The 144,179-nt window shown below is 46.3% G+C and overlaps 4 protein-coding genes across 6 annotated transcripts in view; 3 read left to right on the forward strand and 1 right to left on the reverse strand.

Moving 5' to 3' along the window:
• Kcnk13 (potassium two pore domain channel subfamily K member 13) overlaps positions 1 to 10,691 on the forward strand; it is a 96,992-nt gene extending 86,301 nt beyond the window's left edge. For both annotated transcript variants that reach the window (XM_028886626.2, XM_037210776.1), the window contains one exon: positions 8,940 to 10,691. In XM_028886626.2, coding sequence (XP_028742459.1) covers positions 8,940 to 9,823 — 884 coding nt within the window. In that variant the 3' untranslated portion in view covers positions 9,824 to 10,691. The remainder of the gene's footprint in view (positions 1 to 8,939) is intronic.
• A 48,760-nt stretch (positions 10,692 to 59,451) lies between these two features.
• On the forward strand, positions 59,452 to 73,830 carry Psmc1 (proteasome 26S subunit, ATPase 1). Its single transcript, XM_028886627.2, has 11 exons — positions 59,452 to 59,539; positions 62,484 to 62,537; positions 63,440 to 63,536; positions 64,742 to 64,866; positions 65,863 to 66,048; positions 66,235 to 66,363; positions 67,287 to 67,383; positions 69,765 to 69,954; positions 70,654 to 70,805; positions 71,621 to 71,775; positions 73,485 to 73,830. Exons 1-11 carry the CDS (start codon positions 59,537 to 59,539, stop codon positions 73,617 to 73,619), a joined length of 1,323 nt encoding a protein of 440 aa, XP_028742460.1. The 5' UTR covers positions 59,452 to 59,536; the 3' UTR covers positions 73,620 to 73,830.
• A 2,296-nt stretch (positions 73,831 to 76,126) lies between these two features.
• Positions 76,127 to 116,901, reverse strand: Nrde2 (NRDE-2, necessary for RNA interference, domain containing). 2 transcript variants are annotated; one of them, XM_028886630.2, is made up of 14 exons: positions 116,765 to 116,895; positions 108,514 to 108,622; positions 107,348 to 107,581; positions 103,761 to 103,919; positions 96,047 to 96,497; positions 94,109 to 94,514; positions 91,970 to 92,103; positions 89,666 to 89,786; positions 86,343 to 86,518; positions 84,119 to 84,505; positions 82,263 to 83,188; positions 81,145 to 81,283; positions 76,853 to 76,924; positions 76,127 to 76,430 (listed from the first exon to the last, which is right to left on the reverse strand). In XM_028886630.2, the coding sequence occupies exons 1-14, from the start codon at positions 116,826 to 116,828 to the stop codon at positions 76,305 to 76,307; spliced, it is 3,504 nt and encodes a 1,167-aa protein (XP_028742463.1). In that variant the 5' UTR covers positions 116,829 to 116,895; the 3' UTR covers positions 76,127 to 76,304. The 2 variants fall into 2 exon arrangements, with proteins under 2 accessions (XP_028742463.1, XP_037066672.1); XM_037210777.1 differs by lacking the exons at positions 76,127 to 76,430; positions 76,853 to 76,924 and having other exon boundaries at positions 81,186 to 81,278; positions 116,765 to 116,901.
• Positions 99,278 to 101,965, forward strand: LOC114705019 (protein DEK-like). The gene has a single exon (XM_037210778.1). The coding sequence runs from the start codon at positions 99,667 to 99,669 to the stop codon at positions 100,594 to 100,596; it is 930 nt and encodes a 309-aa protein (XP_037066673.1). The 5' UTR covers positions 99,278 to 99,666; the 3' UTR covers positions 100,597 to 101,965.
• Positions 116,902 to 144,179: the final 27,278 nt, after the last annotated feature.

Consider the following 144,179-nt stretch of genomic DNA (forward strand, 5'->3'; position numbering starts at 1 on the left):
ATGTCTTATCATTATGAAATGCCCAGCCTCAGGTATTTTGTTACAGTAACAGAAAACAGCTGGGAAGTAGAACTTCCTTCTATTTGTTCCCTTCCTCATAGGTAACACAGGAAGTAGGAAGTGCCCCAGTTGTTTGGAAATCATTTCAGTTCAAAGAAGAAAGGACAAGCTACTATCATATCTGCCATGAGGCATGCAGTTAACCCAATATTTCTGAAGATTGTTTTGATATAGCATAACATTCGAAATGCCTCTTCTGCCATATATTAATATAGCAAAGAAGTCAGGGCTGCAACGATCTCCAGGAACTTTTTTCATTGAGTTTTAGTGAGAATGTTGGGGAGCTGCCCTAATTTAGACTCTTCCTGACTCTTTTCGCCTTCCCTAAATCAACCCTCTCTCCCTCCAGAGCCATGACCCTAGCCAGTGGATGTTTTCTACCCACCTCCCAGGTGAGGTCTATTACCCTCATCACAGAACTACTCTAAGTCATTTGACATACAGCTGTTCTGCCCTCCCTCCCCCTGGTTCCTGAATTGGAATGGGAGACCTGGGTAGCTCACTCCTTAACAAGCTCCTCAGGGAACGTGCAGGCCTGTTGCAGCTCAGAAGCTCTGCCCTGTGTGCTCTTCAGTTCATTCTGCTTTATCTCTCTGGATTAGCCAGGGTTCTCCAGAGAGGTGGACTGACAGAATAAATACATTTTGCAAAGCGTTCTTAGATGGGTTTGCAGGATATTGGCTCGGTAGTTCCGCGCTGGCCATGTACATGCTGAAGAGACTGAGGATCCTGGGCACTCCAGAAGTTTCCGTGGTTTTCACACGGGCATGGTCAGAAGCTGGAGTTGAGTGTCAGCCAAGAGCAATGACAGCATCCATGGCAAGAGGGCACCACCAGCAAGGAGTGAAGACAAGAGGCAGAGCTCTCTGGAACGGCCCTGGCAGCCCCACGCAGCCCTGAGAGCATGTCCACTGAGCTATCAGTCAAGATTTTAACCGTCTTCCAGAGCTTCTGTCCTCCCTGAAGCCAGACGCAGTATCAGTCGTTGGAGGTGACTCAGAAAACAGGTTGGCCTGACTTCATCAACTTCTTGTATTGTTTCTGGTACTTCATCTCCAAGATCAGGTCCAAAGCCAAGGGAAGACTTCCCAGAGGAAGCACATTTTGGCTGGGAACACTGTACCTTGGATATGAAATCTCTGTCCTTAAGCATTTGCCTTAGGAGACTCCAGTCAAGGTCTTTACCCACCGGCCTTTGTGTTCTATGTCCAAAGAATTCTTCATGATAGAAGAAAACGTTAAGTGGAAATGCAGGGGCAAAAGACATCTTCAGAACAGTGCAAGCCTGGCATGGGGGCACCCTTCTTAAATATTCATTAGATGAAGAAATCAGCCGTACAAACTATATCGACATAGCTATTAAAATGTGTTTATCAGCCAGGCACAAGCACATGCGAAGGGACTCCATTAGCCTATGACGCACAGAGTTAGGGACAGGGCAGTCCAGGAATGGTAAGTCTGACGGCTGTAGAACATGATGTATGAACCGTTTTAAGTGGCTGTGCCATTTGCTCATTTCCCTATTGTATAACATTAAAGTGGCTGAGGGACACATAATTCAGATCTCCATTATTGTGACACAGTATTTGAAATAAGGAACTCTTAAAAGAAAAGATTTACCGTGAGTTCATGGCCAGCCTGGTCTACAGAGCAAGTTCCAGGACATCCAGAGCTACACAGAGGGACCCTATCTTGAAAATAAGAAAGAAAAGAAAAGGAGAGAGAGAAGAGAGAGAGAGAGAAGAGAAGAGAGAGAGAGAGATTGATTTAGGGTAAACACAATGGCTCAGTGGTAAAGGCACTTGCCACACAAACCTGATGACCAGAGTTCAATCCCCAGATTCCACTATGTATGAAAGGAAAGAGCTCCCAAAAGTTGTTCTCTGACTCTACACTCTCACCTCACCTCCTCTCCTCTCTCTCCTCTCTCCTCTCACACACACACACACACACACACTATCATCAATCAATCAATCAATCATCATCATAATGATAATAATTGATAAAAAAAATATTTCTTTTGGCTCATGGTTTTAGAAATTTCAGTTCATGGTCTCTTGGCCTGATGCCTTGAGGCCTGTGGTAAGCCAAGAACATCATCACAGCCAGAGTACATGGCACCTCATGGCAGCTGAAAAGCAGAGAGAGGGGAAAGGGGACGGAGGAGAGAGGAAGACGGTGACAGAAGAGAGAGGAGTCCCGGGACCAGGCTCCCAGGACGCAGTTTTCTCCCTATCCCGCCCGTGTCTTAACGCTTCCACCTCTACCCAGTACCAGAGGACGGCAGCCAAGCTGTCGACACATGACCTTTGAGGGACTTCAGATGCAAAAACCATACCGTGGTGGACATGCAGGGGCCTTAGTCTCATGTCTGATACTGGGGAGGGGGGTGTTATAGTTAATTGATGTCATTATGGACATATGACAGCTAGTACATTTTCCTAATTTGCTTCCAGGCAATTTGTATCAATTTCTCTGTGCCTTTGAAGAATGTGTGAATTGCCAAAAGTGGGGGGGGGGCACTCTCATAATACACAAGAGACTTTCCCTCCTTTAATTGTTTCTAGAAATGTTCTCTTTAGGAAACATTTACCTAAGAAATGATGGTGGACAGAGACGGTTAACAATGAAAAGAAACAGAAGAGTGGAGTGTGCCGTAGAGAGTGTTTCAGAGAGCTGAATGCAGATCAGGCTTATTTGATGTTTAGGAATTAGGGGAGATTTTATTAGGTGTGGTAATAGGACATTGATTATGGTAGATGAATGAAGTCCTTGGCAGTCAGAAGTGTTCTTTGTTAATGAGTGAAGTAGAGGGCTGTATGGTATTTGCTCTATAATACTCCAGCAAAGGGTCTTGAGATACAGCTCCTTGGTAGAACACTTGCCTAGCAAAGCCTTGTAACCAATCCACAGTAATATTATACTTATGAGTATATAGTCTTGTCTTGGTTTCTTTGTGTGGTTGTTGTTTTTGTTGACCTAACAAAGCCAACTCAATGGGGAAGGAGTTTGTTTCAGCTCACAGCTCAAGGATACAGTCTATCACTGCAGGGAAGTCGAGTATGCTTGAAGGACAGGAGCTAGTCACAATCGGGAATTGGAGAGCAATGAATGGTTATGTTCAGCTCATTTTCTGCGTCTTACAGTGGCCAGAATGTAAGCCTAGGGAATGGGGCCACCCACCTCAATTAACCTAACTAGGATAATCCCCACAGACATACTCAGAGGCCCATCCCAGGTGGCTGTAGATTGCATCATGTCAGCAGTTAGGTGACCATCACAATGTTCCATCAAGTAAAGGGAAAGGCTAGGCTAGGCTAGGCATAGAGTTGGTGCTACAGTTTGGATCTGGACTGCTCACCAAAGTCCATGTGCTAACTTCTGAGTCCCCAGCCTAGAAGAACTGTTGGAACCTTTAGAGGCAGGGTTTACTGGGAGGAAGTTAGGATACTTGTGGAGGGAATACCCTTTTCTAATTATGGATATGTATGGGTGGGGATGTGCACTTGAGTGCAGGTGTCCCAGAGGCTAATAGGGTCAGAGGTAGAAGGAGAGAACCTAGTCCACTAAGTTGTCCCCTGACCTCCACACACGTTCATGTACCTACCCATATATGTCATACACACATTCATAATAATAATAATAATAATAATAATAATAATAATAATAAATTTTAATTTTAAAACCAAAAAATAAAGTATACAACTATGAGTACTTGCTTCATGTCCTTCCCTCAGGCCCACTGATGGTTTGTCCACTTGACAGCTTAGTCGGGTGGGAAACACAGGCCTGGAAGACAATGCGATCTAAGTTCTAAATCTGGCCTTACAGTTTTGGGCAGTTACTTCACTTCCACGCTCTTTTTCTTCTGTCAAATGGGACAGTAGACCAGCGACACCCAGTTCTCCCAGTGCTTAGCCTGGTTTTTATCACTATAAATAATGTGTTCCAGGGATATTCTCTTTCAATCATGTATATGTATGGGGGGGGGGCCAGGGCTTATAAAAAAAAGAGGTTTATTCGGCTCATAGTTCTAGAGGTCCAAGTTTGAGGGGCCACGATTGGTGGTGCCATGTTACTAGCAGAGCCCTAAGATGGCACGGGACAAGAAGGGTGCTGTGGGACTCACTTGCGTTCAATTCAGGGACTCAGTTCAGGTGACCTTATCTTGCTCTAACCACACCCCAAAAACCACACCCCAAAAACCACACCCCCAAAACCCCACTTCTAAGTATCATGGTCACATTGGGTGTCTGTCCTTTTCATAACTCACAGTGGAGACTAAACTTCAACATGAGACTCTCCAGGGGCGTACTTATTCCATGTAAACCCAAGGCACTCATACGCGCGAGGAGTCAGCCTAGCATGATGAAGGCCTTGGTTGCAGGGCCTGTAGCCTTGTCCTCTGCCAAGAAGGACCCTGAGGGCCCTCGTTCACTGCCCGTGGCATCCTTTTGGTTTAGCATTGAGGTAGGCATTGACAACCTTTCTTCCAGATGATCAAATTGTCTACAACTCAGGCTAGTAGGTAAAAGCTGGGCAGGGCAGCATGACCCCCTGAATGTAGGGTTTCTTACAGGAGCATGGGCAGCTGATCAGTGGCTATACCAGTAAAGAAAACGCCTCTCTTCTTTCCCCGGCCACCATTAACTGTATTGATTTGGGGAGGGGTGGCATCTCATGAGCCTTTCCCCACTCTGTGACAGATGTTGATGGGCCTCGTCTTGTGCAGGTCTTGTACTGAGAACCATGATGGCTGAGTTCAAGAACAAAAGGACCACATCTTTCCTTGTGTGCGTGCACGTGCGTGCGTGCGTGCGTGTGTGTGTGTGTGTGTGTGTGTGTGTGTGTGTGTGTGTGTTTGTGTGTGTTTGTGTGTGTGCTCACATCAACCTTGGGTGTTGTTCCTCAGGGCTATCCACCATTGTTTTTTAGACAGGGTTTCTAACTGACCTGGAAATCATAAGTAGGCTAGCTGGCCGGGCAAGGATGCCGCCGCCGCCGCCCCCCCGCCCCCCCCGCCGCCGCCGCCGCCGCCGCCGCCGCCGCCGGGATCCACCTATGTCCACCTCCTCAGGGCTGGATTGCGCTCACATAGCACACCTGGCTTTTCAGTACATGGGTTCTGGGGTTGAGCTCAGGCCCTGCACTTTACCAGCTGCGCTATTCCGCAAGTCCTCGGTGCTAGGCTGTCCAGGATGCCCCCGCTCTTACCATTTTCTGTTACTTTGGCTGATTGAAGGGATGACTGCGATCCAGCAAGCCCAGCAGGTGACCAAAAGTCACGATGATTCCTTCTTTAATTGGGAAGTCCTATAAAACCACATCAACAGATGGAATCCAGAAACTTTCAATCCTTGGAACACGTCACCAAATCACTAAAAGCCTTGTTCATTAGGGGAAAAGTCAATTCCTCAAGCTTTTCAGTGCCATCACTGTACTCAAAGGTGCCTAGGTCACTCCGCTCAGAGTGAGGCTTCATCAAACCCCGGTGGCGAGAGAAACCCTCTCTGCTTGCATTTACCCCTTGAGGCGTTGTGGTTTCTCTTGTAAATCGTTCATTTGTCCTAGCCTTGATGTGGGCTCTCTGAGGTCAAGGGTCACCATTTCCCCTAGATCAACTGTGCCTGCTTGCAGGAGACCATTACATGGAGCTTGGTGACAGTTGACTTCCCTAGAGGAGAGGCTGGAGAGGGTGAGTAAACCTCACCTGAGATACAATTGATTCCTCCCAGCCACTTGTATGCAATTCTGCCCGAGTTGCCTATGGCCCTGGAGTCTCAGGAGGTGCTCCAGTTTCTAGGATGGAGAAGATTAACTGAGGACTCCATGGAGGTGGCTATGGCGAGGCCATCACCCATGCTGGGCGAAGACTTTCCACTGTGGTAGTCACCCATGCTGGTGTAAGCAACCCCTCACTCTGTATGCTGTAAGTAAGCCCAGTAAGCTCTCTGATTCCCCGGGGTGACGTTCAGTGGACTCATACTCCGGTTTGTCATGGAGACCTTATGAGCAGATCATATTTTGATTTGTCACTGGGACTTTGTAAGCAAGGATTAGACATTGTTTACAGCTCTTCAGGAAAGCAATTCTCACAAGGAGCTTGTCTGGGTCATCTTGGATGGCTGTCTTAATTCATCCTGGATGCTGTAACAAATGCCCTAGGCTGGCTTACAAACAGAGAAATGTATTGCTCACAGTTCTAGAAGTTCAAGGTCAAGACTCTCATAGAATCTTGCCATGTTTTCACATGGTGGAAAGGGTGACCTTCTCTGGGGTGTCTTTTGTTGTACTTGCTGTTGTCTAGGCCAGGCTGCCTTTGAATTCCCTGTGTAGTCTAAGATAACCTTGAATTTTGGGTCCTCCTGGCTCCATCTCCCACATGTTGGGTTACAGGTACGTGTTACCACACCCAGCTTATCAGACAGGCACTCTACCAACTGGTTCACATCTGCAACCCCCAAGGTATCATTTATAAGGACACAGGTGCCACTCATGAAGGCCCCGCCCCCATAGGCTAATCACCTCCCAAAGGTCCATCTTCTAGAACTATCTATCACCTTGTGGGTGAAGATGAGCATGGGAATTGGGGACAATAAAACCATCCCTATCACAGCAGTGTTCCAAACACACAGTGCATGGGCTCAGCCATCTGCTTCTTGTCTTCTATAGGGAGCAATCACAAGCTCTCCTGGTTCAGGGAATCTGCTGAGTCCATCAGAGTAGCTCCAAGTTCCTTCAATAATCGAGAACTATTGCGACAAAAAAAAAAAAAAAAAAAAAAAAAAAAAAAAAAAAAAAAAAAAAAAAAAAAAAAAAATAATCGAGAACTAATTGCCTGACACACTGGTGACCCAGTGGTGTTCTTTTGGACTGAACAGAACATGACGTTGTTTGAAACCTACTTGTTAAACTCAATGCACTTAACTCATCAAACTCAAAATCTACAAAAAGCTTCCTATCAAACACCCTAAACCATACCATCCAGACTGAGGTCTGGATCAGACATTGCTACCCCTGGTGGCATGATCTAATAGTGAAAAAGAGGATTTTATGAGCGAATTGTTAATCAAGTTGATAAAACAAAAAAAAAAAAAAAAAAAAAAAAAAAAACATCATCTGAAAGAGAAGGAGCGATCTGTTGGAGGCATCTACATGAATCTGGCTATTGCATGAAGCGTTTGAAAGAATGCACGCTGCAATGGGGGGGGGGGGGGGGGGGGGGGGGGGGGGGGGGGGGGGGGGGGGGGGGGGGGGGGGGGGGGGAGAGAATCTGGCTATTAAAAAAAAAAAAAAAAAAAAAAAAAAAAAAAAAAAAAAAAAAAAAAAAAAAAAAAAAGAACTAGCAAGGGGCTGAGGACTTGGATTTTTAAAGCAAGAAGAGGTGATATTCTGATTTGTCTTTTCTCCACCATTAAGGGTCCTAGCCCTCAAAATCTCAATCCCATTGTTCCCTGCCCCTCACTCCTTCCTTACCCTTACTCCATCTATTCCTCTCTATCCTATTTTGCTAGAAGCAGAACTCAGTATCTTCCTTCATTATCTTGGTTTAAGGCCTTTAGCTTGCCCACTAGATACAACTGAGAACCACGCATGCTGAGAACCGGGACTTTAGCTGGATAATTGAATGGTTATGAATGCACAGATCAGGTGCCTGGGAAAGGTGGTTGACTTCATCTCAGGACACCACGAGGTCATAAGGTCATAAAGATCTGATCTGACCATTTCCCAGGGGAACCTAGGGCAGGCAGCCACGGGTTGGCCCATAGCAACAGAGAAGGGATTGGTTCGAGGAGGATTTACAAAGACAGGATGATGGCTGAGGCTTGGGATCCCAGTGATAGGACACAATGAGAAAGCTGAACTTGAAAGTGAAGGGCAATGTGTGAGGAGCAGAGTTTAGATTCTCAGAACTCATGAAAAAGCCAGGCAGGCCTGGTGACTGCCTGTGGTCCCAACACTCAGGAGGCAGAGACTGAGCACCTTCAGGGCAGGCTGACGAGCTAAGCTGGCAGGAATCAGTGAGCTCCAGTTTCAGTGAGAGGCTCTGCCTTAATAAGTGGAATGCAGTTGAGGAAGAATCCCACCATCAACTTCCAGTCCCCAAATGCACATGCACACACATGCATGCGTGTGCGCGCGCACACACACACACACACTTACCACATACGTGTACATACAAACAAGAGAAGGAAGAAAGGCGACCACCATTACTACTTGCATGTACCCTCTGCTTGTACAATGCCTCTTTGGTTTCAAAGACCCTCTGTGTAGTCTTCCCAGAACCCCAAGTCTTAGGGGGGTACCCCCCTCTCAGCAGCTGCCACAGAGTCCTATACCACTGCCAAGTCCAGTACAGAACACACAATATACCAATTGTCTTGCAGAACCAGAGATCCAAGGAGACAGGAGCTCTGGTTTTATCCCCAGTCCTGGGTTTGTGGGATGAATGAATTCGTATGAGTCTGCACAAGCCTTTGTTTTTGTAGGAGTCTTTGTATCGCTGAGCCAGGTCTGTTGATTCTGGTGGTGTGTGTTCCATAGCTTCCGAGGGACGTCCGCAAAAGGAGGGGAGGAGGCTGAAACCTAGTCACATCCTCGTCACTAAACCTTTTTCTTTTTCTGGCTGGATCCTCCACTCAGAGGAAGAGGAGCCTTTTCCTGCCTTGTACAATAGCACCATATGGGCTTGCAGCGGGCCAACTCCATGTGCTGAACAACAGCCTTCCAATGGAGGTGGGGGTTCTCTGCTTTCCTAGAAAGGCTGGGGCTAAGGGGTTTTCAAACACTTTTTCTTCCAGTCCTTCCCCAGCCTCCAACCCCACTCTCGGGCAAGCCCCCGCCTCACTCTTTTCTCCTCTGCTCTTTTTCTTTGTCAGGGTTTGGGATGACGACACCAGCCACCATAGGAGGGAAGATCTTTCTCATCTTCTACGGTCTCGTTGGATGCGCAAGCACCATCCTCTTCTTCAATCTCTTCCTGGAGCGGCTGATCACTGTCATCGCCTACGTCATGAGATCCTGTCACCAGCAGCAGCTGCGGAGACGTGGGGTGACGACCCAGGACAACATGAAGGCCCCTGAAAAGGGCGAGGCGGATAGTCTGGCCGGCTGGAAGCCCTCTGTGTACTACGTCATGCTGATCCTGTGCTTGGCATCCGTGGCCATCTCTTGTGGAGCCTCGGCTCTGTATGCCGCCATGGAAGGGTGGAGCTACTTTGACTCACTCTACTTCTGTTTCGTGGCGTTCAGCACCATTGGCTTTGGGGACCTGGTCAGCAGCCAGAATGCTCAGTATGAGAGCCAAGGACTCTACCGATTTGCCAACTTCTTTTTCATCCTCACGGGCGTCTGCTGCATCTACTCCTTGTTTAATGTCATCTCCATCCTAATCAAACAGACTGTGAACTGGATCCTGAGGAAACTGGAGAGTGGGTGCTTCCCACAATGCCAAAGGGGACTCCTGAGGTCCAGGAGGAATGTGGTGATGCCTGGCAACATCCGGAACAGGTGCAACATCTCCATAGAGACGGATGGGGTGATGGAAAGTGACACTGATGGGCGACGTCTCTCAGGGGAGATGATCTCCATGAAGGACACCAACAAGGTCTCACTGGCCATCCTGCAGAAGCAGTTGTCCGAGATGGCCAATGGTGGACCCCACCAGCCCAATGCATCCTCCAGGGATGATGAGTTCTCAGGGGGTGTGGGAGCCTTTGCAGTAATGAATAACAGGTTGGCAGAGACCAGTGGAGACAGGTAGGAACCAGAAGTTGCTGCCGGACGAACAGACCCAGGAGCAAGTGGAGGATGAGACGCTGGCCTGCCCCCATGAGCTCAGCCTTGTCCCTGGTTGCTGCTATCTGCTTCTCAAGTCCAGCTTTTGAAATCTGACCTTGACCTCAGGCAACACTAACCTCTCAAGGTTGGGGACTGGAGCCTCCTTGCCTGCCTTTTAGTTAACTCTTGAAATCCGAGTTTGGCTGGAGAGATGGCTCAGAGGTTAAGAGTTTCATATTTGGAATGGCTGAGGTCTCACCATCCTCCAGAGTTTTTTAATTGCCCGAGGGGAATGGGTTTCTCTCCAGCTTTGATTCCCCACTGATGATGGTCCAGCCCTGATGATGAAAAGCCCTGAAGAGCCTAATTCTAGCCTGGAACTGGGATGGCTGACCTCACCACTTCACCCAGCCCCTCAAGAAAAGGGAACGAACACTCCAGAATGTATCTGGGCCTTCTTTTTGCTGGGCTTCCTTCCAAGCATCGCTGTTATTGGTTCCACAGATGGGGAAAAGCATCTCATCGACTCTTTATACCTGCTTCTCGGTTTGGGAGTCTTTTGTTTACTGTTTTCTTTTGTTTGTTTTGTTTCCTGTTTGGCTATGTATCTTTGGGCTCTTATGTGATAAGAAAACGGATTCATCTTCAAGCCTTTAAGCTGCAGCGGGGTGATGGCAGTGAGTCAGAGAGGAGAACAACTCCCGTTGTAACCGAAGCCCGCAGCTTAATGTGTTCTCTCTGAATGGTTACACAAACATGTCATTTTACAAGGGCTTGGAGCCTGTTGTAAGAGGCAACTGACTATTTATTAGAACTGAAAATTTAATAAATTCTCATTTTGTTAACTAAGAGGCCATGGGTAATCATTCTGGACAGTGGAAAGGAAGCTGGAAATGTGAGCCTTATCTGGGCTAGAGCAGTAGCATTCTAGGTCACATAATGAAGTGTGGCTTTCTTGTCTCATCCATTGCAGGGCTGACTTCTGGGACTTTACCAAGGCCAGCAACTGTGAACCTCCCAGGCCTTGAGAGCATCCCTCTTAGGAACGGAGGATGCTAGCCTTCGTAGGTTCAAGAGAGAGCTTGTAAGGCCCTTCGGGCACTTCGTCTCTGTTCCCAGCCAGCATGCCTTCAGCTCTAGACCATTTTCTCGACATCCCTGGGGCCTGTTACCCTGTGATCTCAGGGAGTTGTGCCACCCTAGAAGCCTGTTGGCCAAGAGAAAAGTGCTGTTCCCAGAAGGCATTGCAACTGGCTCAGGATCCTGTGTCAGGAGTCCAGGGTCTCCCCACCAATGATGCTTTCAGGCTTTGTCTAGAAGGTCCGGGGTTCTCTGTGACACGGGAATGAGCCCCGGCAACCCTGTTTCTCTTGTGAGCTTCATTCCATGTCACTTCCTGAGCTGTAGCAGAACTCCATGCTTCTAGTCTTTTTCAAGACTAGGGTGGGTGCACACAGCACTTTCAGAAGCAGTTAGGTGGACCAGTAAAGAAGACAGCTGAAAACCAAACAGTCCAGGGAAGGGCAGAGCGGAGCCTGGAGCTGAGAGGACTCTTGGGTATCATCTCATCCCACCCCCTCCTGACTTTCACAGAGGAGGCACAGCAGGTAATCAGGGAACAGTTCCTCATCTGAGTCTCAGGCCTGAATGGATGCAGTTGGGAGAAGGACTTGGGTTGCCTGGGCATGAACGTGGGTCTCTTGGCTTCTCTTCCACCCAGCTTTGAGCTGTTCTCCCAGGCCTCTCTGTAGGCAGGGAGGCTTTTGCTTTTTCTTCCAGCCAGTACCTGCATCTCCCTTAAAGGGAAGCTGCCCAGAGCTGCTACCAAATCTTGGTAGGTACCTGTCACCAGAAAGCAAGCTGTCCCTGAGCTCAGTGCCACCAGCAGCCGGGTGCTGCTTCTTAGCAGTTTATTGGGGTCCATATTCCTGGTAGAAGAGCAAGCACAGAGCACGTCCTTGCTTCTCTGTGTTGGTCTCTAGAGACCATGGCAGTGTGCCACGAGGCCAGTTGTAATCAAGGCTCATCTTCCAAGAGGGTCAACTTCAAAAGAAGACTCCTGTAAGTGGAGTCCGACATTGGCATAAAGTTTTCAGCTGTGTTTGTTTACTTGTTGAGACAAGGTCTCACTATGTGGCCCCAGCTGGCCTTGAACTCATGATCTTCCAGTCTCGGCCTCTCAGATGCCAGGATTACAGGAGTGAGCCACCACCATGCCTAAGTAAGATAAAGTTTTAGAAAATTGAACTTGGGCTTCCTAAAAATCCCCTGTGGGTCTCAGAGAATGAGCTTGTTTTTCCCTGGGCTGAGAGAGTTCCTGATGGGAACATTGGAGAGTCAGTGTTAGGAGAAAACTGGCTAGGAAAGAGGAGGGAGGAGGGAGGAAGGAGGAAGGGAGGGAGGGAGGGAGGGAGGGAGGGAGGGAGAGAGGGAGGAGAGTTTAAAAAAACTTGAAAAATTAGGAATCCTCATTTAATGAAGTCTCTTATAGTTACTCATAGACATAAACTGGTCAATGGGACATTTCAGATAGCAACCATCAAAGCCAGAGTCCACGGGGCTCCTGATAGAGGGAAGAAGGTACACACAGAGCAAGGGAGTGCCTGGGTGTGCCTTTCCCAGGTGACAACAACCACAGTTTTCTTTATAGCCATCTCCTCTCGTCCCCTCTGTTCCCACCTGGCACGCTTTCATCTCTCCGTGACCGTTTTCTCAATCCTTCCCTCAGGCCTGTTACCCTGTGATCTCAGGGAGTTGTGCTGCCCTAGAAGCCTGTTGGCCAAGAGAAAAGTGCTGTTCCCAGAAGGCATTGCGCCCGACCCAGGATCCCGTGTCAGGAGTGCAGGGTCTCCCCACCAATGATGCTTTCAGGCTTTGTCTAGAAGGTCCGGGGTTCTCTGTGACACGGGAATGAGCCCCGGCAACCCTGAGTGAGCCGCTTGCCTGAGTCGTGGCAGAACTCGATGCTTCCAGTCTCCTGAATGTTCTCATCGGCTCAGCTTATAATTCCTTTTGTTTTTTAAAGAGACTGCCGTACCAAATGAAAGCCTGTAAGCACTTGCTATAAATAGGAATCCAGAAACTAGGGAGACTGATAAAGCAAAGCTCAAACTGTTTTTAAGTTCTATCCAGATCCTGTATCCTAGCAAAGGCTCTAAGCCTGAAGGATTTTCTCTGTTTAAAAAAAAAAACATGGAGAATAGGTAGGTGGCTGTGGTAGTGCCTGCTGAGGTGGGAGGGTCCAGAGTTCAAGGCCATCTCTGGCTACATAGTAAGTTCCAAGCCAGCCTAGGCCATATAAGAAAGACCCTGTCCCAAAACAAAAGGCCCGTGAGATGGCTCAGTCGGTCAAAGCTGGCTGCCAAGCCTGACTACATGAGTTCAATCTCTGGGTCCCACCTGGTGGAAGGAAAGAACTGACTATCACAAGCTGCCCTCTGACCTCCACATCACACTCACCCACGCACAAACACACCCACGCACAAAAAAAAAAAAAAAAAACTATGTCATTTCACATTTTTAAGCAACAACAAACACCTTACTTAGGAAGTGGTAGGGCCCACCTGCACCGGGCTTGTTCTACGACGAAGCCGAACAGACAGAAGGGAGCTGGGAAGGAAATGGCCCTCCTCCCCTGTGACTCTGCGTTAATTCCACATCTGAAGGCCCCTAAAGTCATCTCACATTCTGTCCATAGCCTAGGTGTCCATGTCTGGAACCACAGCACACAGATAACAAAGTACTGTTTCTGAGGTCAGGCCAGTGTGTGAACAACAGCTCTTTGTGGGAGAACACCCAGGCCAGAACCCCAGTGCGGGAGAGGGTGGGCCAGAAGCTGACCACACTGAGCTCCATCTCTGTGGAAATGCCAAGAAAGAATGCCAGTTCCCTCGGCAAGCTGGTGGAAGGATCCACTTAGGTGATGGCTGGGGAAGGATTCAGGATCCTCGGGAACTATGTGGGCAGTGGGCTGCCCGTTTTTGTTTCAGGAGAGGAGGCACGTTACATCCAGTCAGGAAAGATTTTGCATGGTTCTAGCACTTGGCACCCAGTGCTTGCTATAGTCATTTAAATCAGCAGTTCTTAACCTGTGGGTCGAGACCCTTTGGGGGTTCGAATGGCCTTTTCTCAGGGGTCACCTAAGACCATCAGAAAACACAGATGTTTACATTATGATGTATAACAGTAGCAAAATTACAGTTATGAAGTAGCAACAAAAGTAATTTTATGGTTGGGGTGTCACAACCTGAGGAACTGTATTAAAGGGTCGCAGCATTAGAAAGGTTGAGAATGATTAAATGATTTTGCTTCTTCTGTTGTGTGATGATATCATCTTAGTTTACCACCTCCCATCCCCACCCCCAAGTCCTTATATCTATTCCAGAGATCTTCCATTTCAGTATCATCTGACCTCGTCAAACCATTTGATATAATACAATGCTTTGGAAACAATCACATACACACACACACACACACACACACACACACACACACACACCATTTTACGATCTTGAGGCTTACTCATTCATATTTGTAATATTTTGGCCTTCATAACCATACTGTGGGAAGCAGGCACTGGTTTTCAAACTCCCTTTAACCTCTCCTGAAATACAGAGGGTAATGATCTTATTTCATGGACCAGTCAGCTGAGGTTTGGGCAGATGCTGGTTTGAGGATAGGGCTGGAAATTATTTACTTCGGTATTCTGATGTTCCTTCTCTCTTGCTCTAATTCTACCACCCTCCGTTGTTTTAATATGGTAGGGAGGTTTCTGTAGCACGCCTCTCAGGAAACCTTTGACCACAATGAGTTAATTCTTTCAGTCATGATCTGTCTGATTAAAGTCTTTGTTTCAGCTCCACTTTCTGTATGGGTGTGTGAGTGCATGTATGTGTGTGTGAGTGTGTGTATGTGTGTGAGTATGTGTGAGTGTGTGTGTTTGTATGTATGTGAGTGAGTGCATGTATGTGTGTATGTGTGTGAGTGCAAGTATGTGTGAATGAGTGTGAGTGTGTGTATGTGTATGAGTGTATGTGTTTGTATGTGTATGAGTGTACGTGTGAGTGTGAGTGCATGTATGTGTGTGAGTGCAAGTATGTGTGAATGTGTGAGTGTTAGTGTATGTGTATGTATGTATGTGTGAGTGTGTGTATCTGTGTGTATGTGTGTATGTGTGTGTATGTGTGTGAATGTGAGTATTGTGAATGTGTGTGTGAGTGTGTATATGTGTGTGTGAGTATGTGTGAATGTGTGTGAGTATATCTATATGCATGTGTGTGAGTTTGTATGTGTGTGTATTTGTATGTGAGTGTGTGTGTATGGGTGTGAGTATGTGTGTGACTGTGTGAGTGTGTATATGTGTGAATGTGTGTTATGTGTTGTATGTGTTTGTATGTGTGTGTATGCGTGTAAGTTTGTGTGAGTGTATGTGTGAATGTGTGTATGTGTGTGTGTGTGTGTGTGTGTTCACATGTGTAGGTCCATGTATGTGGATGTGTGTGCATATAACAGCCAGAGGTTGATGTCCAGCGTTGTCCTAATTGTTCTCCATCTACAGATGGAGGCTGGTCTCCCACTTGAACCCAGAGCTCACAGATATGGTTAGTCTGGCTAGTGAACGTGTTCCAAGGACGGCCTCTCTCTACCCGCTGAGCACTGGGTTTAAGGCAGGCCACCATGCCTGCCCAGCATTTCTCTGCATGCTGGCAATCCAAATGCCAGTCATCTCTTGCACAGCAGCATTTACACACCAAGCCATCTCCCCAGGCCTCTCCTCTGCTTCTGGAAATAATCCTGACTGACAGATTCTATGCTGCCAGGTTTTAGAAAAAAATTTAGCCCTTCAGATATGATCACAAAAGTTGCCTTCTGATTTGTGTGGTTTCTAACAAGAATTTTATGATAGCTCTTTTCCTAATTCTTGAGAACATAATGTTCCTTTTTTCTCTAACTGGTTTCTAAATTTTCTCTTCATGTTTTGCATCCTGCACTTTGCATATGGGGTGTGCATGCGTGTGTGTGTGTGTGTGTGTGTGTGTGTGTGTGTGTGTGTGTGTGTGACACCAGATTAATGATAAGCACAGGCAAGATCAACCAATGAATATTAAAATTAATGATGTAAAAGTTCAAGCAAAAATAGTGTTTTTGCAGTCTCAAGGAGTGGCTATCAAAATATTTGGTAGTTAGGGCCAGAATTCAATAGTAGAATGCTTACCTAGCACATGTGAGGCCCCAGCTTCAATCTCCAGCAATGCCAGAAAATTATAAACATTCGGTAGTTATAAAGAAAATGACCACAGTGGCAAACTCTGGCAGACACCATGTGTCACTCAAGAGAACAAAGCTAACATCATAGTGGAATGTGTCACCTCCATGTTATCTGACACAACACACTGAGAAGAATCCTGTGTTCTCACAGTGACCCATCACCACCATTTGACCGTGAGAGAACATCAGCTGAACACACACTGAGGAGCATCCTGTGGGTAACTGGTCAGGACTCTTCAAAGCTCGGGATCGTGAGGACCAATGAGCTATGTGGAGGATGTCAGGAAAAAGGAACAATGAACAGTGATGTGGTCTGTATCGGACCCTGGAACTAAGGCAGTTTAGGGTCCTGGGCCAGACCGTGGAGTATGAAAGAAGGAGTAAAACGGGAATGAAGTCCAACAAATGACGTTGTCTACTTGATAGTGTTGCCCCAAGCTTAAATCCTTAGTTTGAATGAGTGTTCTGTGGTTATGTAAGATGTTCGTTCCCATAAGAGGAAGTTGGGTAACAAGTATATGGGAACACTCTGCACTATTTTTACAACTTGCATATAACTCTAAAATTATCCCCAAGTAAAAGAACTAAAGAGAAACAAAACAAGACTTTCTGCAGCTGGCACAGCCAGGCACACCTGGACTGGGGTGTGACTTGAGCTCTCAGCTGTGACTCAGGTTCAGACTCACATCCTCACAGGTGGGGCCACCAGCTTGAAGTCAAGTTTTGGGGTGGAGGGTGTTTCTCGGGCCAGAGGCAGGAGCATTGGTGACCCAAAACTTGTTACAGATGCAAATTCTCAAATCTCAAGATTCAAGGAAGCAACTCCAAATTCCAATGTTAGCAAGTCCTGAAGGCGAAGCCTTCCATGGACTAAAATTGGGGAGCCACTGGTATAAGCACTAAAAATAAAAGTCTATTTTTTTTATAAATGATGCTTTTTTTCTGTTGTACCTTTCCCATGTGTGGAATATTTTTTTGAATTTATTGGGAATGTTCTGTTTTGGTTTGGGGCAAGAGGATCAAGAGTTCAAGGCTAGCCTCAGCTATATATTTTAAGGCTAGCCTAGAGTTCATGAGACTTGTATCAACACACACACACACACACACACACACACACACACACAGAGACACACAGAGAGAGTTGTAAATTAATTAATGAATAATGTCTACCTTTTAAGCCATTGTTAAGAAGGCAGACATGGTCCTCCATTGCATTATGGGCACAGAGCCTGTGATGTGGCCTATGCTAGTGCCGTGGGGTCTGGAATCTAAACTGTTTTTCTCACATGTCAGTACCACCCACTGTCTCTAGGTAGGCTAAAGGTCTAACTGTTGTTGGAAATGTCTACCTGACACAGCCATGAGACCCAACCTCCCACCAAGATTCTAATAGCATCATTGGCTCTGAGCCTCCCTTTCAGCCTTCTAGAACTTTCTCTCACCTCTTCATCAACCTCCTCTGTTAAACTGAGCAGGTCCACTTTAGCCTGTGAGGGTCCTGCTTACTCATAGCCTTGTGCTTTATCATTTTTATCTCAGATTTTTGTTAGAATATTCTTGTTTGGTAGCTTAGGGGCCTGGTGTTTTTTTTTTCTTCCATAAACTCTTTGAAGGTTATAACTGGGTTTTATCTCTCTCCTGCTGGTCCATGTGGCGATCAATAATAGTCTTTTATTCACTCTTGGAAGAAAGGATCTAAGGAACCCAGACTAGAGTCTTAGAAGCTATGCTTATTATCTTTTCCAGTATTGTACTTTAAGACAAAACTGTAGAATAGGAAAATAAAAACCCATATTCCATCAAGCAATGTGCTTCTGAATGTCAGCCCTGCCAGATGGAGAGAAACAAGCCCCTGGCACTTAAACGACAACTTCACCATAAGGGAAGAAAAAAGCTCTTTCACCATCCTGTCCAATGCAGTCTACAGATTCAGTGCAATCCCTATCAAAATTCCAACACAATTCTTCACAGAAATCGAAAGGACAATGTTTAGCTCCATATGGAAACACAAAAACCCTAGTATAGCTAAAACAATCCTGAATAACAAAAGAACTGCTAGAAGTAGCATTATTGCTGATCTCAAACTGTACTACAGAGCTATAGTAATAAAAACAGCATGGTATTAGCATAAAAGCAGACACACTCATCAGTGAAATTGAATTAAAGATCCAGACATAAGTTCACACACCTATGGACACCTGATTTTTCATAAAGAAGCCAGAAATACACACTGGGAAAAAAAGACAGTATCTTCGACAAATGCTGTTCAAACTGGATGGCTGCATGTAGAAGAATGCAAATAGATTCGGATTCATCATTCTACATAAAACTTGACTCCAAATGGATCCAGGACCTCCACATAAAGTCAGATATACTGAACCTGGTAGAACAGAAGGTGGGGAATAGCCTGGAGCTAGTCGGCACAAAAAAATACTTTCTGAACAGAACACTGAGCATGGGCACTAAGAACAAATTAATAAATAGGACCTCATGAAACTGAAAATCTTCTCTAAGGCAAAATACATCATCATTCAGACAAAGTGGCAACCTACAGAATGGGAAAATATTCTTACCAATTACATATCCAATAAAGGATTAATATCCAAAATATATAAAGAACTTAAAAAAAACTGGAATTCAAGAAAACAAATAACCCAATTTAAAAAATAGAGTACAGATCTAAACAGAGTTCTCAAAAGAGGAAACACAAATGGCTGAGTACTTAAAAGAAATGTTCAACATCCTTAAGCAGCAGAGAAAGGCAAATCAAAACTACTTTGAGATATCATCTTATACCAGTCAGAATGGCCAAGATCAATAAAACAAATGACAGCTCATGCTGGCAAGGATATGGGGTAAGGGGAACCCTCATTCATTGCTGATGGGAGTGCAAGCTTGTACTGACACTATAGAAATCAGTGTGGTAGTTCCACAGGAAACTGGAAATAAATCTACCTCAAGATCCATCTATACAGCCCTTGGGCATATATCCAAAGGACTCTATATCCTACTAAAGAAACACTTGCTCATTCATGGTCATTGCTGCTCTATTCACAAAAGCCAGAAATTGAAAACAGCCTAGATGTCCCTCAGTGAATGAATGGATACAGAAAATGTGGTACATTTATTTACACAGTGGAATATTATTCAGATGTTTTTAAAAAAAAAACACTGAAATCATGAAATTCACAGGTAAAAAGATGGAGCTAGAAAAAAATCATCCTGAGTGAAATAGCTCAAATCCAAAAAAATGTGGTATGTATTTACTTATATATGGATATTAGTTGTTAAGCCTTTGATAAGCAGGCTACAATCCATATCACTACAGGGGTGTTATGTATAGAGTAAGGGACTCTTTGGGAGGGAAAGATCTCCCTAGGAAGGATAAATAGAATAGATAGTTAGGGATGGATGGGGAGGCATCAAACGGGAAGGGGAGGGAGGAGGCAGGAAAGGAAGACAACACAGGGAAGAACGGCTAAAACTAAGGGTCATTCTAGAGGCAATGTGGAACTCTAATACAGTAAAGCTTCTTAAAATATATACGCGTATGAAAGAAATCTAAATTGGTGTCACCAAACATGGTGGGGAGACAGAGCCCCAACTGGACATCTCTCATCACCAAATGAAGCCTCCAGTTTCAGGAATGGATTATATCTAATTGATTCCTGTTGGCCAAAGGGATCCCATGGAAACCCCCAACAGCCCAGGCTATTGCCAAAGCTATTGGTTTCTCTCTACAAACTGATGGTAAGGCCCTATTGCTGAAGATAGCACCTACATTAATTCACTGAACACAGAGAAGTGGAGCTGGTGCCTACCTACAGCCTTCACCCAAACTGACTAGTGTTCATGGTACTGAAAGGTACTCTGCACACTCCCAGAGGATAAGGTTAATACCAACCCAGCTGCAAACCCTGCAATCTACCATGGTGACCAGCCTGCAGGATACACTGGTGCAATGGTGGCATAAAAAGTTGTGGCAGCAACCAACCCACTGTCTGGAGTAACCAACCCACTGTCTGGAGCAACCAACCCACTGTCTGATTAGAATAACCAACTCACTGTCTGATTGGAGTAACCAACCCACTGTCTGGAGCAACCAACCCACTGTCTGATTGGAGAAACCAACCCACTGTCTGATTGGAGAAACCAACCCACTGTCTGATTGGAGAAACCAACCCACTGTCTGATTGGAGAAACCAACCCACTGTCTGATTGGAGTAACCAACCCACTGTCTGATTGGAGAAACCAACCCACTGTCTGATTGGAATCAAGGCCCACTCTTTGAGATGAAATCCATTTGTGACACTGCCTGGGTAGCCAAGAAACTGACCATGGACCTAAGGGGAAAACAAATGCTATTACTCTGCACACTACTATTCTGAAAGGGAACATGGCAACAAAATGGATCCAAATGACATTGTTACACTCTAGATCAGTGTCTTACTCAGACATCATCAGAGAAGCTTCCTCCTACAGTAAATGGAAAAAAATACAAAACCCACAACAGGACAATGTGCAGAGAGTGAGAGACTTCAGAACACTCAGTTCTAAATGGAAAATCTGCATCAAATCCCTCACCTCCCTGGAATAGGAACCCAGAAGATTTTTAAGAGCCAGTAGGGATGGAAGACACCAAGAAAACAAGGCCTTCCAAACCCAGCGGGACGGACACACACATGAACTCACAGAGACCTTGATATCATGCACAGGCCTGCACAGGTCTAAGCCAGATGGGGCCAGAGTGCTGTGAGGGGAAGGAGACACAGACCCCATCCCCAACCCAGAAGCTATCGCTGGGTCAGACCTCTCGCAAAGGAAAGATTCATTTTCTCCAACTGAGTCTCACTGGGAATACAAACCACACTTAAGGGCAGGCCCCATGCCCAGCAGTAGATGACCATCCAAATACTAACTCAATGGTAGTTTTAGAGATCTTTTTTTATCTCAAAATGTTTTGTCTGCACTTTTTTTTAACCTTACAGATCTTTTTCTTATATGTTAGGGTTTCGGATTTTATTTTTATGAGTTTTCTGTGTATGTGAATATGTGTGTTTCAGCGTCTGTATGTTTTTCTTGTGATTTTTTTCATTGGCTATTTTGTTTTCTGTTTGTTTTGTGTTGTTCTGTTTGTTTTTATTTTATCTTATTTTATTATTAGTAGTAGTATTGTTATTATTATTATTATTTTAGATGCCTGTTTGTATTCTAATGAAAGAGAGAGAGAGAGAGAGAGAGAGAGAGAGAGAGAGAGAGAGAGAGAGGAAGGAAGGAAGGAAGGAAGGAAGGAAGGAAGGAAGGAAAGAAGGAAGGAAGGAAGGAAGGAAGGAAGGAAGAAAGGGTGTAAGATTTGGGTGAGTAGGAAAGTGGGGAGGATCTGAGAGGAGCTGGGGGAAGGGAAGCTGTAATCAGAATTATGGGGGAGGGGAAATGTCTAAAGAAAGAAAGAAAGCTTTGTCTTCTGTCTGCTTCTGTTCTGTCACTGGGGCCCTACAAATTAAATTGACAAAAGAGAGACAGGCAAAAGAAGAAGTGTGGCATTGGTAGTTGATAGGAAATTACTTAGCATTTTTCACATGACAAGGAGCCTTCATGGAAGAGAAGAGAAAAACCTAAAGGAAGCAGCGAAGCCTGAGAGTTCGTGTCTCCGAGAGTGACACACAGTGGGGAGATGACGAGACAGAGGAGTGGGTGTGGGGTGCTCGTTGTGGAGAGGCTGATGTGGAGGGGGGATGGTGGGCGATAATGCCATTTCAGTAACGCTTGTTTGTATAGATTCACGTCAATGCCATCTCCAGTAATAACTGCCCCCCCTCCTTAGTAGAGGAAGGGGGACACATTTACAGAGGGACATTTATGTCCTGCTTTCAGACAGAAAGGGGGAAGATTGTCAGCTCTTCCTCCATCTATTGTTTCTCAGTTGACATCAGTTCAAAATAACCTTCATGCCAAAGTAACACACTTCGAGGTGGCACATTCCAATCCACTGCACTAACTCTGCTGCCAGACCTCCAGCCCAACAGTTCTGGGGGAATAGTTTGCTTTATTTTGTTCTATGATAGGGTCTTGCTATATGGCCCAGGCTGATCTTGAACTCCTGATCCTCCTGCTCCAGCCCCCCAGAGTGCTGAGGGTAAAGGTATGCACCATCATGGCTGGTTCCAAGAGTTACACACACACACACACACACACACACACACACACACACACGCACGCACGCACGCACGCACGACGCATGCATGTACGCACGCATGCACGCACACACGCACACACAGGAGCCCTGGGGTAGGGGTGGGATGTGTTCCTATGCACACAAGTGCAGAGGCCAGAGGAGGATGTGAGGGTGGCCCTCTCTGTCACTCTGGTATTCACTTGAGACAGTGTCTCCCACTGATCCTGGAGCTAGGTTCTTAACCAGCAAGTCCCAGTGGTCCTCCTGTCTCTGCCCACCCAACCAGCCTGCAGAGCTGGGGTTGCAGTTACCTGAGTGCTAGAAATCCTTTTTTGTTTGTTTGTGTTTGTTGTTGTTGTTTTTTTTGTTTGTTTTTTTTTTTTTTTTTTTTTTTTGAGACAGGGTTTCTCTGTGTAGCTTTGCGCCTGTTCTGGAACTCACTTTGTAGACCAGGCTGGCCTTGAATTCACAGAGATGCACCTGCCTACGCCTCCCAAGTGCTGGGATTAAAGGTGTGCGCCGCCTGGCAAGAAATCCTAACTCAGGTCCTCACACCTGCGCAGCAAGCACTCTCCCCGGCCCCAAGAGTTACTTCCTAGATGAGGGTGTTCATGCCTTTCCCCAGACCTTCTGACTCAGAATTGCTTAGAGTAAAGCCGACGAATCTCCATGCTCACACCCATCCCTCTCCCCACAAGATAAACCTTTGAGAACACGGGATTTGTGGGACACACTGAGGTGACAAAGAGAACAGCCTTATGAAAGACTCAGGATCCGCCTCAGACTTGATGTGACAAGTTGATGCAGACACCAAGAGCATCCCAGTACCCAGCTTCATGCCGCCAGCTGGGCTGGGAACATCACCACTGAGACATCAACCCCACAGGTGCCCCAACCCCAGGGGACCATGAGTGCCTCCTGGATTTCTCCACCAATGTGATCATGGGTACCAGCCCTTCCTGCTCTCCATGCACAATTGAGGCACTCACCACTGAGGCCCCACAGCCTCCTGGAAATGAGTTCTGTTCAAGACTCAATGAATATCAAGGTCTGGCCTATGTGAGCTGCTCAGAAGATTCAAAATAAATCCTGAGAGTGCCAGCTTCAGGAAGGGCAGCCCATTATATAACTGAGCGTTTGGGTAAGGCTCCAGAAAAGGTGCCAGAGTGATCAGGAAGGGGTTGAGAGTCTCACGTGGACAATCAGGGAAGAGGTTGCCTGAGGTTGGGATGATGCTCACAGGAAGTGAAAAGCTTATGGAAGGAGGCATAGGGAGGCCAATAAAAGAAGAAAGATGGTCCTACTTCCGAGGATCTTGGATCTCGCATCCAACATGGTGGCTTTTTTGAGCATCTGACTCATATGCAACCAAAAGCCTCAGCAATAAGTGTAGGTCCAGGATGAAGCAGAATGACCTAGCATTCCTCCCCTTTTATTCTTCTGACACAGGCAAAGAAGAGATAGCTATAGGCCATAAACCATGGGGTTCTTCTTAAGATGCCAGGGTGACAATTAGGGGCGCCATCTCAAACCAACTAGGTGAGGTGGATCTTGGAGAAAGACACATAAGAAAATGTCAGTGAAGAGAGAGAGCTGGGTCTCTGACAGCCTGCTGAGGACATCCCATGTCCCCATGCCATAGTGAAGTAGTCAGAACAAGAATCATCACAACAAGAATCAGATGCTTAGAAACAAAAGGAATTGACCTCCATTGTGACGGGAAGACAGGCTAAAAAGCTACCTGTGCTAGGAACCCTCCCAAAGGGGGGGGGGAACCTCAGCACAAGAGAGAGGCAGAGGAACATGCAGACAAGAACATTACAGCCTGGAATAAAAACAGGAACACGGCACACAGCGGGTAAGAAGAGGCGAGAACCTAATGTAGAAGACGATGATGAAATGGACGGAAGTGCATCGGGGTTGTTTCACTGGTAAACTGGTAAACAAAGGAGCGCAACATCAATAAAACAAGAAGTCCAAGAAGAAATACAGCAGAGCGAACTTCCCAAGGAAGCGGTAAACCTTGACAAAGGAGTTCAAACTATTTACCGCAAGGCTGGCAGGAAGGAAGACACAGGAGTGAGCGCTTCAACGGCAGAGAAGGCTTTGTTCTGGGAGAGGCCTGCAGATGGGGGTCTCTGGCATCAGGTCAGAACCCAGGGGCTGCTCACAGGCCAGGGTATTGATAAAGCAGAAAAGAAAAGGAGAGGAAAAAAAAAAACCTTTTGGTAGAAGGTTGGCTGTTACTAGAGGTAGCTGGGAAAATTAGGTAAATGGTGAATTAAAAAATGTCAGGTGACTGACATCTCTGTGGCCGCCGTTACTGGGGTTGTCAGTAAGGTGGGAAGGGCAAGAATTTAGGGAAACAAGTTACTTTAATCCTGGGACCCAAAATTACTTTAGTCTCAATGACTGACATTGTTTAACCAAAATGGAGGCTCTTAACAAATGGCATGGCCATGGCTAACACTAAAAAAAACAACAAAAAAAAGCATAAAGAATGTTCTAGCCCTGTGGATACTGAGTGCCCCTGGACCACATGCCATCAACTGAAGGAGTCAGTGAGGATGGGACCAGGAACCACACGCCCACACAGCTAGCCTCTCAAGCAGACACTATCTTTTTGTTGTTGGTGGTTTACACTGAAGTACAGCTTTTCACTTTTTTGTCATTTGGGGAAATTTATCTTTATTTTATCCTTAAATACACCATTTCTTGAGTCCTCTTATTTCAGGTCTTTAATTATCCGTAAGTCAGCCTCTTTATATGCCTTCCCTCTCTCTATTCACTTTAATTGCATTGCCTTAATAATCTTTTTATTGCCCCTAATTACCTAAGGCCCTTTTCTGTGCTAGTCACTCAATATCCTGGAGCCCCAGCTCAGAAGAACCCTGTGTGTATTCTTGAACTTCAGCACCCTCATTATAACACCACCAGCAGCTAGCAACGATTAAGTATTAGTTCGGATCCAGGCACGGTGCCAAGTCTTTAAACCATGATCTCATCTAATACTGACAAGAGCAGCCGTTTACATCCACGGTTCCCAAATGGGGAAATGAAGGCTCAGGAAAGTGAATCCAATTCTTGAGGTATTTTATATGTAGAAAAACAAAATTGCCCAGAAAGGGGATGGACTGGCTTCCAGCTTCACTATAGTGCTACACGCTAGTAGGTGATAAGGTGATGTCTGCCGGGTCCCAAGGGACCAAACGTGCTTCCTAGGAACACTAGACCCAACCACAGCAGGACCCAAGCATGATGGCAAGCACATGTCTGTCACCATGAAAGCCCCCAAGGAACACAAGTGTTCAATTTGACTTGGCTCCAGTTTAATGGGAGAAAGGACTGACAGGAAATAGAAGTCACGACCCTTCTGATTCTGCCCATACGGAATTCAGCCAGCAAAGAACCAGCTATGATGTCATAGGGACAAAATGGGGCTAAGATGACCATGAGAATGTATGGTTAAGTGAAAGACTATGAGGTACGGATGAGAACAGTGTAACGATGAAAGACATTAGACAATCTCAAGTCTTGGAGAAAGGGATGAGAGGAGACATGAACTGCCAATGTGCTTATCTTTTAACCCTGGGGGTCAGCCAGCAGATAGTAGCAAATCATCTAATAAAATGTATGTGTGTGTGTTCATGGGGGAGTGTGTGTGTGTGTGTGTGTGTGTGTGTGTGTGTGTGTGTGTGTGTGTGCGTGGCACATGCACATGCACATGTGGGGGTCAGAGGATGACCTCAGGTATCTTCTAATTTGAGACAAAGTCTCTCATTGGCCTGGAACTTCACCAAGTAAGCTAGGCCAGTTGGCCAGTGAGCTCCAGAAATCTGCCAGTCTCCACCTTGTATCTTGCCATAGTGGGATTACAAAATGGTGCCACCAGACCTGGCTTTTTACATACGTGCTTGGGATCTGAACTCAGGTCCTCATCTCATGCTTAAGAGGCAAATTCTTTACCAACTGAGCCATCTCCCTAATTTAAAAAAAAAAAAAAAAAAAAAAAAAAAAAAAAAAAAAAAACCTTTTAAGAAAGAAATCAACAACTTCAAACCTATCATATATGGATTATCTATCTCATTTACCCATCTCCATCCATGTCTGTCTGTCTGTCTGTTGGGGTTTTGTTGTTGTTTGGGACAGAGTCCTGCTAGGTAGCCCTGGTTGGAGCAGCCCTCTTACCTCAGCTGGGATTGCAGGCATCACACACTCACACACTCTCTCTCACACACACACACACACACTCACACAGCTAGCCTCCAAAGAACTTTTACTCTTTAGCATTATAAAAAAATACTGTCTCTTCGGAGAAGAAACACCTATTTGAAATTCAGTGACTTCTATTTCCTGTCAGTTATTTCTCCTATTAAAGTGAAGTAAAATTAAATTTAATTAGTTTTAAAATGTCGTCTATAGGTTAATCCTGTTTGTGGCACAGCTTTTGTCTCTCCAGCTATACATCCACTCACTTATCCATCTATTTATATAGCTACATTCAGACACTTTAAAAGATATTTGAAATTATGTTCGCTAAACACAATGATGTTTTTAATGAGTTGAAGGATTTGAAGTAATTTTAACTTTTGGATTCTTCTGTAGTTTTCATTCTTATGGAGAACATTTTTATAAATCTAGTAGAGGGATTTTTAATAGGAGGAAAAACAAACACTGAGATCTGAATTTTTATTAATTCTGAGTTACAGACACATAGTGGGATCTTAATTGTTTCTTTGAAATTCTCTGCTATTTTCAAATACTTAAGAATAAACTAGAATAAAGTGCTCCAGTACTTCAGTGTAGAAAATCAAATCGATTTTCACATTTGCTCTCAGTAGGTCTTTCCTCCCCAAACCTTCCCAGCATGGACAGTCACGTCCAGGTCTTTGAAGACAACCTCTTCTTTGTTGCAGTGACATCTTTCAGAAGAGGACGGGTACAGTTTGGGGGTTCCATCGGGGCACCATGCAGAACACCCATCATGGGGGTGGTACCCAACAGCACAAGAATTATAGGCTGGTCTTTACTAAGACAGACCCATTCCAGCACTGTACAAGAGTGGACACGTAATTTAACACCTGTTCCAGTCACGAGGACTCTGATTGGCTCAGACATTGGGAACTTGAGATGGATTTCTGCACCTTTTTTAAAAGCCTGTCTTCAAGAGTCGGGTCACCTCCACAGCTCTCCTTAAGGTAGTTTTATCAGGGTACCTCATCCCAGGAACAAGAAAAAAACTCAGGCACTCTAGTAAAAAAAAAACACTAATTGTGTTACCCCTACAACTGAGTTGAAGACCCTGAATTAAACAATGGCAGAGGAAGGATGACTGCTACAAGTTCAAAGTCAGCCTGGTCTACATAGCAAGCCCTGTCTCAAAAAGCCCAAAACATGTATGAAGATATTGATATAAAAATATAGTCTGTCGAAGGACTAGAAAATCTTGGTTCATAGTAAGTACTCAGTCTCCACAAAAGGGTAAAGTCTGACTCTGCTATCACAGGCATCAAGCTATGTTGTGGCCATAGTGCTGTCTCCTTGTAGTCCGATGTCACACCACAACTGTCTCCTCCCCAGATGTCGTGATGCCCACCAGACCAGCTGTCTTCACTGTCTCTCCTGATAAGTGCTCCGAAAACAAGGCACCTAAGTGTGTTTTTAATTTGTTAACTCCGGTTAATGAGACGAAGTGAAAATATCTGTTTTTGCTGGTGGGCTTTCATGGTATTTTCCAGCATTGTAGGGCCAGACCTGTGAGCCGCTGTGTCTGTCCAATCATCCGGTCATTTAGCAAACATTGACTAAGCACCTGCCACCTGCCAGGTGTGGCCCTTGGCAATAGAAGCAAAAAGATGAATAAGACAGGGTCCAGTCTTTGAGAATTACATCCTTCAGACCTTATCCCACACTATGGAGTCCTCAGAAGACTGTCAGAGACTTAGAAGGGTTTAAAGAAGGGGTTCCTAGCCCCTGAGGATCTAGATCAGTTTTCAACCTGTGGGTCAAGACCCCTTTGAGGGCCAAACAGTCTTTTCACAGAAGTCGCCTAAGACCATTGGAAAACACAGATATTTCCATTATGATTCATAACGGTAGGAAAACTACAGTTAGGAAGTAGCAACAAAAATGCTTTTATGGTTGGGGGGGGTCACCACAACATGAGGAACTGTATTAAAGGGTTGTAGCATTGGTAAGGTTGAGAACCACTGATCCAGATGAATTCCAAGCTATTGTCTGTCTCCCGCAGTTGCTGTGAGTTCTAGCAGAACTGTGGTCCTTTTTTTTTTTTTTTTTTTTTTTTTTTTTTTTTTTTTTTTTTTTGAGGGGTGAGTTGGCAGGGACTTATGTAACCCAGGCTGGCCTTAAACTCATTACATAGTCAAGGATGACTTTGAACTCCCTACCCTCCTGCCCCTATCTCCTAAGCACCAGGATTACAGATGTGTACCACCACATCCTGTTTTATGAGATAATAGGGATCAAGCCAAGGACTTTACATGCTAAGCAATGAGACAAGACTCTGCCGACTGAACCTCATGGCCAGTCTAGGGTCTCTGACTCTGAGATGCTGGATGCTCTAAAAGGTGATTTTAATGGATACCAAAGGGTCTTCCCTTGAGAGAGAGAGAGAGAGAGAGAGAGAGAGAGAGAGAGTGTTCTTCTCCTTCCTTCCCACCTCACTTTCACAGATCTGGATTATTCGAGAACCTCTAGTTCTCACTTTCTTTGAAGGATCACAGCAGTTCTATTCCCTTCCATTTCCAACTCAAACCCTTCAGTGAAAAGAGGGGTTTTGTCTAATGCCTTTTGTCTCCAATAAACATTTCTAATTAGCTTCACAGAGGAGAAGAATTCTTTAAAATTACTTTCCGTGAGAAATGTCACTGTACTTTGTAGTCAAAGATCCTTCTCAAACATGGAGCTATCGAGGGCGGAAGCATCGCATCACAAACGTCCATTTGTCTTTGATCCCAAACACTCCCACTTCATTTATTTAACTTGTTCCTCTATTCAGTGTGGGGGAGGGGAGGGAGTTGATCATATATAGCCTGAAACTCTTGACAGACAGACAGCCTCTTGTTGGAAGTTTCAAGAACGCATTAATGCATTCTCTGAGCTGGAGTGTGGAGACAATTGTTCTTATCAACTGAAATTGCCTCTTATCCAGAGAATCTCAAAGATAGTTTGAGCAGAGCACCCTCAATCAGTCCCATTTTCAAAGGCTCACCTCAGAGAACACTCTGTTAGCTTCTTCTAAATAATTCTGGGAACAGTAATGGACAGGCAGAGGGGACGGCTTCTCACCGGCAGGAAGTTGCTTGTGATCGATGCTCAGTGATGGGTTCATGAGAGGGCAGGTCTGGTGGCTGTATCTGGTCTAGTCGCTTGGTTGTATTCCGACTTCTGAGTAGCTTGGGCCTGCCACCGTTTGCCACAGTTGAGGCAGGAGGCTAGCCTGCACATTTTGGAGTATTGCCTTGACATCCACCCTGACTGATCAATTTCTCGGTTCATTTAAGCCCCCTAGGCACACTTCTCTCGTGCTCTCTGGTTTCCTGATCGCTTGCTTCCTTGCCTCATAAGCTCATGTCTACCATTTCCTGTAGAGCTGACCTGAACCAATTTAACCATCAACAGTTTGGGTTGTCAGAACTACATGATCATGTTACCAAAATCTCAATCTCAAGGCAAAGAGGTTAGCACGCACTCTCGCTCATTTTCCTCCCTGTGACAAACTCAATTTAAGTTAGAGGCATCAGCAGGAAGGTCTGACTGATGTCAAAGTTCTACACACTTAACCGTTTAATACAGTCAGCCACCATAATTGAACAAATGATAGGAGAAACTAGAAAAGAAAAAATGGAGGGGCTAGGAAGGTGGCGGCTCCCTGCCCCTGAAGCCAGCAGCTGCCCAGGTTCAGTCAACAAAGCAGACAAGTGCTGAACCTCAAACAATCCCTTCAGAGAAAACAGAGCTTCCTTTGAGGCCATAAAAACACCAAGTGCATTTTAAATGTGAAACAAAGACCTTATTTTGGAATAATTTTAAATTCACATAAAAGCTACAGAGATGTTGTAAGGTTTCCCAGAGTTCCCTAGACCTTTGCCCTACTTCCCCGTGTGCTTATATCTTATATTTTCCCATCCTGCAAGTGGCAAAATTAAGCCATTAATGAAACATTGCTAGTAACTAAACCCCAAGCTTTCTTCTGATTTTTACTCATTTCCCGCCCCCGCCCCTCCTCTAGGATCTGGTCCAGGCTAACCACTGCATTTCCTCTTCCTGTCTCCTACTGTGCTCTATCATGGGGTCTCAGTCTTTCTTTGCTTTCCTTCACTCTATCTGTTTGAAGACAGCTTTTCAGATGCTCTGTGGAATGTTCTTCAGTGTGCTGGCCGGTTTTATATCAACTCAATGCAAGCTGAAGTCATTTAGAAAGGGGGAATCTCAATTGAGGAAATGCCCCCACCCAGGTGGCCTTTGGGAAATTTGGATAATTTTCTTAATTAGAGATTGGTGTGGTGCCAGTCCTGGGCAGGTGGTCCTAGGTTGTATAAGAAAGCAAAATGAGCTAGGTAGTGGTGGTGCACACCTTTAATCCCAGCACTCAGGATGCAGAGGCAGGCAGATCTTTGTGATTTTGAGGTCAGCCTGGTCTACAGAGTAAGTTCCAGGGAAGCCAGGGATACACAGATAAACCCTGTCTCAAAAAAAAAAAAAAAAAAAAAAAAAAGAAAGGAAGAAAGAAAGAAAGAAAGAAAGAAAGAAAGAAAGAAAGAAAGAAAGAAAAGAAAAACAAGAAAAAAGATAGAAAGAAAGCTGAGCAAGCCATGAGGAGCAAGTCAGTAAGTAGCACTCTTCCATGGCTTCTGTTTCAGTTCCTGCCCCTAAGTTCCTGTCTTGAGTTCCTGCCCTGACTTCCCTCATGTGACCTGGGAATCATAAGCTGAAATAAACCCTTTTCTCTCTAAGTTGCTTTTGGTCATGCTGTTTTATCACTGTGGTAGAAAGCCTAACGAGGACCCTTGTCTGGGTTGGTCTGACGCTCTCTTGAGAGCTGGTTGAGATGAAGAGTTTGGCAGTCTGTAGAAGTGCCACATCAATACACTTCGCCACAGCTGATGTTAACTTTGACCCTGGGATAAGACAGCATCCCTATGTTTGTCCACTGTGAAATTTCTGTTTTTCACTTTCCATATTGTGTTCCTTGGAACAGCTCACTATGTCCAGCCCACACACCATGAGGGAGAATGAAACTCTGCTTCCTACAAGCAAGAATATTTCTATGTATTTTTTTGAATTGTTCTGAAATGAAAATGTGTGCATGGGTATGATTTACTTTGAAATATTTCACAGATGGGAAGGTGGCTCTCAACACTCATTGTTCCTACTCCCCAGTTTCTCTTCCTTACTTCTCCCTCCAAGGAGTACAACAAGAGCTGGATGCAGTGCCCTGTTCTGGTACTCTATTAAGCAAAACCCATTTGAAGGAAGCACTCTGGTTTCTGATGTCACCACCTTGAGAGAGGTAGCCCATAAGAAACCGTGCTCCCCCGGTAGGATGCTTTTCAGCAGTTCTAGACCCTCCTTGGGCAGGACCACTCTGGGTGGAGTGTCTTCTGTCCTACTAACTGGACACTGCTGTTACATTTAAGTCCTATCACACATAATGAGTGAGAGCTTGCCTCTGCCAGCTTCAGGGACAGTGTCTATGTATGTTATCTGGAATTCTCTCTGGGAACTTAAGAATGGGAGCTCCCATAGAGCAGCTCACATCTTGGAATAGCCATTGACTCATTCCAAAAACGAGATGCCTCTGGGGACAGAAGCCAGGGAAGGATATTGGGAAACTGATGCCGCTTTCTCCCCGCCATTCATTCTTAAGCAATTAACTGAGTGTGTGTCTATGCTCTAGGAGGAACTAAAATAGGTCATTTGTAAACCATTACATGAGCCAGGGGTCCACTCAACACCACCTCCCCTACGTCCATCCCAATCCATCCAGAAGTTGGAGGACCATTCTGGCCTCTCCTTCCTTCCCCTTGCACACCCACATCCAATCAGACACCAGGTCTGTGGTGCACACTAGTGTGAAAATAAGAAGGGCTGACACATTCCAAAGAAAGGTTTAACCAGCTCCCTGGAGATAGCCTCTAAACCCTGACTACATCCTGCCTACTAAGAGTGTCCACGTTTACCAGGAGCCTTGGGCCATCCAGACACTTCATACTGCCAATACAACTAAGAGTGGAGGCCTTGAGCCATGCAGCATATGCCAGAGTTCCCAAGGGGCCAGTAGCTAAATAACTCATCAGTCATATGGATGGTCAAGGTCCTGTAACCAACCTGCAAGAAAAACTCTGAATGCCAAGGTTCATCTGGCCAAACTTTGCATAAATTGTCACACATCACTGATGAGAGAATCAAGCTGGGACTCCTCAGGGACAGGACCCTGAAAGCTTGCATCTGGCATCTCTTGTATGTACCTGTCCTTTACGCTCCCATGGCTTTTGCTGATTTTAATCTTTCCTTTCACTATAATAAGCTGCAATTGTGAGTGTATCAGCTCTTGGGAGTTCTGTGAGCCCTTCCCACAAAGCCTGACCCTCAAGATAGTCTTGGGGATAAAGCACTCACATACTTTCCTCTTCAGTGAGTGGTCTGTCTCCTTCACTAAATCCTGAGCTCTGAAGTCAAGGTGAATTCTGTCCCTTCTTGCCTTCACTGAGGAACTTGCCCCTGGGAAAGGTAAGCTGTGGGCATTTCAAGAAGGTGTGCAGCTTGAATTACATTGATGTGACATCACACCCAACCACCAAATGACCCCAGACACAACATAGCATACAGGGTGGATCTTAGTTGGGGCTAGACCATGTGTTCCCTCAACAGAGAGCTCAGCCTGGTGTCCATCAGTGGCCCTCAGCTGCTGGCCTGGACAGCCAATCTCCAAGCCTTCTAGTGTTGTGGAATATTAGTTTAAAATGTGTTACATTTGTTTATGCTGTGAAATATTTGTTTAATGATGCAAAGATGTGTTGCATTCTTTTACGTCACATTTGTTTAACTCTGTGAAGTTATATTACTGTGCCTGTCTAAAACACCTGATTGGTCTAATAAAGAGCTGAAAGGCCAATAGCTAGGCCGGAGAAAGAGGATAGGCATGACTGGCATGCAGAGAGAATTATAGAAGAGAGAAGAGAAGGAGCAAGAGGAGGGGAAGGAGAGGAGAATGCCAGGGGCCAGCCATCCTGCCACACAGCCAGCCATGGAGTAAGAAGGAAAACAATGTACATAGGATAGAGAAAGGTAAAAGCCCAGAGGCAAAGAGTACATGGAATAATTTAAGTTAAGAAAAGCTGGCTAGAAATAAGCCAAGCTAAGGCCAGGCATTTATAAGTAAGAATAAGTCCCCATGTGTTTATTTGGGAACTGGGTGGTGGGACCCCCAAAGAGTGTGAAAAAAACTCACAAAACTACATTCTGGTGTCTCAGACTCCGCCTTCTCATCCTCTTCTGTACAATACATGCTGGGACGGATTTCTCCTTTAAAAAGCCCTGATTCCTTGAAGAGAAAGGAGTGGGATCCTTGTGGGGTAGCTATCTTCCAAGGATACAGAAGGAATACAGAATCAACACCGAGGCCTGAAGAAACCGAGCCTGGGCCACCACACTGGCTTAATGGTTGGAATATTTCACGAGGATTCTAGTTTCCAAATGGAAAATTGACTGACACAAAGCGTGTACACACTCATTCTCTCTGTCCTCCTGGCTGTGGGTGTGATGGATCCAGCCGTCTCAAGGTCCCCGCTGCTGTGACTTCCCCTCCGTAATGAGCTGTAAACTGGAACTATGAGCTAAAAACCAACCATTCTTCCCTGAGCTGCTTTTTGTCGGGGCATTCTGTCACACCACACAAATCAGACAGAGCAGTCATGCTGGCTCCACCCTCCCCTTGTTGGGAAAGAGGATGACACATTTGTCCTGTCATGTTTCTGGAGAAAAGCAACATTATCTATAAATCGACGTTAAACCCCACAAAACATTTGAATCATACTTCCACATTTCTAGAAGATTCTCCTCAGTCTGGAGCCATACAACACTTCTTACTCAAATCTCCTACGTGCTCACTCCTGCTTTGGAGAGTGTCTTGTCCTCAGTTAGGGGATGTTTGTGGTCAGGGCTTAGCTGAAGTTTGGGTTTTTTTTTTTTTTTTTTTTTTATTTCCCCATTATTAGAGATTGAACCCAGGGCAAGCTCTAGGTCACTGACTTATACCCGCCGGCTGTTTTATATTTTCATTTGAAGACAGAGTCTTTCTAAATTGTTCAGCTGCCCTGGAACTGACTCTATAGCCCAGTGAAACCTTGAAATTAAAATCCTCCCACCTTGACCTCCCCCTAGAAGGTTACAGGCCTGAGCCGCTAGGTTTGGCCAGCAAGGGTTCTTATACAGCATCTCCAGAGCCCAGGGCCCCCACCAGTCCCTCTGAAGGAAAATCTCAGTGGGTGACTCCAGAACTCTGCATTTCTGGAGAACTTCCAGGAGGCAGCCTCCTTCAGCATTCCCCCATATGTAGGTATCGTTTTCCACCTGAGCCTCGTGATGGTTCCAGTTGCCTCTTTGACTCAATGGCTGCTAAGATGATCCATCTAGGAGCCTGTCTCCTCGGCACTCAGCTTCCAAATACCGTCCCCTCCCACCGTGAACCTGAGTGTCACCGATCTTCATCTCTAAGCAAGCATGGCTCTCTGCCTCTGTTACTAGCAGCTACCTCCAAAGGGTTGGGCCAAGTAGTCTACAGGTGGAAGATGTCTACATTGTCTGTAGAAATGAGAATGGGAGAGAGGACATTTGACAGATGTGAGAGATGGAGCCTGAGGTCCCATACAGTCTACCAGCAGAAAGTGGGGAAGGGAGAGTTAGCCAAGAGAAAGGATCGGAAATCAGAGCGTCATGACGGAAGAGGAAGGGGCAGAGCAGAGATTAGAGCCCCATGGCCACATCTTCCGGTTCTGGTTCATGTGGGCAGCTCCGTCGTTCAGAGCTAAGCCACCTGTCACAGTGACCAGGACCACCCACACAAACCGCACCGGGTAAAAGGACATGGCAGCAGAACCAGGGGTACATTCTATTTCTAGAACTGCCACCAGACTGTCAGAACGTGGATCACAACTCCAAAGCCTGTGGCTTCTAGGGTATCCGCTACTCCCGGCATGTAAATTCCGTCAGGCTCAGAGCATCAGAGGCCATGTCCCTAGTGACTTCTTGTCACCATGTCACAAATTCTACTGCCATCAGCCTGATTCGCCCTCCACTCAGGGGTGAGGAGTGGGGTCCAAAGCCAACACACAGCCGGATCATTCATCACCCTTTATGATTTCTCTCTGCCACACAGCAGGACAGAGTGGTGAATAAAAAATACTTGGATGTCCTCATCCTTGGGGGGCAGTCCTAGTAGGTCACAGGGGAGATGGACAATGAATAGATACCATCCCACACCAACATGGAACTTCCAACTCTAACAGTGCTGAGAAAGAGAAGGCTATGGAAGCCAGAGGACACGTTGAGAATCAAGGAAGAGGGTCGGTGTCTGCTAAGCCAAGCAGGTGCCCCTGGGAACTCTGGCTCCCCACACTGGACCTATGGATAGAGTAAGAGGGTGCTCACTGGAGTCTCCAGATTCCCAGACTCTTTAGAAAAGAGTGTTGAGGAGGAGAATGTACATGGGGTGGCTAACTGTGGCCAGTCTCAAGGTTCCTCAGTTGCACCCAACCCCACTAATCAAACCACCAACCACCACCTGCTACTAGTATTCTGGGCAGTGGGCTTGGGCCATTGAGGGGCCAGCCAGAAGACTGGTTTTGGAGAAAAGTAGCAGGCCGGACTCTCCCTTCCAGCTGGGGGTGGGGGTGGGGTGGCTTGGAAGAGGCAGCTGGTCTGAGAGCATCGTTTTCTCCAGCCTTGGAAGTGAGACTAGAGTGCCAACATAAGGAGGCTGAGTAAGGCCCCTGGATGAGATGTCTCGTGCAGCTCAGCCCTTGGCATTGCCTTGCATGTGGCTCCCTTGGGAGTTATCTGGGTGCTGTGCAAACCCAGGCCTCTCAATGTGCTTCCGGGGAGTCCCTGGAGCCAAGGCTGGTTCCTCACCTGCCTAGGGTGCAACTGAGAGGCCTGGGATTGACTGATTCCCTGCAGGTGGGGCTGCACACAGCAGATCACCTTCTCCCGTCCCTTGGGAGTTGGCAGGGATTGTCTACTACTGTTGGGGGGGGGCCGCTGGGATGCTGTGTGAGGCTGCAGCACAGCCTTGGTGCCATTTGTGGCACTCTTTCTCCGAGTGGGGTACCCCAGGACCAGACCTCCCCAGACCCCACCAAGGTCCTGAGGACAGGGACATCCCACCTGGAAGGCTAGAAAGGGGAACTTCATCCACCCACAAGGATGATGATGGCTGTCTTTCCTAGAGGATTAGGAAGTGCTCCTGTCCCCACCCCAGGCGCCCTCCTTATGCACGCTTGCCACACCAATAAGAAAGCAGTCCACATCTTTAAAAAGACCCAAGAGCGCCATACCCTTCCCAGAAAGGTACATCCCACAAGGAACCTGATGGGAACCTTCCTCCAGTAACTGACAACTCTGCTTCCAGGTGGCTGCAAAAGGTGGCATGTGACTCTCCTGTGGTGAGAGGGGAGGCAGAGACAAATTCCCAGAAGCTCCTGGGCCAGCTAGCCAGCGACAAACAAGAGACCCTATCTCAAAACAAGGTGAAAGGTGAGGCGCAACACCCTCGATGGTCCTCTGACAATCACATGGGCCATGGCGCATGCAGAATAACAACAAACCCAAAAAAGAAAGAAAAACTAACAACATACTCATCAGCACCTAGGTGTGACCTGGCACCTGAAAGGATTTTTTTTTAAAGATGTATTTATTTTTTATGTATACAGTGTTCTGCCTGCATGTATGCCTGCAGGCCAGAAGAGGGCACCAGATCTCATTACAGATGATTGTAAGCCATCATGTGGTTGCTGGGAATTGAACTCAGGACCTCTTGAAGAGCAGTCAGTGCTCTTAACTGCTGAGCCATTCTCCAGCCCCCCTGAAAGGATTTTTATAAGTAGTAGCCCCCTAGAGGCTGCATTGAAAGGGTGGTATGTACAAAGCTGCCACCCAGGCTGAGGAGGGGCTGGATTGGAAGTAGTTGGGGTCCAGGGATCCTGGGTTGGCATTTCTTTCAGCCCCTGACTTCCCAGCCATGTGACCCTCGGGCTAGTGACACAGCCTTTTGGCAGCTGTGATTTGGAGATGATGACAGCCCTGTCTGCTGATACGCTGTTATGATACACTAAACTAATGCAGGTAAAATGCCCAGCGTAGAGCGAGCCATTGTAAATGGCAGCTATTACTGCTGTCGCCAACACTGGGAAGAGGAATTGAGAGCACACGGAGCTGGGAAAGAGCAGAACCAGCTCTGCCCTCCACTGACCTTGATGTTATGTGTAATGAGTTCATCTCTCCATCGCAGCTCCCCACTGGAACGGGAGCCCCAGGGAGAGGGAGCATTCAGCAGAGTACCCAACACAGTGTAAGCTTCCAAACGCATATGGAATGTGTTGGTGCGTGGATATGTGCTTTGAGGGAAGGGAGGGAATTATACATGGGATGTCTGCTCAGAAGAATGAACAGTTTTGATGGGAGAATGGATATGTTCATTGCTTAGTTTGTGAAAAGCCTAACAGAGAGGACCTAGAGCGTGGCCATGTCCGTCACTCAAGCCCACCTACAGAAAGCTCTCAGACTGGAGGAAAGGAAACAGGCAGGAGCCCTCGCAGGTCCCTGAGAAAAGTAGGCACAGGTGGTGTGCACACTGGTCCTAAACCCACATTCAAGAACAGCCGAATCCTTGCCAGCCCCCAGCCACCATCCCTGAGGAACCTGGCGCCCCAGCCAGATGACACTGAGGGGAGCCCAGCCTGAGCCTCCAGGGAGGGCTGGTAGGAAAGCAGAGGGTGTGTGGAGACGACCTTGCCACATTCTGACCGCCATCTGCCACCCTCCTCCGGGTGTCAGGAGACCTTCAGTCCTCGTTGTAAAGCTCACTGCTGTGTCCCGTGTGCTTCGAGATCCTCGGAGCTGTAAGACGGGCGCAGGGACAGCGGCCTTTCAGAGCTTTGTGAGAACGACACAGGAACGAGAAGACAGACTCAACAGTCCTCGGCTCCATGGAGGCGGTTGCTACTATTGTTAGGGGAAGAGACAGGATGGATGGGGGCGAGTCCTATTCTGAAATATAAAGACACATTCATACTCCATATTGTGGAGAGAAATCTACATGGATGTCTTTTAATAGTTTAGAACATACACACTGTTAATGGCTTGTTCTGCGTTAAGCCCTCCCAGTCAAGAAGCCCTTGGAGGAATAGAAAGCTGATGTCAACGGACACTAGACTTCACAATCCAAGAACTGTCTGACCTCGAGCTGGGGAGGCGGCGCAGTGTTAAGGCACTTGCTGTGCAAACGTGAGAACAGGAGTCCATGTTCCCTAGAACCCACGTAAATGCCAGGTGGGCGCCATAGCCTGCCTGTAATTCCAGAGCTCTGAAGGCAGTGACAGAGGACCCACACCCACCCCCACCCCCAAGTAAGGTGGCTAGCCAAACTAACCATGTCAACAAGCTCTGAATTCAACTAAGAGACCCTGCCTCAGGGACTAAGGAGAGTGGTGGAGGAAGATTCACAATGTAACCTCTACACTCGCGCGCGCGCGCGCGCGCACACACACACACACACACACACACACACACTCGTGCACAAGTGCCCACATATATGCAAATATGCACACACACTCTTGCACATGTGCCCACACATATGCAAATATGCACACACACACTTGTCTGAGCCCTGAGCGCCAAAATAATTGATGACCTTTGCCCTCCTCCCACCCACCCCTCTTCCCCGCTGCCCCTGCATGCTCTCCATATATAATTTCCTGCTTGGAGGTGAGATGCAAGGCCAGTTTTCAGGATGTTAGTCCAGTGTCTTCTCAGATTCCAAGGTCTCCCAAAAAGACACATAACATGAAGTTTCAATCCCCGTCTCTGCTCTTTGGTCCCTGTGGTGACAGGCATCATAAATTCCAGTCATCTGACTATAGCATTATCATTATAACAAAAAGCCTTTATAATGTATCATGATCACTACTACAGCCTAAAGGAATGTCTCGGTAGCTGAACAGTGTAAAGAGCTCTACTGGTGTTGGCTGCAGAATCCCACAGGGGTTCTGACCCCTCAGCTTCATCCTCACATCCCACTTTTCCTGGCTGGCAGAGAGCTCCCAGGGTCCGTACACATACTTTTCCTGTCTTAGTCCCTCTGCCTCGGTCTCTCCCTCTCTGTCCCCACCCCCTCTCCTCCTAGCCCTCGCCTCCCAAATGAGATTTAATGTTACATCTTCCATGAGGTGGCCTCGCCCTACCCACCACCATCACAGCCAAAGGTGACTTCTTCCCTCCTCTTCCCTCACGGAAGCATGGAGGAGCGCCGGTTTCCTGGTGTGTAAGATAAATGCAGACTGTCGAAGCAGAGACCTTGCCTCGCCCAGTGTCCAGAGCGCGGTAAGTGCACAGGGAAGCGGTTGTCAGGAGTCATCATTGTATTTCTGTTTCCTCTGGGCTCCTGCACTTCAGGATGAGCTTTGGAGCCAGGAGTCACGGTGTCAGCACTATGGTTTGCGTGGGTGTCCCCCAAAACCTCTTCAGGTTTGGTAACTGGTCTGTCTTATTAGTAGGAGGCAAGGGAATCGTTAAAGGTTCCTAGTGGGAGGAAGTGAGGTCACTGGGGGCGTGTTCTTAAAGGAAATACTGGGACCCGGGCCCCTCCGTGGCGCCCAACGTTCGTGGTACGAATTCATGAAAAAGCTGTTTGCCTGTAGCCTTGTGAGCCCCAGCTCAGGCCCGAGCTACACTCGGCCGGTGGTGGTGGCGGTGGCGGCACACGCTGGTAGGATTTACTGAAGAAGGCAGAGGCAGGAGGATCCCGAGTTTGAGGCCGGCCTAGGAAGCTTGGGAGAAGCTTTGGCCTGGACTGAGCCACAAACAGTTGTGGGACCATGGAAGCAGTGGCTACTGCTCCACGTTGCCAGCTCCTTCTCATCATGTTGGTGACTGCGGTGATGCTGCTACCTGGAACAAAGGGTTTACTGCTGCTGGTTCAGAGAAGAATTGCCAGGACCATCGTGTTACAAGAAAGCATCGGCAAAGGTCAGTTTGGAAAAGTTTGGCAAGACAAATGGTGGGGAGAAATTGTTGTGAAGATTTTCTGTTCTAGGGAAGAATGTTCATGGTTCCGAGAGACAGACATTTATCAGACTATGATTGCTCCAAACCACAGAGGAGGCAAAAAAAAAAAAAAAGTCTGCAGGAAACCATGACCATGCCTAACAGTGACTTTGAAATCTTCAAAAAGATGACAGGATCCTACAACGATGATTCCACATGGACTATGATAAAGCCATTAAGCCGATTAACACCATGGAAAAATCGACTTTGGACTACAAACTGGTCAGGACAATTTCGAGAGGACTAGTTGAGATGATCCAGCCTGACAGACTACTCAAACAAGGACTTGAAACAAGCCCTGAACTTTCCTAGTATGCAGAGACTGGACAAATGATACAGGACTTAATGATTAACCCAAAAATTTTCTTTTCAAGATTCCCTAAAGATATCTTCACCCCTAGAAAGCAAAGAGAAAAAGAGAATATAGATATGAGATAGATCATCGAATCTACTCTGAGAAAAAAGATAAAGAAATAATAGGATAAATAGGTAGATCACTGAATCTACACTGAAGAAAAAGGGGAAGATATAAAAATGACAAAAGGTAGACTAATGAATCTATTATGAAAAGAAAAAAGAGAAAATATGGATATGATAAGATAAAAAGGGAGATTATGGAATCTACTTTTAAAAAGGAACTACTTGCTTTAAATAAGATAAGTAATGAAAATTTTTTGGTCTGAGTTTATCAGATGTTACTGGACTGGACATTGTTAATATATATAATGGAGTTTTTTTGTCTGGATCTGTCAAATGTTAATGGACTAGACATTGTTAATGTATTCTTGACTGTATATTGCATATACTTATTGAAGATAGTTTTTCTTGTATTAGTTATAAGCTTTCTTTAATTTTAGACAAAAAGAGAGGAAATGTGGTGGCATTGTGTATTCTAATAAATTTATCTGGGGTCAGAGAACAGACAGCCACTAGATACAAAGGCTAGAAAATGGTGGCACTCACACCTTTAATCCTAGCATTCCAGAGATAGAAATCCTCTGGATCTCTGTGAGTTCAAGGCCACATTGGAAATAGCCAAGCATGGTGACACACGCCTTTAATCCCAGAAAGCCAGCCTTTAATCCCAGGGAGTGGTGGTAGAAAGCAAAAAGATATATAAGGCGTGAGGACCAAAAACTAGAGGCATTTGGCTAGAAGATTTTGGCCTGGTTAAGATTTTAGCTGGTTAAGCATTTTGGCTAGTTAAGCATTTGGCTGGTTAAGATTTTGGCTTTTAAGCAGCAGTTCAGGTGAGAGCCATTGGGATGAGGACACAGAAGCTTCCAGTCTGGGGAAACAGGACCAGCTGAGGAAATGGCAAGGTGAGATAGCTGTGGCTTTTTCTGTCTCTCTGATCTACCAGCATGGACCCCAATAACTCGCCTTGGGTTTGATTTTATTAATAAGAACTTTTAAGATTCCTGCTACACCTCCGTGCTTGTTGGCCACTATGATGGGAGCAGCTTCCTCTTCTACATGCTTCCCCCATAATGCACTGTTTCACCACACCACGGACCCCAAAACGACAGGCCAACCAATCACATGTACCTCCAAAACCATGAACCGCAACAAACCTTCCCTTTTTCTAATCGGACTCACTGGAGTGTTTTGTCATAGGACCAGACGGCTGACATCCTGGAGAAGAAGCGAGGGAGTGAGAGAGAAAAAGAAGAGGACAGAAGAGAGGAGTGATAAGTGTTCCAGCCCCAGAAACACTCTAACGTCACCTCTGCTGAGGAGGGTGGGTATTCACAAGACAGAACTCACACTCCTCCTTCCTTCCTTCCACAGATGGGACCGGCAGGTGAGTGCAGGTGTGTGAGGTTGTTTGAGTCACTGAAATAAAAGAGGCGATGGCTTGGCCTGCCCCATCAGCTAGTGATGGGGGCCATTGTCCTACATACGTCCATGCAGTGCAACGTTTACCCTCATCCCGGTCCCAGGAGGAAGGACAGTTACCTGCATTTGACAGGAGAGGAAAGAGGCCCAGAGAGCTTAATTAACTTCCCTGTGGTCACACTCTTTCTCCAATGGCGTAGCAGGGCATCTGATGCAGTAACTCCCTAACACTTAACTCTTCTTTAACTTTTTTCTGTCTCATATAGTGGGCAGCGGGGGAGACACCTAGACACGGTTAAGCCTTGAACAAAGAACATCTGGGTACTTCTGCAGACAGCCTTCCTTCCCTCTCAGCCTTCGTGCTAAGAACAAGAAGATGTGCCCACGCCCATGTGCTGGTGTTCAACCAATAAAGGGCCTCCACCCATCCCACTCACTAAGGAGCCAGCAATTACTATGGCGACCTGTATGCCAGATACCAAGCCGCACATCGCCTTCATTTGCTATTCAAAGCAACCATGCTTGTTTGCTTTTTGAGACAGAGTCCCACTGCACAGGTCGGGCTGGCCCGGACCTGGTTGTCTTCCCGTGGCCTTCTGAATGTTGGCATTACAAGGTGTGCCACCATACGAGGCTCAAAGTAACCTTCAAAGGAACATATTCCTATTCCCATTTTACAGATGAAAACCAGACCCAGAGAGTCCCGAGGGACTCACGGTCATTAGATGCCACTCATGTGACCATTCCTTTGAGTCCCTTTGGATACTCAAGGGAACAACTGTCCTGAGTCTCACTGGAGTCATGGCTCCAGGTGACATTAGCATCATTCACAGACCTGGATACGGAGAGTCCTTAGACATTTGTGACAGTTTAGCCTTTGCTACAACCATGGGCATTGACATGCTGAAGGGCTGGGGACCTGCTCGTGCAGACCGGACCCAGCTGGAGGAAGGTGGAGCCATCGAATCACATAGCCATAAGAAGAGTGACAATCAGGGTCATTCTCTGTCCTACTTCTTAAACCAGGCAGCACTGGGTGACACAGATGAATCACAGTTCCAGGGACATCCATCACAGTGGTTGATTTCCTCTCCTCCCCCAACCCCATCAGGACGAACTGTTATTGCTTTTGATGAACACACTGCAGTGGGTGTGAAAAAATATTAGCTGTATTTGTCTTTATTCCATTGCTTCTGGTGATACCATTAATGATAATCTAATTTGCAGTTGTCTGGGTCTTGAAAGAGAACAAGGCATTCATTATCTCACTGATCTCCACATCAGCCCAGGGAAGTGTACAGAGCAGGGGGAGAGCAGCGAGGACATATAATTAATTACCTCAACAGTGATAATAGAGCCAGCGCCTCTTCCGCTCCTGCTCTGCTCCCACACTGACTAACACCACCCGCTCATTCCGTGTCAACTCACCTCTCAGTGAGGAGTTCGAGCAATGCGCCGAGAACCTGCTTGGGAATCCCACGGGACCTGTTCCCTTGCTGTGTGACCTGGGCAGCTTACTTATCCTCTCTGATTTTGCTTCCTAAAGCTGCTCTTACAAATGGTCCCTATGGGGTGGCTTACAATAGAAACATAGCCCCCCCCAGTTTGGGAAACCAGGAGTCCTCTTTGAAGATGCCCATTGTGTTGGGATAAGGGGCCATTCTACCCCCAGGATAACTCCAAATGAATCTACCAATCTGAACGAACCATTATAAAGTCTATAATGCCCCTATTTCTAAGTAAGGTCACGTTCTGACATTTATTCATTTGGGAGGTGAAGGAGACGTGTGTATTTACAGGTGTATGGGTGCATGTGAGGGTCTGCACACATGTGCATGCACATGATGTGAAGGTCAGAGGTCACGGTTGGATCTCTTCCTCAGTCACCACCCCTCTTATTTTTTGAGACAGGCTCTCTCACTGGCTTGGCGCCAGCAAGCCTCAGGGTCCTCCCTAGCGCAGGAATTACAGGTGTGTGCTGCCAAGCTTGGCGCTTGTTTGTGTGGGTTCAGGGGCATGGAATTCGGGTCCTCCTCCCTGCATATCCAGCAATGCACTGACTAAGTCATTTCCCTGTTCACTGTGAGAAGACACAGTCCCGGGGCACAGTACCCTCTGTCAGCCTTGTTTCTGTCTTTTCTAACTGTAACAGGTTGGATCTCTGCAACACTGTTAGGTGGACTGGAGCAGGAAAACTCACCCCAGAGCCTGGCACCTTGGACCCACTCATCAAACAGAAGCTATTGTTGTCAATATTACCACTGCAGCCCCCACTTTATAAATGAGCCCCCCCCCAGGCAGCACTGAGCATCCTCCTCCAAATGTCAGGGCTGGGTTTTCTTGAACCAGAGTGCTGTGCACACAATAAATGCTCAATAAATGTGTCATGACAACCAGATGAAACCCAGAGGCACCTAGCCAGCCTCAGAGCCCTACAGTCACTTCCCTAAGCACCCGTGGGGACTTAAAGGACCGTTTTCCCTGCTATGAGTCTCATGCCCTGTCATGGCTCCAAGTGAGAAAGAGCCTTTCTAAGACCTGGATACAAAGAAAGGAATCCTTGTAAGTTTGTGTCTGTTTACTTGTTTCTTTTTCTGGCAGTGCTGGAGATCGAACCTAGAGCCTCACACATGTCAGGCAAGGGCTCTACCACTGAGCTACAGCCCTTCTGTTTGTTCTTGCTATAGGACCACTGCATATAGAAGCACTGCACATCTATCGTACCAAGTCTCGAGCCTCAGAGGCAACAATAATAATCAGCTGATGAAGGAGTCTGGCTGGGGAAGGGCTGGGGCAGACTAGGCTCAGCTTTTGCTCGACTTTGGTGGAGCTAGGCCTCAGCACCACTGCTCTGCCTCAGGGAGGGCCCACGGACACACCTGAGGAGTACAGGCCTTTGCTGTGCATACTGCCAGCAGCATTCCATAGATGGCCCCGTCCCTGCTTGCTGGAATCTGTGAGGCAGCTGGTGTTTCAGCTGTTAAAATGCCACGGGGACTTGCTGCTTGCTGAGGCTCCCCAGGGAGGTTAATCTGTCAAGAAAGCTTTGCCAAGACAACCAGAGTGGCATGTTTCGACATTTGGGAAACGTTCCTGTTTACACACTGCACCTAATCTTACCTCCGTGAGGACTTCCCTGAGCACACACGGCTGATGTCTTCTGAGGGTTGGAGGCAGCCTGTGGGGACACAGGAATGCGCCGGTGGGTGGCTCTGGTGGCATGGTGTGACAAGCTCAGGCAGAGCCAGGCCCAGGCTGGGATAGGGCAGAGGTCATCTTAGATGGTGGCTGCTCAGCTCCTGTCCCAGGATGTACTCAAGACCCTTTGGGGCCTTGTCCCATGGTCAGGGAAACCCCTTACATTTCCTTCACAGATGAGCCACAGACCAGTCACAGGTTCCAGGAAACAGACAGGACCCAGCCTCAGAAAGAAAATGAGACACACACACCACCCCCCACCATGGTCTCCGTAAGTCATGAATGGAAAAGTCTTACGGTAAGAGGAGGGAGGTCCGGATAGGTCAAGGAGCTAGACATGACCCATGAGGGGAGGGGAGGGGAAGGGACGGGGCCTTAAAGGGGGTGAGTGAGGATGGTAGAATGAATAGTGATATAAAAGTAGAGAAGGATAATAAAGGTTTCAGTGTGGATAGGAGCAAGAAAATGGGGGAGAAACGGGTCAGGAGAGGGCTAACCAAAACTAAGGATGTACATGGAAAGCCTCATGAGAACCCACTAAGCTAATTTTGTAAGATAATTCAGTAATTAATTTGTGACTTCAAGGACAGCAAGATGCCTTCATGCCTGAGGACTTGAGTTCGATACCCAGAGCCCACAGTGGAAGGAGAGAACCAACTCCAGTGGGTTGTCCTCTGACCCCCATAAGTGCACCTCGGCACCCAGGTACACACACGGTAGAGTGCCCGTGCTCTAGTGAACGGCCCCACACTCATGCACGGGAGGAAAGCACCCATCGAACTCAGCGGTCTAATTCATAAAAGAAGAGAGCATGTCGGTGGAAGGGCAACGTGTCGAGGTAGGTTTCCAGGAAGGAGAGAAGTGTGGGGTAGGCATGACCAAGATACATTGTACACACACATGTAATTGTCAAAAGAGAGGATGAGGGGGAGGGGCACAGCCTTCCAGGGTGATCAGGTGACAAGAAGCATTGAGGTGGGTCTTGAAAGTTGAATAATAGATAAAGGAAGAATTAGATATACAAATAAAAGCAGGGAGCTGGGAATCTCCAAACAGGTACAAGAAAAAAGGATTGCTCAAATTTGGCAGAAAAGCAAGAATTATGGGGAAAGCAACTGGAGAGATAATTATTACATATTTAGATATATAATATATGGACTGAAGAAATAACTCAGCGGTTAAGTCCTCTGTTCTTCCAGAGGACCCGGGTTCAATTCCCAGCACTCACATGACAGCTCATAACTGTCTGTAACTCCAGTTCCAGGGAATCCAATACCCTTACACAGACAAATTCACACATAAAATAAAAATAAATAGATATGTAATACATGTATTTAGATATATATAGTATGTAATGCATATATACAGATTACATCATCATCACTATCCATCTAATATTACATCATCATCACCATCATCACCACCACCATCATTATCACCATCATCCTTATCACCATTATCATTATCACCACAGTCATCATCATCACCACCACAATCCTTATCACCATCATTATCATCATCACCACAGTCATCATCATCACCACCACCATCATTATCATCACCACCATCATCCTTATCACCATCATTATCATCATCACCACAGTCATCATCACCACCACCATCATTTCATCACCACCATCATCCTTATCACCATCATTATCATCACCATCATCATCATCACCACCATCATCATTCCCCCTGAGGTATTAATCCACAAACACTCATGCAGTCGAGGATGCTCATCAATGGTTTTCTCAAGTGATGATGACCCAACAGCCAGGGTTCTCAGAAGGGCTATGGCTAGAAGGCACCTCTACCTTAAGGCACCTTTGTGCCCAGCCACCCAGACCCTGGGGTCCCTTTAATATGCTCTCTCCCATTTCTTCCTCATGGCATCTGAGAGGCAAGAATAGCCTACTCAGGGTCTCCAGGATGAAGCTCTGAGAATGACAAGTAGGTGGAGGCAGGTGCTTCCAACCGACTCACAGCCCATGTCAGAGTCACCCATAATAATTCAATCCATTTTTTGAGACAGGGTCTCACTATGTAGCTCTGGCTGTTCTGTAATACTCTATGACCAGGATAGCCTGGAACTCACAGAAATATGCCTGCCTCTGCCTCCCACAATGCTGGGACAAAATGCATGCAACACCACCCCTGGCTTTCAACACATGTTTTTATTCTCCTATGCTAGGAGAGGACATGACACCTGAGCCAGTGACTCGGGTGTACCAGTACTGTCATGAAAGAATGAAGCTGGTTCCCAGAAGGCTTGATCTGAGCCTGCAAGAAGAGTCAGCGGTCTCAGGCTGAGAAGCCACCTATACAAAAGCACAGTCATGGGCATGGCCAGAAGCATGGAACACTTAGGAACAAGGATGGGTTCCCAGGAGCTCTGGCCATTCAGCACTGTGCCCAGAGGCTGGCCCCAGTAGATGAACACTGAGGGAAAGATGGATGGACACTGAGGGATGGATGGATGGACACTGAGGGATGGATGGATGAATGGATGGATGGATGGATGGATGGATGGATGGATGGATGGACACTGGTTTGGTGCAGTTTGGGGAGAGTGCTAACCTGACATGGCTTTCCACTCCAGCCTCAGCTTTCTCTCACCCCCACAGTGAGCCACATCCCTTTCCTCCCAGCATTTCTGACCGTCTCCAGTATTAAGAATGGCCACATGTTTGGGAGACTCTTTAAGAAGTCCAGTCTGCTCCAAAATACCTCCCCAAGCCAGACCCAAGCCCTGGCTCAGGGCTCCACTGAGAGGAGGGATGGAACATTCCTCCCACTTGCCCCTTCCCTGTGGCTTCTGAGACCCCAGTGTTTGAATGAACTCACAGATGCTGGAGGGACAGTCACAGGAGAGGCAGAGGTCCTTTGAGCCAGCTACATGCTGCCCTGGGAGGGTCACCCATGACTGCCTTGAGAGCAAGACCAGCCCTCCTGCTGACACACTCCATGGAGGTGACATTTCCTTAGGAACCAAATCTTGGGGGGAAAATGTTCCTCCATTATCTTGGCTGACTTCAGCTGGCCAAAGTGCCTGGTCCTCCAAAAATTATATCAGGCTCTGTCTGTAGAGTCCACTGGGGACCTCCACATGGCCTGTCCTCTGACATTATGATGTGTGAATGACCTCTCATGACCCCTACCAGTTCCTCCCCCGAGGGTCAGCTGCTCAACCCTCTCCCTGCCAGGGTTGCAGTGAAGTCGCTTGGTTGGGCTCCATAGGAATCTCCAGCAGCTGTTTGGGTGGCTTCCACTTGTGCATGACACGTAACAGGTGTGCAGGACACCAGCAGCTGCCATCTCCTCCCACTGTTACCAAGAGCTGTCACATATGGTGAGGACAGTGGGAGCCAGGGAACAGCCTCTCTGTCCCTGTGAGTCCCTAACTTAGTTCCCATCAGCACCTCTCATGCACGGTCACCTGGCACACACTGGTCTGTTACATGAACCTATGTCAGGGGACAAGGCACCAGCTCCCCTTTCTTAAGGGAACCCCAGTATCTAAGTGTGATTCCCCTTGAGTCTCACTCATGGAACAGCACAAAGGGCAAGGAATCCAGAACTTTCTATTTCTGTGTATACCCTTCTCTTTCCTTTTAGGTGTTTCAGGGTGTGTGTGTGTGTGTGTGTGTGTGTGTGTGTGTGTGTGTGTGTGTGATGTATGGTGTATGAGCACATGTGTGAGGGTGTGCACACCTGTGTGTATGTGTACAGAGGTGAGAGGAGAACATTAGGTACCCTATCACTCTCCACATCATGCCTTTGAGGCAGGGTCCCTCACTGAACCTGGAGCTAGGCTAGTATCCAGGAAGCCCCAGCCATCCTCCTGCCTCCATCCAACATCCACAGATTCCTCTCAGTTGTGAATGTGCCAAAATACTAAGCAAACACAGGTTTACTATCTTAGCTCCACCCCAACAGGCAGAAGAGCATTTTGTGGAATGTTTCTTTACTAACGGAAAGGTCAGCTCTGTGAAGCGGTGACATTGTTTGATTCTCCCGTGCCTACAATAGTGCTTGACATGGAGGAGGCTTCCAACACACTCTTAATGCCAATCTTTTTAAGAATCCGAGAGTCTCTAAAGTATACTAATGCATCTTCGGGAGTAGACAAGCACTGCAGTGAAACGCCTATGCGAGAAGAAGACACCAGTGGATTCAAAGAGGCTGCCACAGGGGGGGTTGCCTTAGAGGTGGGAAGAAATATCTTACAGCAGGCATTTTCAAGACATGGTCCTCGGTCACGGGATTGTAATGGGCCATCTGCCTGAGATGTACTTGTACAAGTATTCCCTGAATGAAGTTGAGCTGCCTCCATGCAGGCTTGTGGCTCCGGCAAGAGTCCTTTGCCATGGTGACGGTCTATCGGGCCACCATGTCTAAGATGCCTCCTCTAGTTACCTTTCTTTTGCTAAAGATGACACAGATTCAATTTGGGTTTTGACAACTTTCATATTCCTTTCACTTTTCACAGAGTGAGACAGGATTGTCAAGAAATTGTTTCCAAGATTTCACTAATAACATGGAGGAACTATTTATGATAATATGATGTGGTGGTAATCTAATTGAACTGAAATGTGATTTTGATTGTATGTTAATAAATAAAGTTGCCCGGGGGTCAGAGCTATTAGAGCCATAACAAGAGTGTGGCGGTGGTGGCACACGCCTTTAATCCCATAGATATCTGTGTGTTCAGGGATATAGCCAGCATTGGAGACATATGCCTTTAAGACCTAGGGGGCTGTACATTCAGACAGTGACGAGGCAGTCACGTGTTTGGGTTTACAACCAATGAGAAGGCAGAACAAAATACTTTAAATAGACGAACAGACAGGAGATAGAGCTCTGATTCGGGAAGCTGGACACCGCAGGCGGAAGGGTGAGATTTTAGCTCTGAGCTCTGACCTCTCGGCTTTCTCTTTTCATTATTTCTGTGTTTCTTATTTATATGTTGGTTACATCATAATATAGTTCAGCTGAAGAAAATTCGCCAAGGAGATAGCCCAGTGGCAAAGTGCTTCCACACAGCATGATGACCTGAGTTGAGCTCTGGCATCATGTAAAAAAAATCCAGGCATGCCGTGACACCTGTGACCCCACCTGGGGAGGTGGGGACAGGAGGATCCCTGGAACTTCCTAAGCATCCAGACCAGCTGGATCAGTCAGCTACAAGGTCAGGGAACCCTGTCTCAAAAAAAAAACAAGGTGGAGAGTGACTGAGAAACCACACAAAACCTGTTGACCTCTGGCCTACAAACATACCGAGAGAGAGAGAGAGAGAGAGAGAGAGAGAGAGAGAGAGAGAGAGAGAGAGAGAGAGAGAGCATCCCTGTAATTCTACACTGAAGCAGTTAGATTGTGAATGTAAAGCTACCCTGAGCTGTATGATGAAGTCTGCCTCAAAAATAAAAAATGGAGGGAGTGTGATACTACTATTTAGCATGGTTGCAATGATTGTTTATTATACCACTGGAAGGAGAATGCTTAAAGGAACACACCAAACTGGCTCAGGTGACCTCAGTGTGGTGGAACAATGGCTGGCTTGTGTTCTCTCCTTTCTTCTGTCCTCTACATTTAAATTTTCTTTAGCAGACCTGCGTAGCTGCTAGTGTCAAAATAAGGTTTGTTGACAAGCAGAATGGAGAGAATGAGAGTCTACTGTCTCTCCTGAGATGTCTTCTACCCATCAGAGGCCATGGAGAACACTGAACTATCTACACAGAGCAAGACACCCCATCCCTTCCGTAAGCAAACAGAGTGGCCACACCAGATGCCCAAGTTGGGGGTTCTGGAGACAACGAGGATGAGGGGGTACAGTGATGACAGAATCGGGGCAGTTTGACCTGTCCAGCACTAGTGGTCCCAGCCAGGAAGAGCCTGGACCAGGACTGGAGGGTGAGAAAGGGGCCGACTCCAGAAGCAGAGCACAAGCACAGGGTCTGAGCATGAGAGAGGGCAAATACCAGCTGTCTTAGCTGGGGTTTCTATTGCTGTGAAGAGACACCATGACCACAACAACTCTTATAAAAGAAATCATTTAATTGGGGCTGACTTACAGTCTCAAAGGTTTAGGCCATTATCATCATGGTGAGAAACATGGCAACATGCAGGCAGACATGGTGCTGGAGGAGGAGCCGAGATTTCTGCATCTGGATCTGCAGGCAACAGAAAGCAAGCTGTGTGCCACACTGGGCATAGCTTGAGCATATAAGACCTCAAAGCCCATCCCCACAGTGACCCACTTCCTCCAACAAGGCCACACCTATTCCAACAAGGCCACGCCTCCTAATAGTGTCACTCCCTATGGCCAAGCATTCAAACACACGAGTCTATGGGGGCCATACCTATTCAAACCATCACATAAGGCCTCTGGGCTAAAGGGCTTGTGGCCACAGGGAGAAAGAGTGGACCAGCACCAAGGCTGGTAGAGAGAACTCCTAGGACCCTGGCAGCCCAAGAGCAGAAAAGACTCCAGAAAACCATTTTGTTGTTGTTGTTGTTGTTTGTTGTTTTGTTTTGTTTTATGTTTGTTTGTTTGTTTGTTTGTTTTGAGATAGAGTTTCCTTTGTGGAGGTTCTGGCTGTCCTGGAACTAGTAGACCTGGCTAACCTCAAACTCATAGATCCACCTGTCTCCCTCCCAAGAGCTGGGATTAAAAGCAAGCACATGGGCATTAGAAAGCATGGTTTACCTGAGATGGTATTTGGTTGCAGCACGCCCTCTGCTGATAAGTATCTGAACTGCAGGCACCTGTCAGACACCAGGAAAAAGTCTTCTTCCCCCACAGAACACTTAAGACAGCACCATAGTCAGACCTCTGAAGCTTGGGTTTACTTGGGACATCAGATTATCATCTCAGGTAATTTTGCCCAAAATGCATTTAAAGGAGTGCATGTAACAAAAATATCAAACATGTTACATCCCAAACATGAACCATGAATACTAAAGTTGCCCCAGACCCCTTTCAGATACTGTGTCTCGTGTCTGCAACCCCAGCCCTCTTACAGTGAGAGAGGGGGAAGAGAGTCCGCCATAAGCATGTAGGCTAGCTAGCCTGGAGTACGCTATGCAGCGGCAGAAACAAGAGAGACCCTGCCTCAGCAAGGTGGGAGGCAAGAACCAAGTTCCAAAAGCTGTCCGCTGACCTCCACATGCATGGTGTGGCATGCACACACATGCAGATACACACACACAGAGACACACAGAGACACACAGAGACACACAGAGACACACAGACACAGACACACAGACACACACACACACACACACACACACACACACACACACACACACACAGAGCAGGCTTTCTTTTGGGCCACCAAACAGCTCCCAAATAAAGACATGGAGACTTATTATTAGTTATGAATGCCCGGCCTTACCTTATGCTTGTCCCACTGGCTCTTATAACGTAACCTGTTTCTCTTCATCTATGTTTTGCCTCAGGGCTTTTTACCTTTCTTTCATTCTGTGTGTCCTACTTTTCTTGTTTCTTCTGTATCTAGTTGGCTGGCGGCTGCCTGGCTGCCTGGCCCCAGGCATCTTCCTCTCTTTCTCTCTGCCCACCAGCCCCACCTATCCCTCTACTGCTCAGCTATTGGCCATTCAGCTTTTTATTAGACCAATCTGGTGTCTTAGGCAAAGCAATAGATCTTTACATAGTTAAACAAGTGCAGCATAGACAAATGTAGGACATCTTTACATAGTTAAACAAATGCAGCATAAACAAATGTAGGACATCTTTGCATAGTTAAAGTAATATTCCTCAACACACACAAATTTTTAATTTTTTTAATTAAAAAACATAAAACGTATGGACATTAATATAACAGTGTATGGTTTTAAGGTACATGCATACATTACGTGATGTGTAAAGGCATGCAAGAGCATCTATTTCTTCCACTGTTAGTCACTTCTATATCTTTTTGACTAGCTTTCCAAACTGCACAAGTCATGCCTTGAGGTGAAGCAGAGCACCTTCCTTTCATGGATGAGGCTCTCTCTGGGTTTGAGACCCAAATGAAGAAAAAGTAGCCTGTGATAAGACATTCCAGTGGTTTCTACCAACCCCTGCTGTTTAAAGTCAGAACCACTCCACGTGGCTGCACATGCCTCATCCTGTTGAATTTTCTCTATCGCTTCTACTATCATATGGCATGCTATATATGCACACATATATGTATGTGTCTATATATTGTTTATATACTTACTTATTATAAAATTCATTAGGGGAAATACTTTTTTCTGCCTGCTCATTACATTACAGTATTCCCACCCCACCCCCTCAGGAAAGCCTGGAGTATCGTGAATGCCCACAAACTGGCTGAAGCATGGATATCATGATGAGGCCAAGAGATCTGAGCTAGGACATTCACAGAAGAGGTGGCACACTGACATGAGACTGAGGGAAAGCCACAAGATGACCACTGAGATGCCCAGACACAGGGAGTGGCAGCTTCTTCTGGTTTGGGGTCCCAGTGCAGTGATATTAGCCAAGACATTCTCATTGAAAACAACCACATGCAACTATCCATAATCCCCACCCGCCCCCTTTTCCCCACCCACGCCCACCCTCTCACCTCCCCCTTTCACCCCTCTCTCCTTCTCCCCACCTCCACCCTCTTCTCCTTCTCTCCCCACCTCCACCCTCCCCCTTCTCCCCACCCCCACCTCTCACCTCCCTCCCTTCACCCTCCCCCTTCTCCCCACCCCCACCCTCTCCCCTTCTCTCCATCTCCACCCCTGACTTCTAAAGCTTTCTGTTTCTCCTTGCCTGGATCAGTGCCCACACCACCTCACTCAAATCCAAGAAATCAGAAAAAAAAAAAAAAGTAGAACAACAACAACAAAAAAAAAAAAAACCACAAAAGTTAAGTTTACTACATAATGGACAAGTAAAATCAAAATCAAGCAGTTAAGCAAAATCTTGCTTTTGTTTTGTTTGTTTTTCAAGACAGGGTCTCTCTGTGTGGCCCTGGCTGTCCTGGAGCTCACTCTGTAGACCAGGCTGGCCTTGAACTCACAGAGATCCACCTGCCTCTGCCTCCCGAGTGCTGGAATTTAAGGTGTGTGCCACCGCCACCTGGCTAACAAAGCCCTTGATACTTGGGGAGGTTGGAAATTGAGTGGAAAGGAAGAACTTCACAGACAACTGTGTGGAGAGGCAGAGGAGACCCACAGAAAACTGTGTGATTGAGGCAGAGGAGACCCACAGAAAATTGTGTGGAGATGCAGAGGAGACCCACAGAAAACTGTGTGATTGAGGCAGAGGAGACCCACCGAAAACTGTGTGACTGAGGCAGAGGAACCACAGAAAACTATGTGACTGAGGCAGAGGAGACCCACAGAAAACTGTGTGACTGAGGCAGAGGAGACCCACAGAAAACTGTGTGGAGAGGCAGAGGAGACCCACAGAAAACTGTGTGGAGAGGCAGAGGAGACCCACAGAAAACTGTGTGGAGAGGCAGAGGAGACCCACAGAAAACTGTGTGGAGAGGCAGAGGAGACCCACAGAAAACTGTGTGGAGATGCAGAGGAGACCCACAGAAAACTGTGTGACTGAGGCAGAGGAGACCCACAGAAAACTGTGTGGAGAGGCAGAGGAGACCCACGGAAAACTGTGTGACTGAGACACCTCTGCCTGTGTATGAAGTCAGTCTTAAGCATTGGTGACCTGCCTGTCCTTTGAGTGTGCTGGCCTGTTAGGACCCCTCCTGTCCTTTCGATTGTGTTGGGGTTCCATTCCTCAGCATCCCAGACAGTGCCGGTCTTGCCCTCGGCATTGGCCAGTCTTGTAGTACACCACATTTAATAGAGTTCCTTAAACCTTCTGCTTGTAGCCTTTTTCCCTCTGAGACAGGGCCTATGTGGCCCTGGCTAGCCTGGAACTTGTTATGTAGACTAGACTGGCCTCCAACTCACAGAGATCTGTCTGCCTATTTTTAAAAAAGTTCTTGTTTCTTCGTTTTTTCAGTGGGGTTCAGACTGGCCTCAGACTCACAATCCCCTGGTCCCTGCCATTAAGTGCTTCAATTAGAGGTGCATTCCATCCATCACCCCTGGCCATTTTTAACTCACAACTTCAACATTAATCATCAAAGTGAGGGCATGCAGGGGCCACTGTAGAGACCCACAGAGGTTTCCTAGTGAGAACTTACTCCGGGTCCAGAATCTGAGCTTGCTTTACCCAGCAGGGCTGCATACGGGGAATGATTTGACCACGGGCATGGTTACCAGGTGTTTGGGAGGGTCTACACTTGGCTCTGCGGTGTGCTTTGATCTAACAAGGGGGAGGTCTTTTGCCCCGCCCCTTGGCATTGTTATCAAAAGCCCGTCTGAAGAGACAGAAGGGACCGTTGGGTTTTGATCCAGGTCCTCCTGAAGATATCCTGTGCTTCTTTCTCCTCTTTGCTATCTTTCTACCTAAAAGTTTCTTATCCATCTCTCCTCTTCATAGGAACCCTTTTAAAAGGTGGGAGCTGGCCTCCCACAGGGGATGAACACTTTCCTTTCCTGTGTGCTAAGGAGGTCGTTGTCTTCTAAATGCAACCAAGTGTGTGTGTGTGTGTGTGTGTAAATTTTAGTGGAGTAATCTATCTCCATGTCACCAACCATCCGGCTTAGGTCCTTTTGTTCTCCCTAGGTAGAGATCACACATGGGTAAGAAGCAGCCCTTTAAGTGTTTGCTGTCTTTGGCAGCTTTTGCTTCCCTTGGTCCTGCATAGTGGACAGCAGCAGTGGGCAGCCCAGCAGACAGATGGTAGTGGAGGTGGGGCAGCGGCAGGTGGCGCCCTCTAGTGTTCTGGTCCTGCTCCAGGTCTTGGCTAGTGAGACCCTGAGCTCTACAAGCATCACAGCTCTTGTGTCCTCGTCCCTCAGGAACCCCATAGCCTGTGGAAGGCAACTTCCAGGTGAGCCTTCATACTGGGGGCTCCTCAGCAGCTGACAGCATCCCCTGTTAGTATAGCTCTGTCGTAGACCTCAGAAGCCAGGGTTCCTTAGTACTTAATACCAGCCACTCTTAAAGCCTGGGGTATCTGAGACCCTTGGCCCTGAACACTCTGGAATTCTCCCAGCGGCCAGTACTTGCAGCATCCCTTCACGGTCCCTGCAAACCTTTTACAGCCTCAGCTCTCCGCTCCTTGACTGTTCTCTGCTCATATATCACTCTTTCGTCTCGGGCTGCTGTCAAACTAGTCAGTTGCCGGCCTTACCAATTGCTCAGCCGTCAATGCTGATCTAAGCTGTTCCTGCCACGGTGGGTTCACTGCCTTTACCATCACCACAGCTCTGCTCTTTCTGCCGCCGCCTTCTCTGGTCACCAGTTCCTGTCTCCAGCCCCTCAAGAGCACACTTAACTTCCTGCCTTTACCACTAAAGCAGGCAAGAAAAGAACATTCAAAGGAAGATTTTTATTGAGCCTAATGTTACAGCATTCCAGGAGGCAGCACAGGGCAGTCAGTGTCTACCAGTCAATCCGATGAGCAGCCGGTACACACAGGCAGAGGAGGAGGTTGGGATAATCAGACTACACCCCGAGTGCTGATGAAGGTTGTGTGTGCACCAATCACCTCGTCTCTTTAACGCCCATCTTACAACAGGCCCTCTGCTGGACCATCTGGGAAAATGAGCCCCATCTGGCCGAGGTGGAAATGATTGCAGGGTCACCCGAAGTTCATTGAGGTAATAGCAAAAAGTCTGGTACAAAGTGTTTGAAACAACCAAGGCAATCAGCTGTGATGGTGTACCGTGTTCTCAGGGTGGCTGTGGAGTATTCAAAATACTCAATGATGCTGGCTGTTTGACCAACGGTCCTCTTGTTCAAAGTAGCCAGGGTACCAAGACAGAGTCCAATAGCGGCTGATTATGGAGTCAGACTTCCTCTCCCCCAAACTCTCTCCTTGCTTAGGAAAAAGAACATAAGGAGTACTTACATTAAGAACTTAAAGAGGGGCTGGAGAGATGGCTCAGTGGTTAAGAGTGCTGGTTGCTTTTCCAGAGGACCCAGGTTCAATTCCCAGCACCCACATGGCAGCTCACAATGGCCTCTAACTCCAAAGATTGATACTCTCACACAAGATATACATACGAGCAAAACACTGATACAAATAAAATGAAAATAAATAAATTATTTGGGCTAGAGAGATAGCTCAGAGGTTAAGAGCACTGGTTGCTCTTCCAGAGGGCCTGGTGGCTCACAACCATCTATAATGAGATCTGGTGCCCTCTTTTGGTGAGCAGGAATACATGCAGACAGAACACTGTATACATAATAAAAAAATAAATCTTTAATTTAAAAAAGAGCTTTTCATTCATTGTTATTGATGCTAATAACACTAATTAATAGTAATGCTTAACACCTGGCCGGGGTCCCAAGAGGAGTGGGTGTCCCTCCTCAGTCCATTTTCAATGTCCATACTCTCTTTTTACAGATTTAATTATTTATTTATGTGTACATGTGTAGGTTTACCCACCACATGCTTGCAGGTGCCCTCGATGCCCTAGAAGTTGTGGGATCCCCTGGAACTGGAGTTATAAGAAGCTGGGAGCCATCCCGTGGTGGGTGCTCCAGTGAGTATCCGGGAACACAAATTGGATTTGGTGGGGTTCCTTGGGGGGGCCCAAGGGTGGGAAAGTAGTGACTCCGTAAACCCTTTATTTCAGAGTCAAAAGTTTGACTTAGTGTGTATTTTATCAACACTTGGCAGGAAAGAGTGTATGTGCTGTGTGTTAATAAGTGAAACATCCTATGTGTCCCTAAAATGCCTAAGTTAATTTGGGACTGCAAAAACAAAACAAAAAACCTATTCGGCACAATGCAGTCTTGAGTACCTGTTAATGGAAATTTCTGGAAGTAGAAAGGGTAGCTGACATTTTTTTGACGTTACCATGGACGCATTAATAATAAAAAACGTTCCACTACTTTAAGGAGTAATTTTTTTAATGCTTTAAAAGATTCAATTAATGTGCTGGGCAGTGGTGGTGGAGGCCTTTAATCCCTGCACTTAGGAGGCAGAGCCAGGCAGTTGTCTGTGAGTTCGAGGCCAGCCTAGTCTAAAGAGTAAGATCCAGGACAGGCACCAATACTACACAGAGAAAACCCTGTCTCGAAAAAAACATAAATAAATAAATGAATGAATGAATGAATAATAAATAAATAAATAAATGATTTATTTAATGTGTTTGAGTGTTTGCATTGATTATGCACACCATGTGCATGCAGTGCATGCTGAGGCCAGCAGAGGGCGACAGATCCCACGGCACTGGAGTTACAGGTGGCTGTTAGCGGCCACCCGGGTCCCCTGCTTATCACTGCTGAGCCATCTTCTCTCCAGCCCCTCAAGGGTAATTTTAACACAGTATTTGCGATCATCTTCAGTCATTTGTCATGGGGGGTGGAGGGGGAGGGGAACTCACAAGTTTAGGTAACTTGAGCATTCTCAGGAAAGTCGGCAAATTCCAGAAACTAAAGAACTTAAAAGCTGTGTACACGTCAACTTCTCAGTCCCAAGTACCATTCCAGTTCTTGGCGCAAATACTTCTTTCCGGTTATAATTTTTGCATAATTTAAATTTTTTTTTAATTTTCAAAATTGCCCTAATTCTTTGATAACGAAGACCCTTGTCTTAAGTTACGGACAACAAGAATTCCCTCAGGTCAACTCTTTTTAAGTTCTGCCCACAAGTGTGTAACCAATCCCTGCCTGTACCAGCGAGGGACGAGCCCTTCGCGCTTAACTTCGCCCTGGAGGGAGTTGGTCCTTCGAGGCGTCCGTAGCTTGTCTTAGTCACTTCCGCTTCTGACGGGGTCGTTTTGGTGGCTGCACTTCCGGCGGCGGCGGCTAGGACGACCGGGAAAAGATGGTGAGTGACTCAGGGTTTCGGCCGGTGGTCGCGGGCACCGAAGGCGGGAGGAGGAGGCGGCGACGCGGCCCGGGCATGGGCCCCGCGGCGGGCGGAGGGACGGGAACGCGGCGCTCGGGGTCGGAGCGGGCCGTGCTCCTCGGCGGCCGCGGGCGGGCGGGACGGACGGACGGACGGACAGACGGCGGCCGCGGAGTCCCGGGGACGGACCTGCTGCGAGCCGGCGGGTAGAGGCTGAAGGGCTGGAGCCGAGCCGGGCAGCCCGGCCGACGCCGGGTGACAGCGGCTGAGCCACGGAACCAGCGTGGATCTCAAGCCGCCGGCGATTCAGCGCTCTCCCGTTGGGCCGGAGTCCGGTCTGGGTGCTGCGGGTGGCGGGGGAGCTCGGCGGACCGCGTCGCTGGCCCCATGGGCGCTTCCACTCTAGAGAAGGGAGACAGTGAACATGTCAGGGAGCGGGATCGGGCAGGGCCGGGTCAGCCATCGTTTCGTGGCTGTGTTGTAAGAAGCGGCTGTTTTTGTTAGGGTGTCCGCAAAGGACCCCCGAGGATGTGAAAGCTGAGTAGAGACCGAAAAATTGAGGGAGTAAGGGAGTAGTAATCTGTGCTAATACCGGAGGGAAGCAGGGGCCGGGCAGAAGGATTAGAAAATTCAAAGGACCTGAAACAGCCTGAGATGTAAGGCCAGAACACACAAAGGTCCTGTGAAGAATTAGGAAAAGTATTCTGAACATGCACCGGACATTTCTCTATAGTTGTTCTTATTTCTTGGAACAGCCCCGAAGATAATTATTAATATTCCCGTTTTAGTGAGGAAACTGAAAAGCAGCGAGTGGCCATTGGTGGAATACAGACCCTCTCTTTTCTAGAGCAGTTAAACACCCAGGGTTTGCTATAGAGAAGACCTTCGTGTGATTTCTGCCTTTATATCTTACAAGCTTTGTAGCAATGTGCATAAACCTTTTTGGACCTTGGTCTCTTGGTATGTAAATGCAAGGGGTAAAGGATTAAATAGCTCAGGGATTAAGAGCACTTGCTACACTTCAGAAGACCCCAGTTCTGTTCCCAGCACCCATGTCCGGGAAGTTCACAACCGTCAGTAACTCCAGCTCCAGGAAATCTAATGCCATCCTCTGGCATCCTGGGAACACACACACACACACACACACACACACACACACACACACACACACTTTTAAGGAGAGAAATCTCTTTTTAAAATCAAATGAGATAATATTCCAAGAATGCTTAGCACACTGCTCAGCATATTTTAAGAGCTTTATTAAAGGTTTAGCTCTTCTTCTTTGAGACTGAGAAACATGTAAGATATCCCAGAGATGAAGAAAATGGCTTCCACCTGTAGCCAAACTGGAACCTGGGAAGGCTAGGCATGCTGAGCCGAGGACCATAAGGAACAGCTGATGGGTTTGAGGAGGACTGGGTGATTAGCTGATTGTTTTAGAGAGTCATAGCTCTCTCCTGGGAGGCTGAGGGTCAAATAAGGCAGGAGCGAGAAGAGAAGAGGGGGAGGGGCAGAAGATAGAGACAGAGTGGGAAGGATACAACCATGTTGGATTTGGACCAACACCCGTGAAGCCACAGTGACAGGTACAATCCTGACCCAGTAATCTATCATTAGAACCTAATTCATAGAAGTGCTAAGGGTGTATTTGCTGTATTCATTTTCAGCAATAGGTGGGAAGGAGCTGGTATCATCCACTTAAGGACACCAAGCTCAGTGGAGGATCCTGATTCACCCACAGCCACATAGTCTAGTGGTGGGACCAGAATTCAGGTTCCACAGGCCACGTTCTCAGGCTTGTCAACAATTCTTCCGTCTGTGGCGGGATTAATGAAATCTGTCTTGGGATTGTGTTGAATTTTAATGGTAGTGAGAGAAAAATAGCACAGATTGGGCCCATAATAAACACCTCCTCAGCATTGGTTGCCTCAGACATGAGCACGTTTCCCTAGGAAGCAAGGAAATGTTAAAGGCTCTAACTTGCACATCCGATTTCAACATGACTGTCTCCTAGAATCTCTTTTTGGCCCTTATGTACTTTCAGAATAAAACACAAAGTTTTAAGAACCTTGCATGTTGTGGAACATGTTTGACATTAATTCTACTCAGTAACGCTGTGGTGGTTTTGTCTTGATAAGGAAACAGCCAGTATATTAGTTAGCGGTACCTTCCTGGGCATGACTGAAGGGAACTGAGTGGCTTCTCTGATCAGTTACTTCACTGTTACTCGTCTTTAAAACACCACCATTGGGCTGATGAGATGACATTTGACATCAGGCTTGACCACTGGAGTTTTATCTCCAGGACCCACAGATAGAGGGAAAGAATCAATGCTTGTAAGTTGTCCTCTGGCTTCCACATGTGTGCCCTGGCATGTGCACATGCACCCACACATGCGCTAAACTATGTATTTTCACAAAGATATTTAAAATATCTCATTGAGCCATTGTCCTGTGTTCAGCAGTTTTAAAATCAGAAATCCCAGTGCGCTTTTAATACATCAAGTAACACCTTCAGGTGACAGCCTTTCATATTGAGAAGAGAAACTTGTCCAGGACCCCCACGCTGGCAGGCCGGGAGCATGGTAGGGTGCTGTCAGAACTCTTCTGGAGAGAGAAATGGTTGTGTGATATGTGCAACAGCTTTCCTGGAGTCTGGGGTGTAGCTTATATTAAAGCATGTCAAGTTCTGAACCTCCTGGTTCAGAGGAGTGGTCTCTGTCAGCCTCCTTAGTGACAGCTACATCACAGAGTAGGTCTTGGTTCTAAGAGAGAGATGGTTATTTGCAGAATCTCTCCACACTGAGGGCTTACCTGGGCTGCACGACTCTCAGGTTTCTAAGGGTTTTAGAGTCACAGCACCAGTGGGGTGTTCTTTTGAAGTGGTTGTATTCTGAATTTATCTTTGTCCTTTTTTTTGACAGGGTCAAAGTCAGAGTGGTGGCCATGGTCCTGGGGGTGGCAAGAAGGATGACAAGGTAAATAAGAAGCAAGAGATTTACATGATCTCATGTCGCTGTGGAAACTGCCAGTGGGTCTCAGTGAGTTCTTCGTGGAGCCACAAACTTTAAAAAGCCAAGTGATGCCAGGTGGCGGTGGCACACACCTTTAATCCAGCGCTTGGGAGGCAGAGTCAGGCGGATCTCTGTGAGTTCGAGGCCAGCCTAGTCTACAGAGAGAGATCCAGGACAGACAGGCACCAAAACTACACAGAGAATCCCTGTCTCCAAAAGCCAAAAAAAAAAAAAAAAAAAAAAAAACCAAGTGATGTAGTAGCTGTTTTGGTAACCTGGATTGCAGGTGGATCACCTGTGTCCTGTTTCTGAAAAGCGTATTGGCCTGAGTTAATGGTTGTTAAAGCATGAACACTGGAGAAGTTTTAAGGTAGAGTGCCTAAGTGTGTAACATACTGAGGTGGGAGAAGTACCTCGCCTTACTCAGACTTTCGGCAAGTAACTCAATTCTGACCTCTTTGTACTCACTAAAAAATCTGAGTCTCTGCCATTTCTATAAAGAGATCACGTTCACTCAGTACAGTTCAATCTTAGAGTGCAGGGATACGTAATCTGCTTTATAAAAGACAGTTATTTTACAGACCCAGCAGGCTGTATCTATATATGTAACAATAATCAAAACAAGGCCATCAGTGTAAGTGGGGCATGGGGGGTGATGACAGGGATTGGAAGGATGAAGAGAAGGGGAAATAATGTAATTACATTTTAATTTTTTAAGTATTAATAAAAAGGACAATTATATACACATAAATAACCTAAAAGATGAGAATATCTGTACCCCCTAGAAATAGATGGTAGCGATACAAAATTAAATGCATTTTATAATTTCTTGTGACTTCTTTTTCCTACTCTTCTAAAAACTCAAGGACAAGAAAAAGAAATATGAACCTCCTGTCCCAACCAGAGTGGGGAAAAAGAAGAAGAAAACCAAGGGACCAGATGCTGCCAGCAAACTGCCGCTGGGTAATGACCATGTCCTCTGCTGTCTTCCTAGCTCCTGGGGACTACTCGCGCGGAGTACAGCGTGCAAAGGGAGGCAGGAAGTGGAGAGACAAAAGCACCAAGCTGTGGTTATACCCTGGTTCTCCTTAGCTCCTGTGGAGCCTTCTGCTGGGCTGGTGTAGAAGTTGTGCTTCATCTGAAAATGCAACGTTAGATGAGAGTGTCTCATGCTAAGAGATCCCATTCACAGTGCGCTGTAGTGCACACCTTTAATCCCAGCACTCAGGAGGCAGAGTCCAGTGGATAGGTCACTGAGTTCCAGACCAGCCAGGGCTGCATGGAGGGACCCTTTCTCAAAAAAAAAAAAAAAAAAAAAGAAAGAAAGAAATCCTATTCATTGTCTTTAAATAGCCAACCCCTCTGAGGTATTAAAAATGTAAGTTATTTATTGCTTTGTAAAATTTTCTATTACTTTACAGGGGGCACACACATGCTACAGTGTGCTTGTAAAGGTCAGAGGACAGCTTTTGGGAGTTGGTTTCTCCTGTCACTTTTCTGGGGATGGAACTTAGGTCATTGGGCTTGCACAGCAAGTGCCTTTACCCACAGAGCTTTATCTTGACGGCCCTGTTGTGCTGTCCCGGCTGCCCTTAGGTTCATGATCCTCTTGCCTTAGCTTCCCGGGGACTGGGGTTAAGTGTGCCCTGCAATGGAAACTACAGTTTACAAATCAGTCTCAGAAACATTTTCATTCTGCAAAATGAAGTATTATGGTATTAAAATTTGGGTTGGGCCTGAACTTAGGTTTATTTTTTATTGATTTTCAAGATTTATTTTATGTGTATAGGTGAACTGCGCATGTGCCAAGCACATAGTTTGGAGCTGCCATGTGGGCACTAAGAACTGAGCTAGACCATTTCTTCAGCTCCTTTATCACAGTGTCTGTGTACACAAGTGTGCATGCATGTCACAGTGTACACAAGTGTGCATGCATGCACACTCGGATGCAGTTGTAGGCATGTGGAGGTCAAAACAGCTTACAGGACTCAGTTCTATACTTCTGCCGTGTGGTTCTGAGAGATAGAACTCAGGTCTTCAGGCTTGGCGCTTTAACCACTGAGCCATGTTGCCAGCCCTTTTTAGTGGCTTTCTGATGAGCATAAAATTAGACTTTATTGTAAAATTTTTAAGTTCCAAATATATTAAGCCTTATTTTTTAATTACAGTAACGCCTCACACTCAGTGCCGCCTAAAATTACTGAAGTTAGAGAGAATAAAAGACTATCTTCTCATGGAGGAAGAATTCATTAGAAATCAGGAGCAGATGAAACCATTGGAAGAAAAACAAGAGGTGAGTGGAAAAGTTTCTGGAACTGTCTTCTTTACTAATTGAATGCGATTTAGAACCTAAAACTGTCATCAGGTGGGATTCCGGTAGTCAGACCTCTGCAGGCCTCTTGGTGGCTAGCTTTTAAAAGCATTCGCTGCTTTGGGCCCGGAAGATGACCCAGCAGGTAAGAGCACTGGCTGTGTACCCTGGCAACCACGTTACCCTATGAAAAGGTAGAAATCCAGGTGAAGTGCACATCTGTAGTCCTGGCACCCTATAACAGGACAGGAGTATTGTTATTTATTTCTGCTCTTTTTGGGGGGCCTGCAACCCACCTCCCAAATAAATCACACACAGAGGCTTATTATTACTTATGAATGCCCGGCCTTAGCATGGCTTAGTTTCTTGCCAACTTTTCTTAACTTAAATTATCCTGTCTACCTTTTGCCTTTGGGTTTTTCTGTTTTCTTTCTTCTATACATCTTACTCTTACTCTGTAGCTTGCTGTGTAGCTGGCCTCTGGAGTCCTCCTCTTTCTCTCGCTCCTTCTTCTCCTATTTATTCTGTCTGCTTGCCAACCCACCTAATTCTCTCTCCTGCCTTACTATTGGCCTCTCTCATTCCTAGATCTTTCCCTCTCCCAGATTTCTCCTTCTATATATCCTCTCTGTCCTTTCTCCTGCCTTGCTATTGGCCATTCAGCTCTTTATTAGACCATCAGGTGTTTTAGACAGGCACAGTAACACAGCTTCACAGAGTTAAACAAATGCAACATAAACAGAAGTAACACACCTTAAAATAATATTCCCCAACAAAGGAGGCAGAAACTAGAGAACCACCCAGAAGCTCTCTGGGTAGCCAGGAGTACACACACAGCAAGTTCTCTGCTCTCTGCACACTGGATGCACACACAGAGAAAACAAATAAATAAAAAGGGCGTTTGCTGCTTTGTAGCTCTAGCAGACAAACGGATCATCTAACTTAAGGCCAATGCTTTTCCTTCTTGTTAAAATTTAGGAGGAGAGATCGAAAGTGGATGATCTCAGGGGGACTCCCATGTCTGTGGGAACCTTGGAAGAGATCATCGATGATAATCACGCCATTGTGTCCACATCTGTGGGCTCAGAACACTACGTCAGCATCCTATCATTTGTGGACAAGGATCTGCTGGAGCCAGGCTGTTCAGTCCTGCTCAACCACAAGGTGAGTTGCTGATCTTTAAGGAAACACACAGGAGTATGTCCTTCCTTAGACATGGCTTTTTGTCCCAGAATTGGCTCACCAGAACACTCACAGGATTGGGGAGAAAGACACTGTAACTGGTACTGCTTGTCATAAACAGGATGAAGGGACCTCATGGTCACATGTTAAGACTCGATCCTTTTGTAGGTACATGCCGTAATAGGGGTGCTAATGGATGACACAGATCCCCTGGTCACAGTGATGAAGGTGGAAAAGGCCCCCCAGGAGACCTATGCAGACATTGGGGGACTGGACAACCAAATCCAGGAAATTAAGGTATGGAAGGGACCAGCTCTGGGTTTTTATTGATTAATTCCAGCTGTGGATCTTTTTTTTTCATTTTTCGAGACAGGGTTTCTCTGTGTAGCTTTGCGCCTTCCCTGGAACTCGCTTTGGAGACCAGGCTGGCCTCGAACTCGCAGAGCCTGGCTCTGCCTCCCAAGTGCTGGGATTAAAGGCGTGTACCACCACCGCCTGGCTCAGCTGTGGATCTTTATGTGTTCTGTACTGTTAGCAATCAGAAGTCACAGTAAACTGTGATAGTCCTGCAGCATCTTAACACTTTGCATATTTCCCGTTGAGTGAGTTTTGTGTGAGAACGTGCTGTTCCTAGCTGTGCCGACTTGTGCTGTTGTGTGGAGATGTCTGTACTTACACGGGCTCACACAAGTGCTGGGCCTAGGACATGATCCTGTGCCTGAGTGGCCCTAGAGCCTGGGGAGAAGCGGTTGTTGGGGTGACTGAGCCAGCTCTCTGCCTGCTCTCCCCATAGGGAAGTCAGTGAGGCTACCCCAGACCGCACGGTTGACCTCTCCCACACCTGGGACTAGTATGTAATGTAATACCCTAGTGGGAACCGCTGTCAGGACATCTTCCCGGGTTCTGGTTGTAGTTTAATCAAAGAGGGTGAGTTTTAACTTTCTTCAGTCTTACTTTACTCCAGAATGGCTTAAATGATGCTCAAGGCTGACTTCTGGAAAAGAAAAGGGAAATAGCATAGCCTAGAAAGAGAGATAATAAAAAACTCCAGTGAGACGCTGGCCTCTTCGACATGCCCTACCGGGGTGGAAGTCAGGTGTATCTCCTTTTAAAAGAATGACGTTTCTACTTATTTTATGGAAAGCAAGATATTTTCATGTCAAATAATGCTAATAACTTCAGTTAGACTTTCATTTTTACCGAATGCTTCTTCTCTGTAGGAATCTGTGGAGCTTCCTCTTACCCATCCTGAGTATTATGAAGAGATGGGGATAAAGCCCCCTAAGGGGGTCATTCTCTATGGTCCACCAGGAACAGGTATGCCATGTAGGACACTGTAGACAAATCACTATCTCCAGCAGTAGTGGCAGAATATAAGACACCACACACAGGTCCTTGGCTTAACTCGGACTGGGTGGGAGGGAGAGTGGCATGCAAAAGGCCCCAGGTTCAGTCCAGCAAACCAGTACCACCCTGTATACACACAACACAAACATTCTCAACCTTGTTTGGCTGTGCTGGTCCCAGCCTCAAAGGCATGTGCACAATGATCTGGAGCATGGCCAAGCCTCAGACCTGTAGTGGAGATGGCGGCGTTCAAAGTTCTACTGAGGTGTTTGGATCAGGTCTATTTACTGGTGCAGTAGTACTAAGTAAATGTTGGTTGGATGATGATAAAAGTGCATACACATTTATTCATTACAGTTAGTTGTCCTGAGCTGTAGAGACCAATATGTAGCAGTGCTTACTCTGCAGTTGAAAACAGGAGTGGTCCGTCATTGTTGAGAGAGCTGACAGAGTTCTAACTGACCTGTGGTGAAAGCTACCTAGGGACTGAGAAGTACCTTCCCCCAGAAGCCTGAAGCTAGAAGAAGAAGCCACCACTCTGCTTCATCTCATCAGAAAGTAAAGCTACCAAGAGGCCGGTGCTGAGCCCAGGGCCACAGAGCATTGAGCTGGTCTGGGGCTGGAGCTGCAGCCCTGTGCACTGGCCTGCCAGCATGTAGTGAATGGATGTGGACACTGCAGTGCACGGTGGGCGGGCCTGTCCGAGGGGGCAGGGCTTGTTCAGGGATTCCCTGTAAGCCGGCAGCCTCCTTAGCTGCTTCTGGACACTAAAATCTCATCCTCTTAAGAGGCACTACTCTGTCTTCACCGCCCTGGTCGGTCCGTGGCCAAGGACAGCATCAGTACCACATGTTGTCACAAAGTTTGGCCCTTGGTCATTTTCCAGCTGCCTAAGGCCAGTTAGGCAGTTACAGTTCTGCCTCTGCATCCTGAGCCAACACCCAGCCCTCTCACTCCCTCTCACAGGGGCCACGGTCTTACTAGCTCTAAAAGTCTTGAATTGAGTGCTCTGGTGACTGGTCTTTGGAGCTGGGACCAGCATCCACACTGCTTAGAGCTCCCAAGTAAATTCAGTGTACACAGTCAGCCACAGTTGAGAACTTGTCTTGTGAATGTGTGTAACCTGAAAGAAAATACCAGGGGCTAGAGCAACATTGGAAACACCATTTGAGATCCGTGAGAGGAACTGCCTCCATTCGAAGGGCATACCACAGACTAAGACGTCTCCTAAGCTTCCTTCCCCAGCTCTCATCTGTGGGCTCCATTGACTGGTCCTGTTTCCAGTATTTGGGCCACTCACGAGTCCACCCAGTACCACCTTGCTAGTAGTGGGACCCTGTGGCCTGTGCTAGAGGCTGCTTTGTGTCCTAGGGCCAGGCCTAGGGTTCCCAGACGGTATTTTATCACTGATGGTTCCATAGCAGTTGTTTGGTCTTCTAGTTTTGGGTTGGATGGGTTAAGTTTTGTTTTGTTTGTGTGTATGTTTGTTTATTCATTCTTTAGTTTTGACTTAGGGCCTCATAAAGGCCAAGCTGGCTTTGAATTCACTATATAGTTCAAGATGACCTTCAACTTCTAATCCTCCTGCCTCTACCTCCCAAATGCCAGATTCTAGACATGTACCACCATGTCTGGTTGCATTAATTTATATGCAACTTAGAATGGACCCAGGAAAAAACTCCTTTCCAAAAAAACCAGATTGTTGTATTGCTAGTGCAGAGTACTTCCTTCTGTAGGTAATTACCGTGATCGTTTAGGGCAGTGGCTCTCAGCCCTCCTAATGCTGCAACCCTTTAATACAGTTCCTCATGTTGTGGTGACCCCAACCATACAATATTTCATTCCTACTTTATGTCTGTAATTTTGCTACTGTTATAAATCGTAACATAAACATCTGATAATGCAGGAGATCACGACCCACAGGTAGAGAACACTGCTTTAGAGGCTCCCTTACGCTCAGGTGTGAAAATAACCAAGTAGGGCTGAGAAAATGGCTCAGTGATAAAGGTGCCTGCTGCACAAGCCTGGCAACCTGAGTTTGATCTTCGGAACCCGTGTGAAGGTGGAGGAAGGGAAGGGCCTCTGCGAAGGTGTCCTCTCCTCCACGTGTGCTCCATGCACATGCCCCCCCACACACACACAACATACACAATTTTTTTAATGAGAAAAAAATAACCAAGTAAAAAATATTTGCTGACGTTATCGTGATGACTTTAAGAGAGTTCAAAGCTGTCGGAGTATGTAGTTAGACTGGGAGAGCAGAGCACCAGACATCTGCTGGTGTGTGGTGAGGGGTCTTAACAGCAGCTACATGGTTTTCTCCTTTGTCTTATTCTTTTTACCCCAAATAGGTAAAACATTATTGGCCAAAGCAGTAGCAAACCAAACTTCAGCCACCTTCTTGAGAGTGGTTGGCTCAGAGCTTATTCAGAAGTACCTGGGTGATGGGCCCAAACTCGTTCGGGAGCTGTTCCGAGTTGCTGAAGAACATGCACCGTCCATCGTGTTTATTGACGAAATTGATGCCATTGGGACCAAAAGGTAGACTTGCCCTGAACTGTAGCAAGTCCTTGCTGTGCACGGCCCTCTGGATACTTGGCTCTCTGACCTCCATGGGCCTTAAGTACCCACCCAGGCAACGTCTGGAGACCATTTGTGTCGTAGCACTTGCATGAAGCCAGTACCATCCGGACTCTAGGGGCTCGCTGTAATGATGGTTGTCTCTGCCCTCCAGTTAGTGGGTTGGGCCATCAGGCACCAAACAGGGAGACAAAAAAAATGATGGAGCTGAGGCACTGAGTTGCTGTGCAGATCTGTGGTCTGTGATGGTTGGGAAGTGTCTTCATCTGTGCTGCTGCAAACACAATGGCTGGGTGGATTCAAAAGGCAAAAGCTTGTTTTCCCTCTGTGCTGGGGCCCTAGCATCAGCGTGTGCTCAGGGCTGCCTCTGCTTCCAGGATCATGCTTGTTCTCAGTCCTCCAACATCCAGCAGTCAGCAGAGAAAAGGGGCCCGTGCCAGCTCCTCCAGCCTTTTTAGAAGGCATTAATCACTCATCCATCACAGTGGCCATTGTTAGATGTGAACTTTCCGAGGCAAGTCCCGACCAGAGCACAGGTGCTAATAATGTTTTGCCAGAGTGATAGGGGCAGCCTTTGGGCCAAGAAAAGAAGGCTGGGTTTCATGCTGCGTGCTTGCTTTTAATAGAATGGCTGGGTCTTTGTTTCTTCTTTTTCTAAAGATATGATTCAAACTCTGGAGGTGAGAGAGAAATTCAACGAACAATGTTGGAACTGTTGAACCAGTTGGATGGATTTGATTCGAGGGGAGATGTAAAAGTTATCATGGCTACAAACCGAATAGAAACTTTGGATCCAGCACTTATCAGACCAGGTCAAATTTGCTTTTGTTTCCTTGTAGAAAATTAATGAGTTTGTGATTGAAATGTGCTTTGGGGGATGTTATACAATGGTACACAGAATGGCAAATACTATTGTGTGGCATAATTTACCAAAAACACATCTACTTGACTGGAGAGATGGCCTAGTTAGGAAGGTGCCTGCCTATCAGCAGGAGGGCTTGAATTTTGTCTGCAGAACCCATGTACACAGGTGGGTGTGATGGTGTGCAGCGGTGACCCCCCCCCCTGCACTGGGGAGGTAGAGACAGATAGTGGGACTTGCTGGCGGACCAGCCTGCCTAGCAAGCTGCCTTTGGCAAGCTCCAGGTCAGTGAGAGACACTGATCTCAGGAAACACGGTGGTAGGTGCCTGAAGTTGTCCTCACCACATGTACACACACGAGTTCAAGTCTGTCTCCTTGAGATCCCTCGCTTTCTAGTTCCTCCCCATACTCAAAATTTCTAGCCTCAAGCGTTTGCTTTCATCCCTAAGGAGTCATAGGCCATGATTTATTGTTTACATTCAGGTAGCACTGGAAGCCATAATTTGCAGCTAGTTTTTGTAATGTTTCTAAGGTAGACACTAATGCCATTCAAGATCTCCCTGGTTTATTCCTGAAGGTATCAAGTCAGGGGCTTAAGGGGGTCAGTTCAGATGTAGATGGTGACAAAGCACAGAAGTGGGTGTTCACTTTTTAGGGTTTGTGTGTCACCCCACATCATCGTCTAACACCTGTGGATGGGCTAAGGCTCTGAATTGGAGCAGTCTGGGTCTGAATGGAAGTGGCTGAAAGCTTTGTACCTGCAGGCCGCATTGACAGAAAGATCGAGTTCCCTCTGCCTGATGAAAAGACCAAGAAGCGGATCTTCCAGATCCACACAAGCAGGATGACACTGGCTGATGATGTAACCTTGGATGACTTGATCATGGCAAAGGATGACCTCTCTGGGGCTGACATCAAGGTGAGTAACTGGGTGGGCTGGCTTCCTCGGGGAATTCGGCCTTTTAGGAAGACTGCAAACTCTAGGGGTGGCACTTAGGCCAAGTATGTGGATGCCTCGGTTTTACCATCATAGTCACTTGGTGGCTTTAATATTATATCCAAATGGAAGATTTGCTTTTTATTCAAAGTCATTTAATGCATTAATCTGTGAAGTAAATGACCACACCCCCGTGAACCCACAAGGATCAGTCACTAACATTGTTTACCACCTACTGTACAAGGCCTGAGTGACCTGTTTGAGTAAGTCAGACTTCACCTTTAGTCCTCTGCCAGCAAAGTGTCTGCTGGGAGAGGTCACCCCAGAGCTGCAGAGGGCCCCCACACTGCACTCTCGTTCCCACCTTGTGCTGATGAGCTACTCAGGTTTACTGTTGGTTTTGTTGCAAATGAGTTAGTACGTTTCTCCTCGGCTGCCCAGTCTTTATGTCAAGGCCTGTGAGCAATGAATGTGGTGCAGGCTCCTTTCCTTCAAGGAGCGGGGTCTTCCTCAGCACGGGTCTTGGTTAGGTAGAAGCGGCACACAGAGGGCTTCTCCGGGCCAGTGCCTGCACTAAGGTCATTAGCATCAGTCCCACAGAACTGAGTTAAAGAGCTGAGTTTTTCTTTTTCATTGGAAATTACTTTTTAATTGTACTACATAAACTTTTCTTAAAATTTTCCCAGCATTCAGAGAAGTACATGTATACCCACATGCCCATCTCCTACATTAGCTAACCTTTTCCTGTCCTCATGCACACCTACTTTTTGGCTGAACCATTTAAAGTAAATAATTTGACCATTTCCACACAACATTCAGTGCCAGGATTGTGGTATTTTTGCTTTGTTTGGCGTTGTTGTTTTTAACATTTAATTTTTAATTATGTGTGTCTGTGTGTGGGAAATGTGCACAGGAATATAGGTACCTGCAGAGGCAAGAAGAGGACATCAGAGTCCTTGGAGCTGGAGTTCCAGATGGTTGTGAGCCCAGAGTGGGTACCAGGAACCAAACTCAGTCCTCTGCAGGAGCCACATGCACTCTTAACTCCTAAGCAGTCTCCTCAGTGCCCTGGATTGCATTTTAACGCATGTGTACAAAGGCTCTTGTTTCACTTGGGCAAGAACTACTGAGGAATGTATTAGAATAATTACTGTATGCCAACATAGCTAACAGGAATATGTGTGCTCTGAGTCCAGGTAAATGAAATGGGCATACACTCAAGTCCCTGCCTGTGGGCCTATCACTTTCTCCATCTCCTAGAAATATCTTTAATGAAAGTAAAGCTACAAGAATTTACTGACTGGCCAAACCACACAGCTTGTCAGAACCTGAGCCACAGCTCAGAACTCCAGGTCCCTGGGCCAGTTCTCTCCCTTAAAGTCTTCCCAGTTTATACATCTTGGATTCTTTCAGAAAGTATGATGCATGAGACATTTAAAAAATAACCTGTTCCCAAATGAGCAACTGTGTTTAGTCTGTCTTATACTTTATTTCAAAATATCTCTCTGAATTCCGTAAGATAAAAATAAGTGTTTCAGCTGAACATACTGTTTTTTTGTTTTTTTTGGTTTGGTTTTTTGTGACAGGGTTTCTCTGTGTAGCCCTGGCTCTGGCTGTCCTGCCTGTCCTGCCTCTGCCTGAGATTAAGGGCATGCCCCATTAAGCCCAGCTCATACTGTTCTTTCTTTCAGGCAATCTGTACAGAAGCTGGTTTGATGGCCCTGCGGGAACGCAGAATGAAAGTTACAAATGAAGACTTCAAAAAATCTAAAGAGAATGTTCTTTATAAAAAGCAAGAGGGCACCCCTGAGGGGCTCTATCTCTAGTGACCCACGGTTGCCTTCAGGGAAGTTAATGAATTCCCCGACCTGGGAAGATAGGAAGCTGCCCCAAGGAATCCATTTTTCCAGTAAGTTTCACTGGTAGAGCCTATCTCGAAGGATGCTGTGCAGGGTGCCCATCAGGCATCTCCATCCGTGGGTCACTGTGTTGTGCTGCTCTCTGCTCCCAATAAAGGGTTATCTGGTTTGCTTTCTATTGCTGCGATGGACACCATGACCACAACCAACTAGGGCGTGGGGCAAGAGTTCACTTCATCTCACAGCTTACAGTCCCTCACGATGGGAGGTCAGGACAGGAACCTGGAGAAAGGAACTAAAGCAGAAAGGAACTGGAGGAGTGCTACTTCCTAGCTTTCTTATACACCCCGGGACCACTTGCTGAGGGGTGGTACCACTCACAGTGGGCTGGGCCCTCCCACATAATGGTTTACTAAGAAAATGCCAACAGACTTGCCTGTAGTCCAGGCTGATGGAGCGGAGGCATTTTCTCATTTGAAGTTCCGTCTTCCCAAACAACTCTAGCTTCTGTCAGGTTGACAAAAGTAGTCAGCATAGGCAACACTTTGACAGCTGCTCTGAGGCTGCACGCCCACAGCTCCCTGCCGCAGACAGGAGGGTCCCGCACTAGGGAAGCTTATCGGCACCACAAGGACACCCTTCATGTGTCCAAAGCCAGTGCCTCAGACAGAGCCATGGGGCCAGTGGTCTTTGCACAGTAAAGGCTAAGTTAATGTGGCTGTTTTTCAGGAGACCAGTTTGCTCTGTGGACTGCAGGGCTCCGTAGTGGGCAATACATGTTGTTCTCAAGAGGCTGAGGATCCCTGAAATTAGTGAAGGATCTTATCCCAATCGTGCCTGCCTTTGTTCTGGGTTCAGAAACTGCAGCACTTGTTTTCTTTTGTTTTTTGAGACAGGATTTCTCCATGTAGCTTTGGAGCCTGTCCTGGATCTCGCTCTGTAGTTCAGGCTGGCCTCGAACTCACAGAGATCCGTCTGGCTCTGCCTCCCAAGTGCTGGGATTAAAGGCATGCGCCACCACACCACCCGGCTTTATTTCCTTTCTAAAAAGATGATTCCTCAGAGCCACAAGGCGGCAGGTAGCCTGTGAGAAGGCGTATTCCTTTTTTTGGTGCCACCAAGACTTAGTTTAAACAGTACATTTGTCTCAGTTTACAGGTCAAGAGACCACTCAAAAAGCTAGAACCTTGGTATCCACTGCGCTCCTTTCTGGAAGCTCAAGAGAGAATCCAGTTTCCTCGAGGCCCAGGTTGGCAGAACTCAGGTCCTTGTAGCTGCAGGGCCCAGGTCAGCACATGCTGTCAACTGAGGACCTTTTGCAGCTTGTGGAGGCCACTCCCATCCATCTTCCTGTGTCTGTTCCTTCCTATTTTCCTTTTTTACTTCCCAAGAGTCTCATGACCAGACTGGGCCTACTCGGATAACCCAGGACAGCCTTCTCGCTTTTTTTGAATTGTTTTGTTGTTTTAGACAAGGTGTATGTAGCCAGACCAGGCTGGTCTCGAACTCTGAGATCCCCCTGCCTCACTTTGCCTCCTGAGTGCCAGGATTAAAGGCCTGCACCAGCACGCCCACCCTGGCTAACCCTCCATAGGTTTTTCACAGGTTCCATCATGGGGGTGGGGAAGAGTTCTGTCTAGCAAAGGCTATACGTGGGTAGCCCTGTGCAGAGTGGGTGCAATTTATTTGTGTGGAGATGGATATCTATGAGAAGCTACACAGCATCAAAACTCAGCACTGAGGATGCCACCTGGCTGGAGTGTTGAAGACCAAGGGTAAGAAATATGTACATGGAAGGGTGAGAAGCAATCACAGGACAGCATAAGGTCCTGTATCTAAATCCCAACATACAGGGAAAATAAACAGTATTAATAGAGGCAAAGGCAGAAGCAAGAGTTCAAGGCCAGCCTGGACTCCAGGAGACCCTGTTTGAAAAAGCCAGGAAGAGGCTCTGTACTCCCGGCAGGCATCCCTGCAGTGAAGACAGACAAGCCATCTCCTCAGCCAGGCTAACAGGAAAGGCTGTGCTGCGGAGCTCCCCCACAGTAAAAACGACTGCCTTCTCATGGCCTTCATGATCAGAAAGGCGAGCTCGGGTCAGCTGGGAGCAGCAGTGGTCATGGTTCAGCCTGCTCCAAGGTCACCAGCAAGCTTCCTGCAGAGGGTGCTGGTGCCCTGCCCGAGGTTTCCACAGTACTGAGCACATGGGCGCCTGGATTCCAATAGAGGGTAGATTCTGAGCAGTGCCACGCAGACCCAAAGGTCCCTGTGGATGCTGCTGGTCCCCAGAGCAAGACAGGAGACGTTTAAATAACCATCTGCTGGGTGGAAGATAAAGAACAATGTATCTCTGCTTACCAGCCCAGGGAAAGGGGAGGTCACAAGCAGCCAGACCTGTGACAGGATCATGGACACATGCAGTGTGACAGGCAAGTGCTGACTAAGCAGGGGCTGAGGGAAGGAATACGAAGCTGCACACAACCACAAAAGGTTTATCACTGGCACGACTCCATCTGTACATCATTGGTCACATATATAATATGTAAAACAGTCCAAACCCCACCCGGACGGTTAAGAAAGCCCTGGCACAGCCGTGGCTCTCCTGGGCCCTGTCCTCGAGGTTCAGCAGACCAGCACTGCCCCGGGTGTACACTAGTCCTCCAGCAGTAGGTCCAGCTCCTCCAGGGGCAGGCGTACACGAAGCTCCTTCTCAGTCATCAAGTCCAGGATCTCCTGCAGCTCGTCTGGGAAGTACTCCATGGCATCCATGTACAGCACCTAGCAGCAGAGAAAGACAACACTGGCCGTGAGCACAGAGCAAGATCACGGAGGGTCCCGGTGAGTCCCATCCCTCCGGCCTGCGGAGACTTGCCTAGCTCAGGAAGCTCTGCGTGTCCAGGGGCAACGGCAAACGGCCGTAAACAGTAAATGCAGAATGAAGCGCTCCCTCGGACGTGGCCAGCAGGGTCAGCGCTACAGTTCACCCTCAGTTTGGTTTCCCAACACCTCTTCATCTGAGTAGGACATGGGCATCTGGGCATTGTGGGAGAATGTTGGGAAAGTGCTAACTGCATGGCGCACCATCTCAGGACAGTGTCGCTAGGAAAAGGCTTTGGCAAAGCCACACCCTGACACTGCTGGGCAGAGGTGGGCTGGAAGGTCCTTGAGAAGCTGAAGACGAGACAGTGTTTAAAGCTTACCTTTGCCCAAGGACAGCTCTGGAGTGCCTTGTAGAACACACCTTTGCTTCTCTCCTTGTTCCCTAAGGAAACCTGAGTTAGGAAGAGATCGTTAGGTGAGCGATGGAGGCAGGGAGGCTAAGGCTACAATGCGCACAGTCTGCGCCTGCCCTCAGATACCAGAAGCCGGCCTGTGTCGGGGCTGACACCATCTTGACAACCCGTGGGATGATTCCCAGGTGCCAGAGAGTGCTCTTGGGCCACTGCTGTGTTGGGTCGTTCAACATTTATTTTCGGAAGCCTTGGGTCTCTTTTAGCACTACTGTCTAGTGTTAGTGACACCTAGGCTTGGGACGAGACATGTCCATGAGGCTCATGGGAAATGATCTGCCATTTTGTGAAAATCACCCTCAGAGACCAAATAACGAGGATCCGTCATTTCTCTGAAAGGCCTTGTAAGACAAGCATGACGGCACATCCACACGGGGAGGCCGGCAGGAGGCTCAAATCCTAAACCAGCCTGCACTAGGTAAAAAGACTGTCTAAAACCATGACTAAATAGTAAAGATTCAAGGGCTAATTAGCCCACAGCCTATTACAAGTTTCTGTCAGAGCCTAGAGGTCATTCTGCCTTACAGGTAGTCTGATGGTGGCCTCTCCAGCTCCCACCTAGGCTGCTCTGTGAGATCTGGAACTGGGGGGCCTCTTGCAGGCCAGGCCAGGCCACACCACTACCCCACTACTGGCCACCCATGATCCAAAACATACACAAATGTTTCTGGAGTGTGTGAGTGAGTGAGTGAGTGAGTGAGTGTGTGTGTGTGTGTGTGTGTGTGTGTGTGTCTAAGATGTTCGGGTCAGATGTGAGCCACCTGCTGGATTTTCTAGAAATGGAACCCAGGTCCTCTGGAAGAGCAGCAAGTGCCCTTAACCACTAAGCCATTTATTTCTTCAGCCTCGGCCATCCTTTCTCTTTTTTTCAAGTTTGATTCCCATGGTCTGACTCCCCTGGTCATATGTGTGGCTCAGAAGACTCCTGCTCTGAGGATGAGCCTCTGAATTTGTCCCCAAAGAGTTAATGTGCCTCCTTCCTCCCAAGTCAACACACTTCAATGTCCTCTCTTAAGTACTGACTAAGTGGAAGAACAAAACTGTTACTGCACTCTCTCAGCCATGCACGGCTAACCCTGGACCCCAGTACGCCCAGGTACAAGGACGCTAGCCTCACTAAGAACTGCTCTCTGGCATCCTTCCAAAGTCACCTCAGGAAGCTGCCACCTTCCTGTATCAGGTGTGGCAGGACCCAACGCCAGGTGAGAGCCTAGAGGTGACGTGTTCCCTCCACGATGTCACAGTCTAAGGCATTGAGTACACCTGCCCCTCTTAGAGCAGTTTCTCCTGGAAGCTACCTGCCTCTTCCGACCCTACCTTCTTCATGTCCACCGAGTCCTTGCACATTTCCGTCAGGGCTGAAACATGCTAGGGCCACTCCCTCCTTCCCAGAGCTCCCTGTTACCCCGTGGTACTGTGACTAGGAAACCATGTCCTACCAGGCAGACCAGGAACATCTCAGAGCACTAACGGCCTCTGTGCAAAGGCAAAGGAAGTACAGCTACCAGAAGAGAAGGGAGCTGCTACAACGCCAGGTCCTTGACTAGTGAGCACAATCACGTGCTAGGCATTCACTAAAAGAAGGGCTAACAATTGCAAATGTGGATGTTCAGCCGCTCAAAAGCATCTTTTGAGGATGGAAGAGTCCTTCTCAGAAACGCTGCCATCAAATAAGAAACTTGGTCTCCAAGGCTCTGGGAGGTCAGGAACCCAGCTTTAATAATGATCTGCCACAGATACAGCTGGCCTGTCTCGTCACACCAGCTACCTGCTTTCAGTTGGCTTTAAATCCCCAGTTCTCTAAGTCCCACAGCTGACTGTGGGCTCAGTCTCCTGCTAGTACAGCCACAGATAGCAGCTCTGATGCATCATGATGATAATGGTTGCCTGGGTTACTGTTCAGGGACTTGAAGGCCATTTTTGATAAGGCCGCGGCTCTTCACATGTCAGTGTGACCTTGGACATCAGGAGGTTGAAAACACTCCAGCCCTCAGGCCACACTTCCCCATTTTGAGAACAGTATCCAAGGGAGAACTGTGAGGTCTGACTGCCACATGTGAAGAAAATGCATGGCCCTTCCCATGCAGCATGCTCCCATTTCTTTACCGCATGAAATACCCCCAGTCCCCATTCTAAGGAGGCAGATTTGAGGTGTGCGTCTCCCATGTCCTTGCTCAGTCGGCTTGTCAGTGGGCAATTTCTCTTTAGAAATACTGTAGGTGGGAAAAATAAATGGCCCTGGCTTGGTCACACTATCCCTGTCTCTGGGTATCGGATCCCTCCTGGAGGGAGGGAAGGAGATCCTATACAGAGGCTTCGCCTTCTACCCCAGGAACCAAGACTCACAGGCACCATGTGATGCATACAGTGAACAAGTGCCTAAGTCAGCCCTGAGCCAGGCACAGTCTTCTCTCCAAAGGCCAGCCAGGGCAATAGGAACAAGGGCTGTCACTCTCCATTTCTAGATGCAGTAACTACAGTTTAATAATCACCTGCTTGGGCATCTCTGTTCCCAACTGATGTGTGCCGCCTTCTGATGGGGACACAACATCTCAGAAAATTAAAAGACAATTTATAAAAACTGACATCACCCTCCCCGAATGTAAGCTTCACCTCTCTCTAGCACTTCCTGTGTGACTTCCTGAGGTGACACCGAGGCTCAGGAGGGGAGGAAAGCTGAGCAGAGGCTTCCTCTCCCACCAGCCCTGAAAATGAAAGCCTTTCCAAATGGCCCGGGATCTGTGAGCAGTCAGAGATGAACCGCACACTACATGGGAGGTAAAGACCTAACGGGGACAACCCGGAACTGCCACAGCTCCTTTTACACAGCGAGACTTCCTGCACTGTGCACAGCGGTCACATAATGGCTGACTGCTTATCTCCTTAGATGTCCTTCGCTACTGAGAAGGAACACAATCAGAGTCTTAGAGGAAACTGTCACTTTCTCAACACCGCCACCAGCTCAGCTCAAAGTGCTGATGTGCACAGAGTAACAGCTGGAACGTCCCCTCAAACTCGGTCTGCCATCTGCCAAAGTGCAACCTAAGTAGGACTAAGTGGGAAAGCTCGGCTGCTGTTTGTCTGACTCTTCTTCCTAGAGCCAACCCACAGCAAGCTTTAACGTCCTCAGAATTTCTGCCGGGAAAAGAAAGCATGCCAGCATGTTGCACACCGTCCAGAGGCCGCAGGACACAAGCAGGCAAGCCACTCCGATGGCCTTTCACGGCCGTCTCTCCCATCCTCCCCAGACACTTGCTGACCGCACGTGTAACTGAGCTTTCATTCATTTTTTTTTAAACTGTAATTAATTAACAAAGTGCTAGGAGCCTACCCAGCTGCCTCAGGAACTGCCAGACAAAGACATGCTCTAACTAGTCCTTGGTTTTAACACCACCTCATCAAAGGTAGAGATTCCTTCCGGGTCCAGACTTTTCAAGTCCACAGCAGTTTTCTGCACACAACCCAGGCAAACCTGGCTCACTGCGGTCTCAGAAGAGTTCTGTCATCTGACCTTCCCTGCATACATCTGGACACTTGGGACGTGGAGCTGGCGAATACACAAGTATCCGTCCACTCTAAAGCTCTTTCCTCTGCTCAGGAAGACTGACGGGGACGGGGAAGTCGGGCAGGGGTCTGACTAAAGCCAGGTTTTCCTGCTGCCTGCGCCAGGCTGCTGGGCAGTCCAATCAGGATGCACCACAAGCACCATTTCGGCATAAACCCTCGTCGGTCCTAGACTTGGGCTCCTGGCTCTAGAGACTGGCTGGAAGCACTGGGGACACAGTCCGCGGTAAAGTGCTTGTGCTGGAGCACAGAGGAAAAAGACCAAGTCCCACAGAAAGGCAGACCCGTCAGAGTAACACCCGACTTCAATGGAGACTCTGAAGGCCAGAGGGGCCTGCACAGATGTGCTGCAGACACTAAGAGACCGCGGATGCCAGTCCAGATTAATATACCCAGCAAAACTCTCAATCACCATAGACAGAGTGAACAAGATATCCCACGACAAAACCAGATTTAAACAATACCTATCCACAAATCCAGCCCTACAGAAGGCACTAGAACAATGCCAAATCAAGGGCTGAAAATAAGGCTCTCCTTCCCAGGCGGTGGCTACCAACAACTGCAGGTTTTTCTACTTATAAATTTGGACACAGGGCTTCAACAAAACAAAAACAGAGAGTCAAAAAATATTTTCTTACCAAAAAATTCAAATACATCCTCCACAGTAGGGGGCACTGGCTGCCCTTGTCGCTCCGAATTGCATTTTCAAACAGGGCCCTGATCCGATGCGTCAGGCCGGTCTCCGGGATGGTGGCGTGGACCTCTCTACCACCTACTCTGCAAGGAAAGAACTCAGGTCATTCCGAGATGGGTTCTGTCCCCAACATCACGGAGGAAGACATACTCCAGCAATGACTGAGGTCAGCAGCACCTCTATCAGTTTTTGGGGAAGCGCTGTCCCCAGGGGTGAGCATGCGGACAGCCTGTGCAGGTGAGGCTGGAGCCCAGGCACTGGCCAGGGCTGTGTTTCTGCACTATGCTGAGCCTGCCCAGGAAGCCTACACAAGCCCACCCTGTGATCAGAATGCCAAGTCCTGCCTGGGGAGAGAAAAAAAGGTCTTTGGAGTTAGATTCAGGCAGAGTGACTAAGTATCAATGGAAGAAACCAAATCCAAGCAAAAGGAAGCCTCACTAAAAGCAACCCTATGTCTATGATTGACGTGATGCAGCAGCAAATATTCCAGAAGGAACAATGGCTCCCAAGCTCCCGGTTCCAGGATGACCATTTACTAAGTCAAAGGAAGGCAGGTGGAGCATGACTCCATTCTCCATGAATGCTGCCAGAAGCTCACAGCTCCTGTGGAACTGTGTGCCACCTTCAGGCCAAGCACTTGCTGCCCTGGACCTGAGAGGAAAGCCCAGCAGGTCAGCTCTTCCACGATTCCCACTTGACAGAAGAGGAAACTGTCCGAGAGATGAAGTGCTTGCCCAGAGTCACCCAGAGACAAGGGGCAGAGCAGACACTTGAATCAGAGCTGACCTCTAGAGTCCGTGCTTGACAGCACAGTGCTCATTCCATCTCAGGCACACCAGAAATAAAGGGCAGGTCCACACTTGGGGCAGGAAGACAGTCACCAGTGGTTCTAAGGAGGAAGGAGCTATTCCTAAGTGTCTTACTCACTTTCCAGTCTGTTAGCAGAAGCATCTAGAGCAGTGCAGCAGCTGTGGCAGGACCTGAGACCTGGCAAGGGGCTGAGAACACAATAACCACCCCATAAAGGTCTGTGAGACCCAGCATGAGACCGCCAGTAATTACCTCTGGACAGAGTCCACCAGCCTCTTCCTCATCTTCTCGGCTTCAATTGCAAAGAGCCAAGGCTCCAAGTGTTTGGCAGACCTGGTGACGATGTTGAAGAATCTCCTGGTCTTGTTAGCACTGTGGGACTTATTCTGAATCTGTACATATGCCCTCCAGAGAACCTGATTGCCTGGATATAGCTTGAGAGCCTCTGAGAGCGTCTCTCGGAGTGGAGCCAGGGGGTACACACTAATGTTCATGTGGAATCGCAGCAGACTTGTATGCATCAGGGTAACAGCTTCGAGAACACTGCTCAAACTCTGAGGGCCGGTGCTATCCTCCGGCCCAGGACCTTCTGGGAGAACAGAGCCCTTCAGCTTGGCAAACACCTGTCCATATATCTGCACAGCAGCGTCGATCCCTACAGTCAAATACTGGAAAAGCATAAAGCATCTGACCAAGCTACCCAGGCAGTCCAAGGACTCTGCGGTAGCTGGGTCAGAGGCACAAGTCTGTCCCAGACAGTCCTGCAGGGCGTGCTCGTAAGCCTTTCGAGCTTTCAGAACCTGAGTGGCCACGACCTGCCCAGTGTAGGGCCCATAGGGACTGCTCTCGGTCAGTCGCGTTAACACATGGACAGCCCGGCCTGTGGTGGCTCCTCTCGAGTCAGGCGACAGTTCCATCTCCAGCTCGGCATAAAGCAGACTGAGTTCACAGAGTTCACGGTCCTTCAGCTCACTGCTGCCTGCCATGCTGAGTGCTGTATCAAACACCTTTCTGGCATCCTCTATGTTGCCAAGCAACCACTCTAGGTGTGCATACTGCTTCCAGAGGCAAAAGTTGTTGCGGTTTTCTGGCTCTTTAAGGAGATTCTTGGCTAGTTTTTTGCAGTTCTTTCCCTGAGACTTTAGTCGCTTCTTTTTAGTGTGTAGACACCAAATCACCTACAGCAAAAAGAAAAGAACATCGCTGGGTCCCCCAAGCACTCCCTTGTCCTGTCAGGCTGAGGAGGCACTGAGGAGGCAGCAGTCCACACTTCCTGTCAGATCTGGCTGCCACCAGCCCCGAGCCAGCAATGAAATCAGGGTTTACGTGGCCACGGGTGCCAGCATGAACAGACCAGGTTTTCACTCGAATCCCCAACAAACAGGCCCAACCCTCTCCAAATGCTCATCTCCAGAAATGGACCCCATTTCTCTTTTGTCCAAAAGGCAAGAGCTCACTGAGTGGAAAATGATGAACTACACTGTGAGCTCACATCTCTCTTCCATGTTTCTAATGACTCAATCATCCAGTCAAGGACACTTTTCAAAGACACAATTCCCATACAACCTGCTGTGTGTAAGCCGCAGATAGTTTGAGGACTTACATATTAAAAAACAGAAGGCACAAAGTGGGGGCGGGAGTTCCTCGAAGAGTTGGGCGGGGGGACTCTGTAGCTATGATCCAAATACACTGTATTTGTGTATGAAATTATCCAAGGATAGGTATGTTTTAGAAATGAATTGAGAGCACATTATCCATAAGAGTTAGTACTCATACTGGCCAGCAGAGGGCAGAGCAGAGTATGGGACCTCGCCCTGCGCCGACAGCTATTAGGATAAGCAGCTTATTTTCCTGTCCTAAGACGCCCCAGATCCTCTAACCGAGCTTAGGCTGACGCTGGCTCTTAGCACTAAGTGCCTGGATAATCGCAGACCACAGACAGCTCTGGCCACTAAGCACTGGCCTGTCTCCTGATGCTCCTTCACATCTGAGGCATCTGCAAGAGCCACTAAAGGAGGAAGTTCTGTGACAGTGGCACTCAGGGGCTTCTGGAGCCCCCGCGATCCCGTGAGACATGACATGAAATGAGGGAGGAGGCAGCTGGTTACCTTGGCAACCTCATACCGCAACCAGGACAGGCAGAGCTGAGACTTGTGCTTGCCTGAGAACAAAGGCAGCACAATGTGGAAGACGTTGCGGACAAACTCCTCGCCCTCTCGGCTGTGGCCTTTGGTCCAGCGAGGACAGCCCAGCTGCTCCATGTAGCCAACACAGCTAATGCCCGAAAACGAAGGGTTGAAGTAAGTCAAGGGCTTCTCATCATAAAGTTCACTGTCAAAGATGCTGCTCTCGTCCATGGCCAGGTAAAGACAGGAGGCTGGAGGCAGGAAGCCGGAAGGCACGCCCAAGAACTGCAGAAAGGCCTCGATGAGCTGGAACTGAAGAGCCGGGCTGGAAAGTCTGATCAGAGATTGTCCAATATCATCAAACAGCACCTGCAAGCGAGAGGAGACGCAGCAGTGAGACCGGGAGCTGTCACGGTGGCCTGGCTCCTAGTCCCCATCAGTCAGAGTAAAGTAAGCTTTAATAGACAGCAGCTAGGTCTTCTACAAAACACAAAGAATCAAGGGGCTCCCCAGGCACCGTGAGCAGCTGAAGAACAGAGCTGCAGCCTGGAGCCCAGGCAGCGTGAGGGGCTGAGGAACAGAGCTGCAGTCTGGAGGGGCCATTGAGAACTCGTGCAAACCATGGGAAAAAGGAAAAGACCAATAGGCTGAAGCCAACAGTTACCAAAGCAGCCTGCTGGACTCAGAAAATCTAGACTTCGGAAGCAAACCACACTAGCTATCTGGCAGATAACAATTACAGAGCCCTCTGACTTTAGGGTGGGAGACTTACTATTTGTAGTTTCTTTTGAGAAGTTTGCTTCAAAAAATGAAAACTGCTCAGAGACAGATAAACGGGTACACGGTAAGAAGGAGACGGCAGAAGCAATGGACCGTGGAAAGAGCAATCACGAGCCTGATGCTAGCTGTGAGTGTTCACGGTGACTTCATACATCACTTCAAAACCCACAGCCAAGGACACGGCCCTATCTATCTCAGGCACTTTCACACTGACTGGCTTCTTTGCCACGTGGTAGAAGAAGTCAGGTACAAGAACAATAACACTGGACTGCCCAGGATTCAATGGACTGAACCATCGACTCATCAGAAAGCTTTTCTCCCTAGGGCTTCAACAGAGAAAATGCAAAATGACAGGAAGTTGCTCAGTCTGCTCTAGAAATCAGCTGACTATGAACTCTAGGAAATCCTCACGCACCAAAAGGACCCTCCCTTTAAACATTCCATAGCTCAACCGGCAAGGGGCTGAGGGCTCCCAGGCTCTCTGCTCCCCGCCACAGGCCTGCTGAGGTTTCACCAGAGGCTGCTTCTTCTGGTCCACCCTCGCTCTGGGTCCTAACTCCATCCTTGCACCACCACCTCAAATGCTGCCAGCACCGAGGCCTGCATGCTCCGGCATCAGGGAGCTCTCCAGCATCCACTAGCTCTCACTACCTGAGCACTAGACAGAGGACAGCCTGTAGACACAGGGGACCAGCAGTGAGCAAGAGGCACCCACCCCCTCAAGGCACCTCACTTGCAGGAAGGGTCACAAGAGCCTCATACACATCGCCAAACAATGAGCTGGTATCTTGTAAAAACTGGATCAATTCCAGGCTTCAAAACAGCACTTCTTAGCCAGGAGTGTTGGCACATCCCTGTAATCCTAGCACTCAGGAGTCTAAAGGCAGAAGGATCAAAATTCAAGACCAGTTTGGACTACAGACTCTCAACAGAACATAACAATAAATAAACAAACAAACAAAATAGCACATCTCCCTTTATTTAAAATCTCCAGAGATGCCAGCCCCTACCCAGAGCAGCAAGTACCAGATCATTTCCTGACGTAAGTGAAGTATTAGCACTAGCTCCTTCCCCATCTGCCGAGAGAAAGCACATACCCTGGGGGCCGGAGAGATGGCTCAGTGGTTCAAAACCATGAGATCAGAGTTCAGGTCTTGAACATCTACTTAACAAGACAGGAGCCTTGCACACTCCTAAAAGCCCAGATCCCAGAAGGGCGGAGACATAATGTCACTGGGATTTGATGGCTTCCAGCCTAGCCTAGAAATCTGAGAACCCTGGGTTCAGGAGAGACCCTGCCTCAAAGGAATAGATGGAGAATAATAGGAGAGGATGCCCTCTTCTGGCTACCATGCACAAATAAACAGAGGGAGGGAGGGAGGCAGGGAGGGAGGGAACACTTTCTGCTGTAGTGAAGGGTACATGCCTGTCTCTCAGGGTCCTCACAGTCTTCCTCCGTTTGCTTCTTGGTCTTATCTGGGCGCCAGGGCCGCCAGTGCCTCTGGTCTCGAGAACGTTCAACAGCAAGCCAGATCTGCCACTTGGGAAGAGTCTTATCTTTTATCTCCTGGTCATCCTCTTCTGGCTCCTCCTCATCCTCATCTAGATAAGAAGGAAACATCTAGTTCACTGAAGCAGGAAATACACCCACCATCACCACGGGTCTTCTGTGCCAACTACCTTGGGCATGTGGCACACAGACTGACCTGGCACACAGACTGACCAACCACGCTGCCTCCCTGGCTCAAGGACTCAGGGAAGAGTCCCAGAAAAAAACAAGCAGATAAAGGATGGAACAGTGATGTTTTCAATGCTTTCACAGAAAAAAAAAAAAAAAAACAACAACCTGAGAATGGATTCTAGAACATCACTGCCCAACAGAACTTCCTGAGATGACAAAAACACTGTCTGTGCCAATGCTGCCACCACCTACATGTGACTCACTGAATTCTTAATCCCACGTCATTTTAATGCACTTTAAGAATAGCTAGCTAGAGGTAATTATTTTGAACAAATGGCATTTAATGACTGCACTGGTTAACCCATCTGATGCTTAGCCAATGGCCTTATATTTTTCATTATGATTTATCACTATAGTTTGATTTAAAAACTAAGTTTAGGGTGTCCAACAATGTATTTCACTTTGTTTCCTAAGTCTGAACATGTAGTACTAAAGAAGCCTCAGTTGCCTGCAAAGCCCAGTACTTTTAAGGCTTAGGAAAATGGAGTGACCACATCCAGAAAGAGTTTGGCTCCATCTTATAAACTAACAAACAGGCTCCCACCACAACTGCAGAAAGGTGAAAACTGAGGCCCATGCACCCGCACACAAATGCAAGCAAATAAGACCTCAGCATCTGTGCTCAAGGCAGCCCTATTCATCACAGCCAAAAACAATGGCCTCCCTCGATCTCTTAAGGGAAGAACACAAACTGTGGCTTCTCTACATCACAGACTCATGCTCAGCATAACATGAACAGGCCCCAGGGACTTGAGCTAAACAAAGTCCCCTCTGGACAGAGAAAACAAGTGATGATACAGATATGGAGAACCTGGACCTGGTGATAAGAACCTCAAATGGTGCTAGCAGCTGTAAAAGACAAGACAGCAGCTCAAAGAATTAAAACGCTGTCACAGGACTGGGCAATTCCACTTCTGAATGTATACCTTAAAGGACTGGAAGTGGAGTCAGTCACGGGACACGCGTGCTCACAGCAGCACCACTAAGAACCACCAAAGATGCGCCCAAGCATCCATCCGAGGAAGAATGGATAAGCAAAATGTGGCGGGCACACACGCGCACACACAGGGGATTATAATACAAACTTCAAATGGAAGGAGATTCTGGCACATGCTATGACCCAGATGACTCCCAAACACACTACAAGAAGTAGAAGCAGCCAGCTGCACAGGGACACACATGTGACTCCTCTTTCGGGAGGTTCCTGAAGTCAGCAACTGATACTCGCTATAGAACTGTAGCTGCCAGGGGAGGAGAGGATTCCGGGAGGGGATGATGATAACCGAGACCAGTTCAGCTGGAAAACAGTGAAGAGTTCTAGAGATGGCCGCCAGGAACAGCTATGCACCATGCAAATACACTTAACACCCTGAACTGCATTTTTAAGAACCGTTACCATGGTAAATCTTACATTTTACTTTGCAACTCTTTTTTTTTCAAGTTGTATGGCAGCTGGGGAGACGGCTCTGTGGGTGAAGTGCTCGCTGCCTGTGATCACAGCACTCAGGATGGCAGTGTGCACCCATAACCTATCGATGGGGTCGGGGGAAAGAGGAGGAGACGGCAAGTCCAGACAAAGGGGGATGCTGCAGATCCAGCGGCCAACTGTCTCTTAAAATAAGGTGAGAAGCAACAGAGGACCTCCACACATGTGCATGCCTAAGCCAGCACCACCCATACACACCGACACACACACACATACATCTAATACGCGCACACACACGCGCACACGCACAAATAATGATTCCATTTATAGTATGTATCAGAACAGATCCATGTGCTGAGTAGCTATGGGTAAGGATGATGTAGCTATAACAGTGGCACAATAAACAAAGCCCTGAAATGTTGAAATAGTTCTGTGTCATGACTGTGAGGGAGACTGCACAAAGCTAACCAAGTGACAAAACTGCCTGGGACACATACACATATATGCACACACACACACACACACACACACACACACAAGCACAGATACACAGACATATACCACACATGTATACACAAATATACATAGACATGTGTGCACAGATACACATATACACACATACACATAGCTACACACACACACAGAAATATACACACACACATATACCACACATGTACACACACATATACATGAACATGTGTACAGACACACATATACACACACATATCTACACAGACACACACAGAGATATATACACACATGTATACACATACACACACACACATACACCACACATGTATACACACATATACATGAATATGTATGCACACATACACATACACACATACACACATGTAAACACACACAGAAATGCAGACTGGTAAAATCTGAGTGCCCTCTGGACACAGGGGGCACAAACACTCTTTCAGTTTCATGCACACCTACAAGTACTTCAGAACTAAAAATCAAAGAAAGTCCTAATAATTTAAGTGGAAAACGAGGTCCCCAATGCGTGCCGTCTTGCCCAGCTCTACCTGGCTTCTGATTAAGCACCTTCTTCTCCACTGAGCCCCGCCCCATTCCTGTTATTGAAACTGGCTAGGAGACTGGGAACCAGTGGTCCCCTTGGATTCCTCCTGGCTGGCTCTTTAGAAGTCTAAACCTAGGAAGCACTTCGGCGTCAGACAGAAGGACAACTATGCACGCGGTAGTTCATACTGTTTTTCAGGGTTCCTAAAGAGGCAAGAATTGGTTATCTGAGCACTGCGAAAAGACTTCCTTAAATCTACACCCAGAAGAGCAGGAAGTAGGGGGCTAGCAACACTCCAGCTACTTCAAGAGCAGCCTGGAAAAGCCCTTCTTCTGGAAGCCTCCGGCCTCAGATGCTCAGAGTGCTGCACGCTGGGAATGGGAGCTGGGCGCTCCAGCAGTCCACGGGGTCGGTTACGTCCTTCTGACATTCCGATGCTTGTACAGTGCTCTTAAGCCGCCTCAGTTAAGCAGCTTCTACAGAGAAACCATCATGAAGGGGAACCTAACCCCAGAAGAGAAGGCAAGCCCCTAACTTCCTGGAAGCACTCACCTGGGTTGACAAGCACCCAGCCGCCACGCTCCTGCTGATGCATCCATGCCCGCCAGCCTCGGGCTCCCTTCTCCCCAACACGGGGCTCTCCGCTGTCCCAGAAGGGTTCAAAGAACTCCACCTGTTCAAGTTTAAATAACAGAAGTTAGGCCAACCACAAGCGAGACTCCCGAGTCATCAGGCCAGATAGGCACAGGTGGCTATGTGGGGAGCACAGGACCCCTAAAACATCATACCTCCAATGTTTAGTCAGTCCATATGCACAGCAAAGCAGAAAAAGCAATCATTTCAGCAGGCAGCCTCTGAGATGGGCCCCATTACTCTACCCTTGGTATATGGCTCTCAAGTGTGGGCTGGACTCAGGGGCTTCTAAGATCAGGTTATGAAAGGCTGGTCAAGGTCTGGTGACAAGGTCTGCAGTGAGCAGGAAAGCGTTCCCCAGTTCTGACCCCGCCTGACCCCGCCGGTGCAGTCTGACCACTGCGGGCGGGCGGGCTCCTCTCACCCCTAATCCTATCATCTAGCTCAGCACACAGTCGAACTCAGTATATGCCTTAGGCACAGGTGTGTGGAGGGCGGTAGCTGCGGCACACAGCCATCTGCGTTTGGAGGCTGGCTCCTGCTGTCATCAGACATGATTCTGAAGTGTGCAAAGCACCTTACAGGCAGGCAGCATCCCCAGGAACAGAATGAACGGACACTGAGCAGGGACTCCTCCTGTTCCTGATCTTGTTATCGACTAGCAACAGCACTTTAGGCAGCCAAGAATCTACTCTACTGAAAACTTTCTCAAGGAACCTTTGGAGGTCAAGCAAGTTTGTGAGGAACACATCATAGGCCAGCAGTTGCAGACATGCCTTGAGGGGACCCCCCATGAGGGTCACAGGGCAGAGTGCTGACACCAGCCTTGGAGAGCAAAGTGAGTGTCAGTCACCCACAGGAAATGGGCTGGGAAGACTACAGACTGGCTTTTGAAACAGTCATTAAAAACAAAACAAACAAAAACTCAATGCCTACCAAGTGTAAAGGCCTGGGTTCAATTCCCAGTACAGCAAGAAATAAATAAACCATGTATGCAAGCAAAGGCTGATCTTTTAAGAGTGTGATGTGTGTTTATAATAAGCTTGTTTATTCTACTGGAAGAGATCAGTGTCCCAGGCTCTCCCTGTTCTGTCTTATCCTAGTACATTTATGGTGATGGCATCTCCCGGCTAGAGGGGAAATGTGCAACCCTGCTGACTAGGCTGCTCGACTTGAGCTGCATGCAGATGCTTAGGGCACTGTGCTGCTGCGACTCAACACCTCCAAGGCATGGCTGGGGGCTTGAACACAGCAGAGCAGGGGTCCTTGAAACCCTGCCATCATGAGCAGAAACTGCTCTCATCCCAGATCAGAGCCTCAGAGAGGGGAGGACAGGGGATTCCGCCTCACCATAGCACCCAGAGCACTGCTGAAGCACAGCACAGAATTAAAGCATCACAGCACACTTTTCAATTGCTTTATATAAAGACTAATTAAAAGTTAGTTGTACTAGGTATTAACAGGCATAATTCTTTTGTTTGTTTGTTTGTTTGTTTGTTTTCGAGACAGGGTTTCTCTGTGTAGCTTTGCGTCTTTCCTGGAACTCACTCTGTAGCCCAGGCTGGCCTCAAACTCACAGAGATCCCCCTGCCTCTGCCTCCTGAATGCTGGGATTAAAAGCGTGCGCCACCACTGCACCACCGCCAGGTATAATTCTTTAACCCAACTTTGTCTAAAGGTAGCACCACGATAAAAAATGGTCTGCACTGGCAGTTCACATGAGACCTTCTCAAAAATTCTTCCCAGGGCTCACCTTGAGTCCAGATGCTCTCACCGCCTGCCCACACCCCTTTCCCAAAGCAGAGAGCGGACAGAGAGAAGGGGTTGTTTTTCACAGCCGCATAGCTCTTACACTGGGTTACGTTCCCACATGGAGTGAGCACTGGAAATGTCTGGTCACCTAACTAAAGATGAACCCCTTCTTGATGAGGACTGCTGACCAGACGCCCATTTGTTCAGAGTTCAAGTAGAGATTTTAGGCAATGAAGAGGTAGCAACACAACCCAGACAAGACACAGAAAGTGACACGCGGCTCGGGGTGGCGAAACTGTGGCGACAAGGCTGTGCTCGAACAGGGGTGGTAGGGAGGAAGCGAGCCTCTCCGTGGACTTGGTACCTGGGGGCGGGGGTCCCCATTTATCTGACCAGCACATCCCGCTGCTGTCGTGGAGGGACTCTCCTTGGTCACTGGAGGATTTCTGGGAGAGGCAGAGTGTGCCCTACCTGTACTTTGGTGGGCAGCTCCTTCACACTGTCGGGCTTGAAGAAGGTGAAGTCAACCATGGCCTGGAACAAAGAGATGACCTTCTCTGCGTGGCCGGCCTGCCGTAGGAAGTGGCACTGCTGAAGGAAGAGGGCTGCGCACAGGAGCAAAAGGGGGAGGAGAAAACGTCATTTCTCAAAACACAACTCAACCCCTCCACGGTGTCGTCAGTGTCCTGATTTCTAAGGGCTAACAGGCTGGACGGGCGGTGCGACAGTTAAGAGCACCTGCTGCTCTTCCGGAGGACCTGAGTTCAGTTCTGGCACCCATGTTAGATGACTACCACTTCCAGGGGATCCAGCACCCTATGCTGGCTTCCTCGGGTACCTGTTCACATGTGCAGACACACAGACACACACACAAATAAAAAGAAACCTCAAAAGCCTATTTTTTTTTGTTTTTTTGTTTTTGAGACAAGGTTTCTCTGTGTAACCCCTGCTGTCCTCAGACTCACTCTGTAGACCAGGCTGGCTCCAAACTCAAGAGGTCCTCCTGCCTCTGCCTCCCCAGTGCTAGGACTAAAGGTGTGTGCCACTATGCCCAGCTTAAAATTTTTTTAAATAAACAAAGAAAAGGACTAATAACATACTATAATCAAAGTGTAGTTTTTCTATTTTTTATACAAAACTACACAAAACACAAATATTAACAATAAAACTATATATATATATAGAATATATATATGTATTCTAAAATAAGCTAAAAGGCAGGCCTGAATGTTAGCTCTCCAGTCCTCAGAGCTCACTGTTACAAGAGCAATGGCAAAGAGCTGAACTCAGTCCACCACTAGGTGGCATTATTCACCATTCATTCACCATATGTTCAGCCAAGAGTGAACAGGCCACAGTGCCACACTTGAACGTTCAGCTCATCTAAAGTAGCTTTAAGCTATGTAAGCATATCATGAAGAATATCAAATGAGACACTTTTCAAAAGGAAAGTCCCTGTCGTTTATTTAGTCTTGGTGTTAAGGATTAAACCTAGGGTATCATGGATGCATGGAACTGTACCTTCTAGCCCCAAATACAAGACTCTCTGTCAGTGTGGGAAATGCTTATTATTTTTAGAGCAATCAATACATCTGTGTCTCTAGATGTTAATGATAATTCTTTTTTAAAATATAATTTATTTTTATTTCATGCACATTGCAAATATGTCTGTGTGAGGGTATCAGAACCAGAAAGTGGAGTTACAGGCAGTTATGAGCTTGCCATGTGGGTGCTGGGAATTGAACTCAGGTCCCCTGGAAGACCAGCAAGTTCCCTAAACCCCTGAGCCATCTCTCCAGCCCCCTAATTAATTCTTAATAACAAAGGTTCAATGAAATAAATGCTTGTCATATGCAGGTACATCACACGTTATCTCACTTCATGGTCACAATGGTCTCGTAAAGCAAGTGTTAGCCTACTGTTCCTGATAAGGAACAAGCTCAAACAGGTTCAGAAATGTGCACGCTGTTCCAGATCAGACTCTGCACACTGTCACAATAAAGGATAAATCCAGAACCCAAGCTGAAGAGTGAAGCTCCACATACTACATAAGATGCTGCCTGCTGTACCTCACAACTGCCAAGATCACTGAGGGACACACCGAAAACACTAACGTTTAATTCCAGTCACTTACTTGTATGTAGTAAGTACTCATGTACAGCCAGGTACCCTATAACCGGGGGTCTCAACAGGTAAGACCACTGGCAGCCAAAGCAATTAAGACTGGAATAAGTTTACTTGGTGAATAAATAGAAAAGGTGTCCAGTCATCTTTTTCTAACTCTGCTAGTTCTAACATGCTACCCCCCCACCGACCCTGTAAGCCGACAGACATCCCTACCCACCCACCCTGTGAGCTGGACAGGCTCTAGCCCCTACCTAACTAATCATGTACCCTGTGAGCTGGACAGGCTGTAGCACCCTACCTACCCACCCACCCAGTGAACTGGATGGGCTGTAGCACCCTACCTACCCACTCTGTTATAATTAGGCAGAGTGGTAATGCTTGAAATAAAAAACTTGCTCTGACGATTCAGACCTTTCTAAAATAAGCATAAAGCCAAACAAAAGCAAAGCCCTCCCACACAAGCACTTCTGTTTATCTCCTTACCAAACATGGCCTCCTCCGTGCCTGGCAGCACAGGGTGGGATAAGATGCTACCGTCCTTGACAGCAGACAAGGTACTCAGGCACTTGCCGTACAGACCGTGGAGTTTGGACACAGAAAAGGTGCCGAACTGACTCTGGCAGAAGGAGAGGTAGCGCTGCCACAGGCCCGTGTTGTTGGGGTGCAGAAAGAGGAGCTTCTGCCACTCCTTGGCCAGCGCACTGGGCTCCCAGAACTCGGCGCACAGCTGCAGCTTGGCAAGCTTCAGGTCCACGCTGCTTGGGTTGCTCTCGATGGCCCGCTCCAGCACGGCCAGCTTCTTCTCCAGCAGGAGCTTCAGGGACTTCCGGTGCTTCTCCTGCTCTCCTTCCTCAAGGGCATACAGGCCAGGGCCCCTCATGACTTCGTCCTCAACAACAAGAACAACAGCTTACTAACACAAACTACACGCGTGTGCTCCTCAGTTCCACAGTGCTCAGCTAGCATGACTCCCGGGGGACTCCCGGCTTTCAAATCGAGCTACTAGTGAGATTTTATTGATAAACCTCTTACGACAAGAGGTTTGAGTTCAAGGCCAGCCTGGTCTACAGAGTGAGATCGAGGACAGGCACCAAAACTACACAGAGAAAAACCCTGTCTCAATAAACCAAAAAATAAAAATAAAAAGAGTCACTTATTACTATTTATTTGTGCAAGTGTGTTCCTATGTTATGTATGTAGGCACACATGCCTGTGTATAACTGTTGACCAGAAGAGGGCATCAGCTGTCCTCCTCTATCACACTCAGCCTTATTCCTGAGGCAGAATCTCTCCAGCAAACCTCTTTTCTCTGCAGACAGACAGACAGACAGACAGACACATATACACACAACACACACAAACACCCCTTAGAAATGAGTCACAGGTATACACAGATGTCTTGCTTGTTCTATGGGTACTTAGATCTGAATTCTGGTCCTCACGATTATGCAGCTAGTGCTCTTAACCACTGAGCCGTCTGTGTGGTTCTTAACACGGATTTATACATCAATAACTAGCACAGTGCATGAACAGGGCAGAACAAATCTTACCAATCAAACAGTCACAATCTATTAACTACTCAAGAACGAAACTAATGACCAAGACGCAGCTAGCTGTGCACGCCAGGCAGGAGCACCCGCCTCTAGGGAGGTGACCCTGAGCAGCCCTCGCTGTGTGTACTCTGCACTTCAGGGATGCCTTGTCCTCAGCCACTTCTCTCAAAATTGCACTCCTGAGCTGAGATCCCAATCAGGGATACGGTGCTTATCTAGCATGTGAGGCCCTGGGTTCCATCCCAGCATCAACCCTACAGCCACTCACCCCTACATTCATCCCCAACCCCTCCAACCACAGCCCACACCCCAACCCCTACTAAAAAAAAAAAAAGAAACATTCTATTCAAGTTTTACTCCATTCCCAGACAACTACACAGCATTCCTACTCTATGTATGTATGTATGTATGTAGGTAGGTAGGTAGGTAGGTATGTATGTACACTATGCATGTACTTCTCAGAGGGTTGGGCTTCCTCACTGGACTTTGAGCAAGCTCAGGTCAAAGGTTACAACCAACAAGAAACCAGGCCCAGGCTCTTTCAGAGCAGTTCAAAGTGCTACAGGACAGGACCAAGTGTATGTAGTGGTGCACGCCTATAATCCCAACTACTTTGGTGGCAGAGGCAGGAGGATGGCAAGTTCAAGGCCAGCCTGGGCAACTTAGACCTTAGCTCAAAATGAAACAAAGAAGAGCTTGGGAGATCAGTGGTAGAATGCTTGCATATGCAAGATCCTGAGTTCAATGCCCAGTACTACCAGATGGATGGATGGATGGATGGATGGATGGATGGATGGATGGATGGATGCTACAGAGTAAAATCAGAATTGCCATTTCAAAGTAAGAGAACCAGGCCAGTGACACTTACCTGGAAAGCTACAAATGCCATCCACAGCTGAGTATCCCGAGGATTCTCCCGCACCTTTCTGTTAAACTCCTCCACTTTGGCCTTGAGAACAGCACTCTCCCTGTCCTGCTGTGAGTCTGGCTGCTTTGATTCTTGCTCTGGTGGACCCTGTCCTTGTAACCACTGTGTAGTTGACTTATCATAAATCCCCAGAGGATTCAGCCATGTTGCAACAGGGGTAGCCACATCATCGGAGTCCTTCACGGGGATAAATGTGACTGTCTCAGAGGAAGGGGGCTCAGGGTTACTACACACAGCAATCCCCTCAGTGCGCATTAATCCCACACTCTTCTTGGTAAAATAACGCTCCAGGTGCTTGTGTGAATGCTTCTTAGCTGCAGAAGCCCCTTCCCAAGATATGCACTGTTTCTTAGGATTAATGCCCAGGCAGGAGTCTCCTTTCCTCTTGTACCTGATTAGAAAGAGAACAAGCAGATGAGACAAAATGTGTGTCCTGATCCCTGTGTACAACTGAACGTCCTGAGACCTAATTCTTCTTACGCATTCACCTTGAACAGACTAAGAGCCCCAAGAGATCAACCATCAGCCTTACTCTGCCTGGCTTGACTTCTCCCTGGTCTTCAGCCTGCTGATAACACCTCTATGGATTTAAGACTGTGCCTTCTAGATCTTACGACTATGTATTTCTCTGAAGCTTTGTGAGGGTCTGTCACACACATTATATCACTTGCTTATCACAGCCTTATGTGACAGGTAAGGCTGGGCGTGTCATCCCCTTTCACACCACTCCTAAGTGACACCAGGAACCCAGAGCACTTGTCTGCCAGGCCAATCAGTCCCCCTTCCCAATGCTGTGCTATACCCTGCTGCTTCAGAGGGCAGCATGAGGTCTAAGATTCTTTCTTTTTTTTTTTTTTTTTTTTTTTTTTTTTTTTTTTTTTTTTTTTTTTTTTTCGAGACAGGGTTTCTCTGTGTGCTTTGCGCTTTCCTGGAGCTCACTTGGTAGCCAGCTGGCTCGAACTCACAGAGATCCGCTGGCTCTGCCTCCCGAGTGCTGGGATTAAAGGCGTGCGCCACCACGCCCGGCTAAGATTCTTTCTTTTTAAGTGAGTCAAAGGACATTGTATTTGGTTCTTTTCTACTCTAAAGTAAAAGAGGTTTCTGGGCTCTAAAGTGTTTTACAGAACATGCAGGCAGAGACTGACAAAACTGTGTACAACCGTCATCAAATGACCCAACTAAAACCAGGGCAAGAGACTGAACCGGCATCTCACACAAGGAGACACAGAACCAAAAAGGCACGAAATACTCAGTACCAGTAGGCCTCCAGGAAATGCCCATATAAAACCAGCCTGGGGCACACCCCACACCTGGTAGCCGAAGCTGTCAAGATGCACAGCACAGATGCGGTCAGCAGTACTCCGATCTGTTGCTGGTGGGAATGGAAAAGTGATGAGGGCTCATGTTGGGGAAAGGTGTGGCAGGACCTTCAAAATCTAAACACACACACACCCTGTGACCTGGCGTTCTAGTCCGAGGTATTTGCCCAAGAGAAAACAAACCATATGTCTACACAAAGACTTGAACTCAAATATTCTCAGCAGCTAAAGACTGGAAAGAGTCCAGGTGGCCATCAACAGACGAACTCTTAACAAGCAGCAGTAACGCCATAAAACGAAATAAATAATACATGAGACAAACTTCGACAAATGCCACACGCTGAATTTCAGAAATACCACACTGAGTGAAAAAAGGCAGGCACAGGAGAGTGCACGCTGTGTAATTCTACTTACAACATTCTAGGCAGACAAGACTAACGGGATGGGAATCATGGCAGAAGCAAATGCTGCTGGACCCATGGGGTGTGAGCTACCTGGAGAGGAGCATGGAGAAATGTGTGGGTGTCACAGGGTCATGGTTACACGGGCGCAGGTGTTCATCAACGTGCAAGACTAGAGATGAACTGCACGTAAATGTGAAACCAAAGGGAAACCCTAAAAACTACTGAGTCCTAGTCACTAACATGCACACTTAGAAGACAGTGTACTGGCTGTGGCTGGTTTGAAATGTATCAAAACTTCCGAAGGGCTGATGGACAGACAGCAAGGAAGCAAGCCTGAGGGGTATCAGAGGCAGAATGTTGGAGGAGTACATGAGTACAAAACTTCCAACCGTTGCTATGTATGTGAAGTCCTGCAAAATAAAATGTCGTGTGGAAAGGATAGGGGAGAGATGCCACACCTTGTCAGCTCCAAGAGAGCCAGGCAAGCCGGGCTCCCCCGCCTCCTTGCTTCCTCCACTGTCCAGATGCCTTCTGTTTGCCTTGTACCTCTATCACTGCTCCACTGCTGGGAATCCCAATTCAGGGAAATCTTTTCTCAAACACACAAGTTCTCCTAAATCCTGCAGGGTCCGAACACTGTGACAGCATCTCGAGTAGCGACGTGAGTAGACTGAAACCCCCAGTGTGATAATGATAGAAGGAAAGGGTTGCAGAAAGGAGGAATTACCATGGAATTACATGCAGAGCAACTTCACTAGCAGAGCTAGAAGCTTATGGCCATAGGCGGCCATGATGAGGCCAGGAAGTGAGAGAGCAATTAGGAGATAAAGAACATCATGGCCATAGGCGGCCATGATGGGAACAGACTCTTCAGTTCCAAAGGACAAATTAATGGGGGGTGGGGGGGGTGCTGGAGAGATGGCTCAGCGGTCAAGAGCACTGCTCTTCCAGAGGACATGAATTTGATTCCCAGCTCCTATATGGTAGAGCTCACAGTCATCTGTAACTCCAGTCCCAGAGGATCTGACAACTTCTTCTGGCCTCCATGGGCACTGCACACACACGGTGCACAGACATACATGGAGGCAAAACACCCACCCACATAAAGTAAAACTGACAATATGTTACGAGGGCGTCTGCTAGAGCAAAGTAAATGAAGATGGGAGGGAACGCAAAGTCCCACTACTTTCAGATACCTACTTCTGGATACAGGCACAGGCACACATCCTTTTAACAGTCATAGCGCTGAACCTTCCCACTGCTTTTACACACTTCACAATACAATTACTCTTAAAGAATATAATTTTTCCTTTCTTTTTTTTTTTTTCTTTCGTGGGTGCTGGGAATTGAACCTGGGTCCTCTGGAAGAACAGCAAGCACTCTTAACCACCGAGCCATCTCTCCAGCCCTTAAAGAATACTTAATTGATTTTGAAATTCTTGTTGATTCTGAGGAGCGGAGCTGAGCGCGCGGCGGCGCGAGAACCTCGGCCCGCGCGCCTTCCCACTCCTCAGCGGCGGCCTCGTCGTGCGCACCCGCGGCCCCCAGCATGTCGGCGGCGGCCCCCGCTGCAGAGGGAGAGGACGCCCCGGCGCAGCCCGCGTCCGAGAAGGAGCCCGAAATGCCGGGCGCCAGGGACGAGAGTGAGGAGGACGAGGAGGAGGAAGAGGACGACGACGAGGACGAGGAGGAAGAAAAAGTATCTGCCAGGGTTTCGATGCGAGTGTAGCTGGATTTTCGCGGTGTGCCTTCAGAACACTTCGTCATCCGGCAGGAAGTTTAAAAGAGCCTCATTGTGGAAGGCAAGAGAGAAAAGAAGAAAGTAGAGAGATTGACAATGCAAGTGTCTTCCTTACAAAGAGAGCCATTTACAATTGAACAAGGGAAGGGTCAGAAACTATGTGAAATTGAAAGGATACATTTCTTTCTGAGTAAGAAAAAAACAGATGAACTTAGAAATCTACACAAACTGCTTTACAACAGACCAGGCACAGTATCCTCATTAAAGAAGAATGTGGGTCAGTTCAGTGGCTTTCCATTTGAAAAGGGCAGTACCCAGTATAAAAAGAAGGAAGAAATGCTGAAAAAGTTTAGGAATGCAATGCTAAAGAGCATCTGTGAGGTTCTCGATTTAGAGAGATCAGGCGTGAACAGCAAACTAGTGAAGAGGATCTTGAATTTCTTGATGCATCCAAAGCCTTCCGGCAAACCATTGCCAAAACCCAAAAAATCCTCAAGCAAAGGTGGTAAAAAGGAACGGAACAGTTCTGGAACAACAAGGAAGTCAAAGCAAACCAAATGTCCTGAAATTCTGTCAGATGAATCTAGTAGTGATGAAGATGAGAAGAAAAATAAAGAAGAGTCTTCAGAAGATGAAGAGAAAGAAAGTGAAGAGGAGCAACCACCAAAAAAGACATCTAAAAAAGAAAAAGCAAAACAGAAAGCTGCTGCTAAAAGTAAAAAGTCTGTAAAAAGTGCTAATGTTAAGAAGGCACATAGCAGCACCACCAAGAAGAATCAAAACAGTTCCAAAAAAGAGTCTGAATCTGAAGATAGTTCTGATGATGAACCATTAATTAAAAAATTGAAAAAACCACCTACAGATGAAGAGTTAAAGGAAACAGTGAAGAAATTACTGGCTGATGCTAACTTGGAGGAAGTCACAATGAAGCAGATTTGCAAAGAGGTATATGAAAATTATCCTGCTTATGATTTAACTGAGAGGAAAGATTTCATTAAAACAACTGTAAAAGAGCTAATCTCTTAAGCTAGAGGACAGATGGCTTGTTCTAAGATTTGAAGATACGATTTATACCAGCAAAGAGAATGTATTTTCTTTTTTAAGTCTATTGTTGGTAGAACTCGCTGCTGACCCTTTTGAGTGTTACATATATTTGAGCTTGCTGTTTTAAATTGCATTTCCTTGCAGTTTTCAGTTTAAAGTCTTGCATGGCAGTAAATGTTCCTTGCTTTTTATAGTTGTACGCTTTGGATTTCTTTCTTGTAAGGTCATAGATTTCTGGACTGTACGAATTTTAGTGCACTTAATGTTAGCTTAAGACCCTTTTAATTGAAGCAAAAACTATTATAACCAGCATTTATACGTGCAGAGACTATTGCAGTATTTAGTATATGAGATATTTTGAATACACCTTCTGTCAGTGTGAAAACATAGTGGCAGTTTCTTCATCATATTAGAGCACAGCTGTTCAGATGACCGAGTTGGAACTTTTCATGCATGCGTATATATGTCAGGTTGTCAGCATGACAGAAGTGACAGATGTTATTTTTGTATTTTTAAAAACCAATTTGTTGTATATAATTTTTTTTTTAAATTTCTTTTGTGCAGATCAATTTTTAAACTCATGTAGGTAGATGTCTTTACACCTGTAACTAAAGAATGTCAGTGTTCAGCCAGGCAGCATAACAGAGCAGTTAGTTCAGTGCTGCAGCACTGAAGGACTGTCCAGTTCTGCTTTGCCCTGAAAGTGTCATCAATTTTGTGGTATGTTAAAAGTGTCATAGAAATTTTATATTGAGGATAAACCAAAATCAACACATCAGAGTTTCAAAAACTGGGGAAGGGTGAGCCCACTTGGCTTATATATAAGTGAACTTTGACCATATAAATATTAGATACCTGACTTCATAATTATGATTGAAAGTATCATCAGATGTAATGCCAGAAGATAGTATAAAAGTATCAATCAGATGGTAATGCCGGCAATGTAGGTATCTTTGAAAGTATTTCTCAAAAACCATACATTAAATTTCTTTGAAGAAAGTATTATGGAATCAAGGCTGTTTGATTTTAAATTTTGGTCAATCAAGATTTTTAGGTGATAAACATGGACTGTCCCTGAATTTAAATTTTGTCTTTTGACTGTCCTGGTAACTTATTTCTGAATTATAAAAATAAGCTGCTTGACAATTGATGTACCAACTGAGTGTTTAATTTTCACATCGTAAATCAAATATATTAAAAATAATGTTGAACATTAACAGGTATTTTCACATATTCAACTTTAGTATGCTTAGAGTGAAATGGAGGAAGTAACTAAATGGGGACTAAAAATTGGCCTTTACTTTTAAATAATTTGTTATAAATCTTGGCAATAAAGATAAATTGATGTTTTTAAAAAAAAAAAAAAAAAAAAAAAAAAAAAAAGAATACTTAATTACATTTATTTATGTAAGTGTTTTATGTATGAGTGCTCTGTCTGCATGTACATCCGTACCCCAGAAGAGGACATCAGATTCCATTATAAATGGTTGTGAGCCACCATGTGGTTGCTGGGAATTGAACAAAGGACCTCTGGAAGAGCAGAACAGCCAGTGCTCTTAACCACTGGGTCATCTCTCCAGTCCCTAATTACATTTGGGCGGGGAGGGTGCAGCCACAGTGCACACATGGGTCAGTGGACAACCTGTGGGCAGCAGTTCTCTCTTCCACCATGGGGGTCCTAGGCCTCGAACTCAGGTTGTTAGACTTGACAGCAAGGACCTTTACCAACTGAGCCATCCACCAGCCACAGGAATATAGTTTTTATTGCCTTCAAACTAGTCTACTGTATGGATAAGGCATAATTTAACTACTTTCATATTGTTCAACATCTTATTTATCACTTGTTCAAGAATCTTGAGTAGAACTTATGATGTAATTAAGGCAACATTCCCGCAATGAAGATACATATCCTATAAGATCCTTATCAAACCACCTACTGGCTCCCCTTGACCCCAGAAGTAGGAACCTGCACACAAACTTAGGAACTTCAATGGATGACGTTCTAAGTACATTTGATTCAAATGAATTCAGCTCAAATCAAATCAAATGGGTAGGGAGGGTGTAGGAAGAGGTAAACAGACACAGCCTCACACACTGGGGTGAGGGACAGTGGTGGGACTGTTTATATGGGCACAGCTCCTCCAGGGGAGTGCAGCGTGAGCACACAGGAGGGGCAGTGACACTGGAGGCTGAAACTCACCCAGCCTGGGCTACACAGTGAGTGTGAAGACAGCCTGGGCTATAGAAGGAGTGTGAAGACAGCCTGGGCTATAGAGGGAGCTCAAAACAGACACCAAACAAACAAACAAAACACTGATCTCCAAGGTCTCAGAGCTTAAATCTTCAAGACCTGGGAACTGGGAGCTGGGGTCCCGCCCGCCGCTGCCCTTTATGTCCCAAGTCCTACAAGGTCCTGTCTCCAGGGAGTCAGGAAACACTCAAACCTTGCTTCAGCGTTGCTGTCGGAGGCAGAAGTCTCCCCAAGTTGCCTAGGTGTCTCTCAGAGTGACAATCATACCTCAGCCTCACAAGCAGCTGGGATTAGAGGGATGCACCACCCTGCACATTTTTCAATACGTTTGACAGATTACAAGAAAGAGTTCTAATTCATTCCTGCAGCAAATGCCACCCCCTACTTTATGACTCTCTGCTGGTGTCTGCTAGAAATAATGTGACAAAGGCATTACCATCAAATGCCATTTGCTAAGTGGCATATGTGTGGGGCTGAATAAATAAAAATGCTCTTGCCACCTTTTCAAATGGCACACAGCTCAGACCAAATAGTTCCTGGATACCCTACCAAAGATAATTATTATAAGGTATTTTTAGATTCATTCCTGAACAAACATTTTACTGAACACCCACTCGGCCAGGCACTATGCTATATGCCAGGGATAAGGTCACCCCAAAATGACCTTCCAGCTAAAGCGTTCATTTCAGAATATAGAAGAGACCTGTGCCTTTACAACTCAACAGCAGGCAAAATGCAACAGAATCCATGAGAGAAAGACAGACAGACAGTGCTGAGAGAGCCAAAGGAGAAAGACATTACTTCTAATAGAAAAGAGAGAGAGAGAGAGAGAGAGAGAGAGAGAGAGAGAGAGAGAGAGAGAGAGAAACCAAACCAGGGCTACAACAATGGTTACCTTGCTATATCCCCTCGGTAGAGAGATTTATACTCCCAGTTGGCAGGATCTGGTTTCTTATCTGTCCTGAAGACTTCTGTCAGAGTCTGAATGTCTTCCAGCCAAATGGAGTGGTGTCCAGCAGCAGCAGCAGCAACAGCAACAGCATTACTTCCTTGACTATCAGACAATGGGAAAGGAACTTTAAAACTTTAAAACACTTGGCATCCTCAGAAATACGCAAGCTAACCCTGTCAAACCCTCATGACATCAAAGGCACCCAGGTACAGATAACCACACAGGCCATGAAGAGAAGAGGGCTTTCACTGTGGGGAAGGGTTGGAAAATGAAGCAAAACCAGCAACCATGAAATGACACTTCACCAAGAAGAGAGGCCATCTCAGTAAGCACCCTGAAGGATACAGGCATTCCTTTCAAATATTCATTTCAAACAGACCTGGCAGCACAGGCCTATACAGTCCTAGCTACTCAGAAGGTTGAGGCAAGAGGATCATAAGCTCCAGACCTGCCTGGGCAACTTAATAAGATGCTGTCCTAAAACAAAAAATACAAAAAAAGAAAGAGATCCAGCTTAGTGATCCTATGCAGGAAGCTCTGGGAAATAAACAAGCAAACATATGCAAATATTTAAATGTCTGTAACTATTGTCTTAGTTACTTTTCTACTGTTGTGAAGAGACACCATGACCTATAAGGGCAACTTATAGGAGAAAGAGTTTATTGGGGATTACAATTTCAGTAGGGAAGAGTCCAGGACCATCACGGCAGGGAGCATGGCATGGGGGCAGTAACTGAGACTTCACACTGTGAGACAACAACCATGAGACAGAGAGAGAGAGAGCTAACTGTGAGCATGGTGTGGGCTTCTGAAATTCAAAGTCCACCCCCAGTGACACAGGTCCTCCAACACAGCCACACCTTCTAATCCTTCCCAAACAATGTCACCAGCTGGGGACCAAGTGTGAAACTAGGAGCCCGTGGAGGCCATTCTCCTTCAAACCTCCATCACCACAACTGCAGAGGCACTTCCTAAACAAGGCTGTTTAGGGAAACTATTTCTGCCTGAGACACTCCGGAGCACCAGGCAAAGGGCACAGCCCCAGGGCCAAAGGCGACAAGGCTTTAAAGTGCACTGCCCTTACCTCACCTGACTTACTTTAACAGTCTTCCAACATTTTATTACAAGTGAGTACTTTTAAAAAAGAAATGCCGCCGGGCGGTGGTGGCGCACGCCTTTAATCCCAGCACTCGGGAGGCAGAGGCAGGTGGATCTCTGTGAGTTCGAGGCCAGCCTGGGCTACAAAGCGAGTTCCAGGAAAGGCGCCAAGCTACACAGAGAAACCCTGTCTTGAAAAACCAAAAAATAAAGAAAGAAATGCCATGTGGTGGTTTGAATAGGAATGGCCTCCACAAACTGTTTAAATGCTTGGCCCATAGGGAGTGGCACTTTTAAGAGGTGTGGCCTTGTGGGAGGAAGTATGTCACTGTGGAGGCGGGCTTTGAGGGCTCATCTATGCTCAAGCCACATCCAGTGTCTCAGTTCACTTCCTGTTGCCTGTAGATCAAGATGTAAAACCCTCAGCTCCTTCTCCAGCACTGTGTCTGCCTCACGGCCCATGTCCTGCCATGATGAGAATGGCCTAAACCTCTGAAACTGTAAACCAGCCCAATCAAATGTTTCCTTTGTAAGAGTTGCCGTGGTCACCCTAACTAAGACAGCCATGACTCTGACTTGCTGCGTCTCCAGTATCACTCTGGCTGGCATGGTCTCAGATTCTTCATTTGGGCTCTATGTACATCTGGAACTCCTACAAGAAGGGCAGAATGGCGAGAGCTCCCAGTAAGACAAGACTCTGACTTGTCTCTTGGAACCAATCTGTGGCAGATGTTCAGCCCAGACACAAATGAATGCAACCACTCCTAGGAGTGAAGAGCAGAAGGGGAGGTTTTCTGGCCTCTAGAAGAAAAGAGTTCATAAGGCTACAGGTCTTGTTTTGTAGCTCTGCCCAGATACAGCTAAAGATTCTGGAGACTTCCAGATCCTTCTTGGCAGGGAATAAAGGGAATGGTATTTTAGGAACAGAGAACAGCTACTCACTAAATAACTGCTGAATGGCAAGTCTTGGGTTAAAACCCACAGTGAAGGAAATCACAACTGCCTGCAGGACAGCTGTGGTTTCTCCACAAATCCCTAAGGGGCAACGAAAGGAGGTAAGCCTGTCAGAATGAGCAAATGCATCCACAAAGGAAGGAACAATTAGTGGCTGTCACCTCTGGAGAATTTGTCCCTTGATCCCCTGAAGTAGAGTCCCACATGGTGTGCTACCCTCCATGAACCCACTTTCCTGACATCATGGAAATCCATTCACAACTCACTAATATCTTAGTGTTTACTGTATAAAAACACAGTAATTAATGCATTCTTAACGTGTGCCATTTGAGGAAAAAAAACAATTTGAGAAAAAAAAAATTGTATCTTCTATCTTCTAAACACACACACACACAAAACACCAAAAAAAGCTAAATGAGCAGTAATTCAGAAAGTGTGATGGTTAACTCTGACTGTCAAATGGACAGGCTCTAGAACCACCTAAGAGACAAGCCTCCTGACACAACTGTACGGAATCATGTAGATGACCTGGGTGGCCTCTAGGAATACCTGTGAGGCATTTTCTCGACCAGGTTCACTGAGGTGGGAAGACTCGCCTGGAAACTCATGGCCTGAGCCCTGGACCGAAGGAAAGGGAGCAGGGAGCTGAGCAGCAGCAGCAGGCATCTCCCTCTCTCTTCTGATGCAACCTGAGCCACTGCCTCAGCTCCTGCTGCCCTAACACATGCGCGCGCGCGCACGCACACACACACACACACACACACACACACACACACACACACACACACACACCGCCACCATGGGCTACACTCTCAACAATGAGCCAGAATAGACTGTTCCTCCTTAAGCTATTTTGCTCAGGGTATTTTATCACAACAACAGACAAGTACCTAAGCCAGGCATCTTCATCACCTACCACCTGCACCGCCTAATAGCCATTTCCACGGAGCAGGACATTCACCTAAGCAGAGGAACAGCTACGGTGAGCACCCACACTGTTCCAGGTAAGACTTTAAGGTGGAGAGCAGAGTGGGGTATGGAGATAAGTAACGGCCCTATGGAAGGGAATACCATGTCATCAACACGGAGCTTCCACAGAAATGTGAAGAAAGGAAAGGGCAAGTCGGTATTCAAATGCTGTGGGTACTTTAACCAAAGAGAAAGCAGCACACGCGTGATCCAGGATTGACAACACTTCTGCTCCTCTCTAGAAGTGGAACCTGCCACTCCACAGTGCACGGACCCGCACTCCAATTCATGGCACATATGCCACGTCCCAGAATCAAGCCAGGTGTGGTGGCACATGCCAATAATCCTACCACTTGAGAGATTCAGGAGTTGAAGGCTGGTCTCTGCTCCACAGCAGGCCTCTCTTTTGATCAACTGATTAAAGAGTCATTTAAATGTCTAACTATGGCAACAATCAAGAAAGAACCTTGGCAATTAAAACGCCCCTGTATCTGAAAGCAGCGCCCCACCTGGGTTTCTCAGACTCCTTCTGACTGTCCTTGAGGCTTCTGGAAGATCTGTCCTTCCCAGAATCTGTGTCCGACTCAGACCCACCGCTGCTCGATTGCTCATGTCTCCTCTTAGCTTTCTTGCGGTGCTGATGTTTCCTTTTTTTCTTTTTCTCTTTCTTCTTTTTTCGGCTTATCTGTGTGAGTGTCTTGCTAGGGTCACTCTCATCTGAGAGCTCTGACTTCAGAGGACTCCTGCGGGAAAAGTCAACTTTGGGATTATTTTCCAGACAAGTAGGGGAAATCACACATAGATGAATAATGTGCAGAGAAGCATGAACGCTCACTCCTAGCCCGTACACTACGCGACACCTTCCTGGATGAACTCACCTTAGAGACGTCAGGATTGAACGAGACAGGCGAGGACACTATCCTAACACTGAAAACCTGTGTACACAGCTGTAATGGAAAAAGTAGCCTACCAGTCCCTCTAGCAAACTGTTGGCGACACCACTAGAGGACTGTTGTTATCCCAGTGGACATTCTAGAGGAAAAAAGGTTTAACTGTGGTCACGGTCCTTCTTTGTAAAGGTGACAACAGTTCTTCTTCCTCAGAACTGTACCAATTACAAACTCCCCCTGGTCATCATCTATCATTTCCAGAGGCTTCCCGTGCATGTGGAGTATGAGGTTTTCACCATGTTAATGAGGCCATCTAGTCTATATTTGTGAATGTACATTTCTCTGTCAAATGGTCTACAAAACCTTCCTTCACAGTCAGGGAAGATGTATGTCATCCAGCTCCCCAATGAGCTTAGGAGATTTTAGCCTCTGTTATCTTATATCAGCTATTTTTATCTAAGTGTTGAAAATGAAACTAAAGAAATATCCAAATTAACAATATTCTAAGGTCACTAATGAGGTCAATGAAGTTACTGGAGAGTTACAATGATGCAGTTTCCCTCGTGGCCTAATTACAGGTACTAACTGTGTCATGTACTTTTGCCCTGCTAAACAAGGGGGGAGCAGGATCCATAGGAGTTAGGGGAGGGAAGGTGGTCACAGATGACCTGGTCACCGAGCAAAAGGACGAACTCCATTCATTTCTTTCACCTCAGGGTTTTCTAGGGAGCATCACTGAGGCTATGAACAGTACACAAGGCTAAATCCACCTGTCAATCAAGTACCTTGTCAGTGGTGACCCTTCAGAAGCAAGGGCTGTGACCTCTTCGGTTTGTTGACTCAGAGACGTTAGATTTCCAACACAAAAGCTTGGGTTGCTCAGCCAGTCTAATTCTGCACATGCAAGAGAGAGAGAGAGAAAAGATGGATGCCATTAGTGCCATAGACCTTCTAGACCAGGAACCCACCCAGCCTATCAGCTGGCATCCGTATTATCGGCCAATATCTTGTGCAGTCCACAGAAACCGAGTGGAATCCATAAAATTTTTCACAGGGCACGGTGCTTTAACACATTCTAAAATATTTAAGATTGAAACCCTCTTGTAATATTAGGCTGTGGCTTGAACAAAAGTCACATACCCAATGTGGCCTGAAGGTTAACAACATTTCATGCATTCTATCCACTGTCTAATGTGTCTGATCATGTCAATGCAACTGGTCTTGGGAAATCAGTGCTCTCTCTCTCTCTTTCTACCATGTGGGTCCCAGGACTCACACTCAGGTTGTCAGGCTTGGCAGCAAGCATCTTCACCTGCTGCCCCATCTCACCAGCCCTCAAATTCCATTTGGAAACTCCTGAAAGTTAGAAAGTCAGTCATCCATGGCAGCACATGCCTGTAACCCCAGCACATGAGAGGCAGAGACAAAGACCATGAGATCAAGTCCAGCCTGAGTTACATACACAGTCTAGCTCTGCAACATGGCAAGATCCTGTATCCAAAAAGATACAGCAAGAAAGTGTACCACTCAGGAAAGTGTACCACTCCATGTTCTACACTAGTGTAGTCAAGAGCAAACTTTTTCTTACAACAGTATTCTTTGGAAACAAAAATATAAGGGCCAGGTGTGATAGCACACTCCTTTAATCCCAGCACTCAGGAGAATGAGGCATCTCTAAGAGTTTGAGACCAGCATGTTCTACAGAGTGAGTTTCAGGACAGCCAGAGCTACAGAGAAACCCTGTCTCAAGAAAACCACCAAACAAAAAAAACATAAAATGAACTTTAATACTAAAATTTATAAACATTTATTATTATTACTTCTGAGTAGTGTGATTAAATGTTTAAAATCTTTGGCTTATCTATAATTCCTAACTTCTTTTTTTTTACTGCTTTATTTATTTTTATTTTATGCGCATTGGTGTCTTGCCTGCGTGCATGTCTGTGTGAGGGTGTCCAATACTCTGGAGCTGGAGTTACAGACAACTGTGAGTTGCCATGTGGGTGCTGGGCATTGAACCTGGGTCCTCTGGAAGAGCAACCAGTGCTCTTAACAGCTCAGCCATCTCTCCAGCTCCCACTCTCTTTTAAATAATTTGTATTGCATTATCGGGAGATGGAACTCTGGCCATCCTTGGTGACAAATGCCTTCTCCAGCCTAGCCTTCCCTCTGTCCCTCTAACGTCTTAACAATGACTGTTTCTACATTTCTTAATGTACAGCTCTACAGAGTCCTTTCTAACTTTCTAAGTCTTACCTGTGAAAAGAAGGGGAAAAAGCTTGGGATGGCACATGGAAGAGTCCTCAGAGGTCTGCGTTGTGCCCTGCTCCTCCACTGCTCCTCACCCATGGCCCTTGCCTCCCTCCTCTGCCTTATGGAATCACTTATCTACTTTCTGTCTCAACGGATCTACCTGTTTGGTACATATAAATTTATTTCATATAAATAAGTTCATACACTATGTGGTGTCTTGTAACTGGCTTTTTCCACTTTCTGGTTTGCAAGGTTCATTCAAGCTACAGCCACGTATCATTATATCATTCTTTTTCACTGCCAAATATATGGCATTTGGTGATGTACCTCACTTGTCGTGTCTACTCATCAGCCAGCACACACTTGGGTTATTTCTCTTCTGTGCCTATTACAACAAGGCTTCTAAGAACTTACATGTACAAGTTCTCCATGAATGCTTTCATTTCTCCTGGGTGGATATTTAGACAATTGCTAGGTCAGATCATAAACCATGCTGGCATTCCAAGGAACTGCCAGACTGTGTATTTTACCAAATAGCTGCATCATCCAATTCCCATTAACAGCACAGGAGGATTCCATTTCTAAGCATCTAATCAACAATTGTGGTTGTTTTTCCAATTATCATCCTAGCAGGTGGAATATTATTTCATTGTGGCTATGTTTCCATTTCCCTTATGACAATAACATCAACATCTTTTTGCTTACATATTGGCCAGTCATTGGACCATCTCTGAAGAAATAGCTATTCAAATACTTTACCCATTTTTAAATAGGGTCCTCTTATTATTGAGCTCCACAAGTTCTTGACATATTCTGGAATCTAGTCCCTCATGGTAACTGCATGTTAATGAAAAGAAACAGACAGCATGCCACCTCCCTGAATATGGGTGCTCTACCTTACCTACTGCCATATTTCCAGCAGCTAGGGCAATGCTTGGCATACAGCAGGTGATTGACAAATATGTGCAGGAAGGAGAGGAATGAGGATGGGAAGATTCCAAAGGAGAAAAGGAACATTAAAAAGCACAGGAGAAAAGGGAGGAGGAGAAACTAACAAACTATTAGTGCACTGTAGGCCAACACCAGGACAAGGGGATGGCCTTTCCATCTTCCACATCTCCTAAGCCTGTTCTGGGGAAGTACCACCCCAGTACTTTACAGGCGTAGAACCAGGCCTGAAGGGAGTGAGTCATGCATAAGGTCCGATCTAGTCAACAACGACCAACTGCTCATGTGCTCTCTCTCTCCTGTCTCCGTGCTCCTTCTGAGGCTGGTTCTTTTCCCTTGGGCCTCATTCCTGGCAGGAGCTAAGGGAAAATAGTCCTTGTTGCTCACTGAGATCAGAATATTTCCACAGCAATCAGATTCCATCTCATACAAAGGACGAGTGGGGAAAGACGGGACAAACAGTATGCAGGGAGAGATGTTCTCAGCGCATCCCAGTGACTCTTCTCACCACCAACACTCTAAACGGTGATGGCAGGTGAAGAAACACAAGACAAAGATGGGACTCTCCAAAGGCCTTCAGAGAGCGCCTGCGAGTCAGGCTTCCTGGGGATGAGGGTCTGCCACACGCAGCCACTGAGAAAGACGTGGTGATACTGTGTTCCCCAAAATATTGTGCACCCTAATAAACTTATCTGGGGTCAGAGTACAGAACAGCTACTAGATATAGAGGCCAGAAAATGGTGGCACACACGCCTTTAATCCTATCACTTGGGAGGCAGGGATCCATCCGGATCTCTGTGAGTTTAAAGCCACACTGGAAACAGCCAGGCATGGTGACTCACGCCTTTAATCCCAGGAAGTGATGATAGAAAGCAGAAAGGTATATAAGGCATGAGGATCAGGAACTAGAGCTGGTTAGGCTTTCAGGCTTTTGAGAAGCAGTTCAGCTGAGATCCATTTGGATGAGGACTGAGAGGCTTCCAGCCTGAGGAAACAAGATCAGCTGAGGAACTGATGAGGTGAGATGGTCGTGGCTTGTTCTGTCTCTCTGATCTTTCAGCATTCACCCCAAAAACCTGGTCCCGGGGTTTGTTTTTATTAATAAGACTCTTTAAGATTCATGCTACAGAAAGAAGTCCTTTCTAAAGAACTGAAACTCCTGGGTTACAAATTCAAATCAGCAGAGACCCTCAGTGTGACCTTCATCTCAGAAGGCAAACGGTATTTTGATCAGACAAACCATTCTTGCTGTGGCTTTGGTAGCACGTTAAATGAAGACACATGGAATGTCAGGAGTGACAATAATGGAAGCATTTGGGAGATGCTTCCGTCACACTGTCCACAGATAGATTTTGAACTTTTTTTAAAACCAAGCAAATTGTCAAACAAAACCTCTCAGAGAAGTTTAACACAAAGAACAAAAACAGCAGGGATGCCCTGAGTGTTCAAAGAGCTGGGCACCTTGGACAACTCCCTCTCCCTTGTAGATCAATAGCTTGTGGCCCACAGAAGGTGAGTCACATGGCCAAGGGCACACGTTCAAGCCCGGATGTACCCTTCTTCCTCCAAGGCTCTCCACCATACCATGGGACCACGCTGTCTTTCAACTAAACTCTCCAGCCACGTACATAATACTATCAGAGCAATTTACAAATTGTGACCTCATTATCTCTTGTCCACCTTCCTACAACATTTGGGGCCAACTCAAATTCTATTAAGGAGGGCATGGTGGCCCATGCCTTCAGTCACAACTCAGAAGACAGAGGCAGATGGATCTCTGTGATTTTGAGACCCATTTTTAAAAACTGGCCATTAAAAAAATAATAAGAAGCAGGGCGGTGGTGGCGCACGCCTTTAATCCCAGCACTTGGGAGGCAGAGCCAGGTGGATCTCTGTGAGTTCGAGGCCAGCCTGGGCTACCAAGTGAGTCCCAGGAAAGGCGCAAAGCTACACAGAGAAACCCTGTCTCGAGAAAAAAAAAAAGAAAGAAAGAAAGAAAAAAAATAAATAAATAAAAACAGGGCTGGAGAAATGGCTGAATGGTTAAGAGCACCAGCTGCTCTTCCAGAGAATCCCAGTTTGACTCCTAGCACCCACATGGCAGCTCACAACCATCTGTAACTCCAGTTTCAAGGGATCTGACAGGCCTCCTCTAGCCTCTGAGGGCAGCAGGCATGCACGTGATACAGATATACATGCAGGCAAAACACCCATGAACACATAATAGTATATATGTCCATACACGTGTAATATTACATGTATACACACACACATATGTCCATACATACAGTCTTCCAGGCAAACAACACACGAAGTGGTTGCAAGTCTTCCATCCTCGTTTCCAGCTCCCCCCTGCCCATCTCTCACAAACTATAAGCAGCCTGAAGGTGGGAGCCATGACCACTCCTACACTCCTCACAGTGCTGCAACTCAACAAATACCTGTTGAATAAATAAAACACACTGAGGACGTGAAGTCTCTCTTCATCTTCATATCCAAAAGATCTAACCTCCTCCAAAAGTCTGCTCAAGGTATAAAGCGCAGCCAGCATACAATCCTCTGTTCTTCACAATAACTGTGTATTTATTCATTGCATTACTGAGGACCTGCGACATACCCAGGCACAATTCCAGGTACTGGGGAAACAGTAATGGACAAGACAGCGCCTGCTCATATGATGGTTAGGATGGTTATACCTGATCATACCCTTGCCTGTCAGATAACACGCCTGAGTTGTGAGATTCAATTTTAGTTGCACAGAATCCTGGACAGAGATATCTACCATTAAAAGACATTTTATTAAACAGATGCTAAGTTCTTTTCAATGGTTACTTACAACCTCATAAGTTACAGTGCTTGGCAGAAACCAAGTATATACTTACATGACTAAATAGGGTGTAATATATTATATATACACTTAGATCACTAAGCAGAGTGTTATATATATATATGTACTTCAATCACTAAGCAAGGTGTATTATACACATATACATATTCTCTCTCTCACTCAGGTTGTATTACATACATATACATATTCTCTCTCTCTCTCTCTCTCTCTCTCTCTCTCTCTCTCTCTCTCATCGCTAAGTAGGGTGTAATGTACTACAGAGAAGAGCAGCAAGGAAAGCTAGCATCTGGAGCCGAAGAGGGAAAACCTTTTGTCCCTGGGGGTCAGCACAGATATCTCAGGCTAGACCTTGCTAAGAGCCTAGCAAGGTACCTCGAAAGAGAGAGGGAAATATCCTGCACAAAAACCACTCATGCCTCCTGCCTACCTCCTGCTGGGACCCACAGCACCTACACCTTCAGGGAACTCAGACAGAAGCAAGGTAACGGCCCATCACAAGGACTCGACACTGAAATGCCTCTGTGCTGAGTTTACTATGGCACTCTACTTCTCCATCTCTACTGAAAATGCCTTTGTTCAGCTCCAACAGGCAGAGGAGCAAACCGTCATGAATAAGCTTAAACTTTAAAAACAGGTCTTCAGTTATAACTGGGTAACATTTCCAAGTTCGACATCCATTTGTGTAACTTGTCCTAACAAAGTAGCATTGGCTTCTCACCTGTTTGAGTGAACTCAGAGGTGAGTGGCCACCCCTCCAGGGGTGCCCTCTCAAACAGCATTTTTAGGGCAGATGATACAAACAAATAAGCAATGATATCAATGAAAATGTTTGTTCAAGAATAAGCCAAGCCTTTCATTTTGATCAGAACCCCCATTTTCTGGCAAAGAAGCTGGGAGCACAAACTCACTTATACAAAAAGCACCATTTTAACAGAGCCAAGAATGGCTTTCAAGGTGGTGATGGCAGACGCTTTCCTCGGAGGTGACCTGTCCTAGGAAGCAGCCCAGGAACTGCAAAGATAAGGTCTAAATCACAAGACCCCCCAACACTGTAACAGTAAATAATTTTAAAAATCAGACAATTCATAATACAAATTCTAGAGTCAGAAGAACCTATGCTCTTTCAGTCTCTTTAGTTCATTCAGGAAGATTATAAGTTGGAGGCTAGTCTGGGTACCACAGTGAGACCCTGTCACAGGAAAATAGACGTCATCACCACAAAATCATTAGATAAAAGTGTGATGGAGGGGCTGGAGAGATGTCTCAGTGGTCAAGAGCACTGGGGGCTCTTCAGAGGACCCAGGTTTGATTTCCAGCACCCCCATGGAGACTCATAACCATCTGTAACTTCAGTCCCAGGGGATCTGATGCCCTCCTCTGGCCTCCAAGAGCACTGGGCATAAACATGGTGCAGAGATATACATGCAGATAAATAAAAAAAAAAATAAAGTTCGATTAATGGGCAACTTCCCAAGAGATAAGAGTTGGAAACATATGAATTCACTGTCTAATCTTAATATCACTGAAATCAAAGACTGGATCTTCCTCAAATGACTTATTATTTGTGCAGCACTACAAACATGCTATCTTCAAAAACAAAAAGATTATACCTAAATTTCATCAGTTCTTTAGATCTAATCATCAGTTTAGAGGAAATAATGGGATAAAGAAGCATGTCACATGAAGATTTGGTGGGAAACAGAACAAATAACCAGTTTTCTCAACAAATAAATCATCTGAAAAAATATGAGAGCAAGAGAAACTGTTTTATAATGAAAGAGAACTAAGGGGTACATTCAGAAAATGTAATGTGCCTGGGCATGGTGGCACTTGCCTTTAATCCCAACACTAAGGAGGCAGATCTCTGTGAGTTCTAGGCCAGCCAGGGCTATATAGTGAGGCCCTATCTACAAAAGTAAAATACAATGAGAATTCTGATTTCTTTTGGATACTAACAAGCAAACCAATTATAAAAGGTGGAGACACCTCAAGAAAGCTAAACAGTGACTGGTAGCTATATGATATAAAGATATAGTTAATTTTATTGTTGTTTTTGTTTTTTTATAAAACAGAATCTCCCTATGTAGCCCCAACTGTCCTGGAACTCTCTATGTTGACCAAGTAGGCCTTTAACTCAAAAGATCCACCTGCCTCTGCCTCCCAAACGCTGGGATTAAAGGTGTGCGCCACCAGCCCTTCAAAATGAATCTTACACTTTCAGTATTAAATATATTTTATGAACTTATCCTCCAGTTAATTTCATTATGAATAATAGTTGTGTTTACATTTATCTAAATAAGTCTCATGCTTCTGTTCCATAGGCCTTTGAAGGTCCCTGAATGCTCTTATCTGTCCAAATCCTAACCTCTTGAAGATCACTGCAAAGTTAACTCTTACAAAACCTTGGAATGTCCCATTTATGATGTTGTTAGTTGTGGCTCATCTATGACATTTCTAACATTCTAACTTATACTGTTTGTTTTTAGTTTCGTTCATGCAACACGTTGCACTATCCGTCCACACACTGCGGACACGTTTATTGAACACTTCTATATTTTGAACCTGTGCTGACAACTAGATGGGCTGCAACGAGCAGACAGACCGTCTCAGACTTTGTTGAGGGTTACAGTTTAGTAAACAAAAGAGTTACTAAACCACAATTAAAAGTGTTTCAAAAGGGTTTCTCTGTGCAATGGAGTTGTCTTATTGCAGCTTCCAGGAGACTGAGGTCCAAAAATATGGTAATGTTAGCCCCAGACCCAACACTTCACCCTAGCCTTTGTTAACCCTTCCCTAACTTGACCACCTTAGTGCCTGAAAGGACCTTTTCCCTAAGCTTCAGACAAGACCCAGAAGGCTTTGCAGCGCCGCGGAGAACTCTGGGATACAAGTGGATAAACAAATCCGAGAAAAAGGCCAAGCCCCGGGCCCGAAAAACTGCCATTAATATCATCGACTGTCGCTTTCGACTCTTTTTGGGTGCTTACCTTTCCTGGATGTCCCACCACCGGAGGCCTCACTTATGTCCGCAAAGGCCGGGAACAGCGCCATGTTCGCAGGCCGCACCACCACTCCCACCACAGAAATGGCGCCGTCTGGAGCGCTCTGGTTGGAGGACTCCGTCTCGCGGTGCACTCTGGGAAATGTGGTTTTTCCGGCCCTCCGCTGGGGCTTAACCCCTGGGCACGGCTGGGCGGAGACCTGCGGGTGGAGAAGGGGCAGGGAAAAGGGGAGGGCGGGGAAGGGCCGTTTCCTGGTAGTGAGTGCCCTAGCCTCCTGGGAAAACTGGAAAAGCAGGAACCGGAAGAGGAAGTTCAGGGGAAAAAAAAAACGACGTGGAAACTGGAATTCCAGCTCAATCCCTAAACTTGCACTGCCGCTTGTAAACTGGGTCAAAGTAATCAAGTTCTGTAAGCTTTAGTTTCCTCATCTGCAAGATACTGAGATTATATTTGTGTGCCTCTGTGTGTGTGTACATAGACGTACAAATTGCATTGTTTCACCCGTGAAAAGCACTTAAGAAAAATTAGCTTTAAAGTGAGCGTAGTGGCACACGCCTTTAATCTCAGCTCTCAGGAGGCGGAGGCAAATGGTTCTCTGAGGCCATCCTGGTCTACATAGCCAGAACTACGTCGATAATCTGTCTCCAAGAGAGGGAGGAGGTGAGGAGGTAGAGTAGGGGAGAAAGAAAAAGAAGAAAAGTTAGCTTTTGTGTAAAATGGAATAAGCTCCATGGCAAATGTGAGCGATTCAAATTTAAATAGCCTTTTTTTTTTTTTTTTTTTTTTTTTTTTTTTTTTTTTTTTTTTTTTTTTTTTTTTTTTTTTGGTTTTTCGAGACAGGGTTTCTCTGTGTACGCACCTTTCCTGGAACTCACTTGGTAGCCCAGGCTGGCCTAGAACTCACAGAGATCCGCCTGGCTCTGCCTTCCGAGTGCTGGGATTAAAAGCATGAGCCACCACTACCCGGCTAAATTGCATTTTAAATACTCCTAAAAATGCTGGAGCTGGGCAGTGATGGTGCACACCTTTAATATTAGGAAGCAGCCAGATCTCTGAGTACGAAGCCAGCATGGTCTACATAAGCGAGTTCCAGGATAGTCTGGGCTGTTACGAAGAGAAACTCGTGTCTCAAAAAAATGAAAATAGCCGGGCAGTGATGGTTCACGCCTTTAATCCCAGCACTTGGGAGGCCGAGCCAGGCAGATCTCTGTGAGTTTGAGGCCAGCCTGGTCTACAGAGTGAGATCCAGGACAGGCACCAAAACTACACAAAGAAACCCTGTCTCAAAAAATAAAAAAAAGAAAATAATATAAATAAATGCTCCATGAATACAGAAGAGTTCAAGGTCTCTATAAAGGTATTTTTATAGTAAATACATGTACTTGCCTATTTATATATATTTATAGTATATGTATAATTACATATTTATAAAGTATTTTTGACATTTCACTTTAAAAAAGACAAGTTGGAGGAGAAGGGGTCAACAAGATGGCACAGATGATAAAGTCACTTGCCAAGGAAGCATAGCCACCTGAGTTCCATCCAGACTCCACGAAGTTGTCTTCTGAGCTCCAAGTGTATAGGGTTGCAAGAGCATGCCCCACAATAGCAAAACAGTAAAAAATTCTAAACCCAGAGATTTGAATCTCATCATCTAACCAAGGGAAGGATGGATGTCTTTCAAAGCAGCACCCTTCCTAATGTTTAGACTGTGTGTGTCCAAGATAAATGTCCTTCACGTTTTCAGGTCCCTGAAAGTACTTGCAAGAGGGGGCAGTAGAATCCCGTCATACAGTTACATGTCTGTAACTGTGACTCTCAAGTCCCGTCAAATCTCTGGCAGTATCTTATTGTTTAGGACAATATCTGCCTTACTTCAGGTGACTAGGATGGGAACAGTCTTTTCCCAACACTTCATCTCTTTTTGCTCAGAAAAATAAGAATTAAATGTGAAAGGCTTCAGAATTTTTTTAAAAAACCAATGATAATGTATTGGTAATAAGGAATCTTAGCAGAGTGTGTATTTGTATATTTACAAACATTTAAGAGACTTCATAAGCAAGCCTTCACAAGAACGACTTAAAGTATGTGATCAAGTTACTGATACAGATTTCCTGGAGGTTTGTTTCCTGGGAAGTTTTTTTTTTTTTTTTTTTTTTTTTTTTTTACTTGTTTTTAAAGTGTGTGTGTGTGTGTGTGTGTGTGTGTGTGTGTGTGTGTGTTCATGCATAGGTGCCAGATGAGAGGGCATACATGCCATAGTTCGTGTGTGGCAGTCACAGGACAACTTTGCGGAGTCAGTTCTCTGCTTCTGCCTTCTTGCAGGTCCGAGGGATCAAACTCAGATCATTAGGCTTGCATGGCAGGAGCTGATGGCCACTGAGACATCTCACCAGCTATCTTCTGGTTTGGTCTTGGATTTTGGTTTTGTTTTTAGATAGATCTCACTCTGTAGAACAGGCTCAAACTCTTCCTCCTCCTGCCTTTTCCTCAACTGAAACATTCTGTAAAAGTAACTGTAACAAGGGGCCTGGAGAGGGCAAGTGGTTCAGTGGGTACATGCACTTGTTGCCCTTGCAGAGGACCGAGGGTTGGTTCCTAGTACCCACATGGTGGCTCACAACCACTGTAACTCCAGTTCCAGGGGGTCTAGTGTTCCCTTTTCTTCCCCTCAGGCACTAGGCACCAACATGGTGTACATACATACAGGCAAAACACTCACACACATAAAATAAATATAAAGAAATTAACTATAGGAAGGAATAAACTGCTGATAAAACATCATGGTTGTAGACAAAATTCTAAACAGTCTTATTAAATAAGAAACACAGAGCAAAATACCAAGTTAAAAGCCCAAGAGATCAGAGTACTAGCTAATAGCCTCTAGCTTACCAATGGCTGCCATCCTTCCCCTGAGAGAGAGAGACCATGTTCCTGTGTTCTGTCTTTTTATTGCCTTTCTGTTCTGCCTTCTCATTGGCTCTAAACCCAACCACATGACTTCCTCGTCACTGCCTGTCTATACAGACCTCTAGGTCTCTATGGTTCGTACTGAGATTAAAGGCTTAAAGGCGTGTTTCACCATGCATGGCTGTGTCCTTGAACACACAGAGACTCTGCCTGCCATGTGACCAGATTAAAGGCGTGTGCTACCACTGCCAGACAGTTCTGCTTAATGGCTATGTGAGGTAGATCACTGAATCTACTCAGAGAAAAAAGATAAAGAAATAATAGGATAAATGGGTAAATCATTGAATCTACTCTAAAAAGAAAAAGGGGAAGATATAAAAATGACAAAAGGTAATTTTATTAAATCTATTATGAAAATAAAAAAGAAAATATGGATATGGTAAGAGAAAAGGTCAATTATTGAATCTACTTTTAAAAAGGAACTACTTGTTTTAAATAGGATAAGTAATGAAATTTTTTGTCTGAGTTTATCAAATGTTACTGGACTGGGCATTGTTAATATGTATAATGGAGTTTTTTGTTTGAATCTGTCTAATGATAATGGAATAGACATTGTTAATGTAATTCTTGATTGTAACCTTTTATTGTTTTAGACAAAAAGGGGAAATGTGGTGATATATTGTGTCCCCCAAGATATTGTGCATCCTAATAAACTTATCTGGGGTCAGAGGACAGAACAGCCACAAGATAGACATAGAGGCCAGAAAATGGTGGCACACACACCTTTAATCCTATCACTTGGGAGGCAGAGATCCATCCGGATCTCTGTGAGTTCAAGGCCACACTGGAGACAGCCAGGCATGGTGACACACGCCTTTAACCCCAGGAAGTGATATCAGAAAGCAGAAAGTTATATAAGGCATGAAAACCAGGAACTAGAGCTGGTTAAGCTTTTAGGCTTTTGAGCAGCAGTTCAGCTGAAAGCCATTCAGATGAGGACACAGAAGCTTCCAGTTTGAGGAAACAGGATCAGCTGAGGAATTGGCAAGGTGGCTATGGCTTGTTCTGCTTCTCTGATCTTCCAGTGTTGACCCCAGTACCTGGCTCCAGGTTTGCTTTTATTAATAAGACCTTTTAAGATTTGTGCTACAGCTATGACCTCTGATCTCCAGGCAACTTTAACTATTAACATACAAATAAAATCACACTTCAGCACAAATAAAATATCACTATACAGGTGAATCTCCAAATCAGAATGCTGTAAAGTAAGCCAGACACCAAGAGTGCTTATTGTATGATTTTATTTATGCAAAATCTTATAAAATACTTATATTGATATATAATGGCAGAATGGAGCTCAGTAGGGTGTTCTACACAGGCACCACAGGGAAACATTTGGGAGTCATAGAAGTGTTGTGTTTCTTGACTTGGGCGATAGTTTTGTAAGGGTGTAACCATATGCTTTGTTAAAAGCATTTTTAAAAAAATGAGCCAGGTCTGGTGGCTGATGCCTATAATCCCAATACACAGGAGGCAGAGACAGGAGAATGGCTGTGAGTTCAAGTCCAGCCTGGGTTGGACTTTAGTCTGAGACCCTGTCTCAAAACAAACAAAACAAATGATTGAGGGCAGGATGTGTAGCTCAGTAGTAGTGTGTAGTTGAAGTTTTCCTGTGTCCACCTGGCTCCTGCAGCTGCTCAGACCCAAGTAAACACACAGAGACTTATATTACTTATAAACTGTATGGCTGTGCCTCAGGCTTCTTGCTAGCTAGATCTTACAACTTGAATTAACCCATTTCTATAAATCTATATTTTGTCACATGGCTCGTGGCTTACCAGTATCTTTACATCATGCTTCCTCTGTGTCTGGCTGGTGACTCCGGGACTCAGCCTTCCTCTTCCCAGCACTCTCCTCTCTCTTGTCCTGCCTATACTATACTTCCTGCCTGGTACTGGCCAATCGGTGTTTTATTTATCCGTCAGTCAGAGCAACACATTCACAGCACACAGAAAGACATCCCCAGCACAAGTGTGTTTGCCTAGCAAGTGAGCACTCACAAGTTTTTGTTTTGTTTTGTTTTGTTTTTTGTTTTTCCAAGACAGGGTTTCTCTGTGTAGCTTTGCGCCTTTTCCTGGAACTCACTTGGTAGCCCAGGCTGGCCTCGAACTCACAGAGATCCATCTGCCTCTGCCTCCCGAGTGCTGGGATTAAAGGCGTGGGCCACCACTGCCCGGCAAGCAAGCACTCACAAGTTTTATCCTTCTCACCTAGAAAGAAGCAGAGGAAGTATTTTTAACTTTGTTTTGATAGATTGGATGGTGATCATTGTTTTATGTCTGTGAGTGTTTTGCCTGCATATGTGTGTGCAATGTGTGCTTACTCACAGTTGTCAGCCACCGTATGGGTGCTGGGAACTTAACCCGGGTCCTCTGTAAGGACAGCAAGTGCACCAGGCAGTAGTGGTGCACGCCTTTAATCCCAGCACTGGGGAGGCAGAGGCATGAGGATCTCTGAGTTTGAAGCCAGCCTGGTCTATAGAGTGAGTTCTAGGACAGCTAGGAATGCCCAGAGAAACCCTGTATCAAAAAAACAAAAAAACAAAAACACAACACAAAACAAAGAACAGAAAGTGCTCTTAGCCACTGAGCCTTCTCTCCAGCCCCACTTGAATGTTGATCAGTTAAACCAAAGGTCAGCACACTTTTTTGGAAAAGGATCACACAGAAATACTAGAGACCAAGCAGGATTTCCATTCTCTGTTGCAACTACACTGGAAGTCAATTGTGTACATTTTCAAATGTACAGGGCATGGTGGCGCACGCCTTTAACCCTGGAGGCAGAGACAGGAAGATCTCTGTGAGTTCCAGGCAAACCTCATCTACATAAGAGAGTTCCAGGACAGCCAGGGCTACATAAAGAGTCCCTGTCTCAAAAAAAAAGTTTTTGTTTTGATTTTCTTCGAGACAGGGTTTCCCTGTATAGCTTTGTGCCTTTCCTGGAACTCACTCTGTAGCCCAGGCTGGCCTCTAACTCAGAGATCTGCCTGCCTCTGCCTCCTGAGTGCTGGGATTAAACTCATGCACCACCACCACCTGGCTCAAAAAAAAGTTTTTTTTTTTCAAATGCTATGAAATATTATTATTTCTACTTTTCTAACATTTGTAAGGGTGAAAGCTACATACACCACACAAATTGGCTATGAACTGATTTGCTATGGCTGTGTCTGCTAGACCTCTGCAAAATTTTCTATTCTGTTAAACTAAAAGTGAAGTTTTGAGCTGGGTGTGGTGTCACATGCCTTTAAACCCAAAACTCGGAAGGCAGAGGCAGGCAGATCTCTGAGTTCAAGGTCAGCCTGGTCTACAGAGGGAGTTCCAGGACAGCCAGGGCTACAGAGAAATCCTGTCTCAAAAAAATTTTTAAAGGGGAAGATTTAAATATTATTTTTTTAAACTTTATTTTTATTTTATGTGCATTGGTATTTTGCCTGCATGTATGTGTGAGGTTGGACCTAGAGTTACAGAGAGTGTGAGCTGCTGAATCGGACCCGGGTCCTCTGGAAGAACAGTCAGTGCTCTTAACCACTGAGCCATCTCTCCAGCCCCCGAATATTCTTTTCTGCATATAAAAATCACCACAAAGGGTGTGAGAACGAACCACTTGTTATTACTCTGGTTTCCATCAGTAAACTCTGGGTATTTCCAGTGCATGTGACAGGGATTTCTCAGCATAAACCAGAAACGGTCTCAAATCACCACTTGGCTTTGTGGGTAGCGTGGCTAACGGCAGCCGGTGCCCTGCTCAGCCACTTCTTAAGCATCGCTGTGGTTTGAGGCAGGGAAAGAAAACTCACGCTAACCTGGCACGCTTCTGTTCTGGCATCTGTCTCGTTCTCCGGCCTCGTCTCTACAGCTCCTGTCTGTCTGGTCGCCTCTGAACATCTCTGAAGCTGGAAGGAGAGAGATGAAGGGGAAGAGGGAAGTGCGCGGGAGAAAAGAAAGCTTCAGTTCATTGCAGAGGGGTTGGGTGCCAGTCAGACAGACAGACAGGCTGGAATTTAGTGAAGACCACTCCTGTGACCATGAGGAATGAGAAATGGCAAGTGTGAGATGAAAAGTCACCAAAGGCAGCCTTTGGGGCCAGTGAGATGGCTCAGTGGGAAAGGGTGCTTGCCGCCAAGACTGATGACCTGAGTTCAATCCCTGGAATCTATGTGGTGAAAGGAGAGCAACAACGCCCACATGTTGACCTCTGACCTCCACACACATTGTGACACACACAGGCCCAGACATACACTCGCAATTGGTTAACCAATTAATCACTGGATCAATTAGTTAATAAGAAAAATTGTAAAGCCCCTCCACCCCCACCCCGCACGCCTTTTCAGTAATAAGAGGATGGGATGGGAGCAGAACATCTCTAAGAGACAGAAACAAAAATATGGAGGTACTCAGTGTTTGACAAAAAAAAATTTTGAGACAGGATTTCTCTGTAGCCCTGGCTGTCCTGGAACTCCCTATGTAGACCAGGCTGACCTTGAACTCAGAGATCTGCCTGCCTCTGCCTTCCGAGTGTTGGGTTTAAAGGCATGTGACACCACACCCAGCTCAAAACTTCACTTTTAGTTTAACACAATAGTGCATTTTGTACAGGTCTAGCAGATACAGCCATGGCAAATCAGTCCACTGCCAATTTGTGCGGTGCATGTAGCTTTCACCCTTAAAACAAGTTTGTTGGCAAAACAATGCCTACACGATCCTGTCTTCTTTAGGAAGGAAATGTTATATCAAGAGCCCATGTCAGTACACTATGGCCTCATTATCCCAGCCTGTCTGTCACCTGTGATGTCCTGGTAAGTGCGCGGCCCAACGCAGCCAAGTCTTCAGTTGATAGGTGTTCAGCCTGACTGATCAAGCCAGGTCAAGCAAAGGTCTTTCCCTGTCGTTGTCTTCATTTGCGTTATTTACTTTCAATTTTTTTTTTTTTTTTTTTTTTGCTTTCAGAGACAGGGTCTCACTCCATAACCAAGGCTGGCCCTTCAGCTTAACACCCTCCTGCCTCAGCTTGGTATGTGCTACCATGCCCAACCTTCCCCAAGGATTTCAGAACCTGAACTGAACAAACAAAAAGCTAGTCGCTCCTTGTGCATCCAGACTATAATAGTTCAGAAGCTGAGACGCATCAGCCAACCAGAGAAGAAAGAAAGGCCGGTGTGAGCTGGAGTCCCAGAGGTTTTGAAGAGCTGCTGCTTCTTGTCCCTGGAACCCACCCTCACTTCTGGGCTTCTGCTCTAGGAAACGGCCAAATACCTTTTTCCCCATATTTTTCCCATTTTTGGTAGTCAAATTCAAGTTCACTTGTTGTCTCTGGAACCCAAGGTTCTTAGCTAATAGAAAATGAATGAGTCAATTTCCACACTCGGAGTCATGAACCCAGAACCTGTTCCCAGGTAGTTTGAGGATGAGAGACTTCTAAACTGGTCTACCCAGAGTAGGTAGGTCAAAGTCAACTCCTTTTCATCTCTCTGGAGAAAGAATCCACACTAACTCAGGGAAACTGGAGAAACGGGTTTATCAACTCACTCAATCTTCAGGAATTTTCTGTTAGTCTCCATGAAGTAAACGAAAATGTGAAAATCAGAGCTAACGGTGAGGGGATAAATAAAGGTCTGGATCCACTTCACAGTGTGTGGGGGTGGGGATGAGGGTGGGGGTGGGGATGAGGGTGGGGGTGGGGATGAGGGTGGATGGAGGTGTGTGTGTGTGTGTGTGTGTGTGTGTGTGTGTGGTTGCAGTGGGGGTCTTAGGTTGAAAAGTTGTTTTTTTGGTTTTATTTAGATTAATTTTAGTTAGCACAGATACCTATCTATGCCTGCTCCTTTGTATGTGCACCACATGTGTGCAGTTGCCAATGGAGGCCAGAAGAGGACATCAAATCTCCTGGTTGGGAGTACCTGATCTAGATGCTAGGAACTAAATCCAGGTCCTGTACAAAATCAGCAAGTGCCATCTTTCTAGCCCAGAAAAGGTTTTAGTGACCAGACACAATCCCAAGGATCATCATTTGGTTAAACCAGCCTGTTTGTGCGTAATGTACAATTCACACAGTCTACAATCGGTCTAAAACACAAAAGGTGTTGAGAAACCCCACAGAAATACACAGAAAGAATCCAACCCCAGTCCTCTGGAAGAGCAGCAAGTGCTCTCAGCCGCTGTTTGGCTTGTTGGTGCTTATCCGTCAGGCGCAGCAGTGGAAACCGGTTGATTACTGTGCCCCTCCTCCTGCCGCTCCCCTGCCCCCCCCCTTTTTTCCCATCTGCATCGCTTTTGTCATTATCTCCCCTCATTAAAAAAAGAGCAAAAGGATGCATTTTCCACCTGAGGGGAGGGGAATCTAAATTAAATTGATTTCCCCCTTATACCTACTTATTTGGGAATGAAGCAAAGGAATTAGTCTTTCTTGGCACTTTACAACGTGATTCAGATGAACACGGCTGCAGGAGAGCTGAATTCTTCTAAGAGTTTTCTAAAATGTGAAGTGCTCCCAATAGGCACGATGTCTCGAGGAGTGGTTTGTGCACCCGTGTTCAAGGAGAACATTTGTAGTGATGAAATGATGGATGACCGCTTCCCTGGGGCACAAGATGACAGTATGGGCCACCAAGGAAGGGGAGATGACTCTTCCTCAAAGGCAAACACAATTTCAAGTAATAAAGGCGAGGCTCTCTGTACGGTTACTCAACAGAGGTCCTGATTATATCCCAGTAGCTCGGAAACGTTTCAGCAGGGAGTCCTGCCATGTACAGTGAAGTTGCAAAGATAACCCATATCCAAAGACAAAATTGTGACACGTTTTTGTTTCTATTGAAAAAAAGAAAAAAAAGCCTTAGCCGGGCTGCGGTGGTGCACGCCCTTAGTCACAGCACTCTGGAGGCAGAGCCTGACCGATCTCTGTGAGTTCGAGGCCAGCCTGGTCTACAGAGCGAGATCCAGGACAGGAACTAAAACGACATGGAGAAACCCTGTCTCAAACAAACAACAAACAAAAAGCAGTTGTGGAACCAGGCAACACTTCGCTTTAGCATTCCAGTCGGCCAAGAGAGGAGGCTTATCTTGCAAACAGAAAAGGGTAGAAGGAAGCAGAAATGAAGACCAAGGAGCGTACCGACAATTTTGAAGTTACTTTCTTTGAAGGTGGGACTGGAAGACAGAACCTGGTGTTTGTCCAATCTCAGGTTAGTTCAGATTCGTTTTCTGATAAAGATCAAAGCAGAGGAAACTTTATTATCACATAGACTGAGACTGGGAATCTGAGTCTTCTCCCTACCAATGCTTTTGTTTTGTTTTGTTGGTTGGTTTTGTTTTTGTTTGTTTGTTGTTGGGTTTTTTTTTGGGGGGGGGGATCCGAGTCAGGGTTTCTCTGTGTAGTTTGGTGCCTGTCCTGGAGCTCTCTCTGTAGCCCAGGCTGGCCTCGAACCCACAGAGATCTGCCTGACTCTGCCTTCCCAGTGCTGGGATTAAAGACATGTGCCATTGCCGCCTGGCCTTTTTTTTTTTCTTTGGTGGGTTTTTTGTTTGTTTGTTTTTTTTGTTTGTTTGTTTTCCCTACCAATGCTTTAGGAGGTGAGAAAAGCTTAGGTCTGTTGGGACAGAATTTTAGCACAGGTGACTCCAGTTTGATTTTTTTTTTTTTTTTTTTTTTTTTTTTTTTTTTTTGGTCTAGTCCTTTGGAGACTATGAAGGAGCTCAGTCCAGAACAGGGGCATTCTGTAATATTTATATAACATCTATGAATGAACAGCAGATCACAAGTAGCACAGGGAGGTAAGACTGACTGCCCCTCCAGAGGACAGTACCTCTGGGGAGGTAGAGCTATTTACCTGAGTCTTTACAGTGTAAGGCATTAAATAGGTCAATGAGGAGACAAATAGAGGAACTAGTAGGTGCAAAGTTTCAAGTATGCTCAAGGATCTCAATGCAGGCTGTGGCTGGGTGCCGTGAGAGGGGCTGTCAGAGCCTGGACAAACAGCCGGGAGGAGGGCCTGAACATTCCTGGCCTTGTGTAACAGATATTTTAGGGACTGGAGAGATGGCTCAGTGGTTAAGAGCACTGGCTGCTCTTCCAGGGGACAGGAGTTCAATTCCCAGAACCTATATGACAGCTCACAAGTGTCTGTAACTCCAGTTCCAGGTGATCCAACATCTTCTTCTGGTTTCCCTGGGCACACAGGTAGTACACTTACATATATGCAGGCAAAACATTTGTACACATAAAATAAAAAATAAAATAAAAACAGGTAATAAAGTAAAAAATAAAATAAAAACAGGTAGTGGGTATGAGAGATGAGAAAAGACTGAAAAAAAGAATATCTTAAAAAAAAAAAAAAAAAAAAAAAAAAGCTGGGTAGTGGTGGCGCACACCTTTAATCCCCCCAGCAGAGGCAGGTGGATCTCTGTGAGTTCAAGTCGAGCCTGGTCTACAAAGCAAATTCTAGGAAAGGCTCCAAAGCTACATAGAGAAACCTTGTCTTGAAAAAACAAAAAAAACAAACAAACAAAAAAGCCACAGGCTTTTAATCCCAGCACTCAGGAGACAGGGGCAGGTGAATCTCTGTGAGTTCAGGGTCAGCCTGGTCTATAGAGTGAGTTCCAGGACTGCCAGGGCTACACAGAGAAATCGTGTCTCAAAATACCAAAATTAAATCAATCAATCAATTAATCAATCAATCATCAATCAAAGTTTATTTGATCTTTGTTCCTGGTTCTTCCTGGGAGGAAAACATGAAACCCTTGAAATTCCCCAAGTAATATGATGGGAGAATAGGTAGGCTTGAATATAGCTAAGTTTAAGCAAACAGCATCCTCGTGGGGGAGGCGGCCAGGCCAGGAAGGGCAGCTATGGCCTTGCACTGGAGAAGTAACTAGAAACTGAGTCCAATCGTGCCTAGGTAATAAAGAAAACAAAAACGAGAAAACTCTAGAATGAGGCTGAATAGCTTCCTGGGCAGGAAGCAGAGTGCTGTGCTAAGAGATGCTAGCACATCTCAGTTCCACAGGAAGAGGGCACACAAGCTCCACATTTGGGACCCTGTCAGAACTCAACCCATGCATCTTCTCATTTTGGCTGATGCTGATATCTAGCATTTATTATAAAACTGTAATAGTAAGTACAATCATGAATATGCATGAGATTGGTTCCAGGCTCTCCATGGATGCAAAAATCACTCTGAAATCCCTTTTATAAAATTATGTATATGCCATTTCTGCATAATCTACACACACTCTCTTATTCTTTGAATCCCCTCTAAACTCCTTATAATACCTAGACACAGACAGCCAACTACAGAGCCCACTCTTGAGTTCTCCAAGTCTTGCTAGCAAATTATTGAAGCCTAGGTAGTTGTGAGGATCCCAAATTTGTAGCCAATTATACATACACCTATGTGTCTACGTCTGTGTGGGGGAGTGTGCATGTGAGTACAGGGGTCAGCAGAAGTCAGAGGTATCAGATCCCCTGGAGCAGCGGTACAGGTGGTCATCAGTCACCTGATATAGGTCCTGGGAACTGAATTCAGGTCCTCCACTCTTAACCTCAGAGCCATGTCTCCAGCCCTTGGCTTATAAGTTCTTAAAATAAATAAATAAATAAATAATAATAATAATAAAATAAGAAACAGAATTCAAGTCAGGGCTTTCAAATTCAAAGACCTCAGCAGTGAAAAGTCATATAGTAGTGACTGTCATTCCAACAGAAAAGCAATATTCGGCCTCATTAGTGATGCTGACGTCATAGAGCCTTCACCATGCAGCTTGATTGGCCTGTGCCGGAAGAGCCAGATCTTTCCTTGGTGGATTAAAAGGTGGCATGGAAGATGGAAGCTCGTTCCTTGCTTATTCACAAGCCTCAGATGTTTAGCTAACTGATTCATCCGAGCAGGTTTTCAGTGTCTCCCAAGAATACCAAGCAGCCGATCTCAGCTTCCGCTGTTCCAGCAGCATATGTCTGCATAATCTATGGAGGCTCCTACAGGAGACGCTGATCACGGCTTCCTTGGTGACCTTCCAGTTAATTATCACTGCTGACTCTTTAATACTTTAAACACATACATCACTTACTTTGCTCCCAAATCAACGGCTTAATAAATGCCAACATATACATTACATTATGTGAATCTTTAATATATTTTTAAGCAGCCAAAGGCATATTAAAAATTAAAATAAAATTAATTTCCACCTTCTCATTTTTAAGCTGCTGGCTGTCATTTTACACCATGCTATCATGTTCTATAAATTGATACTTGCTATGAGCTCGGTCATTTATTTACTGTCTTGGGTGTTACCCATTATGTTTTCTTTCTTTTTTTTGTTTTTTGTTTGCTTATTTGTTTGTTTTTTGAGACAGGGCTTCTCTGTGTAGTTTTGGTTCCTGTCCTGGATCTCAGTCTGTAGACCAGGCTGGCCTCAAACTCACAGAGATCTGCCTGGCTCGGCCTCCCAAGTGCTAGGATTAAAGGCGTGCACCATCTCTGCCCGGCCCCCATTATGTTTTTAATTGCTGTAAAACTCCATACGTGGGGCTGTGAAAACCCAGGCAGTCAGATGAACTGTGCTGGGTAGAATTTTTTCTTTTGAATTGGATCACGTAACAATGACAAAGTACTGAATCAGTATCTCTAAATATTGGCCAGCCTCACCGGGGTCCATGCAATGTTGGAATGCATCCAGGAAAAACCTAGCCTCCTACCTTGAGTAAATGAAGGCCTGGCACCATCATCTTCCTTGGAGCCAAGAAGCAAGACCCTAGGGTCCAAAGCCCTGGCCAGAGGCACCTGGGGTTTTGGAAGCTCTTTTATCATGTTACCTTGCAAACTTTTAGAATTGTCAGGATGACTGTAAGGTTCTACACCAAGACTGTGTGGCCTAGCAGTCACTGTCTTTGACTATTTATTGAAGTCCTGACAGGGCTCTTAGCACTGCTCTGGGTTCTGCGGTTTGAGTTCACATAACACAGAGATGGCATTCCCACAGGGAGGGTGTCCACCTCCTGGAAACCCCAGTGTCATGGCCGGAGGGCGCCCGGTGTAGAACATGGTCCCAGCTGGAAACTCACAGGGAGGTGAGGCTGAGCTGGGAAAGGTTAGCGGTCCATGGTGCTGCTCCCACAGTCACAGATGCACTGGAAGGAACTACAGGGACAAAGGGGCTCAGCGGGAATCCAGCTGCTGCACCAGCCTGGCAGCCTGGCCTGGCCGGGGCAGTAAATACCTAAGCAGCTGAGACTCCCCCAGGCCTCTTCCAGGCAGCTTCAGCCAATTCCACCCAAGATCTACATCTGCTCACCCTGGAGATGTACCTCGAGAAGAGGAAGCGGTTCAATGCAGCGAGGACTTTGAGATTCTAATTGTCCCTGGTCGGGGAGCCTTTTTAAGGACAGTATGCTATAATTATCCCAATAGGTCCCCAAAGCTGTGGAGCAGCTGGGAAAACAGGTAACCCGAGGCCTCCAGAATCACCTGTAATGGTTTGAGTCTAAAGTTCCCCACAGGCTCATGTTTTGAACATGTTCCCTCACGGGTGACAATCTTTTGGAAACATGTAGAACTTTTAGGAAGGGCAGCCGGTGGAGGAAGTAGTCTGCTACTGTGCTGTACTCAGAGCCTCTGTCTGTTCTACCCACTTCCGGGTCCGTCGCCATGAGAACGCATCTGTCCCACTAATTCCTTACCCCACCACGGCCAACTGAAACCCTCTGAAATCGTTAAGATGAAACAAATCTCTCTCTCCTTAAGTTCATCATAGCTCACAAAAGGAATTAACACAGTGTTTCAGTATGTGAGCCACTTTGCACAGAACTACCCAGGTAACCAAAGGTGTTTGCTTCCAGTTACCTGAGGAGCCTGGATGGGAGGACTGATATAATCATAGGGAATAAAGGGTTTGACTTCTAACCTAGTCAGGACTGGTGCTTAGATCTAGGGTGGATATGACATGGTGAACCCACCCAGGCGGTCATCTCTACCTGGCCTAGCCAAAGACCACTGGACACAGGAAAACAGCAACAGCCTGCCTGGGAGGGTGACAGGAAAATGATTCAGGGATCCATCCAGTCTTAGTGGCTGAAACAATGTATCTGTTTGGCTCCCCTGAGAACTGGTGATTCCCACAGGGCAGTGGTGGCTCACGTCTTTAACCAGAACACTTGGGAAGCAGAGACAGACAGATTTCTGTGAGTTTCAGTGTGGACTACAGAACGAGTTCCAGGACAGGCTCCAACGCTACAGAGAAACCCTGTTATGAAAAGCTAAAAATAAATAAACAGACAAACAAGTAAGTAAGTAAGTAAGTAAGTAAGTAAGTAAATAAATAAATAAATAAATAAATAAATAAATAAATAAATAAATCGACTGGTGATTCCCTCAAAAACACAAACGTCCCAGCAGTGGTCTCTTTGGACAACAGTCCCCAGATGCTTGGGCAAATAACCATATCATTCTTATCTCCAATAGGAACAGCCTCCAAAGGACTGTCACTTGAGTGCAGATTATAGTGTCCGAAGAGGCTAGTACCCCAGCTGCTACCTTGAGGTGACTGAGAGAGAGAACTTAGCCAGCAAAGAGGCTCTTGAGATGTGCTCTGCATTCACTGGAGATGCCGTGGAAAGGACTGTAAAGGTTTAGAGACTCAGCACATCTTGTTCATGTTCAGTTTATTCTAAGTGGGATCACTGTGACAGAGTTATACATTTACATATTGTCTACCCTCCTCCCCCACCCCGTGTGTGTGTGTGTGTGTGTGTGTGTGTGTGTGTGTGTGTGTGTGTGTGTGTACACCTGTGCAGACACATGTGGAGGCTAAAGGTCAACTTCAGGTATTTTCCTCAATCATTTGATACCTTAGTCGACCTGGAGTTTGCCATTTGAGACACAATGACTGTCCAGACAAAGCCCCAGAATCCTCCTGTCTCTGCCCCACAAGTGCTGGAATCACAGGTGCCTGCTGCCATAGCCAGTCTTTTTGTTTATTTTTTTAATTTATTTCTTTTTGACTTGAGTGCTTTGTCTTCATCTACAACTTCATTCCAGAAGAGGGCACCAGATCTCATTACAGTTGGTTGTGATCCACCATGTGGGTGCTGGGAATTGAACTCAGGACCTCTGAAAGAGCTGCCAGTGCTCTTAACCACTGAACCATCTCACCAGTCCCCATACCCAGTCTTTTTTTTTTTTTTTTTTTTCTTTTTTTTTTTTTCTTTTTTTTTTTTTGGTTTTTCGAGACAGGGCTTCTCTGTGTAGCTTTGCGCCTTTCCTGGATCTCGCTCTGTAGACCAGGCTGGCCTCGAACTCACAAAGATCTGCCTGGCTCTGCCTCCCGAGTGCTGGGATTAAAGGCGTGCGCCGCTGCTGCTGCTGCTGCCGCTGCGCGCCTGCTGCGCCGCCGCCGCCGCCGCCACCACCACCACCAGGCCATACCCAGTCTTTTTAGGTGGGGATCTGATCTTAGATGCTCGTGCGACAAGGTGAGCGCTTTCCCCACTGAGCCATCTCTCAGCCCTTGATCTTGACTCTTGTACAAACATAATGTTTAAGCTTGTAATATATCAATGAAGCATTTTTTTTTTTTTTTTTTTTTTTTTTTTTTTTTTTTTTTTTTTTTAAGTCTCTCAGAGATCTGTTGTATGTATTAACTGCAACTCAATGAAGCATTTTTATGAATGGTTTTTAACCACAGTGATCCTAAGTCCTAGGAACGGTATCTGTATAGACACAGTCCATGTCATTCGCATTTACGTTCCCTCATTGGTTTTTATTGCTATTGTTGTGGATTCCTGGGGTTCATTCATTCTCAAAATGAATGCTCTCATGATCCAATCTAAGGACTCACACCTTCCCCTCCAACTCTGCTGCCCAAAACATAACCCCCTCATGTCCTAGTGGAGGGAACAAAACCCAGCCACTCTCCTCACACTGCCACCTCTTCTAAGTCACCCTACTGATTGCCACCAGCTTCACAGCACAGTTATTCCTTCTTTGAGTCATAGGATTACTAAATCATCCATTTCTTTTCCCACCAGGACCCCTAAGCCCCCAAACTACATCCTGGGAACATGCAATGTGTATTTTTTCCTAAGGAGAAGATCCATAACTACAATTCTCTTCTCAATGAATCCACTGTTGTCTTCTCCAAAAAGACTGACTCTGTCACTTTGATCAATTTTGCCATTATGTTCTTGGAATATCCAGTCAGCATCCTGACTTGTCCCTCACCCCGTCTCCTCCACCAGTCCACTCTGTACAGTGACGTCATCTTGCTGTTTCCATCCAGCAGGAGAAAGGCTTGCGGCTTCCGCTCTGGCAGTCCACGCCATCTCTTCACCTTTATGCAGCCAAATCGCTCTTACTCCCATTTCTCCACTCAACGCTCTCATACTTGGGGCAACTCTCTGGCCCTTTCTCCACAACCACCGCTTGACCAAAGTCAAGACCAGTCCAGATATGGAGAAGACCAAATAATTGAATGGGGGAGGAGGGTTAAAAAGGAAAATGTCCGGCAGGGCAGTGGTGGCCCACACCTTTAATCCCAGCACTTGGGAGACAAAGGTAGGTGGATATCTGAGTTTGAGGCCAGCCTGGTCAGTCAGGGATACACAGAAATCCTGTCTAGAAAAAAAAATAAATAAAATAAATAAATAAATAAATAAATAAATAAATAAATAAATATCCAAGTGAGAGTTGTCTGCATACTACTCAACACCTTGAAAAAGAAAGAGCTCTCCAAGGTACCCGAGTAAGAAGGCTCTCCAAAGCAGAAACATGCCAACCCCAACCTCAATTTCTGTCCTTCCATATCCCACTCGCTTCACCAAAGGGTGGCATTTGACACTTACAGAATGAGAGTAGAGGCCAGGTGGTAGTGGCAAACAGTTTCAGTCCCACCACTTGGAAGGCAGAGGCAGGCGGATCTCTAAGTTAGAGGCCAACTTGTTCTACAGAGCAAGTTCCAGGACAGCCAGGGCTACACAGAAAACCCTGTCTCGAAAAGCCAACCAACCACACACACACACACACACACACACATTAAATAAAAAATAAAAAAAAATTAAAAAACAAAACAAAACAATGAGAACAGCACATTAAAGGGTGGAGAGTATCTTAGGGTTTCTATTGCTGTGAAGAGACACCATGACCCTGGCAACTTTTATAAAGGAAAAACATTTAATTGGGGTGGCTTACATTTCAGAGGGTTAGTCCATTATCATCATGGTGGGACATGGTGGCCTGCAGGCAGACATGGGGCTGGAAAAGTAGCCAAGTGTCCTACCATCTTATCTCACAGGCAACAGGAAGTGGTCTGAGACAATGGGCATGTATGAGACCTCAAAGCCCGCCCCCACAGTGACGTACTTCCTCCAACAAGGCCTTACTTCCTAATGGTGCCACTCCCTTTGGGGGCCATTTTCTTTCAAACCACCACAGAAGGCTCACCCAGTAAAGGCAAAATGCTTGCCCTAAAAGCCCGGTGAACCGAGTTCAATCCCCATAACCCACATAAAGAGAGAAGTATTGGTGAAATTATTAAGGCCACTCCATGTACTGAAAGAGAGGTTTATTTTGTAGGGTAACTCACAAGTGAAGGGATAGTTTACAGAGTCTGGGAAAGGCGTGGCACAGTCCGACGGTGTTCTCTGGAGAACTCTGCTCAGTCTAGCTCCAGCGTCCAGGGTCCAGGAACCAAGAGAGCCGGCCCATCCGGATCTCCGGTCTTCAGGGTCCTCTCTTGGCCCCGCCTTGTAGGCATGACCGTTACCGAAGTCTCAATGGGGGTTGGAACTTCCAGGTCAAAGCTGGAATGGCTACCCGCTACACAGAAGGAGAAAAACAATTCCACAGGTTGTTTTCTGACCTTCACTCATGCCGTGCCGTGTGTGTGTTGTGTGGACTCACTTTAACCTCTCTCTCACACACATACACAACAGTAATAATTTTTTTTAAATACTGTGAAGATAGAGCATCGAGTTGAAAATAAAACATAACCAGAAGCAAGCATGAATGTGTCAAACGCCTGTGGCGACAGCCACGGAGAGGGGTCAGACAGAAGAACTGAGAGTTCACAGCCAGCCTAGCCACAGAGCAAGACCCCATCAGAAAAAGGAGAGGGGAGAAAACAGTGTTTTTAAAAATCTGTTTATCTTTATTTTATGTGCATTGATGTTTTGCCTGCATGTATGTCTGTGTGAGCATGCCAGATCCCCTGGAACTGGAGTTATAGAAAGTTGTGAGCTGCCATGTGGGTGCTGGGAATTGAACCTGGATCCTCTGGAGAAGCAGCCATCTCCTGAGCCATCTCTCTAGCCCCCAAGAACAAATCCTAAATAATGCATCCACAATAGTCAGTTTGGGTATCAGTATGATGAATGATGTCCAGCATCCAGGTACACAGCTCCCTCCCAAATACTGGCCCAGTTATATCTCAACTTCCCCCAGGACTTAACTATGCCCTTGGCCCTGTGAGCAAAAAGCCTTTAAAAAAAACCTTGTAGGTGGGGCTGAAGAGATGGTTCTAAGTAGAATGTTTGCAGGTCAAGCATGAGGACCTAAGTTTAAACCTCCAGACCTCCAGTAAAGCCAGTGTGGCCTTGTGTACCTGTAGCCCCTAGGAAGTGGAGACAGGAAGCTGGCTCGGGCTTGCTGAGCAGTAGGCTAGCTACAGGCTCAGTGAGCGACATTGCCTCAAAAACAAAAGCAAACCAGTGGAGAGTGATAGAGAAGACCCAACATCCTCTACTGACCCTTATACATGTACATAGGTGTGTATGTGTGTGCACATACACCACATGTAGACACAGACTTGTAGAAAACTTAAGACGAAAAGTTTAAAAACACCTTTCAATTTTATTTCTGATGGGAATCACTAAAGAGCTGAGAATAGGGCTGGAGAGATGGCTCAGGGGTTGAGAGCACTGACTGCTCTGCCAGAGGACCCGGGTTCAATTCCCAGCACCACATAACTTCAGTTCTAGGAAATCCAACACCCTCACAGACATACATGAAGGTAAAACACCAATGCACATAAAATAAAATTAATTAATTAAAAAAAAAGAAGAAGAAGAACTGGGAATATAGCTCAGTGGTAGAGAACTTGCTTAGCATGTGTGAGGCTGTAGGTCCAATTACCAGCACTCATAAACGAACAAACAAACAACACTAGAAACTCACCTCTAGGCTTCTTGTCCACAGCATCCCATCAGCATCCAGACCACATTGCTCAGCTGTGCCTCAAACCCAGAGTAGGATTTTAAAACAAGGAGAGTTTTAAAACAACAACCACCCTGCCTCTCTCATTTTGATAAAGATGAAACAGACGCAGAAGACCCAAGACCTGGGCCGAAGATTGGGATGCTTAGCAAAGCCAAGCTAGCTTTTTTGGAGATACAGGCAGTGTCCTTCAGGACCCCTGAACACCTGTGGGGGGGGTTCACTATTACTGGAAAGAAATTACAGTATGTAGTAGTCTGAATTTTTTTCCCTCTATTATAAATTGATTTTTCTGTCCTTGCCAAATCCTTTCCATCCGTTTCCTTTGTAAATGGTAACCTTGAAGGCCCGATACTGCTACCCAGCTGCATGCTGGGGATGCCTGCCCATTAGACTCCTTTGTAAAGTTTAATGAACACCGGGGAAGAATGGGAAGAAAAGGTCAGAACTTCAGTGTCCTAGGACAGAACCAGTGACAAGACCTTGGCTGGGAAAGCTACCCAGAGAGCCCAGCAGAGGAGAGACTCAATTCGCTCAGCAGAGCAGCTGACTCTGCCCTGCAGAGGCTAAGCTCTGGCTCACGTTCCACCAATTAAAACCCGCTCGCCCTTCTCTCACTTCCACACTGGTTGAGACCGATGGCCCAATTTGCCAGCAACCAGGGCAGAGACCACGAGCTGAGCAGCTCACTGGCCACCGCAACCGTAATGGCTCCCAGAGAAGACTCCCTTTCGTTCAGATGCTGGAGCGATTATTTGCGGCTGACAGCTGTAATTACTTTCTGCTGCAGGTGGGTGGCGGGTCCAAAAGCTAAGCTCACAGGACCTCTGATTTCTAAAGGGCTTTGAAACAAGTAATTTTCAGGCAGTCGGCACAGCATGTTTAATAAATTCTCCATGCAGGTCAATTGCTTTCTCTGTGGTGAAGAGCCACACACAGGCTAAGTGTGGATTCCTGGATGGGTACACTCTGGGTCTGCAAGGTCCTTTTTCTTCAGCGTTCCTTTGTTTGAGAACAGGACCTGAGAAAATCGTGTTTGCAGGTATTTCATGGGCTTGCACATAATTTGTTATGGTTTGAATATGGAAGTGTCCTCCATGAATCACGGTTGAGTGTTTGGTCCCCAGATGGCGATGTTATTTTGGGGAGTTCTGGAAACTTTAGATGGGGCTTAGCTTGAGGAAGTAGGTCACTAGGAGTATGTCCTTGGGGCTGTATGTTATCCCAGACCCTTTTCTCCTGATCACCATGACAAGTCTACACATTTCTGCTGTCATCATGCTCCGTGTCCCCACCACCACTACCACCACCACCACAGGCCCTGGATCAACAAAGCCAAGGACTGAAAGCCCTAAGGCTGTGAGCCAAGACAAATGCTTTCTCCTTTAAGTTATTTAGACCAAGTATTTGATCACAGCAACAATACATCTAACCCTGCATTAGCAACCTTTCTAGTTACTGTAACAAAATACCAACTAAAAGCAACTACAAGAAGGGAGGGTTTGGGCTGGTACTTTGAGGGTACAGTCCACCATGATGGGAAAGTCTGGCAGCCTGGGTGGCCCCAGCTGTGGTACTGGGAGCACCATGCAGCTGGTCATATTGCATATGCAGTCAAAGAGCAGACATGAATGCTGGTGTTCCGTTCTCTCCGTATTTACTCTTTTGATTTAGCTTGGGACCTCAGTCGTGGGATAAACCACTCATGTGCAGGGTTGGTCTTCCAACCTCTGTTAAAGTTCTTTGGAGACACTGTCTCGGACACAGCAGGAGGTGTGTCTCCTAGGTGATTCCAAATCCAGGCAAATTGACAACAAAGATTCATCATTTCTGCAGAGAAGTTAAGGAAAGATTTCAACCCAGTGGGTCTTTCAGCCAGAGTTTCTAACCAGATTACTATTACTGTAGTAAAAACAAACAAACAAAAAAAAAAAAAAAAAATAAATAAATAAATCTACTACTGTAGATTATTTTGCAGCAAGTTTCTCCATTTGGGATTTCAAGAGTACAGGAAGTAACTACAAGAGCTGACAAATGGGGTCACATGGAACTTAAAAAGCTCCTGTACAGGAAAGGAAACAAGTATAACAAAGGGACAGCCTACAGAACGGAAGAAAATATTTGCCAACTATAAACCTGGTGGGGAGTTAATATCTAGAATCTATAAAGAACTCCGACTATGAACCTGGTGGGGAATATCTAGAATCTATAAAGAACTCCAAAAATGAAACACCAAACCCAAATCACTCACTCAATAAATGTGCTAATGAATAAAATAGAGAGTTCTCAAAAGAAGAAATGCAAATGACCAATACATATTTTTAGAAATGTTCAATATACTTAGTTAACAGGGAAATGCAAATTCAAACTTAGGGAGAGTCCACCCTCCTCCGGTAAGAATGGCTACCATCAAGAATGACAAGCCTGGAGAGATGGCTCAGTCAGTGGTTAAGAACACTTGCTGCTCTTACAGAGGACCCAGGTTCAATTCCCTGCACCCACATGGTAGCCCATCAAAGTCTGTCATTCCAGTTTCAGGGGACCTGACATGCTTTTCTGGCCTCCACAGCCACCAGGCAGGCATGTAGCGCACAGACACACAGGCAGCAAATAAGTATATCTAAAAAAATTACCGTACAAACACGAAGACCTACGTTCAAGTCCCAGCACCCACTAAAAACAAAAACAAATAAAACAAACAACAAGAATAGGCACTATGGTGGGCACTTATAATCCCAGCATGGGAACACAGAATGGAACTTATGGTGCTAGAGCCCTCATGTGGTAAATGAGAAAGTGGAGTAAACTTTCAAACGAAATAGACTGTCTTACAATCAAACAGACAGCTACAACTTTATATTTTGACATGGAAACTGCACCACTGAAGTCCTTCCCGAAGCTCAGCTCCAGCTATCTCAAAGCCTACCCTTCTCCGAGCAACTTGAACCTCACAGAGCTGTTTGTGAAGTCTCTTTCCTACAGCAACTTCCCTTTGGGAACAAGTACCATTCGTATATCCTGGCACTTGGTTTGGACATTCAGTTTAATGACTGACTAGTTTAAGAGTAGAAGACATTGAATGGGTATTAACACTTAATCAGCTAATGAAGCCCAATGGAAGGACATTTGAAGAAGTCAGGATCCACTGGGTCCCAGAAACCCATGGTCTATGGATTATTAAACATAGCCACAGAATAAATGGGAGAAAAAAAATTAAAGAACAAAACTAAATGTGCGTGACAGCAATTTTGAAACATGATCTAAGCCACTGGAAAGAAACTCCAAAAACTTGTCAAGTATGTGCTAAGTAAACTAGCAGAGCCGGCACACAAAAGAATACTTTTAACTTTGACTAGAAGTTTAAAGCATTTAAAATATTCGTAAAACTCTCACATGTGTAACCAAAAGAAATGGGAAAATATGCAGGTCACTCTCTTCTGATGGGATGAAATGTTAAAACTTTACACAGCTCCCTGAAAACAAATGACATGACCAGGTCAACCCCAGAGGAGAGGGTTTTCTAGAGGAAGGGAATCTGCTCATTAAATCATGAGGTGATAAGAAAAAGCATGAGCCTTCCAGGAGAGAGCAGGAATGAAATTATCTCAGCCAGGATCTTCAGGTAGCAAAAAAAAAAAAAAAAAAAAAAAAAAAAAAAAAAAAAAAAAAAAAAAAAAAAAAAAAATTAATTAATTAATTAAAAAGGGATCGATTGGGTGAGGGGAGCCCAGATGTTTCGACAGAACTCCTATAGTTCAGTTCTCTATGATCAATAGCCCCTGCTGAGGTCTGGTGCAGACATAAGGATCCACATCAAAGAAAATGAGTTAGAGTAAGTGTTCACGTTACCAGCCAGTCCAAACGCTTCCTTCCACGATGCTGTAATTCCATTCCAACTCAAAGGGGATTGAAACCTCCATGAATAATGAAAGGTACTGAAAGCAAATTGAAAGCCAGTGGCGACTGAATGTGGTCTAGTAAACATCCCAGAGTCAGCGATTTTAAAGAGAACGACCCTATTTGTCATGGGATGAAATGTCAGAGTGCCCATCAACATCAATCCTTTGCAAGGGGGGTGGAAGACTGGACTTGTAGCTCTGTGCTAGAGTGCTTGCGTAGCATGTCTGAGGTCCTAGATATGATCCTAGGCACTGGGAGGTGGGGGATTAAAACAATCTTTCACATACTCTGGTGTCTCAGATTATCTGAATGGGAAAGAGACAAAATAATTATATTTAAGTCTGGTTTGGTATCAAAGGATGACTGAGACAAATTCCAAAATTCATGTGGGGAATCACAATGGTTTAGCCTTCACTTTTTTTTATTACAGTTTTTTTTCTTTTCAAATTTATTTATTTTATGTGCATTGGTGTTTTGCCTGCATGTCTGTCTATGTGAGGGTGTCAGATCTTGGAGTTACAGACAGTTGTGAGCCGCCATGCAGGTGCTGGGAATTGAACTCAGGTCCTCTGGAAGAGCAGTCAGTGCCCTTAACTGCTGAGCCATCTCTCCAGCCCCTTATTACAGTTTTAAAAATTGCATTTACTTACTTGGTATGTGGGTTGGGGTTGGGGGTGAGTAGGTACCCAATGGCATGCCTGTGGTCAGAGGACAACGTGTGAGTCAGTTCTCTCTGTAAGTCTCAGGGATTGAACCCGGGTTGTCAGGCTTGGTAGCAAAATGCTTTAGTGGCTGCTCTCAAGTTTCGAAAGAGCTGAAAAATCAAATGTTTCCTATGGCCCAATTCCATCCACGTTCATGATGAACAAAAGTCCTGTGTTTTGCGTCATCCAGGTGGCAAAAGAGGAACATTCAGTTCTATCAGTAGGGGATGACTGCAGGCCGCCTGTGTGCCATCATTTTTCAACTATATAAAAAGAACAAAGCAGACTGTTACAACCCACAGTCGTAGCTGAGCGACCGATGACAGCTTTGATGAACTGTATGAACCAGCACTGCCACACAATTCCTTCAAAGCACTTCCTGGTGGGGGTTGAAACATTTCAGAAGCCGAGGGGGACTACCTACCTACAACCATTTAGAAAATAAAATGTCTGTAATTATAGACATTTCAATAATAGATAATTATTAGGATCAATGAACAAAGTTGAGGGTATGTGTCTGCTGGGGCGGGGGAGGGGGTGTCTTTTTAATTTTTAAATTAAGAATTATAAGGATTTGGGGCTAGAGAGATGGCTCATTAGTTAAGAACACTTCTTGAGTATACTTGAAACCCTGCGTTCATCTCAGCATACTGCCACAAAAAAAGTTATTGAAGAAAATAAAATTCAATATACTGTATAAACTTCTTTGGAAAGAAGTGTCATCTTTGGTGAGCGGGTGTCCTCTTGACTTGTGTAAAAATTACCTCCTAACACTAGCAGATACTCTAACCTGTTCCAGTAACATCATTCAGGATTTACAGATGGCCGGCCTAGACGTCACAGTGATGTTTGACAATAACAGACTTGTGGTCTTCGCACGGATCCTGGAGAGTCTCCGAAGTCTGTGGATAGTGGTAATTTCTGGAGGCATCTGTCAGGCTGTATTTGTAAATCACGAAACACATCCCTATGACTTAGTCAATGCCACCAATCATAATGAGTCACACTCACACAAAAACAAAAACGAGCAACAGTCACAGCTAGAGAAACTCGAGATTGCCTATTTGGTTCTTCGTGCAAGGAAACCGGGGCCCAAATTTCAGAACCTTGCCCAAAGTCACAGGCAAAAAAAGGAACAGTAGAGAAAAGTAGCGAAGTCGTGGCTCCCTCCTCCCAGTCGGCATCAGTCCCAACATCCACAGTATGTGTCCGAGTTGCCATGGCGGCATCACAGCCCAGCTACTGATTGCCCTGTTCTACCTCACCGCTCGAGCCCACCTTTGTGTTCCCGCCACTGCCTTTGAATTATCAGAGAGTCACACCTGAGTTAGTTCCGTGAACCGTCTGGGCTTCAGGTGAGGAATCCCACAACTCTCTAGATAAATTAGCTCACGTACTTCTCAGACCAGGCTGTAGGATTATAAAGCGGGCACTAGAAGCCACAGGAAGAATAAGTAGCTTATTTGGGGGGAGAAGGGGATCTTTCTAATTAGAAGAAAGACACATGATGCATGTGTATGAATTTTAAACATGAAATACACGAGCGTCAAAAACCTGAAGAATTTATGAGGACTGGATCAAGCCACTCCCACGGTCCTGCAGTAGGAAGTCACTTGGTGCAAACTCAGAGAGGTCCCGGTTAAAAGGTTCCCACTGTCTCCCATGACCTTCACAACAAGGTCATGTTACAACTGTATCCTGGGAGTAAAGAACAGGCTGCTATCAAAATACTACGCAGATGGTCCTAAGATACATTTAGCTTCTACATATGACACTCGGCACATTGTGAAAAAAAATAATGTGAGTTGAGTATCAACTATTACAACGATGAATATGTAACAGAAAGCGCTGCTAGCCAGAATTGTGGGGAAATCAAGCACAGTGGACAGAATTAGTAAAATAAACCCAAGGTGCTAGTTTTAGAAGCTCATAGGACTTTTTTTTTTTTTTTTGTATTAAGGATTATGCAGAGGAGAAAAAGTACAGAGATCTTGGAGGCTGGAGAGCTGAAGGACTGTTTATCAAACCTTGATCTCTTCTGTCATCTGTGAAGAAGAGGCTGAGTTAATATGTGATGGGGACAGGGAGGATGAATCTAGAATTCTAAGTTGTTTCACCCCTTGTTCTACCATTCTGTTGGACATGGTTTTTGTTGTTGTTTGTTTGTTTGTTTTAGACAGGGTCTCTTCACATAGCCCTGGCTGTCCTGGAACTCACTCTGTAGACCAGGCTGATCAAACTCAGAGAGAGCTGCCTGCCTCTGCCTCCAGAGAGCATGCGCCACCACACTCATTGGCCCTGACTTTTTAATGAATAGAAGATGAGAGAGTGGAACCTAAGCGTCTCCTTGGGCATCTCGACAGTGATTAATTCACTTACTGCAAATATACTCAGTTCCTTAAGAATTCTCAGCATGGACTGGTCAGAAAGTAAATTAATCATGAGAAATAAAGACTGAAGGATGAATCTAGATTAAATAACACTGAAAGACATCTGAATTAGGTGCATAAGCTGAGACTTTTTTTCCTTCCCTGTTGAAAACATAAAAATAATGCACATTTTGAGTGAGGATTTTACAGATTTTTAAATAATTACTTTGAAGTGACTGGGTGTTTTGTTTGTGTCCGCGTCA

This window comes from Peromyscus leucopus, chromosome 14 (assembly GCF_004664715.2).
Source record: "Peromyscus leucopus breed LL Stock chromosome 14, UCI_PerLeu_2.1, whole genome shotgun sequence".
In the NCBI taxonomy this organism is placed as follows: Eukaryota; Metazoa; Chordata; class Mammalia; order Rodentia; family Cricetidae; genus Peromyscus; species Peromyscus leucopus.

Bases quoted from the DNA above. Each gene is read 5' to 3' on its own strand.
- LOC114705019 (XM_037210778.1), top strand. From the start codon at position 99,667: ATGCAAGTGTCTTCCTTACAAAGAGAGCCATTTACAATTGAACAAGGG.
- Psmc1 (XM_028886627.2), top strand. The intron at 63,537-64,741 runs GTAATGACCATG...TTTTAATTACAG, and splicing joins TGCCAGCAAACTGCCGCTGG to TAACGCCTCACACTCAGTGC. The intron at 69,955-70,653 runs GTAGACTTGCCC...CTTTTTCTAAAG, and splicing joins GATGCCATTGGGACCAAAAG to ATATGATTCAAACTCTGGAG.
- Nrde2 (XM_028886630.2), bottom strand. From the start codon at position 116,828: ATGGCGCTGTTCCCGGCCTTTGCGGACATAAGTGAGGCCTCCGGTGGT. The intron at 92,104-94,108 runs GTAAGGAGATAA...TCCTGTGCGCAG, and splicing joins CACGGAGGAGGCCATGTTTG to CCCTCTTCCTTCAGCAGTGC. The intron at 76,925-81,144 runs GTAAGAAAATAT...TTCCTAACTCAG, and splicing joins GGATGTATTTGAATTTTTTG to GTTTCCTTAGGGAACAAGGA.